The sequence below is a fragment of the Chiloscyllium plagiosum genome, unplaced genomic scaffold (genome assembly GCF_037043375.1).
Source record: "Chiloscyllium plagiosum isolate Xiang-an unplaced genomic scaffold, Cpla_swu_hap1 HiC_scaffold_18, whole genome shotgun sequence".
Classification (NCBI taxonomy): domain Eukaryota; kingdom Metazoa; phylum Chordata; class Chondrichthyes; order Orectolobiformes; family Hemiscylliidae; genus Chiloscyllium; species Chiloscyllium plagiosum.
In genome coordinates, this window is record NW_028270156.1 from 110,474,301 (window position 1) to 110,618,479 (window position 144,179).

Sequence of the window (144,179 nt, forward strand, 5' to 3'; positions counted from 1 at the left end):
GTGTGTGTGTGAGAGTCCAAGAGTGTGTGAGAATCAGTATCCCAGAGTGAGTCCCAGAGTGTGTGTGTGTGTGTGTGTCCCAGAGTGGGACTAAACCTGTATCCTGAGGATGTTCAATACTGTACGTGAATAATCCTGTGCCCTGAGGTTGGACAATGCTGGATATGAATAATCCTGTGCCCTGAGGCTGGTCAATACTGGGTGTGAATAATCCTGTGGCCTGAGGATGGTCAATACTGTGTGTGAATAATCCTGTGGCCGGAGGATAGTCAATACTGTGTGTGAATAATCCTGTGGCCTGAGAATGGTCAATACTGGGTGTGAATAATCCTGTGGCCTGAGGATGGTCAATACCGTACGTGAATAATCCTGTGCCCTGAGGTTTGGCAATGCTGGGTGTGAATAATCCTGTGCCCTGAGGCTGGTGAATACTGGGTGTGAATAATCCTGTGGCCTGAGGATGGTCAATACTGTGTGTGAAAAATCCCGTGGCTTGAAGATTGTCAATACTTTGTGGGAATAATCCTTTTGCCTGAGGATGGTCAATACTGTATGGAAATAATTCTGCCATCTGTAAATGGTCAAGACAATGTGTCCATTAATCCTGTAGCCTTATGCTGGTCAATACTGTGTGTGAATAATCCTGTGGCCTGAGGATGGTCAATACTGTGTGTGAATAATCCTGTGGCCTGAGAACCGTCAATACTCTGTGGGAATAATCCTGTGAGTTGTAAATGGTCAAAGCAGTGTGTTTATTAATCCTGTGGCCGTATGTTCGTCAATACTGTGTGTGAATAATCCTGGGGTTGAGACTGTTGAATATTGTGTGTGAATACTCCTGTGACCTGAGGACGGACAATACTGTGTGTGAATAATTCTGTGGCCTGAGGATATTCAATACTGTGTGGGAATAATCCTATGTCCTGAGGATGGTCAATACTGTATGTAAATAATATTGTGGCCTGAGAATGGCCAATACTGTGTGGGAATAGTCCTGTGGGCTGTGAATGGTCAATACTGTGTGTGACTAATCCTTGGCCTGAGTATGATCAATACTATATGTGAACAATCCTGTGGGCTGTGAATGGTCAATGGTGTGTCAGTGAGTCCGAGAGTGTGTGTGTGTGTGTGTGTGTGAGTCCTAGAGTGTGTGTGTGCGTGTGTGTTTGAGAGTCCCAGCGTGTGTGTGTGTGTGTGTCCCAGCGTGTGTGTCAGTGAGGGGATACCAGTGTGTATGTGAGAGAGGGTATCCCGAGAGTGTGTGAGAATCACAGTGTCCCAGAATGTGTGTGTGTGAGTCCCAGAGTGTGAGAATCAGTGTCCCAGAGTGTGTGTATGTGTGAGTCCCAGAGTTTGTGAGAATTAGAGTGTGAGTCCCAGTGTGTGTGTGCGTGTGAGTCGCAGAGTGTGTGTGTGTGAGTCCCAGAGTGTGTGTGTGCGTGCGAGTCCCAGAGTGTGTGTGTGTGTGTGTGTTTGTGTGAGAGTCCCAGAGTGTGTGTGTGTGTTTGTGTGTGAGTCCCAGAGTGTGTGTGTGTGTGTGTGAGAGAGTCCTAGAGTGTGTGTGAGAGAGTCCTAGAGTGTGTGTGTGTGAGACCTAGAGTGTGTGTGTGTGTGTGTATGAGTCCTAGAGTGTGTGAGAGTGTGTGTGTGTGTGTGAGAGAGAGTCCCAGAGTGTGTGTGAGTGTGAGAGAGTCCCAGAGTGTGTGTGTGTGTGTGTGTGTGAGTCCCAGTGTGTGTGTCTGTGTGTGTGTGTGTCTCCTAGTGTGTGTGTGTGTGTGTGTGTGTGAGAGAGAGAGAGAGAGAGAGAGTCCCAGAGTGTGTGTGTGTGTGAGAGAGAGTCCCAGAGTGTGTGTGTAATCCTATCGTTTGAGAATGTTCAATACCATGTGGGAATAATCCTGTGCCCTGTTAATTAGTAAAGAGAATGTGTTCATTAATCCTGTGGCCTGAGGTTGGTCACTACCGTGTGTGAATGATCTAATGGCCTTAGGATGGTCAATAATGTGTGTGAATAATCCTCTGGCCTGTGAATGGTCAATACTGTGTGTGAATAATCCTGTGAGCTGTAAATGATCAAAGCAGTGTGTGTATTAATCCTGTGGCCGTATGTTCGTCAATACTATGTGTGAATAATCCTGTGGCCTGAGGATTGTCAATACTGTGTGTGAAAAATGCTGTAGACTGTGAATGGTCAATACTGAGTGAGTAATCCTGTAGACGGAGGATTGTCAATACTGTGTGTGAATTAACCTGTGGCCTGAGATTTGTGAATACAGTGTGTGAATAATCTTGTGCACTGTGAATGCTCAATACTGTGTGAACAATCCTCTGGACTGAGGGCAGTCAATACTGTGTGCGTATAATCCTATGGCCCGTGAATTGTAAATACTGTGTGTGAATAACCCTTGGCCCAAGGATAATCAATACTGTGTGCGAATAGCCCTTTGCCTAAGGATGGGCCACACTGTGTGTGAATAATGATGTGGCCTGTGGATGGTCAATGCTGTGTGGCAATAATCCTGTGGGCTGTGGATGGTCAATACTGTGCGTGAATAACCCTTATCCTGAGGATGGTCAATACTGTGTGTGAACAATCGTGTTGCCTGAGGATATTTAATACCATTTATGAATAATCCAGTGACTTGAAAATGGTCAATACAGTGTGAGAATAATCCTGTTGCCTAAGGATGATCAATACTGTGTAGGAATAATCCTTTGTCTTGTGTGGATAATCCATGGCCTGAGGATGGTCAATTCTGTGTGTAAATTATCCTGTGACTTCAGGATGGTCAATACTATGTGGGAATAATCCTGTGACCTGTAAATGATCAAGACAGTGTATTCATTAATCCTGTGGCCGTATGCTGGTCAATACTGTGTGTGAATAATCCTGTGGACTGTGAATGGTTAATAGTGTGTCAGAGTAATCCTGAACTTGACGATGTGTGTGAATAATCCTGTACCTTGTGGATTGTCAGTACTGTGTGGGAATATTCTTGTGCCCTGTGGATTGTCAGTATTGTGTGGGAATATTCCTGTGCCCTGTTAATTGGTAAAGAGAATGTGTTCATTAATCCTGTGGCCTCAGTTTGGTCAATACAGCGTGTGAATGATCTTATGTCCTTAGGATGGTCAATACTGTGTGCGAATAATCCTCTGGCCTGTGAATGGTCAATACTGTGTGTGAATAACCCTTGACCTGAGGATGATCAATACTGTGTGTGAGTAATCCTGCTGACTGAGGATGGTCAATACTGTGTGTGAGTAATCCTGCTGACGGAGGATGGTCAATACTGTGCGTGAATAATAATGTGGCCTGAGGGCAGTCAATACTGTGTGTGAATAATGCTCTGGGCTGTGAATCATCAGTACTGTGTGTGTGTATAACCATTTGCCTAAGGATGGTCAATATTGTGAGTGAATAATAGTGTGGGCTGTGGATGGTCAATGCTGTGTGATAGTAATCCTGTGGCCTGTGGGTGGTCAATACTGGGTGTTAATAATCTGTGGCCTGTGGATGGTCAATGCTGTGTGATAGCAATCCTGTGGCCTGTGGATGGTCAATGCTGTGTGATAATAATCCTTTGTGATGTGGATGGTCAATACTGTGAATCAACAATCTGTGGCCTGTGCATGTTCAATACTGTTTGTTAATAAACTGTGGCCTGTGGATGGTCAATACTGGGTGTTAATAAACTGTGGTCTGTGCATGTTCAGTACTGTTTGTACTGAATGGTCAAGGCAATGTGTTTATTAATCCTGTGGCCGTATGTTCGTCAATACTGTGCGTGAATAATCCTGTGGGCTGAGAATGGTCAATACTGTGTGTGAATACTCCTGTGGCCTCTGTACTGTCAATACAGTGTGTAATTAATTCTGTGGCCTGAGGCTGGACAATAATGTGTGTGAATAATTTTGCTACCCGAGGATGGTCAATACTGAGTGTGAATAATCCTGTGGCCTGGGAATGGTCAATACTGTGTGGGAATAATCCTGTGGCCTGAGGGCAGTCAATAATGTCTGTGAATAATCTTATGGCCCGTGATTCGTAAATACTGTGTGTGAATAACCCTGGCCTAAGGATAGTCAATTCTATGTGTGAATAATCCTTTTGGACTATGAGTGGTCAATACACTGTGTGAATAATCCTGTGGCCTAAGGATGGTCAATACTGTGTTTGAATATTCCTGTGGCCCGTGAATTGTCAATACTGTGTGTCAATAGCCCTTTGCCTAAGGGTGGGCAATACTGTGTGAGAATAATGTGGGCCTGTGGATGGTCAATGCTGTGTGATAATAATCCTGTGGGCTGTGGATGGTCAATATTATGTGTTAATAATCTGTGTCCTGTGCAATGTCAATATTGTTTGCAAATAATACTGTGGCCAGCGGATGGTCAATACTGTGTGTGAATAATCCTGTGGCCTGAGAATGGTCAATACAGTGTGAGAATAATCCTGTTGCCTGTGGATGGTCAATACTGTATGTGAATAATCCTGTGGCCTGAGAATGGTCAATACTGTGTAGGAAAAATCCAGTGGCTTGAGGATTGTCAATACTGTGTGTGAATAATCCATGGCCTGAGGATGGTGAATACTTTGTGTAAAGATTCCTGTTCCTTGAGGATGTTCAATACTGTGTGGGAATAATCATGTGACCTGTAAATGATCACGACAGTGTGTTCATTAATCCTGTGGCCGTCGGCTGGTCAATACTGTGTGTGAATAATCATGTAGCTTGAGGATTGTCAATTCTATGTTGGAACAATCCTGTGACCTGCAAAAGTTGAAGACCGAGTGTTCATTAATCCTGTGGCCGTGTGTTAGTCAATGCTGTGTGTGAATAATCCTGTGCCCTGTGAATGGTCGATACTGTGTGTGAATATTGCTGTGGCCTGAGACTCGTTAATACTGCACGGAAATAATCCTGTGACGTGTAAATGGTCAAGGCAGTGCGTTCATTAATACTGTGGCTGTGTGATGGTCAATACTATGTGTGAGTAATCCTGTGGACTGAGAATGGTCCGTACATTGTGTGAAAAATTATGTTGCCTGAGGACAGCCATACTGTGTGTGAATAATCCTGTGGCCTGAGAATGGTCAATACTGTGTGGGAATAATCCTGTGGTCTGAGAATGGTCAATACTGTGTGGGAATAATCCTGTGGTCTGAGAATGGTCAATACTGTGTGGGAATAATCCTGTGGCCTGAGAATGGTCAATACTGTGTGGGAATAATCCTGTGGTCTGAGAATGGTCAATACTGTGTGTGAATAATCCTGTGGCCTGAGAATGGTCAATACTGTGTGGGAATAATCCTGTGGTCTGAGAATGGTCAATACTGTGTGGGAATAACCGTTGGGCCGAAGGATAGTCAATACAGTGTGTGTTAAATGTCCTGCTATCCGAGGATGTTCAATACAGCGAGTGAATAATCCTGTGGCCTGAGAATGGTCCATACATTGTGTGAAAAATTATGTTGCCTGAGGACAGCCATACTGTGTGTGAATAATCCTGTGGCCTGAGAATGGTCAATGCTGTGTGAGAATAATCCTGTGGTCTGAGGATGTTCAATACTGAGTGTGAATAATCCTGTGGCTTGAGGATGGTCAATACTGGGTGCGAATATTTCTGTGACCTGTAAATGGTCAAGACAGTGTGTTCATTAATCCTGTGGCCGTATGCTGGTCAATACTATGTGTGAATACTCCTGTGCCCTGAGGATGTTCAATACTGTATGTGAACAATCCTGTGGCTTGAAGATAATCAATATTGTGTGAAAGTAATTCTGTGACCATGTAAATGGTTAAGACACTGTGTTCATTAATCCTGTGGCCGTGTTCCAGTCAATACTGTGTGTGAATAATGCTGTGGGCTGGGAATATTGAATATTGTGTGTGAATACTAGTGTGTCCTGAGGATGGTCAGTACTGTGTTTGAAAAATCAAGTGGCCTGAGAATGTTCAATACTGTGTGCGAATAATCCTGTGGCCTAAGGGCTGTGAATACATTGGCTGAGTAATCCTGTGGAGAAAGTGAGGACTGCAGATGCTGGCGATCAGAGCTGAAAATGTATTGCTGGAAAAGCGCAGCAGGTCAGGCAGCATCCAGGGAACAGGAGAATCGACGTTTCGGGCATAAGCCCTTCTTCAGGAATGATGAAAGTTTGTCCAGCAGGCTAAGATAAAAGGTAGGGAGGAGGGACTTGGGGGAGGGGCGTCGGAAATTTGATAGGGGGAAAGAGGTCAAGGTGAGGGTGATAGGTCAGACTGGGGTGGGGGCGGAGAGGTCTGGAAGAAGATTGCAGGTTAGGAAGGCGGTGCTGGATTCGATGGATTTGACTGAGACAAGGTGGGGGGAGGGGAAATGAGGAAACTAGTGAAATCCGAGTTCATCCCTTGTGGTTGGAGGGTTCCTAGGCGAAAGATGAGGCGCTCTTCCTCCAACCGTCGTGTTGTTGTGGTCTGGTGATGGAGGAGTCCAAAGACCTGCATATCCTTGGTGGAGTGGGAGGGGGGGTTGAAGTGTTGATCCACAGGGTGGTTGGGTTGGTTGGTCCGGGTGTCCCAGAGGTGTTCTCTGAAACGCTCTGCAAGTAATCTTGTGGCCTGTGAATGTTCAATACTGTGTGTGAGTAATCCTGCGGCCTGTATACTGTCAATACTGTGCGTAAATCGTCCTGTGGTCTGAGGATGATCAATACAATGTGTGAATAATCCTGTGGCCTGATGATTGTCAATATCGTGTGTGAAAAATCTATGGCCTGAGGATTGTCAATACTGTGTGGAAATAATCCTGAGACCTGTAAATGGTCAAGACAGTGTGTTCATTAATCCTGTGGCCGTAGGCTGGTCAATATTGTGTGTGAATAATGATGTGGTCTGAGAATTGTCAATACTATGTGGGAAAAATCCTGTGACCTGCAAATGTTGAAGACCGAGTAATCATTAATCCAAGACAGTGTGTTCATTAATTCTGTGGCTGTGTGGTGGTCAATACTGTGTGCGAATAATCCTGTGAACTGAGAATGTTCAATACAGTGTGTGAATAATCTAGTGGCCTGAGGATTGCCAATACTTTGTGTGAATAATCCTGTTGACTGAGGACGGTCCATACTATATGTGAATAATCCTGTGGCTTTAGAATGGTCAATAATGTATGGGAATAATCCTGTTGGCCTGAGAATGGTCAATGCTGTGTGGGAATAATCCTGTGACCTGAGGATGGTCAATACTGTGTGGGAATATTTCTGTGACCTGTAAATGATCAAGACAGTGTGTTCATTAATCCTGTGGCTGTAGGCTGGTCAATACATGTGTGAATAATGATATGGCCTGAGGATTGTCAATACTATGTTGGAATAATCCTGTGACCTGCAAATATTGAAGACAGAGTGTTCATTAATCCTGTGGCCATGTGCTAGTCAATGTTGTGTGTGAATAATCCTGTGCCCTGTGAATGGTCAATACTGCGTCTGAATATTGCTGTGGCCTGAGAATCGTTAATACTGCGTGGAAGTAAACCTGTGATGTGTAACTGATCAAGACAGTGTGTTCATTAATACTGTAGCCATATGTTAGTCAATACTGTGTGGGAATAACCATTGTGCCGAAGGATAGTCAATACTGTGTGTGTTAAATATCCTGCTACCTGAGGATGTTCAATACAGTGAGTGAATAATCCTGTGGCCTGAGGATTGTCAATACTTTGTGTGAATAATCCTGTCGCCTGAGGACGGTCCATGCTGTGTGTGAATAATCCTGTTGGCCTGAGAATGGTCAATGCTGGGTGGGAATAATCCTGTTGCCTGAGAATGGTCACTACTGTGTGCGAATAATCCTGTGGCCTGAGGATTGTCATTACTGTGTGTGAATAGTCCTGCAGTTTGAGGACCGTGAATATTGTGTGTGAATAATCCTGTGGCCTGAGAATGGTCACTACTGTGTGGGAATAATCCTGTGGCCTGAGAATGGTCAGTACTGTGTGGGAATAATCCTGTGGCCTGAGAATGGTCACTACTGTGTGGGAATAATCTTATGGCCTGAGATTGGTCAATACAGTGTGTGAACTATCCTGTGCACTGAATACTGTGAGTGAATAACTCTTGGACTAAGGATGGTCATTACTGTGTGTGAACAATCCTGTGGCCTGAGGGTAGTGAGTACTATCTGTGCATAATCCTGCTGCCTGAGGGTGGTCAAAACTGTGTGTGAATAAATCTGTGACCTGTAAATGATCAAGAAGGTGTCTTCATTTATCCTGTGGCCTAAGGGGGGGGGGGGGGGTTGGTCAGAGCTGCGTGTGAATAATCCTGTGGCCTGAGAATGATCAATACCATGTGTGATTCATCCTGTTGCGTGAGGATGGCCAATACTGTGTGTGACAAATCCGGTTGGTCAATACTCTGTGTGAATAATCCTGTTGCTTGACGATTGTCAATACAGTGTGTGAATAATTCCTCGGTCTGAGGATGGTCAATACTATGTGTGAATAACCCTTGGCCTGTGGATGGTCAGTACTGTGCTTGAATAATTCTGTGGCCTGAGGATGGTCAATACCTTGTGTGAATAATCATGTGACCTGTAAACTGATAAGAGGGTTCAAACATTCTGTGGCCGTAGGCTGGTCAATACAGTGTGTGAGTAATCCTGAGGCCTGACGATGTAGAGTACTGTATGTGAATAATCCTGTGGCCTGAGGATGGAGAATACTTGTGTGAATAATCCTGTGGACTATGGATTGTCAATACTGTGTTTAAATAATCCTGGGAACTATGAATGCTCAATACTGTTTATGAACACTCCTGTGGCCTGAGGTTGGTCAATACTTTCAGTGAATAATCTTGTGGCTGGAGGCTGGTCAATAATGTGTGAAAATAATCCTGTGGCCTGATGATGGTCAATACCATGTGAAAATAATCCTGTGGCTTGAGGATGGTCAATAGCGTGTGTGAATAATGCTGTGACCTAAGAGTAGTAAATACTGTTTTTGAATAACCCCTGGCCTGAGGCTGGTCAATACTGTGTGTGAGTACTCCTGTTGCCTGAGGATGGTCAATATTGTGTGCGAATAATCCTGTGGCTTGAGGATAGTCAATACTGTGTGTGAATAAAACTTTGGACAGTGAATGGTCAATACCATGTGTGAATAATCCACTGGCCTGTGAATCGTCAATATTGTGTGTGAATAATCGTGTGGCCTGTGAACTGTCTGTGCTGTGTGTGAGTAATGCTGTGGACTGTGAATGGTCCATACTGTGTGTGAATATTCCTGTGGCCTGTGAACGGTCTGTGCTGTGTGTGAGTAATGCTGTGGACTGTGAATGGTCAATACTGTGTGTGAATAATCCTGAGGCCTGAGGGTGGTAAATACTGTGTGTAAATAATCCTGGAATTATGAATGCTGAATTCTGTGTGGGAATAATCTTGTGGCCTGAGGGTGGTCATTGCTGTATGTGAGTAATCCAGACCTGAGGATCGTCAATAATGTGTGTGAATAATCCTGCGGCCTGAGAGTGGTTAATACAGTGTGAGAATAATTCTATTGCGTGAGGATGGTCAATAAAGTGTGTGATTAATCCTGTGGCCTGATGATATTCAATACTGTGTGAAAATGATCCGGTGGCCTGAGGATGGTCAATACGGTATATGAATAATCATGTGTCCTGATAATGGTCAATACCGTGTGAATAATCCTCTGGCCTGAAGATGGTCAATATTGTGTGTGAATAATCCTGTGGCCTGTGAAGCATCAATACGGTGTGTGAATAATCCTCTGGCCCGTGGTTCTACAATATTATGTGTGAACAATCCTGTGGCATGAGGATGGTCATGACTGTGTGTTCATTAGTCCTGGGGCCGTAGGCTGGCCAATACTGTGTGTGAATAACCCTTGGCCAGAGGGTGGTCAATACTTTGTGAATAATCCTGTGCCCAGTAAACTGACAAGGCAGTGGGTTCAAAAATCCTGTGGAGGTAGGCTGGTCAGTACAGTGTGTGAATAATCCTGTGGCCCAAGGATGGAGAATACTTGTGTGAATAATTCTGTGGACTGTGGATTGTCAATATTGTGTTTAATAATCCTGAATGCTCAATACTGTTTATGAATATTCCTGTGGCCTGAGGTTGGTCAAAACTTTGAGTGAATAATCTTGTGGCGGGAGGCTGGTCAATAATGTGTGTAAATGATCCTGTGGCCTGCGGAATGTCAATACCGTGTGTGAATACTCCTGTGGCATTAGGGTGGTCTATACTGTGTGTGAATAAGTCTTTGTGTGAGGATGGTCAATATTGCGTGTGAATAATCCTGTTGCCTGAGGATGGTCAATACCATGTGTGATTACTCGTGTGACCTGATGATTGTCAATACCATGTGTGAATAATCCTGTGGCTTGCGGATGGTCAATATTGTGTGTGAATAATTGTGTTGCGTCAGGATTGTCAATACTGTGTGTGAACAACCCTGTGACTTGAAAATGGCTAATACTCTGTATGAATAATCCACTGGCCTGTGAATCGTCAATATTGTGTGTGAATAAACCATTGCTTGAGGGTTATCAATACCATGTGTGAACAATCCTGTGGCCTGAGGATGGTCAGGACAGTGTGTTCATTAATCCTGTGGCTTGAGAATGGTCAATACAGTGTGTGAATAATCCTTTGGACAGTGAATGGTTGGTTCCATGTATGAAGATTCCTGTGGCCTGTAAACTGTCAAGGCAGTTGGTTCAAAAATCCAGTGGCCGTAGGCTGGTCAATACTGTGTGAGAATAATCCTGTGGCTTGTGGATGGTCAATACTGTGTGTGAATAATCCTTTGGATAGTGAATGGTCATTACCATGTGCGAATAATCCTCTGGCCTGTGAATCGTCAATACTGTGTGTGAGCAATCCTATGGCCTGAGAATGGCCAAAACTATGTGTGATTAATCCTGTTGACTGGGGTTGTTCAATGCTGTGTTTGAATAATTCTGTGGTCTGTGAACGGTCTATGCTGTGTGTGAATAATGCTGTGGACTGTGAATGGTGAATACTGTGTGTGAATAATCCTGTGGCGTGAGGGTGGTCAATATTATTTGTGAATAATCCTGTGGCCTGAGGATGGCCAAAACTGTGTGGGAATTATCCCGTGGCCTGAGATTGGTCAGTTCTGTGTGGAAATAATCCTTTGGCCTGAGGAAGGTCAATAAAGTGTGGGACAAATCTGGTGGCCTGAGGATGGTCAATTTGGTGTGTGAATAATCCTGGGAACTATGAATGCTCAACACTGTGTGCGAGTAATCTTGTGGCCTGAGGATGGTCAATGCTGTGTGTGAATAATCCCGTGGGCTGATGATGGTCAATAATTTATGTGAATAATTCTGTTGCGTGAAGATGGTCAGTACAGTATGTGATTAATGGCCTGATGATGGTCAGTACCTTGTAAAAATAATCCTGTGGCCTGAGGATCGTCAATACTGTGTGTGAAAAATCCTGTGGCTTGAGGTAAGTCAGTACTGTATATGAATAATCCCGTGTCCTGATAATGGTCAATACCGTGTATGAATAATCCTGGTACCTGAGGGTGGTCAATAATGTGTGTCGCCACTCCTGTGGCCTGTAAATCGTCAATACTGTGTGTGAATAACCCTTGGCCTGAGGGTGGTCAATACTGTGTGTGAATAACCCTTGGCCTGAGGATGGTCAATACTTTGTGTGAATAATCCTGTGACCAGGAAACTGACAAGGCAGTAGGTTCAAAAATCCTGTGGAAGTAGGCTGGTCAATACAGTGTGTGAATAATCCTGAGGCCTGAGGATGTAGAATACAGTGTGTGTATACTCCTGCGGCCCGAGGATGGAGAATACTTGTGTGAATAATACTGTGGACTGTGGATTGTCAATACCGTGTTTAAATAATCCTGGGAACTATGAATGCTTAATACTGTTTATGAATACTCCTGTAGCCTGAGGTTGGTCAATACTTTCAGTGAATAATCTTGTGGCTGGAGGCTGCTCAATAATGTGTGAAAATAATCCTGTGGCCTGAGGATGGTCAATATCGTGTGTGAATAATCCTGTGGCAGTAGGGTGGTCAATGCTGTGTGTAAATAATTCTTTGCGTGAGGATGGTCAATATTGCGTGTGAATAATCCTGTTGCCTGAGGATGGTCATTACTGCGTGTGAATAATCCTGTGGCTTGAGGATGGTCAATACAGTGTGTGAATAATCCTTTGGACAGTGAATGGTCAGTTCCATGTGTGATTAATTCTGTTGCCTGAGCTTGTTCAATGCTGTGTGCGAATAATGCTGTGGGCTGTGAATGGTCAAAGCTGTGTGTGAATAATCCTGCGGCCTGAGGATGGTCAATATTGTGCGTGAATAATCTTGTTGCCTGAGTTGATGAATATTCTGTGAACTGCTCCTGTTGCCTGAGTATGGTCAATACTGTGTGAGAATAATCTTTTACACAGTGAATGGTCAATATCATGTGTGATTAACCCTGCGGCCTGAGGATGGTCAATACCATGTGTGAATAATTGTGTTACGTCAGGATGGTCAGTACTGTGTGAGAATAATCGTGTTGCCTGAGGATGGTCAATAAGGTGTGTCATTATACCTGTGGCCTGTGAATCTTCAATACTGTGTGTGAATAACCCTTGGCCTGAGGGTGAACAATTCTGTGTGTGAACAATCCTGTGGACTGAGGATAGTCAGGACAGTGTATACCTTAATCCTGGGACCACAGCCTGGTCAATACCGTGTGTGAATAATCATGTGGCCTGAGAATGTTTGTTTAATACTGTTTGTGAATATTCCTGTGTCCTGGGGTTGTTCAATACAGTGTGTGAATAATCCTGTCGCTGGACGATTGTCAATACAGTGTGTGAATAATCCTTTGGACAGTGAATTCTGAGTTCCATATGTGAATAATCCTGTGGTTTGAGGATTATCAATACTGTGTATGAATAACCCTTGGCCTGAGGACGGTCAATACTGTGCGTGAATAATCCTGTGGCCTGAGGATGGTAATTACCTTGTGTGTTAATCCTGTGACCTATAAACTGTCAAGGCAGTTGGTTCAAAATTGAAATGGCCATAAACTGGTCAATACTGTGTGAGAATAATCCTGTGGCTTGAGGATGGTCAATACTGTGTGTGAATAAACCTGTGGCCTGAGAGTAGTCAACAAAGTGTGGGAATAATCCAGTGGCCTAAGGATAGTCAATACTGTGTGTGAATAAGGCTGTGGCCTATGAATGGTCAATACTGGGTGTTAATAATCTGTGGCCTGTGGATGGTCAATACTGTGTGTGAATAAGGCTGTGGCCTGTGAATGGTCAATGCTGTTGTGAATAATGTTGTGGCCGGAGGCTGGTTAATACCGTGAATAATCCTGTGCCCTGAGAATATTCAATATTGTGTGTGAATAAACCTGTGGCCTGTGACAGTCAATGCTATGTGTGAATTATCCTTGGGCAGTGAATGGTCAATTCCACGTGTGAATAATCCTCTGGCATGTGAATCGTCAATACTGTGTGTGAATAACCCTTGGCCTGAGGATGGTCAATACTGTGTGTGAGCAATCCTGTGGCCTGAGAATGGTCAGAACTATGTGCGATTAATCCTGTTGACTGTGGTCTGTTAACAGTCTATGCTGTGTGTGAATAATGCTGTGGACTGTGAATGGTAAATACTGTGTGTGAATAATCCTGTGGCGCGAAGGTGGTCAATATTATTTGTGAACAATCCTGTGGCCTGAGGATGGCCAAAACTGTGTGGGAATTATTCTGTGGCCTGAGGATGGTCAGTTGTGTGGCAATAATCCTTTGGCCTGAGGAAGGTCAATACTGTGTGTGAATAATCCTGTGCATGGTGAATGCTGAATATTGTGTGTGAATAACCCTTGGATGGTCATTACTATGTGTGAACAATCCTGTATCCTGAGGGTAGTGAGTACAGTCTGTGAATAAACCTGCAGCCTGAGGGTGATCAATACACTGTGTGAACAATCCTGTGGCCTGAGGGTAGTGAGTACTGTCTGTGAGTAATCCTGCAGTCTGAGGGTGATCAATACACTGTGTGAACAATCCTGTGGCCTGAGAATGGTCAAAACTGTGTATGAATGAAACTGAGACCTGTAAATGGTCAAGGCAGTGTGTTCATTTATCCTGTGGCCTAATGGTGGTCAATACTGTGTTTGAGTAATCCTGTGGCCTGAGAATGTTTATTTTTTTTGAGTATCCCTGTGGATGGTCATTTCTGTTTGTTAATAATACTGTGGCCTGAGGATTGTCAATACTGTGTGTGTATAATCCTGTGCACTGTGACTGCTCAATACTGTGTGTGAATAAACCTGTGGCCTGAGAGTCGTCAATACATTGTGTGGGTAATCCTGTGACCTGTAAATGTTCAAGACAGTGTGTTCAAAAATCCTGTGGCCATAGGCTGGTCAATACAGTGTGTGAAAATCCTGTGACCTGAGAATGGTCAATACTGTGTGTGAATAATCCTGTTGCTTGAGGATGTTCAGTACTGTGTGTGAATACTCCTGTCGCCTGAGGATGGTCAATATAGTGTGTGAATAATCCTGTTGCCTGAGGTTGTTCAATACTGCGTGTTAATAATCCTGAGACCTGTGAATGGGCAATACTGTGTGTGAATAATCCTGCAGCCGGAGAATGGTCACTGCTGTGTGTTGATAAACTTGTGGCCTGTGAATCGTTAATACTGTGTGTGAGTAATAATGTGGCCTGTGGATGGTCAATGCTGTGTGTTAATAATCTGTGGTCTCTGCATGGTCATTTCTGTTTGTTAATTATACTGTGGCCTGTGCATGGTCAATAGAGTATGAATAATCCTGTGCGCTGTAAATGCTGAAAACTGTGTGTGAATAATCCTGTGGCCTGAGGATGGTCAATACTATCTGTGAATAATCCTGTGGCCTGAGGATGGTCAATACAGTGAATTATCCTCTGGCCTGTAATTCGTAAATGCTTTATGTGAATGCTCCTGTGGGCTGAGAATGGTCAATACTGTGTGTGAATAATCCTATGGCCTGAGGATGGTCAATAGTGTGTACGAAAAATCCTGTGGCCACTGACGTGGTGGTTTTGGATGAGCAGCTGGTTGATCCTCTCCCACCAATGTCCTTCTCTATCCCTGTAAACCCCTCCAGCTGCAGCAATCCGTACTGGCTTTGTAACACCGTTCAGGCCCTGGCCGCGCTCCAACACCTTCACCTCTCCCTGTTCCTCTTGTGTCATTAAACCCTGACAATGATTCCCCTTCCCACTGCCCTCCTCTTGCCAGCAGACCCTTTGCAATCCCTTTAAAACTTATTCTTAAAGCACACTCTCACTTCTGGATTTTAAGCACGTTTTGCTGATCTTGTCAGCCTCATAATCTAATATGATCCATTTTGTCCTGAGTGAGGGACAGGAGTGAGTTTCCTGTTAAGGTTTTGTCTGTTTCGATGGAATGTACTTTTTTTGAGTGATTTACACTGTTCCTTCAAATGTTTTCCACTGTTCATTTACAGATACATGTTCCAGTCTGTTTAGCCTGTTTACCTTGGTCGCTTCTCCTGTCAAATTTACACAATTGACTATTTTTCTTTTTCATTGAAATTTGTCCTTTCTGTGATTCACTCTCAAACTTTATATTTCTTTAAACTGCACTTTATCACAATTTCCCGGAGGATCTCTCCAGGTGACATTACTCATTCACTAAGTTTCATCACACAACCATCGATCTGACATAGTTATGTCCCTAGCCAGTTGCACAATGTGTTATTCAAAGAAACACTGAAAAAAAAATCTGTACTCCCCTTCCACTATCACTGTTGTCAGTGTGATTGTCCCAGATTATGCGAATATTGAAGTTTCCCAAAATTATCACAATATCTTTGTTAAAAAATTCCAATTAATTCCTGTTTAATGCAGTGATGTGCAATGAAATGCTGTTCGGTGGCTAAAAATGTTCTACTTATTCTGTCCTTGGCAAGTCGTAGCCAGAATTTACATTCCGACTCTACTTCATGATCTGCGGCCAAATGCTTTCTCTGTAATGCCTTTGTTATCTATTATAGTTCTCGTTGTGCATTTTGCCTGAGTTTCCGCAAGGTTGTGAGCTATTTAATACTTACGTTCACCTTTTGTTCACCCTGTAACCACGTCTCCCTGGTGTATAAATCTATTTTATCTCTGTGTCACAAATCCATCTACCTTATTGCAGAGACTTTGTCCATGCGAAAAAAAGACATACATTTCTCTTTCCCACAATGTCCTGTCACATACCTATTCGCTGATGTACAGGTTAAGTTAAACTCTGTCCCTTACGGTTCCTTTCTGTATGTCTTCAGCCAAATTACCATGCTGTTCCGATGCTTCACCTTTCTTTGGATTTGGGATGTTCCTTCATCTGAAGCCTGTCCCTGCATCCCCTATGTCAGTTTAAAGCCCTGCCCATAAACCTACCGACATGATTGGCCAGGACACTGACCCCAGCATGGTTCCAGTGGGTCCATCCTAATGGATTATTTTTTAAAATTCAGGTGTGGGATGTTGGTATCTCTGGCTGACCAGCCCTTCTTGTCCAGCCCGAGCTGCCATTGAGCTGAGTAACTTGCTCAGCCATTTCAGAGGGTAATTGAGAGGCAAACACTTTGCTGTGGTTATGTCATGCAGACCATGTTAGGATGGGCAGAGGTCCATCTCTGAAGGACAAGTGTTTGGGCTTTTTGTACATCAGCAATGGTCTCATATTTATTTATAGATTGTTAGTTACTATTTTTAAAATTATTGATTTCAAATTCCACCATTTCCGATGGTGGGATTCAAACATTTCTTCCCTGTACATGAGCTGAGGTTTTGGATACGTGCTGTAGTAATACCACTCGGCCATCACTTCACCTGCTCAATGGTTGCCCATCCCTGAACACTGACACCAGTGCATCATGAAGCTAAACCCGTTCTTCCGACCCAATTGTTTGATCTTGATAACTTGCTGCACTCTGGTGATATCACTCAGTCTCTCTCCATGTGGTATCCCTCACTGTGTGAGTCGAATTGCTGCCTCTGTCAGTGTCTCTCGCTCAGGATCTCCAGATCCTGAGCCAACAGAATTCTCCACTTCAGAGAGACACAGCAGCACAGGCCAGGGATGGAAACTGAGATTTTCCAGATCTCTGTGGGGCACAGTGCCATTTTCCATGTGTAACCCTCACAGCATCAGTCTAATTTCCCATTCTGTATATCTCTTTGTCTCCTACACGTACTCAGGAAGGTCCTGAGTCAATAATCTTCCCAACTGCTGGGTGTCTCGTCAATCATCACATTGAAGATGGTTTGTCAGCCAGAGAGACAAAGGGCAGGGAGATCTGTAGCCTTCAATAAATCTTGCAGTGAGGTAAGATCACTCACAGTGCACAGAGCAGAGAGCAATGAGAGGGCTCCAAACATCGGCTAACAAGACATGACACAGATACAGTGCTGAAGGGGGGAGCACAATACAGACATACCTCAGGCTCAATCCCTGCCCATAATGTAAGATCTGTTGTACTAAGACTAACCACACTGCTACACTGAATCTATGTCATATCTTGGTGACCAATGTCTTCAATAATTTTTTAAATCCTATAACAGTTGCTATCTTTGTAACCTCCTCCGTTCCTTATAGTTACTTCACTAATTTGAAACGTACTGGATTCCAGCCTACCATCCTTATCGCTGTAACTTGCTTCAGTGTCTACAACATGCCTTATCTCAGTAGTCTCCTCCTCTTTAACTGGATACGGAGTCATGTAGCACGGAAACAGGACCTTCACTCCAACTCATCAATGCTGACCATGATTCTTATACTAAACGTGTCACATTTGCCTGTGTTTGGCCCTTATCTCTTCAAACCTTCTCCTCTCCATGTATCCCTCCAAATGTCTTTTCCATGTTGTAATTGTACACGTTTCTCCCATTTCCTCTGGCGGCCCGTTCCATCTATGCACCATCCTCTGTGGATAATGTTGCCGATCAGCTCCCTCTTTAAATCCTTGCTCTCTCACCTCCTGTTTATACCCTCTAGCTTTGGACTCACCTACCCTTGGCTTTTCACCTTACTGAGGCCCCGCATGGTTTTATAAACCTTTATAAGGTCAATCCATAGCCTCCTCTGCCTAAGGCAAATATTTAGGACAATGTTACAAATGTCTCCAATTCACATCAAAGCTCTGGACAATCAAAGAAAGTGTGTCAAATACTGCTTTCTCCACCCTGTCCAACTGCAATGCCACTTCCAAGGAACAATGTAACTGCACCCCTTGGTCTCTCGCTGTTCGACAACACTGTCCAGAGCCAAACCATTAACTGTGTTAGTCCTCCCTGGTTTATCTCAACAAAATCCAACACGATACGTCAACTGCATCTTTCATTCCTTGGTCCACTGATCCCGTTGTTGAAGAGCCCCTTTGATAACCATATTCACTGCACACGGCACTATTAATTTGATCATCTGCAAACTTACTAGCAATGACTCCTATATTCTCAACCAAATCGTTTATGTAGATGATACATATCAGTGGACCCAGCCCCGATCCTTATAGCACACCGCTGGTCACAGGCCTCCAATCTGAACAACAATCCTCTCCCACCACCCTCTGTCTCCAACTGTCAAGCCTATTTTGTATCCAGTTGGCTAGCTCTCCCTGATCCCATGTGATCTAATCTTCTGAACCAGTATATCATGCTAAACCCTGTCAAAGGTCCTGTTGACTTTATTGTAGACAATGTATGGTCACCACTTCAACAAAAGCAATCAAGTTAGTGAGACCTGACTTTGTACGCACAAAGTTAGTGAGACCTGACTTTGTGCTGACTACCTTTCATCAATCCTTGCCTTTGCAAATGCATGTAACTCCTGCCTGGCAGAATCACTTCCACAACCTACCCATCACTGACATCTGGCTAATTGGTCTTTAGTTCCCTAGCATTCCATCAACTCATTTCTCAAAAAATGGACCAAAACTATATTCTTGTCATAGTTGTACAGCATGGAAACAGACCCTACAGTTGGTAGAAAACATAATCTCAAACTAAACCCATCCCAGCTGCCTGTTGCTGGCCCATATCCCTCCAAACATTTCCTATTCACGTACTTATCAAAATGTCTGAAAAACGTTGTAATTGTACCCACATCCACCCCTTCCTCAAGAACTTCATTCCACACTCAAACCTCCCTCTGTGTTACAATTTGACCCTCATGTCATTCTTTTAAAGATCTCTCTCCTCTAACCTTAAAAATGTGGCCCCTTCTCTTGAGACTCCCCCATCCTGGGGAAAATGCAGTTACCGTTAACTCTATCTATCATTATCTTATAAACTTCTATAAGGTCACCTCTCAATCTCCAGGCTCCTGTGAAAAACGACTCAACCTATCCTGCCATTTTTCAGATCTCAAGCCTTCCATACCCAGCAACATCCTGGTAAATCTCTTCTGAACCCCCTGCAGCAGAATAAAATCCTCCCTATAACTGGGCGACCAGAACTGGACAGAGTGTTGCAGAAGAGGCCTCACCAATATCGGTACAATCTCAACCTGACGTCCCAAATCCTACACTCAATGGACTGAGCAATAGTCAGACATGCCAAGCACTGTCTTATCCATCCTGTGATGCAAACTTCAAGAATGATGTACCCAGGGGTCGCTCTGCTCTGAAACCGAGGCCATAACATTAATTGTATACCCTTGTTTGTTTTACCAAATTTATTAGGTTGCATTTATTCAAATTGAATTCCGTCTACAGTTTTTCAGCTCATTCACTCATCAAGATCCCTTTGTAATCTTAAAAACTTCCTTCACTGTCAACTATTCCACCCTCCAAACTTCCAGCCCATCTCACGTGGCTGTCAATTGTACAAATACCTTTGCTTGGGGCTCTACAATTTCTTCCCCAGCATCGCCTGTCTTACAGTTAATCAGGTCCTGGGGCTTTCCATACCTTTGTGTTATAAAGCTTCCAGTACCACCTCTTCTATAACATGCATTCTTTTCAAGTCATAAAGATGTACAGCATGGAAACAGACCCTTCGGTCCCACTTGTCCATGCTGACCAGAAGATCTAAACAAATCCATCTCATTTACCAGCATTTGGCCCATGTACCACTAAACCATTACAATTCATATTCCCATCCAGATACCTTTTAAATGTTGTCATAGTATCAGTATCTGTTACATTCTCTCTCAGTTCATTTCATACACGCATCACTCTATCATGAAAAAACTGTTCCTTCGGTCCCTTTTAAATCTTTCCCCTCTAAACCTAAACTTATGCCCTCTAGGTTTGGACTACCTAATCCCTGGGAAAAGACCTTGAATATGTACCCTATCCATACCCCTCATGTTTAGATAAACGTCTGTCAGGTCACCCCTCAGTCTCCGATGCTCCAGGGAAAATAACCCCAGATTATTCAGCAACAACCCTGGCAACATCTTGTCAATCTTTTCTGAGCACTTTCCAGTTTCACAATGTCATTCCTAGAGCAGGGAGGCTGGAATCGCAGAGAACTCCAATTGTGGTCTAACATATTACTCTTGTTCCCTGAGTTCCCCAGTCTTTGTCCACAGTAAGTTCTGGGGTGAAAAAGTTGTTTAGGGTCTTAGCAAATATCCTACAGTTCCACACATCAATTGCCTCATTGATCTTTAAGGGCCCTTATTTTATTGTGGTTCTGTTCGCCGAGCTGTAAATTTTTGTTGCAAACGTTTCGTCCCCTGTCTAGGTGACATCCTCAGTGCTTGGAAGCTTCCTCTGAAGCGCTTCTGTGGTATTTCCTCCGGCATTTATAGTGGCCTGTCCCTGCCGCTTCCGGTTGTCAGTTTCAGCTGTCCGCTGCAGTGGCCGGTATATTGAGTCCAGGTCGATGTGTTTGTTGATGGAGTTTGTGGATGAGTGCCATGCTTCTAGGAATTCCCTGGCTGTTCTTTGTTTGGCTTGCCCTATAATGGTAGTGTTGTCCCAGTCGAATTCATGTTGCTTGTCGTCTGCGTGTGTGGCTACTAAGGATAGCTGGTCGTGTCGTTTCATGGCTAGTTGATGTTCATGGATGCGGATCGTTCGCTGTCTTCCTGTTTGTCCTATATAGTGTTTTGTGCAGTCCTTGCATGGGATTTTGTACACCACATTAGTTTTGCTCATGCTGGGTATCGGGTCCTTCGTTCTGGTGAGTTGTTGTCTGAGGGTGGCTGTTGGTTTATGTGCCATTATGAGTCCTAGTGGTCGCAGTAGTCTGGCTGTCAGTTCTGAAATGCTCCTGATATATGGTAGTGTGGCTAGTCCTTTGGGTTGCGGCATGTCCTCATTCTGATGTCTTTCTCTTAGGCATCTGTTGATGAAATTGCGCGGGTATCCGTTTTTGGTGAATACCTTGTATAGGTGTTCTTCTTCCTCTTTTTGCAGTTCTGGTGTGCTGCAGTGTGTTGTGGCCCTTTTGAATAGTGTCTTGATGCAACTTCGTTTGTGTGTGTTGGGTTGGTTGCTTTCATAGTTCAGGACTTGGTCTGTGTGTGTGGCTTTCCTGTATATACACAGAGCTGAAAATGTGTTGCTGGTAAAGTACAGCAGGTCAGACAGCATCCAGGGAACAGGAGAATCGACGTTTCGGGCATAAGCCCTTCCCTCATTCCTGATGAAGGGTTATGCCCGAAACGTCGATTCTCCGTTCCCTGGATGATATCTGACCTGCTGTGCTTTACCAGCAACACATTTTCAGCTCTGATTCTCCAGCATCTGCAGACCTCACTTTCTCCTTGTATATACACAGACCAAGTCCTGAACTATGAAAGCAACCACCCCAACACACACAAACGAAGTTGCATCAAGACACTATTCAAAAGAGCCACAACACACTGCAGCACACCTGAACCCAATATACCAGCCACTACAGCGGACAACTGAAACTGACAACCGGAAGCGGCAGGGACAGGCCACTATAAATGCTGGAGGAAACACCACAGAAGCGCTTCACAGGAGGCTTCCAAGCACTGAGGATGTCACCTAGACAGGAGACGAAATGTTTGCAACAAAAATTTCCCGCTCGGCGAACAGAACCTCAACAACGAGCACCCGAGCTACAAATCTTCTCCCAAACTTTGAGGCCCTTATTTTGCCACTTTTGGCTTTTCCTTATCCTTCTCTGCCGAGGCTATTTCATGTCCCCTTTCTGCATTCCTGATTTCCACTCACAGTGTATTCCTACAGCCCCTATGATCCTCGTGGATTCCCTTGATCCAGCTGGCTATACCTGACATATGCCTCCTTTTCCTTGACCCTTGACCAGACCCTCAATAGACAGCCAGTGTTCCCGAATGCTGTCAGCATTGAGCTGCACACAAACAGGAACATGCTGGCGCTGATCGCTCAATTTATCTCACTTTTAAAATATTCTCACTTGCTAGACTTCCCTTTCCCTGCAAATAGACTCCCCAATCACCTTTTGAAAGTTCCTGGTTAAGACTATCAAGATTGATCTGGCCCCATTTTATAATTTGAACTTGTGGACCAGGCCTGTACTTTTCCATAGCTATTTTCAAACTAATAGAACTGTGGTCACTTTGGCTAAATGCTTTCCCACTAACGCCTCAGTCCCTTTCCCGAAATTGTTTCCCAAGGGGAGATTAGGTTTTGCCGTTTCTCTTTCCAGGCCATTTACACATTGATTGGGAGTTTCTGGGACACAATTACCAAATTCCTCCCTTGCAAACACTGAACACTGGCACGCCCAGTTTAGGTTTGGAAAGTTCAAAAATCCCTACTTTAACAGCCCTATTATTATTATTGGTATTTGAGATCTCCCGACATATTTAGAACATAGAACATAGAACAGTGCAGCACAGAACACGCCATTCAGCCCACGATGTTGTGCCGACCACTGATCCTCATGTATGCACCCTCAAATTTCTGTGACCATATGCATGTCCAGTAGTCTCTTAAATGTCCCCATTGACCCTGCTTCCACAACTGCTGCTTGCAACGCATTCCATGCTCTCACAACTCTGTGTAAAGAACCCACCTCTGACATCCCCTCTATACGTTCCTCCAACCAGCTTAAAACTAAGACCTCTCGTGTTAGTCATTTCTGCCCTGGGATATAGTCTCTGGCTATCGACTCTATCTATGCCTCTCATTATCTTGTATACCTCAATTAGGACCCCTCTCCTCCTTTTCTCCAATGATAAAAGTCCGAGCTCAGTCAACCTCTCTTCATAAGATAAGCCCTCCAGTCCAGGCAGCATCCTGGTAAACCTCCTCTGAACCCTCTCCAAAGCATCCACATCATTCCTATAATAGGGCGACCAGAAGTGGACGCAGTATTCCAAGTGCGGTCTAACCAAAGTTTTATAGAGCTGCAACAAGATCTCACGACTCTTACACTCAATCCCCCTGTTAATGAAAGTCTAAACACCATATGCTTTCTTAACAACTCTGATAACTTGGGTGGGATCTATGTACCTGCACACCAAGATCCCTCTGTTCTTCCACACTGCCAAGAATCCTATCCTTAATCCTGTACTCAGCTTTCAAATTCGACCTTCCAAAATGCATCACCTCGCATTTATCCAGGTTGAACTGCATCTGCCACCTCTCAGCCCATCTCTGCATCCTGTCAATGTCCCGCTGCGGTCTATAACAGCCCTCTATACTGTCAATGACACCTCCAAACTTTGTGTGGTGTGCAAACGTGCTGATTCATCCTTCAATTCCCTCATCCAAGGCATGAATAAAAATTACAAACAGTAGAGGCCCAAGGACAGAGCCCTGTGGAACACCACTCACCACTGACTTCCAGGCAGAATATTTTCCTTATACTACCACTCGCTGTCTTCTGTTGGCCAGCCAATTCTGTATCCAGACAGCTAAGTTCCCTGATATCCCATTCCTCCTGACCTTCTGAATGAGCTGACCATGGGGAACCTTATCAAATGCCTTGCTGAAGTCCATATACACCACATCCACAGCTCGACCCTCATCAACCTTTCTAGTCACATCCTCAAAAAACTCGATAAGGTTTGTGAGGCATGACGTGCCCCTCCCAAAGCCGTGTTGACTACATTTAATCAAGCCATGCTCTTCCAGATGGTCATAAATCCTATCCCTCAGAATCCTTTCTAACACCTTGCAGATGACAGACGTGAGACTTACTGGTCTGTAATTGCCGGGGATTTCCCTATTTCCTTTCTTGAAGAGAGGAATTACATTTGCCTCTCTCCTTCCTCAGGTACGACTCCAGTGGAGAGCGAGGATGCAAAGATCTTCGCAATTGGCGACGCAATTGCGTTTCTTGTTTCCCAAAGCAGCCGAGGACAAATCTGGTCCGGGCCTGGCGACTTGTCAATCTTAATGTTTGATAACATTTTCAGCACATCAGCTTCCTCTATCTCTGTCCATTTCATCATGCACACCTGCTCTTCAAATTTTCCTTCACAACAAAGTTCGTTTCTTTCGTAAAGACAGAAGCAAAAAACTCATTTAGGGCTTCCCCTACCTCGGTTTCTCATATTTGTTCCTCAGTCTCCCACTGATTATTAGGCGTCAGCAGTACGGTCGTGTCAAAGTGAATAACCCATTCTTATTTCTCAGTTCGACTAACATAGCTTCACTGAGCGATCCCACAGGAATATCCTCTCTCAGTACTGCTGTGATGATTCATGCAATCAAAACCCACCACCACACGTCCTCTCTTGCCTCCCCTTCGATGCTTCCTGTGGTCTCTCTACCTTGAAACAATGAGTTGCCAGTCCTGCCCCTCCCTCAGCTGTATTTCTGTAATAACTATAATATCCCAGTCCCATGATCCAGTCCATGCCCTGAGTTCATCTTCCTTAGCTGTCAGGCCCCTTGCATTGAAATACATTTGAATAACCAGTTTTCCCCCATTCTCTGCTATGTTCTTGCCTGCCTTGTCTTTTGTAATCACTCTCTTTCACTTGTGTACCAGCCTCAATCTTTTTTCTGGCCTTACGACTGTTTAAGGTCCAACACCCTGCCAGACTAGGTTATATCCTCTCAAGCAGCTCTAGCAATTCACCCCACCAGGATGTGGGTCCCTCTCCTGCTCCCAGTTGAGGTGCCTTTCCCACCCTGTCTCCCTGTGCTGACACCTTCAGGGATCTATGGACTTGTCCACCAAGGTCCCTGTATTCCTCAGTACTCCGCAAGGACTGACCATTCATTATGTCTGTACTTCGCTTATCGTACCTCCCACAAAATATTACCTCACTTCGATCAGAACTAAACTCTGCTTAGATTATCATCTGATCGACATCGGACTACAGACGGAGACCATCCTCCTCACTGTGAACAACACCCTTACCTTTCATGTCATCTGCAAACCGACTAATGATACCTTCTGCTCTCACTTCAAAGTTACTATTTGACAGAATAACCAGCAATGGTTCCTGCACAGTTCCTTGTGGTACATCCACTGGTGAAAGTATGCTATCCACCAATTTTGCATCCAATTTGCCAACTTGCCTTGGAACCCAGTCCTTTTGGACCAGCCTTCCATTTTGCATCTTGTCAAAGGACTTATTCAAGTCGATGTAAACCACATCATCTGCACTGCCTTCATCAAGATACTTAGGCACCATTTCAAAAAAAAACTGAACTGAATTCCTCAGACAGTATCTTCCTCTGCCAAATCCGTGATGACTAAACCAAGTTGATCTTTATCTTTCCAAGTGTTGATTCATCCTCACAATTGTTCCCAATAATTTCCCTCCCCCTGCTGTCAGACTATCTGCTCTGTAATTACCTGGCCTATCCCTGCTGCCCTTCTTGAATAAAGGAACCACATTAGCGATCCTCCAGTCATTCAGCACTTCACCTGTGTCCAGCAAAGTATTAAATATATCCACCAGGGCCCCAACAATCTCTGGATAATTAGCATGGGGTCAAAGAATGCTTGTCCAGGCAGTAACACCCACATCCCATGAAAGATTAAATAAAAATACATATGTCCTTCCTTCCCTCTGACACACCTCACAGCTGCAGCAATCCTTACTGGCTTTGTAACACTATTCAGGTCCTGACCACTCTCTGTAACACTGTCACCACCTCCAGCACCTTCACCTCTCCCTGTTCCTATCGTGTCAATAAACCCTGACAATGGTTCCCCTTCCCACTGCTCTCCCCCTACTAGCAGACCCTTTGCAATCCCTTTAAAACTTACTCCTAAAACACTCTCTCATTTCAGGATTTTAAGTACTTTGTGGTGATCTTCTCAGCCTGATAATCTAATATGATCCATTTTGTCCTGAGTGAGGGATGGGTGGGAATTTCTTTCTGAGGTTTGGTCTGTTTCAGTGGAATGTCCTTTTGTTGAGTGTTTTACACTGTTCCTTCAAATGTTTTCCACTGTCCATTTACAGACACACATTTCAGTCTGTTTAGCCTGTTTACCTTGGTCAGTTCTCCTCTCAAACCCATGTAATTGGCTATTTTTGTTTCTTGTTGTAGCTTGTTCTTTCTGTGTTTCACTTTAAAACTTTATATTTCTTTAAACTGCACTTTATCACAATTTCCCAGAGGATCTCTCCAGGTGACATTACTCATTCACTAAGTTTTATCACACAACAGTCTCTCTGAGACAGTTACGTCCCTCGCCAGTTGCACAATGTGTTATTCTAAGAAACACTGAAAACATTCTCTGAACTCCTCTTCCAATATCACTGTTGACAGTGTGACTGTCCAAGACTTTGTGAATATTGACGTTTCACTAAATGTTCACCATTAAAAATTCCAATGAATTCCTATTTATTGCAGTGACGAGCCATGGAATGCTGTTCGGTGGTCTAAAACTGTTCTGCTGCTTGTGTCCTTGGCAAGTCGTAGCCAGAATTTACATTCAGATTGACTCTACTTCATGATCTGAGACCAAATGCTTTCTCTGTAATGCCTTTTTTACCCATTATTGTTAGTGTTACCCATTTTGCCAGAATTTCCGCAAGGTTGTAAACCATTGAATATTTCTGTTCCACCTTTTGTTCGCCCTGTAACCACATCTCTCTGGTGTCTAAATCCCTTTTATCTCTGTGTCACAAATCCATCTACCTTGTTGCATAGACTTTGTCCATTAATAAAAAAAACATAATTTCCTCGTTCCCACAATTTCCTGTCACAAATGGATTTGCTGATCTACAGTTTTCGTTAAACTTTGTCCCATCCTGTTCCTTTCTGTTGTCTGCGGTCACATTCCCACGCTGCTCTGATGCTTCACGTTTTCTCTTTGGATTTGGAAAGCTCCTTCCACCTGAAGCCTGTCCCTGCATCCTCTCTGTCAGTTTAAAGCCCTGTCCATAAATCTACCAACGTGATTGGCCAGCACACTGGTCCCAGCACGGTTCCAGTGGAACAATCTGAATGGATTTTTATAAAAAATCAGGTATGGGATGTGGGTGTCTCTGGCTGACCAGCCTTTATTGCCCATCCCTTGCTGCCCTTGACCTAAGCAGCTGGCTCGCCCATTTCACAGGGTAATTGAGAGGTAAACACTTTGCTGTGGGTATGTCCTGCAGACCACGTGAGAGTGAACTGTTGTCTTTCTTGTGTTTGGATTTTTATCAATACTTATTTATGGATTGTTAATTCCAATTTTTAAAACATATATTCATTTAAAATTCCACATGGTTAGAAGTTAGAAAGAAGAAAAGGGGTGGTCACTTTGTTGGGACTGTATTGTAGACTGTTGTAGACCCAACAGATACCAGAGGAGCAGATGTGTAGAGAGATTGCAGATAACTATAGGAATAATAGAGGAGTGCAGGCTGGAGATTTTAATATTCCCTGCATTGACTGGGCCACCTCGAGTATAAAAGACCTGGAAGGAGAGCAATTTTTCAAATGTGTCCAAGGAAGATTCCTAACTCAATATGCAGAGGACCCTATTCTACTCAGGTAGGTGCAACACTGGACTTTCCCTCAGAAAACGAGGTCGGGCAAGTGACTGAACTGTCATTCAGAGAGCACTTTGGGTCCCGTGCCCACAACTGTCTTCGTTTTAACATAGTTATGGAAAAAAGATCAGCAGGTCCACAGATTGAAGAGGAAAACTGGAACAGGGCCAGGTTTGGGGCCATTCTGCAGGATCTGGCAGGCGTCAATGCCGTGAATTTAAAATTGCACAATGCCCAGTTATAATCCAACTCACTTTAAAGCGCTGGTGATTACTGAAACAGATGAAAGGCTTAAACTAAATTTGTTTGATATTATATTCCATGACACTGCCATCCTGTTGCTATAAATTCTGTACCTTAGGATTGTGCTCCACAACCACCTGATGAAGAAGCAGTGCTCTGAAAGCTAGTGCTTTCAAATAAACCGGTTGGACTGGAACCAAGTGTCGGGTGATTTTGAACTTTGTCCACCCCCAGTCCGACACCGGCACCTCCACATTATGATTCTAATCGATCGGGTGGGTCTGTTTGAAGGAAAAGGAACAACTGGCAAATGGGAGGCTTTTCAAAGTGTGATCTCAAGAATCCAGGGCCAGTATGTCCCAGTGGGATAAAGGGAAAAGCTGGCAGGGTTAGGGATCCTTGGCTGATGAGGGATCATGAGGCTCTGGTCTTGAAATGAAGACTGCATGCATTGGGTTTAAGCTTTCCATATCTACATGAACTCTTCTATTCTTAAAGACACGATCAATCTGTGGAGACCCTACAATCCTCTCAGTCCCTGTACACTCCCAATCTGCAGAAGTCATTCCAATGCCTGTGACTCTTCCAGTCCAGTTCCTACAAGACCCACTATCTATGTGATATCTTTTCATTGTCAGCACCCACCCTGTCAATGTAAGCTCCTCCAGTGTCTCCATCCATCTACTCATTGTCATAATCTTCTCCAGCTCTTACTTGTGTAAACATTACCCTCCCCTACAACGCTTCCCACTCTGACCAAACTGGAGGAAGGTACTAATGCTCCCTAATCTGTGAAACTGTCTCCAACCAAAATTGCTGATTGTCACTTGGAGAATTTGTCTGATTCCGCACCCTCTTTATCTAAATAACCTGCAGAACCTAAGCCTTCCTGTAAATATAAACATCTTCAGTAACGACTACCCTCCATATGTCTATTTGTTTTTCCAATCTGTGCAACCCACTTTATCTCTGTACTCAGCTCCATTCACCTGAAACATTCCTGTCTGTAAAACACCCCATCCTACCAACATCCTTATCCCTGTAAACTGCTCCATTCCTCCCAACCTCCCATCTCATGAACACCTGTAGGACCGACAGCTCTCCCTGTGAAAGCACCTCCAGTCCCCACACCCCTCCCAGTCTGGTCATCTGCTCCAGATCAGACCATTGCTGTCTCTGTTACCTCATACAACCTTAGCAATGCCTTCTATTTGTGTCACTTCATTCAGATCGTATCCTCTCCTGCTTCCCGAAACCTCTTGCTGCCATCCTCACCCTTGCTATTTAGAACATGGAATAGCACATTCCAGTACAAGCCCTTCCGCCCTCAATATTGTGCTGACCTTTTATCCTACTCTGAAGATGAAACGAACCTACATACCTTACATATTACTATCATTAATGTGCCTATCCAAGAGTTGCTCAGATGTCTGTAATGTGTCTGAATCTACTACCATGGCTGGCAGTCCATTCCACGCACCCACCACACTCTGTGTAAATAACGTACCAGTCCCTTCCATGCCGACAGGATATCCCAACCCAATCTAGTCCTACCTGCCAGCACCTGGCCCATATCCCTCTGATATCTAAGCTACAACTTCTGCCAATTACCTTAAACTTCTGTCCCCTTGTGATAGCCATTTCGCCATGGGAAGTAGTCTCTGATTATCCACTCTATCTATGCCTCTCATTCCCTTGTACACCTCTATCAAGTCACCATTCTTCCTCCTTCGCTCTGATCAGAAAAGCCCTAGCTTCCACAACTACCTTCTATGGGCATGCCCTCCTGTCCAGCTAGCATCCTGCTAAATCTCCTCTGCATTGTCTTTCAAGCTTCCACGTCCTCCCGATAATGAAGCGAACAGAACTGTTCACAATATTCGAAGTGTGGTCTAACTGGGGTTCTGTAGAGCTGCAGCAAAATCTCACATCTCTTAAACTCAATCCCCTGTTAATGAAAGCCAACACACCATCCGCTTTCTTAACAGCCTGTCAACTTGGGTGGTAACCTGAGGGACACAAGATCCCTTTGTTCCTGCACGCTGCTACGAATCCTGCCTTTAACCACGTAAAGGTTTTCTGCAGAATCCTCCAATCTAAATCTATCCCTATCTTTGTCAGTTCCTCCAGTCCCTACAACACTCATAAACTGTGAAACCTCCTCAAGTCCATATATTCCTAATGTCTGCAAAATCCTCCCGTCCTGATGTCCCTCCATATCTCTGTAACCCCCACATCCTCCAGTGCTCTTTTGGGGAACATTGCAGAGAAAGGAGGAGTTGGAGAATCTGGGCCATGTTACGAGGTATGAAGGGCTGCAGACCCTGGAGGATGGTACAAATGTCGGAAGGGACGTGGGACTTGCAGAAGTTTAGAGGTTCCGGGATTCATTGAACCTGCAGGATGGGACAGGGGATGGGTTGTGGAACCTGGGAACATATTATGATTTGAACCACAGGTAATTTTTGATTGGACCATTCAGCCGATCTTACAATCATAGAGATGTACAGCATGGAAACAGACCCTTCATTCCAACCCAGCCATGCCGACAGGATATTCCAACCCAATCTAGTCCCACCTGCCAGTACCTGGCCTATCTCCCTCCAAACCCTTTCTTTTCATATATCCATCCAAATGCTTCTTAAATGTTACAATTGTACTATCTGTAAGTTTGGCTGAAAGATCCAACAAACATTACCTGTGGTTCAAATCATAACATCCTCCAGGTTCCACAACCCATTCATGGTCCCATCCTGCAGATCAGGTACCCCAACCCAATGTAGTCCCACCTGCTAGCACCCGGCCCATCTCCCTCTAAACCGTTCCTATTCATATACCCATCCAGATGCCTTTTAACTGTTGCAGTTGTACTAGCCTCCACCATTTCCTCTGGCAGCTCATTCCATTTATGTACTATCCTCTGTGTGAAAAAGTTGCCCCTTTTTATCTTTTATATCTTTCTACTCTCACCCTAAACCTCGCCCTATAATTCTGGACTCGCACACCCCAGAAGAAAGACTTTGTCTATTTACCCTATCCATGCCCCTCTTGATTTTATAAACCTCTATGAGGTCACCCTCAGCCTCCGACTCTCCAGGAAAAACAACCATCACCTGTTCAAAGTCTCCCTATAGCTCATCCCTGGCAACGTTGTTGTAAATCTTTTCTGGACCCTTTCAAATTTCACAAAATCCTTCCGATCGGAAGTAGAACAGAGTTGCATGCAGCATTCCAAAAGTGGCCTCACCACTGTCCTGTTCAGCCGCAAAATGACCTCCCAACTCCTGTACTCAATACTCTGACCAATAAAGAAATGCACACCAAGCGCCTTCTTCGCTATCCTAACTACCTGTGACTCTACTGTCAAGGAACTCTGTATTTCATTTGAAAAATTGCATAGACAGGTAGAGTGGCCCGAGGTCTTCTGGGTAATGCTAGTTCAGTCTAAGCTGGTAGGCAGAGACACTGAAAAATTTGCAGCGCTGTCTGATGAATGGTCGAGAGATAATGCACATGTCAAACAGGCTATTTTCAGTGCTTATGGATTGCTTATGAAACGGAAGTCACTACAATTCCCTTTACTGTACCATCGCTTTCTTTCAAAGCTCCTTCAGGTCTATATCCTCCGAATTGTTGAAATCTGCTATCACCATTGCAACTCCCATTATTTCCTAACATTGTTGAGTCTCTAACAGCTTCCCTCTTAGGTTAATCTCCTCCACTGCATACAACACTCCTAGCCTGTGTAATCTCTTCAATTCCTTCAGTTCCTATATACTTATGTATAGGTGTGACTGCTTCGTTGCCATTGTATCCTCATTTATATCTGCAAAAGGCTCTGCTCACTGCAGCACACCCTATGCTCATAAGTGAATCTGGTCTCACACAAGCCTCTCTACGACCGTCTCCTCCAGTCTCTACAAGCTTCCCTATCTCTGTCGTATCTTGCAGCATGCACACCACTCACTCTCTCTGACATACCTTCCAGTGCATAAATTTATCTCTCCTTCTAACTGTATCCAGTCTACAACTTCATCCTTGTCTGTGCAACATCCTCCAGTCCATATACTCCTCTCCATTGCTGCAGCATTCTCCAGTTTATATCATCTTCCATGTGCTTGCAACATCCTCCAGTCCATACTAGCCACCCTTTCCCTGTAATATTCTCCAGTCCATACCATCCTCCCTATCACTGTGATATTCTCCAGATCCCACAACTGTTGTAAAATGAACGACATCCTGGAATCCTGTGAATGTTTCTTCGCCCTGATCAACAGAGTCCACGTAATGATCCACAACCCTACACACATCCCTATCTCTGGAATCTAATCAAAGACGCTTTATCTCTCTAACTTCCTCCAAACAATAAAATGTTTTCTCCTGCGAACATTCTGTAGCAACTGTAACTATGTTTAACCCTGCAACATTGTCGCGCCCCCAAACATATCTCCCACTCTGTGACCTCTATTCATCCCTCAAAGGCCCTCTCTCAGTGACATGCACCATGCATTTGCAACAAGGCAGATGGAATGATAGCATTAACTGAAGAGAACAGATATGATCGAAATGTTATTGTGGAGGTGTGTCTGCAGAATGGCCATGGCTGGGATGTGATTATTGAGGGATTGTAGGGATTTAGGCAGGATCAGCAAACAACCAAACAAGGTCCCGTTTTGTTGTGAAGAAAGGATGCAGTCAGTGCATTAGTGAGACAGCCAATTTAATCTGGGAATCAAAATATAGAGTCATTTTGAATGGACAGTTTCCAAATAGCAAGGGGGATCTGGAAGATCAAATCACAATCCATGCTCGTTGCTAAGTTGGATACAATATTTTCTTGGTGATTGTAGTCTGAGGCATGTGCAGTGGTCAGTTTCTGATTGGACATCTGTGGGCAATGATGTTTCACAAGGATCAGTGCGACAATGTCTGTGTGTAATTTATATCTGTGATTCAGATGAAAAGGTCAGCAGTTTGATTAGTATTTTGCAGATGAAATTTGGAAAGGCACGTAATGATCAGGGATAGTTAGGGGAATTGTGGATAGTGAGGAAAAGTATTAAAGGTTGCAGCACTATGTAGATCAGCTGGAACACTCTGCAGAGAAATCGCAAATCGAATTTCATCGGGACAAGTGCGAAGTGATGTATCTATGAAGTCAAATGGAAGAGAGAAGTACACTCAATGACTAATTGGAAACATTGATAAACGGATGACCTTGGATGCAAATCCGTAGCTCCCTCAAAATAACAACACAGTGGGATGTGGTGGTAAAGGAGGAGTATGGTAGGCTTACCTTCATTGGTCGCAGTAATGAGTACAGACGTTTCCATGTCATGTTGTGACTGAATGAACCTTCATTCGGCCATGTTTGGAATGTTGTTTGTCGTTCTCATTGCCACACTACAGGAAGGATGTGGAGGCTTTGGAGAGGTTGCAACAGAGGGTTGGCAGAATGTTACCTGGATGAGAATGTGTTTACTGTAAGGAGGTTGGGCGCAGTTGGATTGTCTTGCGAGAATATCGGAGACTGAGGGGTGACCTGGTATAGGCATATAGCATTAGGAGGTGTGAATAGTTGGAATCCTTCTTCCAATGTAGAAATATCAAATACTCGGGCGCCTCAGTTTTAACTGAGATGAATGAGGCCAGTTGTCTTTACCGAGAGGGTGGAACTGTTCAGGAGGTGGGAGAGGTGGCAATGAGAACAAAGGTTTGAAGTGGCATTTAGACAGAAACATGACCAGGCAGAGAATAGAGGGATATCGCCCATGTGCAGGCAGATGGGATTAGTTTAGAATAGCATCATGGTCAGCATAGCCATGGTGGGCCGAGGGGCCTATTACTCTGCTGTTCTGTTCTATTTTCTAACTTAACGACATCTAACCTGTCAAAGCCCCTCCGAATCCTGGATGTTTCATTCAATTTCTCTCCCATTCTCCAAAACCCCAATGGGTTCTATGTCAATCTGTTCATTATAACCTAGGTGTGGTCTGACTTGTACCTTGCATCGTTTTAGCAAGACCTTCCCATTTTTAGACTCCGTTCCCTTTGTAATAAATGCCAGCATTTGATTTGGCTTCTCAATTACCTGCTGATCCTGTTAGCTACCTTTTTTCAGATTGATAAACAAGAACTCCCTCAACCCTTTGTGCAGTCAGTCTGAAACCAAACAGTGTTAGCCTGACAGTATGTCGGGAACGTGCTGGAATATGTTATAAAGGTCATGACAATAAATGGTAACTGGATGCTTAGAAACAATGGGTGATGTATGATTTTATAAAAGGGGAATATTTTTAAATCTGTTGAATTCTATATTTTGGTGTGACCATAAATGGCAGAATACGTAAGGGTGGGGGAGTCTAGTTGTGGTAGAGGGATATTTGAAATTTCAGAAGCATTTTGACAAGTTTCAACAAGGGCTAAAAATTAGCTTGGGAGAGAATAGGGCCCCTGAAAGGTCAATGATGTTGTCTGTGTAGAATCACTGCTGATGGGTGAGTTACTGACCAAATATTTTGCGTTCGGATTTACTATGGAGAAAGACATGGAAGCTCGGGAACTTGGGAAAATACGTAGTGATGTCTTGAAAATAATGCACATTGGAGAAGAGGAGGTGCGGAATGTCTTAAAATGCAAAACGTTAGATAAAACCTTGGGACATAATCAGATGTATCCCAGCGCCTTGTGAGAAACGAGGGAGGAAATTACAGGGCCCCTCCCAGAGATATTTGTATCATCGACAGCTACTATGGACCAGTGAGACTGATGCAGGGGTGGTAAGTTGTTGGAGGAGATTCTGAGAGAAACGATCATCGTGCTTTTGGAAAGGTAAGGACAGATTAATGATCGTCAGCATGGCTTTGTGCATGGGAAATGATGCCTCAAACCTAAGTGTGGAGGTAGACAACTGACAAATCAAAGCAGAGCAGTACACAATGTCCACATGAACTTTAGCAAGACCTTTGGCACGGTTCTGCATGGCAGACTGGTTAGTATGTTTAGATCACACATAACCAAGTTGCACTCACCAACTGGATACAAAACAGGATTGACGGTAAGAGACAGAGCGTGTTCATAGAGGGTTGCTGCTCAAACTGCAGGCCTGTGACCAACGGTGTGCCACGGGGTTTGGTGCCGGGTCACTGTTGTGCATCATTTATATAAACAGTTTGGATGATAATACAGGAGTCATGGTTAGCAAGTTTGTGAGTGAAAATGAAATGGGTGATAAAGTGGACAGTGCAGAGGGTTATCGAAGAGTGCAATGGGATCAACAGTAGTGCTGGACCAGTGAGGTTAGGAATAGCAGGTGGAGAAATACAAGATGTTGTATTGTGGTAAAGCAGACCAGGCTGAACTTGTACAATTAATGTTTGGGCCCTGGGTCGTATTGTCAATCAGTTCAGTGACCCAGGGATGCAGGTACACAGTTCTATGAAAGTAGCGTCACAGGTAGACAGGCTGGTGAATCAGACGTTTGGGACGGTTACCCCTCATTGGGCAGAGCATTGAGAGTAGGAGTTGGGATGTCATGGTGTATCTGTACAGGACATTAGTGAGGCCACCGTATAAACATTGTTGATTATCTGGTAATAATAAACTTGTTCACGTATGTCCTTTAGGGAGGGACATCTGACATTCTTACCTGGTCTGGCTCACATGTGACTCCAGACCCACAGCAATATGGCTGACTCTGAGCTGCCTCTGGGCAATTAGCAGGAGGGCAATGTATGCTGGTCCATCCGGTGACATCCTCAGGCCATGAATGAATCAATGAAAAATACATATGTCCATCCCTACCTCTGCAAACAGCTCTAGCTGCAGCAATTCTGGTCTTGTAACATTGATCAGGCCTTTGCCCCTCTCTGTAACACTCTCACCACCTCCAGCACCTTCACCTCTCCCTGTTCCGATCATCTGATTAAATGCTGACAATGTTTCCTCTTCCTACTGTACTCCTGCTAGGAGAATCCCTAGCGATCTCTTTAACAAATGTGTCCACGTTTCTAAACATTGGCTTCTTCAGAGTTGATCGTTTTTTTTCATAGAACATAGAACAGTACAGCACAGAACAGGCCCTTCAGCCTACATTGTTGTGCCGACCACTGATCCTCATTTATGCACCCTTAAATGTCTGTGACCATATGCATGTCTCTTAAATGTCCCCAATGACCCTGTCTCCACAACTCCACATCTCTTAATCAAATCTGTTAAGTCCTGGGCCACGACCATCCGAAGTGGGGAAGAAGCTCCTCGAGACTTGCTGTGGGGAAAATGGGAATCCAGGAGAAAACAGCACAAGGAGCGCGTGACCACACCAATGCCCCACTCCCCCCCCCCCCCCTTTCCATGGCCACCTTCTGCCCCAAGTGTAACAGAGTCTGTGGAAGGCCACACTGGTCTGTACAGCCAACTCCAGACTCCTGCCCCACCCCCCAATTGAGAGTGGGAGAGAGTCAGCCTCGTCTGTGACCCACCGCCAAAGAGATGATAAGATACCAAGGTTGTATCCCTTCACACTTATCCCAGTGCCTTTGTTATAAATTCAAACAATTCCCTGCTAATGCAGTGTCTAATAATGTGATATCACTCAGTATCTCTCCATGTGGCATCCCTCGCTGTGTCGGTCTATTTGCTGCCTCTATCAGCATTTCTCCCTCTTACAGATGGTCTGAGATCCTGAGTCAACAGAATTCTCCACTCCAGAGAGATGAGCAGCACAGGCAAGGGATGGAGACTAGGATTTACGAGATCTCTGCTGGACTCAGTGCCACTCTGCATGTGTTATCCTCACTACAACAGTCTAATTTCCCATTCTGTCTATTTCTGTCCCATGCAAGTAATCCGGATGTTCCTAACTCCTGTCTCATCCATCGCCTCATTGAAGCTGATTAGTCAGCCAGAGAGAGATGGAGAGGGAGATCTGGAGCCTTCAGTAAATCCTGCAGCTGGTAAGATCAATCACAGTAAACAGTACAGGGTGGAGGTAGTAGACTTCTATATTCAGACACGGGAGACAGGACATGGATACAGAGCTGGGCAAGGAACAGCAACATTCTAGGCTTCATTTCCACCACCTTGTGAGGGTCCTGCTTTCACCTTTGCTGTACTGGTCCTCAATGCGACAGCACAGGGGATCGCAAGTATCAATCCTGGCCCATGCTGTGTAAGTGATCTCTGTAATATTCTCCAGTCCCAATGGGCGGCACGGTGGCACAGTGGTTAGCACTGCTGCCTCGCAGCGCCAGAGACCCGGGTTCAATTCCCGACTCAGGCGACTGACTGTGTGGAGTTTGCACGTTCTCCCCGTGTCTGCGTGGGTTTCCTCCGGGGGCTCCGGTTTCCTCCCACAGCACCAAAGATGTGCAAGTCAGGTGAATTGGCCTTGCTAAATTGCCCGTAGTGTTAGGTAAAGGGGTAAATGTAGGGGTATGGGTGGGTTACGCTTCGGCGGGTCGGTGTGGACTTGTTGGGCCGAAGGGCCTGTTTCCACACTGTAAGTAATCTAATCTAATCTAATCTAATAATGCGTCCTCTGTTTGGAATCTCCACACCATTCTCTCTCTCTCTGTCTCTGTCAGGTTCTCCAATCCCTAACACTCTAATTCCTATACTTCTGCAGTAGATACTAAATTCTTTCATGTCTGTAAACCCTGACAGTCCTGTCTATCCCTGTAAGCTCCTCCCACCAATACCACCCTCCATGTCACTGTATTTGTCTTTAACCTCTCCATCGGTCCCTACCTAGGTAATCTTCTCCAGTTCCTACAACACTTCCTTAGCTGTGAAAAAATTGTAATATGCTTATCCTTCTCCAATTCTTTGATCTTTATCTTGTTAAATTTCACCCTCATTTCCGACACCATACCCCACGCGACCACTGGAACCTCTTTCAGTTTGTGCAACCCTCCCCATTTGTGTAACTGTCTCCAACCCAGTAACCTGGCATTCTCCATTGCCTTCCTATCTATGTAGCCTCCAGAGCCTAGAAACCGCCTTATATCTGTAAACATCTTCAGTCACGACAACCTTCCATATCTCTGTTAATATACACAATACTCTCCTAGATGAAACAGCTCCCTGTCTGTGCCTCTCAGCCTGCCTACCTCTTCCTTTCTCCATCCCTATCCCTATCTCCAGAATCTAATCGAGCTCCCTCGATCTCTGTAAATTCCTCCAATCCCCAAACCCCTTTGTCCCGCTGACATTCTTGACCAGGTGTAACTCTGTTTAACTCTAACATCCTTGAGTCCCTGTAAGCCACCCTATCTCTGTAACCTGTACCCATCTGTTCAACCTCCCCACCACTGAGGAATGACTCCCTGTATTCGCCATAAGGCAGATGGAATGACAGTGAACAGATATGATGGAACTGTCATTTCGGAGATTTAGCTGCAGAATGACCATCGCTGGGAGGTGAATGCTGAAGGCTTGTTGGGATAGAGCCATAGAGTCAGAGAGATGTACAGCATGGAAACCGACCTTTCGATCCAACCCATCCATGCTGAGCAGATATTCCAACCCAATCTAGTCCCAATAGGCAGACTAGGTAAAAAGCCAACAAGTTGTGAAGGAATGATGAGGTTAATGCATTAATGAGACAGTCAAGTGGATCTGAATATGAAAAGTGGAGCTGAGAATAAGCAAGCAGCAGCAACCGTTAGCAGGAATTCTTTTGTAGGCACCAACCAGTGATAGGAATGTCAATATGGTTACAGTCAGGACACTGAATGTACTTATGGCAAGGGCAGTACAGTAACTGTGTGTGACAGTGGTCTCCATGCCGACTGATACAGCAATGAGTATCAGTGCTGTAATGGATAGAATCCTGGATTGTATTTGAGATGGTTTTCTATAACATCATATCATATTTGTAGATCAAATGCTGTGTGCTAATAAATATCCAATAATCCCATTATAAAGGAGTTTTGTGAGCAGAGACCCATTATATTATGCAGGACATATTGAGTTTGTGCTCAGACTATGACATGTAGGAGGGGAATGAGGCCATTTGGCCAATTGGGTATGCTCTGTCCTTCAATCAGATCATGGCTGATCTGATACTGTTCAACTCTATTTTCCTGCCTTTTCCACAAAACCATTGTTTCCCTGATTCATTAAAATCTGCAGGAGCTTACAGAACAGTTGGAGAGGTAGACAGAAATAGCAAATTGAATTTAATCTGGACAAGTGTGAGCTGATGTCAAATTCAAGAAGAAAGTTAGCATACTGAGGGATATTGATATACAGAAGGATCTTGGTGCAAGTCAGTAACTCCCAGAAAATGGCAACAGAAGTGTTTCAGATGGGAAGGAAAGCAAATGGAGCACTAGCCTTCATCGGTCACAACGTTGGGTAAAGTGGTTTGCATTTGATGCTGTAATTGTATCAAATGTTTGTTTGGTCACATTTGGAGTACTGTGCACAGTTCTCATCTCCACAAAACAGGAAGGATGTGGAGTCTTTGGACAGGTACAAAAGTGGTTTATCAGCACGTTACCTGTTATGTTTTTAAGGGTGTCTTAGGTGTTAAGAGGAAATTAAACAAAGTTGGATTGCTTTGTGAGAGTATCAGAGGCTGACAGGTGACCAGGTACAGGGATATAACATTAGGACAGGGATAGATAATGTGGATAGTCAGAATCTCTTTTCCAATGTGTAACTTTCAAATACTAGAGCGCAGAGATTTAAGGTGAGAAAGAGAAAGTTTAAATGAGATTTGTGAGGCAATTTATTTTTACAGAGAGTGGAAGTTGCCAAGCAAGGTCATAGAACCAGAAATGTGAGTAAAGTTTTGAAGTGGCATTTAGACATGAACGGGCAGAGAATAGAGGGTTATGGACCCATGTGCAGGCAGATGGTATAAGTTAGAATAGCATCATGGACAGCATAGATGTGGTGGGCCGAAGGGCCTGTTGTTGTGCTCTGCTGTTCTATTTTCTAACTTCGCAGCCTCTGCCCGATCAGAGCCCCTCAGAATCTTGGATGGTTCATTCCATTTCTCTCTCATTATCTAAACTTCAATGGGTTCAACCTCAACCTACTCCACCTCTGCTCGTTAGAAAATCCCTCCATTCCCAAGATCAGCCGAGTGACCCTTCTCCGGACTGCGTCCAATGCGACAATATCTTTCCTTCGGGCACTCACACTGTTCATAATATTCGAGGTGTGGTCTGACTTGTACCTTGCATAGTCTTAGCTTGACCTGCCTATGTTTAGACTCCATTACGTCTGTAATAAATGTCAGCTTTTCATTTGCCTTCTCTATTACCTGCTGAACCTGTGGGCTACCTTTTTCAGATTGATAAACAAGAATTCCCTCAGCCCTTTCTGCTGTCAGTCTGAAACCAAATAGTGTTAGCCTGATAGTAAGTCGGGAGCATATTGACATTGTTAGAAAGGATATGTAAATATGCAATAACTGGCCACTTGGAAACACATTTGATAAAAGAGAATTTGTTTTTGAGCCTGTTGGATTTAATTTGTTGTTGTGAATATAAATGGCAGGTTTGAAAGGGTGTAGAAGGGGCGGAGTGATATAGGGGATATGGTGTATTTGAATTATCAGAAGCCTTTACGCAAGTTTCAATAAGGGCTAAAGAGTAACTTGGGAGAGAATAGGGCTCCTTAAAGATCAGTAAGGTCGCCTATGTGTGGAACCCGAGGAGATGGGTGAGATATTAGACAAAATAGTCCTGTCAGTATTTACCGTGGCGAAAGACATGGAAGCTCAGGAACTTGGGGAAATAAATAGTGATGTTGTGGAAAGAATCCTCACCAGAGAAGAGAAAGTGCTGGAATCTTAAAACAAATAAAAGTAGATCAATCCTCAGTAGCTCATTAGGTTTATCCTAGAATATTGTGGGAAGCTAGGGAAGAGGTTGCAGTGTCCCTTACAGAGATATTTATATTATCAACAGATGCAGTGAGGTGTCGGAAGATTGGAGGGAACATTATGCTGTTCCATCACATAAGGGCTGCAGGGAAAAGCCAGGAAATTACAGCCCAGTGAGCCCAGTGATGGGGAAGTTGTTGGAGGAGATTCTGAGAGAAAGGAGCTATGTGTATTTGGAAAGGCAAGGGCTGATTAGAGATAGTCAGCGTGGCTTTGTGAGTGGGAAACCGTGTTTCACAAACTGGATTGACTCTTCAAGCAGGTGGCCAAGAGATCGATGAAGGCAGAGCAGTGAACATTGTCCACGTGGACTTTAGCGAATCATTTAACAAGGTTGAAAGGGATGTAGAACATCTAGTCAAGAGGAAGAAGGAAGCTTATTTAAGTTTGAGGAAGCAAGGATCAGATAGGTTTCTAGAGGGTAACATGGAATAGCACGATGGCCCAGTGGTTAACGTTGCTACCTCAAAGCACCACGCACTCCATTTCGATTCCAGCCTCAGGTGACTGTCTGTGTGGAGTTTGCACGTTCTCCCCGTGTCAGCATTGGTTTCCTCCAAGTGCTCCGGTCTCCCCCACAGCCTAAGGATGTGCATTTCAGGTGACTCAGCCATGCTAAATTGCCCATAGTGTTCACGGATGTGTAGGTTTGGTGCATAAGTCGGGGCAAATGGAGAGAATTAGGTTGGGGGATGGTTCTGGTTGGGGTACATTTTGGAGGGTTGATATGGAGTTGTGGGACTAAATAGCCCATTTCCACACTGTAGGGATTCTCTGAAGGTACCAGTAACGAAATGAAGAATGGACTTAGGACAGCTTGAAGGGGGCATGAAAAAGTTTTGTTGGGAAGGATTAAGGAAAACCGTAAGGCATTCTCCACTTATGGGAGGAACAAGAGGATGGTCAGAGTGGGGGTAGGGTCGATCAGGGATAGTGGAGGGAACTTGTGCCTGGAGTTACAGGAGGTAGGGGAAGTCCTTTATGCAGAATGTGCTTCAGTATTCACTACTGATAGGGACCTTGTCATTTGTGAGGATAGCGTGAAACAGGCTGATATATGTGAACAGGTTGATGTTAAAATGAGGGTGTGCAGAGTATTGTGTCAAACATAAGGATAGAAAAGTCTATTGGACCAGACGGGATGTGCCCAAAGTTACTACACGAAGTGAGGGAAGAGATTGCTGTGCACTTGGCAATGACCTTTGCGCCCTCACTGTCCACTGGAGTTGTACCAGATGGTTGCAGGGCGGCAAGTGTTATTCCCTTGTCCAGTAAAGGGAATGCCGATAACGCTTGGAATTTCAGACCTGTCAATCTTATGTCTGTGGTATGCAGATTATTGGAGAGGACTCCGAGACAGGATTTATAATTCATTGGAAAATGATAGTTTGATTAGAGATAGTCAGCATGGCTTTGTAAGGGGCAGGTCATGCCTTACAAATCTTATTGAGTCCTTTGACGATGTGACAAAACACCTTTATGGCTCATTCAGAAAGTACGGAGATATGGGAAACAGGGAAACCTGTCTGTCTGGATACAGAATTCCTGGCCCAAAGAAGATCGAGGGTGATGATGAATGGAAAGCATTCATCCTGGAGCTCAGCGACCAGTGGCTTTCTGCAGGGAGAGGTTACAGGACCTCTGCTCTTTGTGGTTTTATAAATGACTTGGATGTGAGTGGAAGAGTGGGTTAGTAAGTTTGACAATGCCACAAAGGTTGGTGGAGTGGCTAATGTAGGTTGCAATGGGGCAATGACAGGATGCAGAGCTGGGCTGAGAAGTGGCAGATGTAGTTGAATCTGCAAAAGTATGAAGTCAGTCATTTTGGAAGACTGAATTTGAATGCAGAATGCAGGGTTAAAGATAGGATCCTTGACAGTGTGGAGGAAAAGAGGGATATTGGGTTCCAAGTCCATAGATCCCTCAAAGTTGCCACACAAGCTAATAGGCTTGTTAAGAAGGAATATATTGTGTGGGATTTCATTAGTTTGGGGATTGAGTTTTAAAGCCGTTAGATTATGCTGCAGCTGTACAGAGCTCTGGTTAGACCCCACTTGGAATATTGTGTTCAGTTCAGGTTCCTTCATTACAGGATAGATGTGGAAGCTTTAGAGTGGGTAAAGAGGAGATTTACAAGGATGCTTCCCGTACTGGAGAGCATGTCTTATGAAGAAAGCTTGAACAAGCTTAGGCTTTTCTCATTGGAGTGAAGAAGGGTGAGTGGTGACCTGGTAGTGGTGAACAACATGACGAGAGGCACAGAGAGAGTGAATAGTGAGAGACATTTTTCACCCTGACAAAAATAGCTATTACAAGGGGGTATAATTTTCAGGTGATTCACGGATGGTGAAGGGGAGATTTCAGATGTAGGTTCGTTACATATAGAGTGGTGGGTGAGTGGAATGCACTGCCAGTGGTGGCAGTAAAATTAGCTGCATTCGGGACATTTAATATACTTCTGGATAGGCACATGGATGATAATAGAATGAAGGGTACGTCGGTTAGTTTGATCATACAGTCGGATAAAAGGTTGGCATGGCATCATGGCCGAAGGGTCTTGTGCTGTACTGTTCTGTGTTCTGTGTCTGTATGTTAAATTGGGTAATAAGCTCATATCAATGTAAAAGAATATGGCATTCAGGAGGAGCTAGTCAACTGGATACAAACTTGGCTTGATGGTAGGAGACAGAGGATGATGGGAGACATTTTGTTTTTCTGACTGGATGCATGTGACCAGCGGTGTAGTGGGCCCACTGTTGTTTGTCATTTGGATACATGGTTTGGATGGGAATATTGGTTTTGTGATAAGTAAGCTTTTTGGCTGACACTGAAATTGGTGGTAAACTGGACAGTGATGAAGATTATCTATGAAACAACAGGATGGACAGTACACTGGGATAGTGGACTGAAGAATAGCAGATGGAGTTTAATTAGAAAACTGTGCAGTGTGCAATTTTGATGAAACAAACCAGGGTGGGGCATATATAGTTAATGTTTGGACCCTGGGTAGTGTTGTCCATCAGTGACCCAGGGATGCAGGTACACAATTCCTTGAAAGTGGTGTCACAGGTAGACAGACTGGTGAAGCAGGCGTTTGGATGTTACCTTCATTGGTCAGAGCATTGAGAGGTGACCAATGGTGTCATGGTGTATCTGTACAAGACATTGGTGAGACCACCATGAAACCATTGTTGATCAGCAGGATGAACTCATCTAGTTCACTTACCTCCTTTCGGGAAGGACATCTGACACTCTAACCTGGTCTGGCCTACACGTGACTCCAGACCCACAACAATTTGGCTGACTCTGAGCTACCATCTGGGCAATTAGCAGTGGGGGGAAAAAGATTGATGGTCCAATCAGTGGCAGTCTCATCCCATGAATGAAAAAATAAAAATACATGTGTCCCTCCCTACCTGTGAAATCCCATCCAGCTGCAGCAATCCATACTGGCTTTGTAACATCGTTCAGGCCGTGACCATTCTCTGTAACACTCTCACCAGCTCCATCACCTTCCATTCTTCCTGTTCCTATCGCTTCAATATGTCCTGACAATATTACCCCTTCCCAATGCCCTCCCCCTGGTAGCAGACCCTTTAAAACTTATTCCTAAAACACTCTCTAATTTCAGGATTTTAAGTACTTTTTTGGTGATCTTCTCAGCCTCATAATCTAGTATGAGCCGTTTTGTCCTGAGTAAGGGACCAGTGGGGATTTCTTGTTGAAGTTATGTCTGTTTCAATGGAATGTCCTTTATTTGAGTGATTTGCGCTGTTCCTTCAAATGTTTTCCACTGTTCATTTACAGACACACGTTTCAGTCTGTTTCGCCTGTTTGTTTTTTTTGATCAGTTCTCCTCTCAAAATCATGTAATTGGCTATTTTTATTTCTAGTTGTAGCTTGTCCTTTCTGTGATTCACTTTAAAACTTCATATTTCTTTGAACTGCATTTTCTCACAATTTCCCAGGGGATCTCTCCAGGTGACATTACTCATTCACTAAGTTTCATCACACAACGGTCGCTCTGAGATAGTTACATCCCTAGCCAGTTGCACAATGTGTTATTCAAAGAAACACTGAAAAAAAAAAATCTCTGAACTCCTCTTCCAATATCGCTCTTGTCAGTGTGAATGTCCCAGATTTTGGGAATATTGAAGCTTCCCAAAATTATCACAATGCTTTTATTAAAAATTCCAGTTGATTCCTATTCATCGCAGTGATGAGCAATGAAATGCTGTTCGGTGGCTGAAACTGTTCTGCTGCTTGTGTCCTTGGCAAGTAGTAGCCAGAATTTACATTCAGACTGACTCTACTTCATGATCTGATGCCAAATGCTTTTTGTGTAATACCTTTATTATCCATTATTGTTAGCGTTACCCATTTTTCCTGAATTTCCACAAGGTTGTGAAACGTTGAATATTTATGTTCCATCTTTTGTTCTTTCTGGAACCATGTCTCACTGCTGTCTAATTCTCTTTTATCTCTGTGTCACAAGTCCATCTACCTTATTGCAGAGACTTTGTCCATTCCAAACAAAACATAATTTACTCTTTCCCACAATTTCCTGTCATAAATGATTCACTGATGTACGGTTTTAACTAAACTTTTTCCCATCCTGTTCCTTTCTGCTTGTCTTCAGGCACATCCCCATGCTGTTCCAATGCTTCCCTTTTCTATTTGGATTTGGAAAGCTCCTTTCACCTGAATCCTGTCTCTGCATCCTCTCTGTTAGTTTACAGCCCTGTCCATAAACCTACCGACATGATTGGCCAGGACACTGGTCCCACCATGGTTCCAGTGGGGCCCAGTGCAACGGGATTGATTTTATTAGCTCATAGGATGTTGGTATCTCAGTCTGACCTGCCTTTCTTGCCCAGCCCTAGCTGCCCTTGAACTGAGTAACTTGCTCGGCCATTTCAGAGCGTCATTGATAGACAAACACTTTGCTGTGGGTATTGTGTGCAGACCACGTGAGGATAGGCAGATGTCCTTCTCGAAATGACAAGTGTTTGTATTTTTGTACATTAGCAATTGTCTCATATTTATATACGGATTGTTAATTATTATCTTTAAAAGTGTTGTTTTCAAATTCCCCCATTTCTGATTGTGGGATTCAAACATGTCCCCTTGAACATTAGCTGAAGTTTTGGATACATGCTCTAGCAATAATACCACTAGGCCATCACTTCGCCTGCTCACTGGTTGCTCCTTCCTGAACAGTTATGCCATCATGAAGCAGAATCCCTTCTTCCCACACAATGGATTGATTCTGAGGACTTCTGATATGATTGTATGAGCCTGATACCTTCCAGCACTCTGGTGATATCATACAGTATCTCTCTCCATGTGGTATCCCTCACTATGTGGATCTAATTGCTGCCTCTCTCAATGCACCTCGCTCTTATAGTTACTCCAAATCCTGAGTCAACAGAATTCTCCACTCCAGGGAGACGCAGCAGCACAGGCCGGGGACGGAGTCTGGGATTTTCCAGATCTCTGTTTTATTCAGGACCATTCTCCATGTGTAATTCTCACTACATCAGTATAAATTCCCATTCTGTGTATTTTTCTGTCTCCTGTAGGTGCTCAGGAAAGTCCTGACTCAATAGATTTCACAGTTGCTGGGTGTCTCGTCCATCACCACATTGAAGATGGTTGGTCAGCCAGAGAGACCAAGGGCAGGGAGATCTGGAGTCTTCAATAAATCCTGCAGTGAGGTAAGATCACTCACAGTGTACAGAGCAGAGAGCAATGAGAGGGCTCCAAGCATCGGCTAACAAGACATGCCAAAGATACAGTGTTGGAGGGGGAGCAGAGTACAGACAAACCTCAGGCTCAATCACCACCCCTGCTGTAAGTTTTGATGCACTGAGACAGTATCGGGAGTGTCACAGTTATCGATCCGGGCCTGTGCAGTCTTAGTGAGCATTAGTACAACAGAGGGGAAAGCAGACTTCCCAACAGAGTGTGGGATTGCTGCCTGGGATCTCTCTTCCATATTCCCCTCTCCAACACTGTATCTTTGGCATGTCGCATGGACCGGTGTCTTCCATAATTTTTAACTCCTATAACAGTTCCTGACCCTGTAACCTTCTCCCTTCCCTATAGTCCCTCCACATATTTGAAATGTACTGCATTCCAGCCTACCATCCCTATCTCTGTAACTTGCTTCAGTGTCTAGTGTGCCTTATCTCGGTAGTCTCCTCCCCAATGACAGACTCATGCAGCACGGAAACAGAACCTTTGCTTTGATCCAACTAGTCGATGCTGAACACGGTTCCTGAACGAGTCGCGTTTCCCTGCAATTGGCCCGTATCCCTTCAAACCTTCTCCTCTCCATGTATCCACCCAAATGTCTTTTCCATGTTGTCATTGTGCTTCTCTCCATCACTTCCCCCGGCAGCTCATTCAATTTGTGCACCATGCTCTCTGTGAAAAATGTTCTCCTCTGATCCCTCTTAAGTCTTCCCTCTCCCACCTCATATTTCTGCCCTCCAGTTATGGACTCCCCTACCCTGGGGTAGAGACCTTTACTATTCACCTTACCTGTACCCCTCATGGTTTATAAACCTTTATAAGATCACCCCTCAGCCACCTACACCTAATGGAAATATGAAGGATAACGATACAAATATCTCTGCCACGGTCCCCACTGCGACTTTGCCACAATGTTCTGGGATACACTTGTTCAGGACTTAGGACTTTCTATACCTTTGTATTCTAAGACCTCCAGCACAACCTCTTCTGTAATGGGGACTCTTTTCAAAACATCACTGTTTCTTTCCTTTTGTTTCCTAGTCTTTGTACACAGTACGCTCCAACATGAAATATTCATTTTGGGTCGCACCCATTTCCTGTGGTTCCATGCATGGATGGCCTTATTGATCTTTGAGGGGCTCTATTGTCTCTCTAGTAGTCTTTTTGTACTTGTGTGCTGTAGAATCTCTTTGGATTCTCCTTAACCTTATCTGCCAACTCTATCTCATTCCCCCGTGTTGCTTTCCAGCTTATCCAGCCTCTCTGTTTCTGTCAAACCCTCCAGTATCAGTAACATCTTCGTCAATCTTTGCTCCATTTGCAGTTTCCTGAGGCAGGATGATCAGAATTATACACAGTACACCAACTGGAGACCCAGCAATGTCTTGTACAGCCGTATCATGCTGTATCAACCCATTTACTCAATGCTCTGACCCATGAGGGCTAGTGTGCCGAATCTGCTTTCCCCGCCCTGCCCACCTGTGATGCCACTTCCAAGGAACAATGTAAGTGCACCCCTTGGTCTTTCTCTGCTAGACAACACTGTCCAGAGCCCAACCATTAACTGTGTTAGCCTCCCTGGTTTATCTTAACAACACCCAACACCTGAATTCAACTCCCATCTTTCATTTCTTGACCCACTGGCTCAGTTGATTAAGATCACCTTTGATAACTGTATTCGCTGCCAACTATAACATGTATTTTACTATCCACAAATTTACAAACAATAATTCATATATTCTCGTTTATGTCAATAATGCACATGTGTGGATCCTGCACCGATCCTTATGGCACACCGCTGGTCAGAGGCCCCCAGTCTGCACAACAACCCTCTCCCACTACCCTCTGTTTCTTACTGTCAAGCCCATTTTGTGTCCGTTTGTGTCCGCCTCCAACAACATTCGCACGACTGACATCAAGCTAATTGGTGTTTAGGCCCCTGGCTTTCCCTCACAGCCTATCCTAAATACTGGCACAACATTAGCCACCCTCCAGACTTCCACCTCACCACCCGTGAGGGTGTCAGTGATAGAAATATCATTGTAAGTATCTTCCCTAACTTACCCCAATGTCCTAGGATATACATGATTAGTTCCCAGGGAGTTGAATAATTTTAATGTGTTTGAAAACCTTCAGCATCTCCTGTTCTCCAATGTGGGCTCTTTTGAAAATATCATTGTTTATTTCCCTGCTTCCCCAGCGTTTTTTTTCCACAGTAAATTCTGACGTGAATTTCTTGTTTCTGACCTCACTCATTTCCTGTGGGTTCACACTCGAATGGCTTCATTGATCTTTAAGGGGTCACATCCTGTCTCGAGTTAATCTTGTGTTGTTAATATACTTGTAGAATCTCTCTGGATTTTCCTGAACCTTCTCTGCCAAAGCTCTGTCAGTTCCCCTTTAGGCCCTCATGGTTTCCCTCTTAAGAGTAGTACTACACCCACAATGTTCTTCAAGGGATTGACTTAATCCAGCTGGCTATATAGGACATGTGTCCCCTTTTGTCTTGACCAGAGCCACAATATCCCCAGTCATCCAGCATTTCCCACGTGTCAGCATTGTCCTTCACACTAACAGGAATATGCTGGCCCTGAAATCTTAATTTGTCTCTCTTTTGAAAGAATCCCACTTGCCCGACATCCCTTTAATTTCAAATAGCCTCCATGAATCAACTTTTGGACAGTCTTGCCGAATACCTTCTGGACTGGGGCAAGGCCAGTGTTGATCTTTAACTTGTGGACCAGGCCTGTCCTTTTCCATCGCTATTTTCAAACTAATAGAATTGTGGCGACTTTGTTAAAGTGCTGCCCCACAGACACTTCAGCCCCTTTCTCCACCTTGTTTCCGAGGGGAGGTGTTGTTTCATTCCGTTCTCCAGTCGGACCACTTACATACTGACTGAGAAAGTTTTCTTGAACACACTGAACAAATCCCTCCCATCCAAGCTGCGAACATTATGGCAGTCTCAGTCTAGGTTTGGAAAGTTAAATCCCCGACCATTACAATTCTATCATTCTTACAGATATTTGAGATCTCCGACGTATTTGCTGCTCAATTTCCCGCTGACTACTGCAGGCCTGCAGTACCGTCATATCAAACTGATCATCCAGCTGTATTTCTAAGTTCTGCTATTACAGTTTCACTGGGCGATCCCCAGGAATATGCTCTCTAAGCGCTGCAGTGATGTTTTCACTGATCAAAAACACCAATCCCCCTCCTCTCTTGCCTCCCCTTCTATCCTTCCTGTAGCATCTGTCCCGGGAACATTGAGCTGCCTATCCTGCCCCTCCCTCAGCTGTGTTTCTGTAATTCCTGTGATATCCCTATCCCATGCTCCCATCCGTGCCGTGCGTTCATCTGTATAACCTGTTAGGCCCTTTACATTAAAGTAAATGCAGCTTAATTGATGTGTTTTCCCTCATTGCCTACTGTGCTCTTGCCAGGCTTGTTGATTGAAATGATTCTCTTGAAATTCTGTCCCAGCCTCAACCTTCAGACTGCAGCCTGAGACCACCCCCCTCACTGGACAACATCCTCACCTTTCATGTCATCTACAAACCTACTAATGATTCCTTCTGCGTTCACATCCAAGTGACTAATGCCCCTAAGGAACAGCAATGGTTCCTGCACAGATCCCTGTGATACACCCGCTGGGTACCCACAAAACCAACCCACACAACAATTTTGGATCCAATTTGCCAACTTGCCTTGGATCCCATGGGCTCTTCCCATTTGGATGAGGCTTCCACGTGGACCCTTGTCAAAGGCCTGAATGAATTCCATGGAACCCACATCATCTGCACTGCCCTCATCAATATCTTCAATCGTAATTTCAAAGAAATTTCAGCGGATTTCATCAAACACTATCTTCCTCTTCCAAATCCGTGCTGAGTATCACTAATCGATCCCTGCCTTTCCAGTTATTGATTCAACCTGTCCCTTAGCATTGTTCGCAATTACCCTCTCACTGCTGTCAGACTACCTGCTCTGAATTTCCTGGCCTTTCCCTGCTACCCTTCTTGAATAAAGGAACCACATTAGTGATCCTCCAGTTATTAAGCACTTCACCCGTGGCCAGCAAAGTATTAAATATATCCATCAGGGCCCTAGCAATCTCCTCCATTTCCTCCCATAAGAGTCTGTGATACATTTCATTGGGTACTGGGGATTTCTCCACCTTTATGCCTGTGAAAATATTTAATACCTCCTCCTTATTGATCTTAACATATTCTGGAACCTCACCATCCTGACTGAAATCCCTGGCTGCAATGTTTTTGTCCTGTGTGAATACAGATGGGAAGTATTCATTGAAGACCTCACCTACTTCCTCTGGCTCCATGCACAGATTGTCCCTTTGGTTTCTCACAGGCCTCCCTCTTTCGCTGGGAATCCTCTTACTCTCACGATTCTGATAAAATACTTGCGGCTTTTCCGCAATCATATCTGCCAAATATATTTAATGACCATTGTTTGTCCCTCATTTTCCACAATCCCCTTGCACTCTCTATCCTTGTGAAGGGCGTCACCTGATTTTATTGCACTGTATTTTCTTTATCAAACTCACGATATCACTTGACCAGTATTCGCTGGACTTGCTGCCTTTACTATTCACTCTTCAAGGAGCACACCGGCCCTGCGTTCTCACTGCATCACTTTAAAATACTCCACTTTCCTAACATGGACCCAACTGCAGGGAGTTCCTCCCAGTCTCTGTTTGCCAGATCCTCTCTAATGATCGCAATACTGATAGGAGACTCAGATGTGAGGGGGACAGACAGGAGACTGTGTGGCTGCAGAGGAGACCCCAGGATGATGTGCTGCCTCCCGGATGCCAGGGTCAAGGATGTCTCTGAGCAGTTACTGAACATTCTGAAGGGGGAGGGTGAACAGCCAGAGGTCATATTGCACATCGGTCCACATGACAGAGGTAGGCAAAGGGATGGGGTCCTGTGAAATGAGTACAGGGAGTTAGGGGAGAAGTTAAAAAGGGAGGATATTGATATTAATGATCTCCAGATTACTCCCAGTGCCACGTGCCAGTGAGGATAGAAATAGAAAGATAAGCCGGATGGATATGTGGCTAAGAAGCTGGTGAAGCGGGCAGGGTTTTCAGTTCTTGGGCCATTGAGATCTCTTCTGGGGTAGAGGTGACCTGTACAAAGGGGATGGTTTGTACTTGAAGCAGAGGGGCACTAATATCCCAGGGAGGAAATTTTCTCGAGTTACCCAGGAGGATCTAAACTAGTTTGGCAGGGGGTTGTGACTCTGAGTAAGAGAGGGACCATCGAAAAGTCAGAGGAAAGTACATCAGCCATCAAGATCAAGGATAGCCAGGGGCATAGTCGAGGGAGGGTAAAGACTGCTAGTTTAAAGGGCATTTGTTTCAACATACTAGACCTGACTAGTAAGGCAGATGAGCTCAGAGCATGGATTAGCTCTGGGAACTGGGATATTATAGCTGTAACAGAAACATGGCTGAGAGAGGGCAGGACTGGCAGCTCACTGTTCCAGGATACAGAAGCTACAGGCGTGACAGAATGACAAGTAAGTGAGGAGGGAGCTGCCCCTTTGATTAGGAAGGACATAACAACAGTGCTTAGAGACCATCAAATTAGGCCATATATTTAAAAGTTAGAAACAAAAAGGGGATGGTCTGTCTGCAGGGATGGTGTTCTAGACCCTCAAATGGCCAGCGGGTACTAGAGGAGAAAATGTGTCGTGAGTTTGCAGGTATCTATAAAAATAATAGAATAGCATTGGATGGAGATTTTAACTTCCCCTGGATTGACTGGGTCACCCAGAGTGTAAAAGGCCTGTACTGGGTAGAATTTGTATAATGTGTCCAAAAAAGTTTCTGAAACCAAGACGTAGACGGCTCTACGCTACTCAGGCGGGTGCAACACTGGATCTCTCCTCAGAAAACGAGGTCAGACAAATGACTGAAGTATCAGTGGGAGAGCACATTGCGTCCAGTGACCACAACTGTCTTTGTTTTAACAGAGTTATGGAAAAAGATCAGACGGGTTAACAGATTTAGGTATTAAACTGGAACTGGGCCAATATTGGAGCCATTCAGCAGGATCAAGCAGGGTTTGATTGGGTGAAGGTAAAAATCACACAACACCAGGCTATAGTCCAGATGGTTTACAGAGGAACCTCGATTATCTGAACGAGATGGGCGGGCACTATTTCGTTCGGATAATTGAGTGTTCAGTTTATCGATTCAATGCCTTTCCTCTGGGGCTCGTAGTTTTCAGTCCAGTCTGCTCTCTGTTCAGGTTACTAGGCAGCAGCAAGCCATGAGCAAGACCCCACACCTTGCCAAACCCCAAAAACACATCCCGCTCGCCTACAAACCCATCCAACACCGCCCCCACCCGCCCCTCAATGTCACCCCCCCACCTGTCCCAAACCCACGAAAAGCGGCCCCTGCCGCCAAAACCGTCGGACATCACCCTCCACTGGCCGCTAGCCCCCACTTCCTAAACACGGTCGACATCAACCTCAGCCAGTCCCCAAACCCGTCCAACACCGCCCTCCGCCTACCACACCCACTGTCAAATCCATGTCCACGGCCGTATCCCCGGCCCCCTGCCCCCATCATCCCCTCCCCGTTCTGGGCAGCTGGAGTGGACACCAACAGTAAGACATCTACTGCCTTTGCGGGGGTAAGTCTCGAAATAGCGCACATGCACATGCACACACACGCTCAGACAGCCACACACAACCTTTTACTGCAACATCTCAAAAAGTTTCACCTTTGCCCTATACAGGACAATGTTCGAGAGAATATCTGGGGAAGGGGGGGGGGGGGGGGTTAGGATTTATCCCTATATTTAACTCTCGGCTAAGTGTGGGGAGGGGGAGAGGGTGAGAGGTCAGTCATTTGGAGATGGTCCCTGGGCTTGATGTCCAGGACTGTTCTCAGCAGCAATTCAGTCACCCGAGATCGGTTTTAATCAGTGTAAACAAAAACAAAACACAATCAGGGTTGAAACGGCTCTTTGATGTAATGTTTCTATTGGGACCTCAAGATCTCCTTTGAGTAATCTGATATTGGGTTAATTGATATTTGGATAGTCGAGGTCCCTTTATATTTGAAAGCGCTAGATTTAGAAGCTCTGGTGGTCATTGTAAAAAGATAAAAGACTTCATCTAAGCTTGTTTAATATTTCATTCCATGACACTGCATTCCTGTTTTTATAAATTTGGTGCCTTAGGATTGTGCTCCACATCCACCAGTTGAAGAAGCAGTGCTTCGAAAGCTCGTGCTTGCAAATAAACCTGCTGGACTATAACCCGTGTTGTGTGATTATTAACTTTGCCCACCCCGGTCCAACACTGGCACGTCCAAATCATGACTAAAATCGATTGGGTCGGTCTGTTGGAATGAAAAGGAATGACTGGCAAATGGGAGGCTTTTAAACGTGTGATCTCAAGGATCCAGTATGTCCCTGTTAGGGTGAAGGGAAAAGCTAGCAGGTTTAGGAATCCCTGGCCCATGAGAGGTGTCGTCACACTGTTCAGGAAAATGAGGAAGGCACACATTGTCTTTAATGTTTCCGTATCTATGTAACCTCTGACAGTCCTAAAGACATGATCAATCTGGGGAGACCCAAAAGGCCTCTCAGGTCCCTGCAGCACTCCCAACCTGTAGATCCCACCCCAAATCATATGGCTTTCAGTTCCTCTCAGACTCACTATCTGTGTAACATCCTCCCATCACTAGTACCCCACTATTAATGTAATATCCTCCAGTCTCTCCATCCACTACTCATCTCCATAACCTTCTCCAGCACTTACACCTCTATCTGTGTAAACGCCACTCTCCCCTACAACCCTTCCCACTTTGACCATTCTGGAGGAGGTTACTAATGCTCCCTTATCTGTGAAACTGTATCCAACCAAAATGACTGCCCTTCTGGAAAATCTGTCAGACTCCACACCCTCTGTATCTAACTAACCTGCAGAACCTAAACCTTCCTGTATCTATAAACATCATCCATGACTACCCTCCATATCTCTGTTTGGTCCTCCAGTCTACACAACCCACTTTCTCTCTAAACTTCTCCATTCACCTAAAACACTCCTGTCGTGTAAACCACTCCATCCTACCAACATCCATATCTGTGTAAACTGTTCCATCCCTCCCAACCTCCACAGCTCCATGAACTCCTGCAGGCCCAACAGCCCTCCACATTTCTGTAACACCCTCGTGGTTCTATGGTCCTCCCTTCCTGTGAAACCACCACAGTCCCCACAGCCCTCCCAGCCTGGGTCGTCTGTTCCAGATCAGATCATTGGTGTTTCTGTTACCTGTGCACTCCGAACAAACCTTCCTAATTGTATCTATTCACTCAGATCCCATCCTCTCCAGCCTCCCAAAACACTTTCCTGCCATTGTGACCCTCCCTATTTAGGACACAACAGTACAGCACGGTACAGGCCCTTCGGCCCTTGATAATGTGCCAATCTTTTATCCTATTCTAAAGTCAAACTAACCTGCAGACCATTCAAAGAAGAAAAGAACAAAGAAAATTCCTACACAGGAACAGGCCCTTCGACCCTCCACGCCTGTGCTGATCCAGATCCTCTGTCTAAACCTGCTGCCTATTTTCTAAGGATCTGTATCCTTTTGCTTCCTGCCCATTCATGCATCTGCCTAGATACATCTTAAATGACGTAATCGTTCCTGCCTCTACCACCTCCGCTGGCAACGCGTTCCAGGCCCCCATCACCCGCTACATAAAGACCGTTCCACGTATGTCTGTCCTAAACCTTTCCCCTCTCACTTTGAGATTGTGACCCCCAATAAGTGCATTCCACACTCTGAGGAAAAAAGCTTCTTGCTATCCACCATGTCTACACATCTCATGAGTTTGTAGACATCAATCGGGTTCCCAGTCAACCTTTGTGTTTCCAATAAAATATATTCAACCTCTCTTTATAGCTAGCCCCTTCCATACCAGACAACCTCTGCACCCTCCCCACAGCATCCACATCCTTTTGCTAATGTGGTGATCAGTATTGTATGTAACATTCCAAATGTGGCCGAACCAAAATCCAATACAACTGTAACATGACCTGCCAACTTTTTCACTCTATAGCCCGTCCAATGAAGGAAATCATGCTGTATGCCGCCTTAACCACTTTACTGACCTGCGTTGTCACCTTCAAGGAACAATGGACCTGAATACCCAGGTCTCTCTGTACATCAATTTTCCCCAGGACTTTTCCATTTCTGTATAGTTCACTTTTGAATTGGATCTTGCGAAATGCATCCCCTCGCATTTGCCTGGGTTGAACTCCCCATCTGCCATTTCTCTGCCCATCTCTCCAATCGATCTATATACACTGCTGTGTTCTCTGACTGTCCCCATCACTACCTGCTACTCCACTAATCTTAGTGTTATCTGCAAACTTGCTAATCAGGCAACTGATACCTTCCTTCAAATCATTTATGTATATCACAAACAGCAGTGGACCCAGCACAGATCCCCGTGGAACACCACAGGGCACAGGTCTCCATTTTGAGAAATTCATTTTACTGTAATCGATGTGCATTTCCAAAGTTAATTAAATGTCCCTAATGTAACTCTCTCTGCCACCAACGCTGGCAGTGCATTCCACATACCCACCACCCTCTGTGTAACACCCTCTGATATCTCCCATAAACCTTCCTCCAAGTACCTTAAAATTATGCCCCATCTTTATAGCCATTTTCACAATGGGAAAATTCTCGGGCCATCCACTCTGTGTATGCCTCTCATCATCTCGCACGTCTCTTATCATCTCGTACACCTCGATCAAGACAGCTCTCATCCTTTTTCATTCCAATGAGAAAAACCCTGGCTTCCCCAACATTTTTTCATTAGGCCTGCCCTACAATCCAGAAAACATCCTTACAAATCTCTACACCCTCTTCAAAGCTTCCACATCTTTCCTATAATGAGGCGACCGGAACATAACACAATATTCCAAGTGTGGACTAACTAGGGCTGTATGGAGCTGCAGCATAACCTCACAGGTCATAAACTCAATCCCTTGGCTAATGAAAACTAACACATCACACGCCTTTGTACCACCCCTATCAACTTGGCTGGCATCTTTGAAGGATCTATGGACGTGGACCCCAAGGTTCTTCTGTTCTCCACACTACGAAGAATCCTGCCTTTAACCCAGTAGAGGTTTTCTGCAGAATCATTCAATCTTAAACCCTCCCTATTTTAGTATCTTCCTCCAGTCCCCACAAAACTCATAAACTGTGAAACGTCTTCCCGCCCCTACAGTCCTCCTAAGCTCCGTAACCTCCTTTATTGACATGAACCCTCAAAACTACCAAAGCCAATTTTAGCCACTTTAATATTACCAATAACTGCAAAATCCTCCAATCCTGATATTCCTCCCTAACTCTGTAAGCCCCACCATCATCTCGTACCCTTCTGTGGAACATTGCAGAGGAAGAAAGAGTTGTAGAGTCCGGGTCATGTTACGGAGGTAGGAAGGGCTACAGAACCTGTAGGATGGTACAAATGTAGGAAGGGACGGAGATCCTGCAGGAGGTTAGAGGGAGCGGGATTCATATAACATGCAGGATGGGACCGTGACTGCATTGTGGAACCTGAAGGATATTTTAGTCTGAATGATTCATTTGTTTTTTTTATTAGACTATTGGGCCGATCTTGATGACCTAATTTTGCTGATGTTTACCAGAATTGGCTGTGCACAGCTTCAGATTCCCAGGCTGGGAAATGTGAGTTCAGATGTGAATATATTTGCCTGACACTGACCTGGTGCTGCTCTAGTAGAAAGTACTCTCCGTGTATCTGGTAACCTCCAGATCGACAGGACTGACCAGAGCTTACCTCATCAAAGCCTTCGTTTAGAATGTTCTATTTCATTATTTTTATTTTCAAGTGTCAGTTTCGTGAGATGCAGGAATTGGGGTGATTCAATTTTAAGAGATTGAAACCTTTATCATTGGAGATTGGGAGGCCTTGAAAAATGATATAACGGCTTTCCAGAGACAGTACATAGTATTCCTGTTAGTGTGGAAGGAAATGCTGGTGGGTGTAGGGTATGCTGGATGACGTGAGAATGAAGATTTTGGTTAAGAAAAAGAAGGAAACATTTGTCAGGTATAGACACGAGAAATCAAGTGAATTCTCAGAATATAAAGGCAGGAGGAGTATACTTCAGAGGGAAATCAGTAGGGTAAAAAGGGGACGTGAGATAGCTTTGACAAATGGTGCTCAGGAGAATCCAAAGGGTTTTTATAAATACATAAACGACAAGAGGGTAACTAGGGAGAAAATAGGGCCCCTCAAAGATCAGCAAGGCAGCCTTTGTGTGCAGCCGGAGGAGATGGTGGCGATACTATATAAGTATTTTGCATCAGTGTTTACTGTGGCGAAGGAAATGGAGGATATAGAATGTGGGAAAGTAGATGGTGACGTCTTGATAAGCGTCCATATCGAAAAGGAGGAGGTGCCGGATGTCTTGAAATGCATAAAAGCGCATAAATCCCCAGGCTCTGATCAGGTGTACCTTGGAATCTGTGGGAAGCTCGGGAAGTTACTGATGGGCCCTTTGCTGATAAATTTGTATCATTGATTATCACAGGTGAGGTGCTTGAAGACTGGAGGTTGACTAACGTGGTGTCACCATTTAAGAAAGGTGGTAAGGGAAAGCTAGGGAACTACAGACTAGTGAGCCTGACATCAGTAGTGGATAAATTGTTGAAGGGAATCCTACGAGATAGGATTTACATGTATTTAGAAAGGCAAGGAATGACTAGGGATAGTCAGCATGGCTTTGTGTGTGGGAAATCATGTCTCAAGCAATTGATTGCTCCTTTTGAAGAAGTAACAAAAAGGATTGATGAGGGCCAATCATTAGATGTGATTTCTATAGACTTCAGTGAGGTGCTTGAAATAGTTCCTCATGGGAGATTGTTTAGCAAGGTTAGATCTCATGGAATACAGGGAGAACTGGCTGTTTGGATACAGAACTGGCTCGATGGTAGAAGACAGAGGGTGGTGGCGGAGGGCTGCGTTTGTGGGCGGCATGGTGGCACAGTGGTTAGCACTGTTGCCTCACAGCACCAGAGACTCGGGTTCAATTCCCGCCTCAGGCGATTGATTGTGTGGAGTTTGCACGTTCTCCCTGTGTCTGCGTGGGTTTCCCCCTGGTGCTCCGGTTTCCTCCCACAGTCCAAAGATGTGCAGGTCAGGTGAGTTGGCCATGCTAAATTGCCCATAGTGTTAGGTTAGGGGTATGGGTGGGTTTCGCTTCGGCGGGTCGGTGTGGACCTGTTGGGCCGAAGGGCCTGTTTCCACACTGTAATGTAATCTAATCTAATCTAATCACACTGGAGGACGATGGTGTGCCACAAAGATCGGTGCTTGTATCACTATGTTTTGTCATTATATTAATGATTTTGACATGAACATAGGAGGTACAGTTAACAAGTTTGCAGATGACGCCAAAATTTGAGATATAGTGGGTAGTGAAGAAGGTTACCTCAGATTACAACGGGATCTGGGTCAGATATGCAATTGGGCTGAGGAGTGACAGATGGAGTTTAATTTCGATAAATGTGAGGTGCTGCATTTTGGGAAAGCACATCTGAGCAGAACTTGTACACTTAATGTGAAGGTCCTCGGGAATGTTGCTGAACAAAGAGACCTTGGAGTTCATAACTCCTTGAAAGTAGAGTCGCAGGTAAGCGGATAGTGAAGACGGTGTTTGGTATGCTTTCCTCTATTGGCCATAGCGTTGATTATCGGAGATTGGGGATCATATTACAGCTGAACAGCACACTGGTGAGGACACTTTTGGAATATTGCGTGCATTTTTGGTCTTTTTCCTATTGGAAGGACGTTGTGAAACTTGAAAGTGTTTAGAAAGGTTTTACAAGGATGTTACCAGGGTTGGAGGATTTGAGCTATCGGGAGAGGCTGAAATGACTGGGACTGTTTTCCCTGGAGCGTCAGAGGCTAAGGGGTGACATTCTTGAGGTTTATAAAATCATGAGGGGCATGGATAGGATAAACAGACAAGGTCTTTTCCCTGGGGTGGTGGAGACCAGAGCTGGAGGGCATAGGTTTAGCTTGAGAGATGAAAGATTTAAAAGGGACCTAAGGGACAACGTTTTCACGCAGAGTGTGGTTATGTATGGAATGTACTGCCAGAGGAAGTGATGGAGGCTGGTACAATTGCAGCATTCAAAAGGCATCTGGATTGTATATGAATAAAAAAAAGGTTTAGTGGGATATGGGCCAAGATGGGACGAGATTGCGATAGGATATTTGGGTGGCGTGGACACATTGGACCGAATGGTCCATTTATGTGCTGTACGTCTCTAGGACTCTCTGGGTCTAAATGTTTTTCACTGTTCATTTACAGACTGACATTTCAGTCTGTTTCCCCTGTTTAACTTGGTCAGTTCTCTCTCAAAATCATGTAATTGGCTTTGTTACTGATGCTCGGGTGTGCTTTATGGTCACTTTCAAGTGTCATCATCTCTTTGAATTCCGGTATAATTTCTTGGAGGATCTCGGTGTGATATTACTCATTCACTCAGCTTCATCACCCAACGGTCGATCTGAGATAGTTACATCCCTAGCTATTTGCACAATGTGTTAATCAAAGAAACACAGACAAAAACATTCAAGGAGGATCTCGGATAATATCACTCTTGCCAATGTGTCTGTCCCAGATTATACAAAGATTGAAGTCTCCAAAAATTATATGGCCACTTTTGCTACAAATTCTAATGAATTCCTGTTTAATGCAGGGATGAGCAATGAAATACTGCAAGGCAGCATAACAACTGTTCTCCTTCTTGTGTTTTTGACACACAGCACCCAGAAATTGCATTCAGGCTGATTCAGTTGCATAATCTGAGGCCAAATGTTTTCTCTGTAATCCCTTCGTTATCCATTAGTGTCAGGGTTCCCATCTTGTTTTTTCATTCTGCCTGAGATCCTGTAAGGTTGTTTACTGTTGAATATTTATGTTCCACCTTTTGTTCAACCTGTAACCACGTCTGTCTGGTGACTAAGTCTCATTTTTCTCTGTGTCACAAGTCTATTACCTTATTGTAGATACTTTGCCCATTCCAAAAAAAATGATAATTTCCTCTTTCCCACAATGTCCTGTCACAAACTGATTCATTGATGTACAGTTTTCGTTAAACTCTGTCCCTTCCTGTTCCTTTCTGCTTGTCTTCAGCCACATTCCCATGCTGTTCCGAGGCTTCACATTTTCCCTTTGGATTTGGAAAGCTCCTTTCACCTGTATCCTGTCTCTGCACCCTCCATGTCAGTTTAAAGCCCTGTCCATAAACCTACCGACATGACTGGCCAGGACACTGGTCCCAGCAGTGTTAGTTTTAATTCACTCGTGAGATATTGCTGTCTCTGGCTGGCCAGCATCGCATGCCCACCCTGACCAGCCTTAGAGCTGAGTGGCTTGCCAGACCATTACAGAGGGCACTTGAGAGTAAATCCCATTGCTCTGGGTCTGGATTCATATGTAGTCAAGACTGGCAGCCTATAACAGATTTCCTTACTTAAAGGGTATTAAGTAGTCAGATGGGTATCCCTGTTACCGGCATTAAATTCTGGATGAACAGTCTAGTGAGAGTAACACGAGGCCATTGCCTGGCCCACTGATAGCTCGCTCAACCCTGAGTATTGATCCCAGTGCACCTTCTTCCTGACCGTGGTTTGATCATGATACCATCCTGCACTCTGGTGATATCACACAGTCTCTCTCCATGTGGTATCTGTCACTGTGAGGGTTTAATTGATGCCGGTGACTCCACCTTTTGCAGCTACTCCAGATCCTGAACCAACAGAATTCTCCACTCCAGGGAGACGCAGCAGCTCAGACCAGGGATGGAGACTGGGTTTTTCCAGATCTCTGTGGGACTCGGTGCCATTCTCCATGTGTAACCCTCACTGCATCAGTCTAATTTCCCATTCTGTTCATTTCTCTGCCTCCTGTAGGTAATCAGAATGCTCCTGACTCAGCAGAATTCCCAATTCCTGTTTCGTCCATCACCACACTGAAGACAGTTGGTCAGCCAGAGAGATGAAGAGTGAGATCTGGAGCCTTCAGTAAATCCTGCAGTGAGGTAGGATCACTCACAGTGAACAGAGCAGAGTGTATTTAAGGGATCGAACTTTGGTCCAGAAGATATGACATAGATACAGTTTTGTAGCACGAACACAGAGCATGATGGTTCCAGGCTCAATCCTCACCCTCTTGTTTACTTTCATGTCTGCTGTACTGAGCCTTTCTACGTCAATATAGGAAGTTGACAGTTAACAATCCAGGCCTGTGCTGTCTTAGTGAGGATCAGTAGAACAGAGGGGAAAGCAGGTCTCCCTCAAGGAGATGGGCATTGAATCCTGGGATCTTTCTGTTCTGTATTCCCCCTCTCACACTGTCTTTTGTCATGTGATAGAGTCATACAGCAAGGAAACATACCTTTTTGTCCAACTAATTTGCGCCAGCATCTTGTATATTTGTAATTCCCAGAAAATTTCCTGCTTCTTTAACCTTCACCCCTCCCTTATTCCCGCTGTATATTTCAAACCTACTCCAATGCTGACAACTCTCCCTGAATGTAAATTGCTCCAGTGTCAGTAACATGCCCAATCTCAATAGTCACATCCTGCAGTCTGTCCAATAATCCCTATTTCTGTAGTCTTGCACAATACTTACAGTGCCCCCGTCACTGTACAATCCTCCAGTCTGGATCAAAATACCCACCTGCGTACCTTCTTCAAGCCCTAGGAGAACATGATATCACTGGAACCTTCTGCAGGCCCTATAATACACCTGCCTCTTGGCCTATAGCATCACACAACCTCGGTAACCTTCTCCCAACCCTACTGAGCTCCTTTTCTGAGCACCTCCAGACCCTTTTCAAACCACATCAGCACTCCACATGTCAGTTTGCTCCTCCACTCCCTCCAGCCCTCCCAGCACCTCAAACATTCTCTCTTGTGTAATTCAGCAATTTGGGGCAGCATGGCGGCTCAGTGGTGAGCAATGGTGCCTCACAGCGCCAGGGAACGACTTTCGATTCCACCGTTAGGTGATTGTCTGTGTGTAGTTTCCTCCCATAGTCCACAGATGTGCAGGTCAGGTGCATTCGCAATTCTAAATTGCCCGTAGTGTTAGGTGCATTGTCAGAGAGAAGTGGGTCTGGGTGGGTTACTCTTTGGAGGGTCGGTGTGGCCTTATTGGGCCGAAGTACCTGTTCCCATGCTCTTGGGAATCTAATCTAAACTCTCCCTCTGAGTTCCATATTACTGTCCCTAAATATATCCCTCTCTCCATAAACAGCTCCAAACCCTTCAAACCTCCAAGTCTGTGTGAACTCCCACAGCTCCAACATCCCTCCTTAACTGTTTAACCTTTTCTAGTCCTGAAACACTCTGAAAATGTGGACATCCTCCAATCCTCCCGATCTGCACAATCCTCTCAGGTCCCTGTAACGCCCCCGGTCTGTGGAAAGAACCCCAATGCATCTGACTCTCCCACTCAGTTTCTACAAGACTTACTATCGATGTAACATCCTCCCATCCTCACCAGCCCTGTCAATGTAAACTCCTCCGGTCTCCCCACCAATCTAATCATCTCCATAACCTTCTCCAGCTCTTACACCCCTATCTATGTAAACGTTACACTCCCCTACAACCAGCCCTAAAGCAGAAAGCTCCTCCAGTGTGTGCAATGCTCCCTATCTGTGTTAGTGTCTCCAAGCTCTATTGCTGTTCCTGTCTCTGTAAGCTCTGACAGATTATCCAGCTTTCCGGTCCATATAATTTCCAGAACGTCAGCATCCGACATCAGCAAATGTCATCATTAACTACAGCCTTCCATATCTCTGTTCGTTCCTCAATTCTATACAACTTCATAATCTCTGTAAATAGCACCATTCCATAAAATACTCCCTGTCTGTGTAAACTACCCCAATTCAACAACAAGAAGCCTCACTGTCCTTTTGATCACTTGTGTTCCTTTCAGATCTCCCTGTATCTTTCCATTGAATCTTGACTCCATTGAATACAGCTCATCTCATGGTATAACTCCTCTAACTCATATGTTACTGCCCATCTCTGTGATATTCTTCAGTTACTGCAATTCTAATTCTTTATCTCCAGAGCTTCCAATCCTCCTGATCAATGTAAGGTTATTAATCCCTTGTGACATGTTTAACATCTGTAGCAGCCTCCAACTCCTCAATGCATCCTGTCGATGTAACCTCCTCAAATACTACAGCACAGTCTTTGTAATATCTTCCAGTAACTGCAACCCTGTTGATTTCTGTATCCTCCTCCAGAACAGCACTCCACATCCCTGTGTAACTGATGGGAATGCTGCAAACCTGCCTTCACAGTCCTCTCTAGCTCTCTGAACTCCTGCAGCCCTACAACCCTCAGTACCTCTGGATCCTCCAATCCCTACACTTCTCCCTGGCTGTGTGAACTGATCCAGCCCCTTCACCCCTCCCTGTCTCACTCACTCCTGCAACTCCAACTACTGCCCATGTCAGTGTAATTCCTAGCACCGAGAATCCTCCCGGTCTCTATAAACTCCTGCGGCTCCAAATACCACCCCAATCTGTGTAATCTCCAGTCCGTCCAACCCTTCCGGTCTCTATAAATTCCTGCAGCTCTAAATACCACCCCAATCTGTGTAATCTCCAGTCCGCCCAATCCTCCCTTTCTCTATAAACTCCTGCTGCTTCAATTACCACCCCTATCTGTGTAATCTCCAGTCCGTTCATTCTTCCCTTTCTCTATAAACTCGTGTAGCTCCAACTACCACCCCAATCTGTGTAATCTCTAGTCTGTCTAATCCTCCCTTCTTTATAAACGCTTGTAGCTCCAAATACCATTCAATCTGTCTAATCTCCAGTGCCTACAACCCTCCCTTTCTCTGAAAACTTCTGTAGCTGCAAATACCACCTCTATTTGTGTAATCTCCAATCTCGACAACCCTTCCAGTCTCGGTATCTCCTGTAGCTCCAATGACCACCCTATCTGTGTAATCTGTAGTCCCTATATTCCTCCCTATCTCTGTAACTCCTTCAGGACTGATAATCCTGTAACTCACCTTGACATCCTATCAAGCCCGCCAACCTATCTGATCTCTAACCACCAATAGTGATCTCAAACCACCCGAACTCTGTTACATCCTCCAGTCTCTACAACCCAGCTTTTCTCTGTTAGCTTCTCTGAGTCTGTATTCCCCTTTATCTCCGGTTACAGATGCTTGCTCTGGGAAACAATGTCTCAGTACAGAATATGACAGAATGTGTAAGAACACAAGCATCTTCGGTTTTATCAATACTTTTGCCTCGTTCTAAATCTTAACGACTGCAAGTTCAACCTTCTCCACCTCTTCTCATCAATATCCCTCCATTTTGAAGACCAGCCTGGTGAACCTTCTCTGGGCTGCCTCCAATGCAAGGACATTTTCCCTCCAGATAGGTTACCAAACCTGTTCACAGTATTCTCAATGTGGGCTGACAGGAGTCATCTATAGTTGTTACAAGCATTCATTATTTTTATTCTCCATTCCTTTTGGAATCAATGCCAGCGTTCCATTTACATTCTTTATGACATGCTGGCCCTGTATGCCACCTTTCTGAGATTTATATACAAGGATTCCCACGTTACTCCGTGGTGTAGCTTTCTGCAGTTGATCTGAAACCAAGAAGTGACAGCAATAATCAGGAAAGTGTTGGAATATAAGGTAAACGATATGCCAGAAATGATAACTGCACACTTCGAAACCTATGGAAAAAGCGCAGTCTATAAGACCATCATTTATAGGAGTAGAATTAGGCCATTCGTTCCATCGGGTCTATTCCACTATTCAATTATGGCTGAATTGTTTCTCAACACCATTCTCTCACTTATTCCCTATAACCTTGATCTCCTTACTCCTAAAGAACCCAGCTATCTCTGAGTTAGATACACTAAATCACTTCGCACTCACAAACCCATGAGGCAGTCAGTTCCACAGATGCATCACCCTCTGGCTGAATAAATTCCTTCACATCTCTTTTTTTTTAATGATTCCCTACAGCATGGAAAAAGACACTTGGGCCCAACCAGTCCACACTGACCCGCCGAATAGTAACTCACCCAGACCCATTTCCCTCTGACTATGTTCCATGTGCACTGTAGCATAACCAATTCATCTGACCTGCACATCTTTGGACTGTGGGAGGAGACCAGAGCACCCGGAGGAAACCCACGCAGAAAAGGGGAGAATGTGCAAACTCCACACAGACCGTTGCCTGAGGCTGGAATTGAAGCTGGGACCCCTGGTGCTGTGAAACAGCAGTGCTAACCACCGTGCCACCGTGCCACCTCTTGAGCCACTGTGCCACTGTGTATTCTAAAGGATCGTCCCTTCAGTCTGAAGCTGAGCCCTTACCCCCCAGTCTCTCCTCTCGTGGAAATATCTTCTTCCCGTCCACTCCATCCAGGCCCCTCATTATTCTGTAAGTTTGAATGAGATTCTGCAACAGCCTCTGAAACTTCATCAAGTGCAGACTCAGAGACTCCTTATATGGCACGAATTTCATCCCTGGGATCTTTCTTGGAAACCGATTTCTCGTGCCCCTTCACATCCTTTGTCCAGACTCTTAATGTATAGCGTGTAGAGTGTAGTCCCAACACTGACCCCTGCGGAGCTCCCCTCATCACCAGTTGCCATCGTGAAAAAGACCCCTTTCTTCACACTCTCTGCCTTGTGCCAATCAGACAAATCCCCTATCCATGTTCAGCATATTGTTCTGAAATGGAAATTTCATTTCACACCCACTGCTGGATTTAATTTTCTGTCTGGCTGTAAATAGCAGAGTTTCACCATGACCTTCCCATCAGTAATTCCCTGGAAAAGGAGGTGGTGAGCTGCCTTGCTGACCCACTGCAGGCCTTTGTGTGTAGGGCCAGACACAGTGCTGGGTGGATGGAACGTGCCTTGGAAATTCTGGTGTTACCGTGCACCAGGAGCTCATGTCCTTCCAGGGTATAGTGGTTTCGGTTTTGGGAAGTGCTGTTGAAAGAGCTTTCCTCAGTGACCTCAGTGCTACTTGTAGATATTTTATTCCTTCCTTCACTCATTCATTGACATGAGCTTTGTTGGCAGAGCCAACATTTATTGTTGATTTGGAGTTGTCCCTGAGAAGGTGGTAGTGAGCTGCCTTCCTGAGCCCCTGCACCAACCGTTTGAACTGTTGTTATCTGTGTCCCCTCCAGCAGGCGCTACAACACTCCTCACGTCTGTAACTGCAGACAGATACTGCAGCTCTCCCTTTTATATCTGACATCCTCCCCGACGTATAACTCTTATAGTTCCTCACTATATCTCACCTCCTCAATTCCCATCTGTGCTAGAGATCACTAACTTTTTTTTATTCTTGTTTAAACTTCTGATCACCCAAAATCTCTCCCTTTTTAAAATTGTAACCCCTTCAGGTTCTGTTACTCTCCATATAACTGTAATCAATGACAGCACAATCAATCCCTTCCTAAACCTCTATAATTACAATGGTTACGTGTGCTAAATTTGGCCATTATCTTCCTCCTTACACATCACAGGACTTACAGCCCCTACAATCCCACTATTTGGAATGCTCCCATTTTCTGCATCTCCTCGTGTCCTGGGGGTCCTTGAAAACCACCAGTGCCCCAAAGGTTTGTACTCCCACAAGTTACTGCAAGTCTTCTCACTCTGTCACATCCAAGTCTTTTACATCCAAGTCTGTCACATCAAGTCTCCAGGATCAGACAACACTTGCTGGATGTCAATTTGCTTTTGTTGAAGTCCACACATCACCGTAACCAGTTCAGAAAAAGCCCTTTAGACTCTACAAAGCTCCGTCATGAACAAGCTACCATCTGTCTATTTCCTTTGCCTTCTTCAGTGTCTACAACTCTTGCTGCATCTTCCAGTAACGTTCTTTAGTTACTGCAGGTCTGCCTAGCTCCCCAGATAGCCTGTTCCATCCCATATAGCTCCCTCAAACACTGTAACACCCTCTGCTCTGTCTAATCCTCCTCTTTTCCACTGTCTTCCAGGCACAACAGCGATCCAGTGTGGGAGCAGTGCGGAATGGGATACACCCGATGGGTTGAATGCCCTCCTGGTCTTCCTACACTATAGTTTCGATGTCTTGCATGTCCTGTGGCTGTCCTCCTCCTGTTGCTCAATGACAAGTTTGGGAAATCTCCCTACTGTTTTGCCACATTTCGAGTGTTCAATTGTGCAGGCAAGTTGCGTTGCCCACAGTGGTTAGCTCAGTGGTTAGCACAGCTGTCTCCCAGCACCAAATATCTGGATTCAATTTCAGTCTCGGTCACTGTTTGCGTGGAGTTTGCACATTCTCCCTGTGCCTGCAAGGGTCACTGTCGGGTACTCCAGTTTCCTCCCACAGTCCCAAAAACTGCCGGTTAGATGCATTAGTCATGGAAAATGCCAGGTTGCAGAGATTGAGTTGGGAAGCGGGGTGTGGAGTGGGGTTTGTATGGGATGGCTTTTGGAGGATCAACATGGAGTCGATGTGTCAAATGGCCTGCTTACTCACTGCAGGGATTCTATGATTAACACCTTCGTTGCAGAAATCAGTTGAGGGAATAATCTCTGAGTTAATTCCAATACCCTTTCTTAATGAGGAGATTAAATCTGTTCACTTTATCCAGATATCATCTCACTAAGATCCTGTATAGCAACATCAATATTTTACCAGCCTGCTGTTAGGTTCCATGTCAGGTTAGAGTAGGCTCAGCTGTCAAAGGGAACACACATTGTTGAAAACAATGATCCACTTGATCACTGACCTTCATTTCAGGAGGATTTGTGTCCAGGAGTAAGGGTGTCTTACTGCAGCTGTACAGAGCCTTGGTGACACTCCATCTCGACCATTGTGCAGTATTGTGTGCAGTTTTGGTCTGCGTACCTAATGAAGGACAAACCTGATATTGAGGGAGAGCAGTGAAGGATGACCAGACTGATCTCTGGGATGACAAACTTGGTGTGGGAGCAGCGTTTTGGGTGACTGTGCTTGCATTCCATGAGGTTTAAGAAAAGGGGTGAACGATATAAAGCTCCGACAGTGTGAGACAGATTGGAAGCAGGGATGAGAATTCCCCTGGGCGGGATGTCGAAAACACGGGGTCACAGTGTTAGGTACAGACAGGCCAAAGTATGTTGAGATGAGACTAAATGTCGGCACTCAGAGACTGGTGAACCTGGGGAATTCTCTCCCTGATCAGGCTGTGAAAGCTGAGGTACTGAATATAAATAAGGATTTCAAGACACAGAAGGAATGGGGAGAGTGCAGGAGTTTTGTGTGGCGATATAGAGTCAGCAATCATTACACGCAGTTATTCAATAATGTGGCAGCTGTATTCCTGTGGAACACCTTATTATAGAAAACGGTGCAATATAAATAATAGGGCCAATGGGAAAAAAGAGGCTTCAGTGCGAACCCTCAAAATTACCAGTAAAACTCAAAACAAAAATAATAGTCAGTATAAAACAAACAATAGCACAGGCTACATAAATCTTTAAACTGTATATTGTAATGAGTTAGTGCAGTAAATGTCACACTTTAACACTACAGTCACTGACTACAGCACTGTACCTTTCACCAAGATCTTCACCAGAAAGCGCACGAGCTGACTGACCACGTGATGCCGATGCAGAATTCCAGTTCTCTCCAAGATATTCCCCTCCCGGTTTGAAATAAAGTTCCCTCTAAATGTAGACCACAAATCCCACATTCAGGCTCAGTTTCAAGGCTTGCAGAGCGGATTACATTCCTGCTTTATCTGAACACACTGAGGGTGCATTTGGCAATCAGAGGGATCCTGAGGCTGGGATTTGCTGTTCAGCTGGTGCCAGAGACGGACTCCCATAACAGTGAATGGGAGCTCGCTTTATAAAGAAAGGGGCGCAATTCACTAAATGTTTGGCAGCGAAATTGCGTTTAATAAACACACCTTATTGGATAACTGCCTGTATATTGAATGGAGGATCCAAATTTATGGACCAAAGCGAATACAGTAGTTCCTATTTTATGTGTTCCGATGTTTAAACATACTCAAGGATATGAACACTGTGTGGGGAAAACTGAATTGAGGAGATTTTCACCATGAACTAGAATGGAGGATGCTCAGTGTGTTGAATGACCTACTCCTTTCGCGATGTTTCTGTGCAGTCTGTGGGAAAGCCACCAGCTCTCAGATGTTAGGAAGGAGGTCTCCGCAGGGTCAATATGATAGTGTTTGCCGTTCAAATACTGAGGCTGGTGCCAGGTGCTCTGTCCCATTTTATTTTTTAAGACCTCAGAGCAGTTTGATACAATGGAGTGTCTTGCTTGGCCGTTTCTGAGACCATTGAAGAGTGCTTCACATGTCTGTGTGTCTGGAGTCACGTTTAGGCCAGACCCGGAAAGCACGGGAGACTCACTTCCTGAAAGGACATTGAGGAAGGAAATTGGTGTTTACAATCGACATTGGCTTCAAGGTCACTGTTAATGACTCCAGGTTTTACATCCCGATATTTTTTGTTAATAATAACTTCCACCAGCTGCCAGAGCATTAGCCTGGTCTGGATTAGTAAACCAGCGACTTTTCCACAACAATATTATCTCCTCATGGAGACTTATCTGAAACACACTGAGCTGGTTATTTCTGTGCTGTTTGACAGCTCTGTCCAAAAATAACTCCCACCAACATAACTATCGCGACGGGACTCAGGGCGTGGTAAATGGTCAGACTATAGTTAATACCTTGTTATGGGATTGGACATAGTTGAGTAATTTTCCACATTGCCAGGGAGATGTCAGAGTTGGAGCTGGAATGAAACAGCTTCCCCAGGGACACGGCATGTATTGTAGCACAAGTCTTCAGTCCTATTGCAGGAATGGGGTCAGGGCCCATTGCCTTTGTCGTATCTACTGTGTTCACCTGTTTCTTCATGTCACATACAGTGAATCAGATTGAATAAAGACTGGCATCTATGATTCTGCAGGCAGCATGGCGAGGGTGAGGTGGATCATCAACTCAACACTTCTGGATGAGGATGATGCAGATAATACAACCATGTCTTTTACACTGATGTACAGGGCTGTCACGTTATTTAAATTGATAATATTTATGGAGTCCTCTCCTCCAGTAGTTGACAAAAGCTCTCAAGGATACTATTGATGAGCATTAGTGGAGGGCCAGATTTATAATGTTTATTTCAGGGAATCCTTTTACTGTGGAAATGTGCTGTGCTAATCTTTAAATGCTTGTTCGTAAAGTTAGTGACAGATATTGTGTAGGCGGTTGAGGGATGACATTGTAGAAGTTTACAAATTCATGAGAAGTATGAATAGAGTGACCAGCCAATATCTTTTCCACGGGATGGGGGAGTTCAACCATAGAAGGCATAGATTTAAGGTGAAAGAGGGAAGATTTGAAATGGACGAAGGGTCAATGTTTTCACACAGAGAGTGATGTGTGTATATGGAATGAGCTGTCAGAGGAAGAGTGGGAGATGCAAGTACAGCTACAACATTTAAAACTCATTAGGACAAACATATGAATGGGAAAAGTTTAGAGGCATATGGGCCAAATGCAAACAGATGGGACTAGTTTAGTTTGGAAAATCTGGTCAGCATGGAGAAGTTGGAGCAAAGGGTCTGTTTGTGTGCTATGTGACTGTATCAATTTAGAAAGCGAGGAAAAGGGGAGAAAAGACATGATGTAGTAAATTGGCAAGAAATACAAAAACAAGCAGCACGAGCTTCGAGCATATAAAAAGGTCAAGATGAGTGTGTGACCTTAGGTAGAAATTACGTCAGGAGAGTATATTGCAGATAATTGGAGGGTGTGACTGAAGTATTGGCTACAGGGAGCAGACAGATAATTTACACCCATGTTTTATATCTTTCCACACGGGGAAGGCACACTAAGTATTTCAATGATGTAAACAAAATGCTAATAGGAGGGAAGTTCTTGAACCGTCTTTAACAAAAGAAAATAGGATTTTTCTAACAGTTAAGAGCAAGAGTAGACAGACCAGCAGTAATTCACAGCTGGTTTTAAAAGAAGTGGTCACAGTCTTGGGGTCATGGCGCCCTCTCTATCAGATGTTAGTTCTGTTGTTGGTTAATGAAAGCAGTAAGCGCCGTAGCTTGAATGGGTTGTCATCAGGTTTAGGTACACATGGTTCTGACCTTGGCATGTTCACCCACACTCATCACTGAACCGGAGATCAGCTTCATGGTAATGGTAGACTGAGAGATTATATTGTGGTTGAATAGTAGGAAGTGAGGGCAAGGGGAGATCTATCATTGTTCTGCGAAGGAGGGGATGGAGTGAGGGCAGAAGTGAGGGAGACGGGACAGTCACAGCTGAAGGCTCAGTCCATCAGAGTGAGGGGATTTATCGTTTAAGAGAAAAGGATGTCATGTAGGAAGCTTCCCACTGGAATGTGACATCATTGAACAGAAATCAGAGAGCGAGAAAAACTGAGAGAATGGAGTCACTCTCCATGTGCTCAGCCACATACGTAGATTCCCCCTGAATGACTGAAAAGAGCCAGGCATTTCAAATGCAGATTTATGTAATATATCTGATCAAATACGGAGTGTGAAAATAGACACAGGTGAAGCTCAGCAGATGTGTGGTGGGTGGGGGAACATTTAAGCAGGTACTGCTTAATAACGCTCAGCGATTATTGACTCTGGTCAAAAAGAAGATGATATGAAGATGTGAAGATGAACCACCCATGATGCACAAAGGCTGTGAAGGATACTAATCAATCACAAACTAAAGAATTCAAATTGGTGAGTTCTAGCGTCGGCCACATTTGGGAAGTTTGCTTTTGGAACCAGAAGCAGATTGTACAAAACAAAATACAAAAAAAAATTCCAAAACTGACAAGAAATATGAAAAAAAAACTAACCACAAGAGTTTTCTCATATCGAATAAAAAAACGTTCATGTTGTGCGTGTGACCCTTGGAAGAAAGGCAGGAAAGAATATATGGGACACCTGGAGGATGTGACTGGGGAACTGGTTTCAGGGAACAAGCAGAGAATTTAAAACAGTATTTTACATCTTTCCTCACAGGGGAATGCACAACGTGTTTCAGTATTATAAACAAAATTGTAGTCAGATGAAAGTTTTGCACTGTCTCTAACAAAACGAACAAGGCTTTTCCTCAAACAGAAAAGACCAGGGTAAACGGTTCATCAGCAATTCATAGCTTGTTTTAATAGAAGTGGTTGCAGAGCGACTGGTGACACTGTGTGAAGTATTCCATAACTCTCGGGATTACAGGAGTGTTCCAGTGAAACTGGCGAAACTCCAATGTGGCGCCTGTCTTCAAGAAGAGAGTGAGTCTTCAAATGTTTAGGTTCTCCCTTTGTCTCAATAGTGGAGCATATTTGAGCGGCTTAATGTCCTCATGATGCACTTTCATCCTGGGTGATTGTAAAAAAAAAGTAAAACTCTGCTCCTTCCTCTGATGTGTCACATACTGGGGGATGAACATTTTGCAAAAGTTGAATTATTTTTAAAATTATCTGGAACATTGTACAAATGATATCATCCAGAGAATTCTAGAAACTGTACTCATAAGAACATTTTATAATCATGTGGAGGTATTGCGTAGGATTGAGAGAGAGAGAGAGAGAGACAGAAGGTGCTGCATTGCAGTGGTGAGAGTCATGGAGCCTTATTCTGGTGAAGGCGCCAACAGATATACAGAGTGTGTGAGAGAGTAGAGAGAGTACGGTGACCCGTATCCTGACAGAGCGGGGAAGGTGCTTTTCCAGTATTTCTGGACTTTTCGTCGGACCGCAGGTACTGCACTGAGCTGGGTGGTGTGCTCAGACCATACTCGGTGGGTCTGGTGGTGCAGCTCTCTCTGGGAAGAGAATTGTCCCCCTCTGTACTAGACTATTCACCAGGACCTCCGTGCCCCTGTCGACAACCTGTGGTGTAATTTCCTCTTATCTGCCATGCTCGGGTAAACTATGCAGGGCAGCTCCAAACTGAGAAAGCTCAACCGTGTGCCCATTGGCCTTTTAATGATGGCAACAGTACCAGGGATCACTGAATATCCAGGGGCATCCGGGAGATGGTGTGTACCTCCAGCCATGATGGGTGGGAGATTTGGGCTGGCATTGAATGAGAGGGACACCATGGGGTGGGGTGGATAGTTAATGAGGTGAGTTCGATAAGATAACACCAGGAAACTAGCTCAGCCTCGTGCAGACATTCCTTCTGTCACACTCAATGAAAATGGCACTGAGACAAATTATTGTCAGATTCAGCCCAATGAGTCGAAGACTCTTCTGACCCTACTCCCAATTACAAAGCTGCAGGAAAAATGCTTATTCAAAACTCTCCATCATCTTAACTTACACCAATATCCTGCTCACCCACCATTCCTGTAAACAGTGGCCAATATTGCAAGCTGCTATCGAAACGTTTTCCTTTCACAATTTTTAACCTACCATCAGATCCTTCTCTGAAATTCTATCTCAATCTCCCCCTCTTTTTAACCAAGCTCCTCCCATTTGTTGGTATTTAAACTAATTCCCCCGCCATCTCTTTCTGGCAGTGAGTTTCACATCCACAGCACCCCTGTGTCATGCCACAATGTAGATATGGAACTGTAAATGGGCGGCACGGTGGCACAGTGGTTAGCACTGCTGCCTCACAGTGCCTGAGACCCGGGTTCAATTCCTGCCTCAGGCGACTGACTGTGTGGAGTTTGCACGTTCTCCCCGTGTCTGCGTGGGTTTCCTCCGGGTGCTCCGGTTTCCTCCCACAGTCCAAAAGATGTGCAGGGTCAGGTGAATTGGCCATGCTAAATTGCCCGTAGTGTTAGGTAAGGGGTAAATGTAGGGGTATGGGTGGGTTTCGCTTCGGCGGGTCGGTGTGGACTTGTTGGACTGTGTGGACTGTGTGGACTGTAATGTAATCGAATCTAATCTAATCTAAATGGAGGGAACTGCACATCCTGTCACTTCCAGCATGAGCTGCAAGTTTCCCCACGCTGGGCAGTGATCTAACACGGTGTTACTCAGCAATGCAGTGATTGGTGTACACAGCTGTGTATCCTGAGAAGGCAACTGCTCCAGATTAATAGATCAATTCACCGCTATTCACTGCACAGCTCCCCATGCTGCACAGATATCCATTCCGTGTGTACAGAACAATGCCTTTGTGTGTTCTGTACAGCGCCCTGGGTTGAACAGATCATCCAGTACAAGTTTATAGTTCAGTGCACTGTTGGACAGATAAGTCGTGAACTGGTGAGCTCTAAATAGTGTTCGATCCTCGACGGATTGCTGAGCAGTACACTAGCCTGGTCTACGCAGTGCTTCATGCTGCGCAGGTACCTCATCTGGGCTTTTACGTGTCTGGGCTGGATCTGAGAGGTAGATTGAGTATCCGATATAATTCCTGACATGATAATCACTCCCCCAGCTCGGCCCATTCCGCTGGTATATGTGAGATGCTGTGTTTGAAATAGAATTTATTTGGTCAAAATATTCGACATTAAGCAAAACACAATTTATTCGAAAACTGTTGATAAAATACAACAACAAAAGGAAGAGGAACTTGCAATAACATAAATCTGTTGGAAAACTTAGCAGAATAATAGTTTATTTAACTACTATGCAGTAACTGCTCCAATATGGTATCATCCAATAAGCATACAAATGTCAAAAAACAAATGCAGGAAACAGATTGTCTCACATGCAGTTCTCCAATCCAGGAGGAAAGAACATCAAAAGACAGTTCGGAGAGAAATCACAGAGACAGTGTGTAGCACCCGGGAGAGATTTACTGCCTTCCAATTCTGCTAAGACTCCAACAATAACTGGCAAAAGGTAAAACTAAGAATCCTGATTCTGTGAGAGTTTGACGATCACTCCACAGGACCAGGCCTCGGCTGCAAGAACACAAGGAATGGATTGTATCTACATCGTCTATGGCCCTGTACGTGTCTCTCAAAAATGCCTAAACCCACCTAAGCCGTTTAATGCTGGACTGACAAAAGTCAAAGTTAAACATAAATAAATAAAACGGAAAGTTGAAGCAAGCCTGGTGATCAGGCACAGACGGACTCGGGAGTCCAGCAATTCCAATACTACCAAAACACAGCAGAATCATCGAGCTTGTGAAGTGAAAGAATTGTCTCTCTCTCCCTCACCTCTATGTTTACAACTGGAGATGTGCCATGAGCCCAATAATCAGCGATATCAAAATCCCAGCCACACCAAGTATTATTGTGATATATCAGAGTTGCCGTGAAATGGGTTAACTGGAGCTGTTTGTTCAGTGACTATGATTAATATCAGTCTTCCTGGATTTAACTGGGTCACTGGAGGATTTCTCTCTTCCATAATTAGGGACTTACTTCACCTGGTTATGCCATAATATTTGGCGCAGAGTCAACCTCAACAAGATTGGGATCAGCAGCTACAGAGAAAGAGAGAGTAATCAGAATCTGAGAACATTAGAATGGTCCAACAATGGATCAGAATCAGAGAACATTAGGCTGGAACGTTCCAACAATGGACAGAAGTTTATCCTTGGGTCTTTACTATCTTTCTCAGGATTGGCCACAGTTACAGTTGCGGATAGAAGCCGTACTGATGATTATTCAAGCTGGGTACTATCCCACCCTCGCTATTATTGGTGTTCCTGGTAAGTCTAACTCTGTCGATTCTGTAAATGATGCTGAATGTTATCGCTATTCTGGGTGATTATATTTAACAAAAACATAAACTTTCAGCCACAAACGCTACTTCCTTCTCATGCATTTCCAAACTACTTACTCATAAACACCTGTGAAGGAATAAGACTGTTCGGAACTTTGAGTCTCCTTTTTACTGTGAACTGTTTTATACCTCCATATTTTCTCTGTGATCAAACCTGTCGACACCCACCTTCATAATATCCCCAATCTCCAGCTCTGCTGTCTTCGCCATCATCTACCCCTTCGTTAATGACAGATTTTATGGCTCCAGTTCTCTACTGACCTCTCTTCCAGTTACAAATAGTTTGACCACAAACTTATTCTTGTCTCTACAGTTACTTCACAACAGGGACTCTTAAACAGAGTAATAATGTCACTGGCTGTGTAACTCAGAGGCACAGGTTATAACTCCAAAAGCATTGTCAGAAATCCTACCACAGTCGATGACTAAATTTAAATTCCAATGGCAAAAATTGGATTGAAACCTAATTTCACTCATGGTAACCATAAACCATCAGGATTTATTTTCTTATTTTATTGATAACCTTTGGTAAAGAAACCTAACATTTTTGCCCTGTCTGAACTAAGTGTCACCTCAGATCCACAACAATGTGGTTGCCTCCATATTGCCTTGACAAATGGCCGCGTGGTCAAGGGCAGTTAGGATGGACATCAAATGCTGCCCTTGCCAGTGATGCTGGCATCCCGCGAAACAACAACAACAAGGAAATGTGAAGGCTAGCGATCTGAAATAAAATTCTCCACCGTCTGAAAGAATGTTGGTGAATCTCAGCAGGTATGGAAGTCTGTCGGAAGAAACACAAATAGCGTTTCGAGTTCAGTGAACCTATCAAAATTGAAAGCAACTGAGAAAAAATTATTATTGTATCAGGGATGGTTGCAAGTGTTAGCGGGAGGTTTGTGTTGAGTAGATGATGTCCAGCAAGAGAGAGAGAGAAAGAGAGAGAGTAAGAGTGTGTGTGTAAGAGAGAGAGAGAGAAAGTTAAAGCAAGCTAAAGGATTGCTGATGATGAACTGGAAGGAAAACAGAATGGGAAGTTATTCTAATATTTCCCCTTTTCACATATTCCTGAATATCATATTTATTATGGGATGCCCCTGCTTACCGTGAGTTATGTTCCCTCTATCTCTCGTCTCTGAGTGTGGTGATCAACTCCATCAGCAATACTTATAGTCGCTAAGATATAGAGAAACGTAATTTCCATTGACAACTGCTTCTTTGGAGAGAGGAACTGTTACTGTGTGACAGTATAGAGATGTAAGAGCTTTCTCAGCCAGGAAGAGAAACTGAGGAGACCGAGGCATTTTCAACACTGAATGAATGCACTATGGGTATGGGGAATTGACTTGCTGCTGTCATCTAGAAAGTCAGTGAAGGCTCTGTGGATGGTGTTCTCAGGATTGTGATGTCAGTTTCTTGGTTCATTCAGGGAGCCCCGAGGGTCTGGGGACCCCACTCTGAATACTGCATTTACAGTGTGTCTGGGTCCATGGTAAACAAATGGAGCTGAGACTACAAAGAAGGGAAACTGTGTAAACTTGGAGGAGCAGGGCACTGTACTATATTCTCTGGGATTTCCAGGAACATTTGTCTAAGCTGCACCCATTCAGGTGTAAAGTATAAAACCAGCTTGTCTCAAAATTGAGGTTGTCACTGAGCTGTATCCCCTCCTTCATTATAACCTGTAATCTCATACCAGGGACAGGACTGTGCTGACACTCACGATGAAATAAGCTGCATTGATTCTGGGACTTTGCAGGCAGCAGTGGATAATACATCCACCATCTCTGAAGTACAGTCCTCCAATGTATTCACGAGCTAACTGAAGCCATCTACCTGCTGAGAGGAATGCATTGGTTCCATCTCCACAGAGGAAGGTACAGAAACTAATTTCCAGGAATATTGGGGAACAGAGTGACTGGTAAAAATGGGAAACTGCAGGAAACCAGAATTAATGAAGACTATGTTATTGAAAATCTAGTTGAATTGAAGTTTCATAAGTTGCTGCATCTGATGAGCTACATCCCAGAGTGATTGAGATGAAAACAGAGCTAATGAAAGAATTACTGATTATTCTTCAAAGCTAGCTAGATTCTGGAAAGGATGCTGCAGACTGGAAAACAACTATTAAAAACTTCATTGTTTAAAACAGGGTGGAGAGGGAAAACAAAAAACTAAACAGCTTGATGTCAGCTGTTAGAAAAACATATTGGAACCTTTGATAAGGAATGTGACAACTAGAAACTTGGAGAATAATTATATAATTTGGTACATTCGGCCTAGATTCAGGAAAGGGAAATGATCTTTGATAAACCTGTTTATGGAGATTGTCTGTTGTGACATCGACAGTTGAGAATCAATGGGAGTAGAGTATTTGTATTTTTAGAAGACGTTGACATGTTTGAATACAGGTGAATGGGGAATGTTAGAGTCCATGGGTAGGTAGGCGTGGAATATGTACCACATGGATTAAAAATTGAGTAATGGGGATACGAGAAGAATACTGTTTTTCTCTGGACTGAAGGATTGATGGGTGGCAGCAGGATCAGTGTTTGGGCAATAGCTGTTCACAAGGTATAAAAATGATTCAGATGTGAACAACATATATCATCATCTACATTTATATTTATTAAATGGTAGAGAGGTTGGGGAGTGCTTTTGTTGAAAAGGACCTGGATGTCCTTGGTCATAAGTCATTGACAGAATTCATACAGGGGCAGTAAGTAAAAGATATGTGGCTCTTCATGCAAAATGGTTGATGTACAAAAGTTAGAATATCTTTCCCATTGATCGTGTTTTGTTGAGAGAGTATTTAGTGCTTTGTGTAAAGGTTTGGTCTGCTTTATAAACAATGATCCATTTGTCACGGAGAGAGTGCAAAATATTTTGACCAGACTAAATACTGGCATGATGTTACCATGAGGAGACAGCACAGTAACTATGTGTTTAATCTGTAGCGCTGTGAGAGAATAAGAAGTTGAAGCTTGATGGGTCTGGACAGAAACTTATTATGCCCAAAACAGCTGAATAGGGTGAATATTTCATACTTTTCTTTGGATGTTTGATTCGCGACAATTTACATGCATCTGCAGAGCCCCCATGTGGATTGACAGAGAGGTACAGACTCTGAATGAACTCTGAACAGTTTAATGCACAGTTACTGTGTGACACTGCATTGAATATCACTTTGTACACAATCATGTGAGCAGCCAAAATACCATCATTCTGAAACAGTTAGTTATTCCCCACCGGTTTCTGACCTCCACGGACACCATGGGACTGCCTTCTTGGAGATGGAATATAACTTGGAGAATGGCTAAAAAATGTTGGCTTCATTCCGACTGCCAGAAAACCATTTTAAAGTAACACATATGTACCATGAGTAATTAAGCCATGTGGATCAATTTGGAGCAGTCTGTCTGTACAGCCCTTGCTCCATTTGTTTGTGATGTTGGAACATCTCTGACACTTTCCTGTTCCTGTGTTAGTGGCTTGACAAGCTGAATAACCTCTTCCTGTTCCTTTGTAAGTGACTCCGGGTGTGAAATGGTTCTTTCTGATCCCATGCACGTGACATGTGGGAGAGAGCAGACTCCCTGTCTTCCTGTGCAACAGGCAGGAGGGACTGAATGGTCTATCCTTCTTTTGCCCAGTAGTTTTGGTGGGATGAATGGCTTCCCCACATTCTTGTGAAACCAGATTGAGGTGCGGAATGAACTCCTCCTTTTACTGTGGAAATATGCTGTGCTGTTACATAAACGTTACCCAGACTTTAACAGCACGATCTTGAATGTTGTCCACGTCTTGCTGTACATGGTCACAGGCTGTTTCAAGAGCTGAAGAGGGACAACGTGTCCTGGAAATTTTTGTAAATTTCAGTGAATGCCCGCTCTTCTGCTGGCACGGTGGCTCAGTAGCTAACAGTGCTACCTCACAGCACCAGGGTCCCAGGTTCGATTCCAGCCTTGGGCAACTGTGTGTGTGGAGTTTGCACATTCCCCACTTGTCTGCATGAGTTTCTTCCGGGTGCTCCGGTTTCCTCCCACAGTTCGAAGATGTTCAGGCCAGGTGAATTGGCCATGCTAAATTGTCCATTATGTTAGGTGCATTAGTCAGAGCGAAATGTGTCTGGGTGGGTTACTCTTCGGAGGGTCAGTGTGAACTGGTTGGGCCAAAGTGCCTGTTTCCACACTATAGGGAATCGAATCTGCTCAGTTTGGATTCAATGGGCTGAACAGCCTCCTTCCACGCTGTAGGGATTATGTGATGACAAACTGGAGATGCCTGGGTTGAGGATGCTACGCTGAGGATCTCCTGCAGATGTGTCCCACGGCTGAGATGATTGATGCCCACCAATGATAATCATCTTCCCTTGTGCAATGAATGACTCCAAACAGTGTAGAGGTCATAATTAAATCTCATTAAGTGCGATTTACCAGGAGGAGATATACCAGGATGTTGCCTGAACTGGAGGGCAGGTCTTATGATGAAACCATGAGGGAGCGAGGGCTTTACTCATTGTAGGTGTACAAGATGATGAGAGTCATAGATAGAGTGAATAGCCGGAAGCATTTTCCAAGGGCAGAAATATCTATGACTAGGTGGTATGATTTTAAGGCAATTGGAGGAAGGTTTAGGGGAGATATCAGTGGTAGAGTCTTTACACAGAGAGTGGTAGGTGTGCCGAATGCACTGCCAGAAGTGGTAGTAGAGTCAAATACGTGAGGGAAACTTAAGAGACTCTTGGATAGGGACATGGAACAAAGTGAACGGAAGCATGTAGGTTAGTCTGATCTTAGAGTAGGATAAATGGCACAACGTCGAGTGACGAAGGTCGGAACTGCAAGCATTCATGTAGAACTCTGAGCTCAAAAACTGCACGAATTCACGTAAAATTCTGTTATCTCACTTTTTAGATCAGAATCAATTTAAACATCATGGCATAGACAGAGAACACAGGGGGCCAACACCTTCACCATATTGTCTAGATATCACCATTGTTAACAGTTAACCTGAGACTGCAACTTTTAAAAAAAGGTTTTGTGATTTACATATCAAAGAAGTGAAACTATCATGGTATTCTAACAAATGAAAGGCTTAACAATCAAATTTTCAATGTATAATTTCAGTTAAATCACACTGCAAATTTGTGCTATAAATTCTGTGTTAGGATTGAGCCCTCCACTATCACCTGATCAAGGAGCGATGCTCCAAAATCTAGTGTGCTTCCAATGAAACCTGTTGGACTATTACCTGGTGTTGTGTGATTTTTAACTTTGTACAGCCCAAACCAAAACCGGCATCTTCAAATCAGTCCTGTTCTTTGTTCTGTGTTCTATGGAAGTGCTCAAAAAAACTTGGACATTGAGGAAGATTTGAGACTTGGAGCAGGTCAGATTGATCTTCGTGAAGGGCAAGGCAGGCTTAGGATGTGAATGACCTGCCCCTGTTTCTGATGTTCTCCCATTCTGTTATTGGAAATTTAGTTGGTGTTATTTTCCTGGAAGGTCTTTTACGCAATGTTGCAATCAGTGAGACCAGCGGATTTTGTGAGCCGTCGCTGGGTGAGATTTGGGAGCTGTATTCACAGTGAATCTGGACCTACAACATGATCAACAAATGAAGCACAAGTTACAAAGAGGGGAAGCCATTGTTAGCAGATTTGCGGGGTTAAATAGAATGCAGAAACATGGGACTGAGAAGCAGGAGTGGGTCATTAGAGAATTTGAGCCTTCTCCACGAGGGATTAAAATTGTGGCTGAACAGATTGTGGTCTCAGCCTCATTTCCCTGTCTGTGTCCCATTATCCATGAAACAGTTCTCTGTCAATTTTTAACTAACTCAGCTGTGAATACTTGTAATCAAAGAGGCACCACAAACCTCTGGGGAAGAGAATTCACATTAGAATGGCCCTTTTTGAATTTTCCCTCATCCTGTTGTGAGAATAAGAGAGACATACTGCGTGGAAACAGATCCTTTTGTCCAAATTGTCCAGGCCAATCTGACATCTTAATCAGATCTTGTCCCACTTGCCAGCATTTGGCCCACATCACATGATCCATTCCTATTTATGTACCTATCCAGACACACTTTAAACGTGTAATTGTACCCGCTTTCACCACTTCCTCTGACAGTACACCCACAAGCCTCTGTGTGAAAAAGTTTCCCCTCAGGTCCCTTCTAAGTTTTTGACCTGTCACCTGCACCCTATGCCGTCTAGTTCTGGACGCCCCGACACTGGGGAAAAAATCTTGCCTATTCAGACTATCCATGCCCCTCAGGACTTTATTAAACCTCTGTCATGTTACCATTCAAACTCTGGCAGTCCAGGGGAAAAAGCCTCAACCTGTTCATCATCTCCCTGTAGCACAATCCCTCAGGTTCCACAAAATCCTTGTAAATCTTTTCTGCACCCTTTCAAGCTTAACAATATCCATCCTTTAGCAGACTCAACTGACATGTACGCAGTATTCTTAAAGTGGCCTCATCTACGTCCTGTACAAGAGCAACACCCAACCCCTACTCCTATACTCAATGCTCTAACCGATTAAGACAAGCATGTCAACCACGTTCCTCACCACTCTACCGACCTAAACTCCACTTACAAGGAACTATGAATCTTCACCCGTAGTTCTCTTTGTTAAGCAACATTCCCCAGGGCACCACCCTGCTTTAACTTACCAAAATGCAAAACCTCACAAATATCTAAATTAAACTCCATCTGCCAGTCCTTGCCTCATTGATGGTAAAGGATCCCGTTATATTCTGAGATAATCTTCTTTTACTGTCCACTGCACTACTTTGGTGATGTTATCTGTAAACTTACTGACCAAGCCTCCGATAATCACTTCAAAGTTTTTTTATAGCCGTGATGAAAAGCAGTGAGCTCAGCACTGATTCTTTCAGCACGCCGCTGGCAAGAGGTCTTCAGTCTGGAAAACAATCAATTACCTTCAAACCAATTTTGCATCCAATTCGTTAGTTTTTCCTAGATGACATATAACCTAATTTTAGTAATCTGTCTACGATGGGGAACCTTATTTAATGCCTTGCTAAAGTCTGTGTAAGCAATATATACCACAGTGTCTTCTTCAATCTTCTTTGTCACCTCCTCATAATACTCAATCACATTAATTAGACATGATTTCCATCACACAAATCCATATTGACTATCCGTAATCAGCCCTTGTCTTTCTAAATAGATGTAAATCCTATACCTCAAACTCCCCTCCAATGAACTCCTCGACACTAACGTTGGCTGACACTGACCACAAAAAATAATTAAAACTATGTTGGTGATATTGCCAATGATATAGTTCTCAGAGTGTGTCAGGGTCAGTGTGAGGAATAAATCAGGCAGATTTCTTTAATCTGCTAAAACAACACGTTTATGAGCAAAACAAAGTTGCTCAAACTATGATGGAATGAGGAATGACGAGAGGATATTGCAAACATGTACATTGATATTTTTCTTTGAAAAATACTGAGTAATACGCACAGACACACACACACAAACAGACACATACACAGGCACACACACACACACACACATGCGCGCACACACACACACGCACGGATACACACACGTATTGCCGATACCGAACTGGAAAGCAAAATATCTGCAAAGTTAACTTGAAAGAACATTGTCCAAATATGATTCGAACTCATGACCAAAGGAAAAATGAGAGTTTGACCCAAATTCTGTTCTATTTGGAGAGTCATCAAGTCCTATATCATGGAGAGAGGCAGAGAGGCCCTTTGGCCCAAACTCGTCCATGCTGACCCAAAGATCCAACCACACTAACCTCATTTCCCAGCACATTGGCCCATAGCATTCTCGTCATTTCCTCTCCATGTACTTGCCCAAATGCCGTTTAATTATCGTTAATACAAATGCTTCAACCACTTCCGTTGGCAGCTCATTCCCTTTGTGTAGCACTCTCTGTGTAAAACAGTTTCCACCAGTTTCCCTTTTATTCTTTCCCCTCTCACCTTAAACTGATGCCCTTTCCTCCTCGATTCCGCAACTCTAGGAAAAAAAGGCTGGAACAATTCACCCGATCCATGTAAACTTCTATGAGATCCCTCTCAGTCTCCTATTCTCGAAAGAAAAAAAAAAATTGCTTGTCCAACCTCTCCCAACAATTCATATTGTTGAGTCCTGGCAACATTTTTGTAAATTCCGTCTGCACACATTCCAAATTAAAAACATCCTTCCGATTGCAATGCGACTAAAACTGAACACAACACTACAAATGCAGCCTCACCAACATCCTGTATAACTGCAACATAACTTCCCAACTGCTCTCCTCCATGTCCTGACCTATGCATGCTCGTGTTGCAAATGCCTTCTTCACTACCATGTCTAACTGTGACCCCACTTTCAGAGAACGGCGGACATAAACTCCATGGTCCCTCTGCTCAACTACACTCCTTCAGGTCCTACCAATCACCATGAAACACCTACCTTGATCTAACGTTGCCAAAATATTCCTCGGCCCACTTCTCCAGTTTGATCAAGGTCCTGCTGCAATTTCTGATATACTTCCTCACTGTCTCCGATACCACCTGTTATAGTGCCATCTTCAAGTTTCCTAATCATGCCTTGTACATTCGCCAGAATATCATTGATACAGATAACAAACAGCAACGGGCCCAGCAGCGACCCCTGAGGCATTTCATTTGTCACAGGCCTCCGGTCTGAGAGCATCCTTCCACTATTACCCACTGCTTACTACCATAAAGCCAATTGTGTGTCCAATTTGTCAGCTCCCTCTGGGTTCCATGCGATTCTAACCTTCCAGACCATACTATCAATGGTAACCTGGTCAAAGGCCTCTGTGAAAATCATACAGACGACGTCTACCACCCTCCCCTCATCAACATTCCTGGTCACTTCATCAATGAACTCAAACAAATTTGAGCGGCATGATCTCCCACTCACAAAGCCATGCAATCTTTCCAGCCTAAAAACAACTATTAATAATAATTATTAAAATTAATAATAACAAACTAATTAATAAATAATAATAAGATGACATTTTCAGTGGAGAATAAATTTTCCATGGTATGTGATATTGGAACGTGCATCATGGGTGAAGGGTAGAATAGATTTTGTACCTGTGTCATTGAACTGTGTTGAAAAAAGCAAGAGTGGCATGGTAGTTCAGTGGCTAGTACTGCTGCCTCATAGTGCCTTGGATCTGAGTTTGGTTCCAGCTTCAGGTGACTCTTTGTGTGGAGTTTGCACATTCTCACTGTATTAATGTGTGTTTCCTCTGGGTGCTCCATTTTCCTTCCACAATCCAAAGATGTATAGGTCAGGTGAATTGGCCATGTTAAGTTACCCATAGTGTTATGTGCATTCGTCAGGAGTAAATACAGGGTACGGGAATGGGATTGGATGGGTTACTGTTTGGAGGGTCGGTGTGGTCTTGTTGGGCCAAATGGCCTGTTTCCATACTGTAGGGAATCTGTCAAAAAAACTATTTCTAAAAAACCTTATCTTTCCAAATGCATCCCTCAGAGTCTTCTCAAGTAACCTACCAACCACAGATATTAGGTTTCCTGGTCTATAGATTCCAGAGTTTTCTTTGCTTCCCTTCCTGAATAATGGTACAACATTTGCTACTCTCCAATATTCTGGAACCTAAACTGTAGCTAACAATGATGCAAAAATATCACCCAAGGTCCCCGTAGTGTGTTCTGTAGCCTCTTGCAGTGTTCTTGGATGCATCTGTTTAGGACCAGAAGATTTATCCACCTTCATACAATCTAATGCATCCAACATGTCTTCTCCTGTGATATTGACTCACCCCAAGATAACACCACAATCTTTGTTAACCTCCCAACTCTTTGTTAACCTCCCTTTATTGTGGAGAAATGTATTTCTCCACGATAAAGGCAGAGGAGACATATTCATTGAGAATCTCGCAAATCTCCTACAGACCTAGACATGCATGTCCACTTTGGACCTTGAGGGGTCATACTCTCATTTAGCTATTCTTTGTACTTTAATTTACTTTCTGAACCTCTTTGGATTCACCCTAATCTTCTCAGCCAAAGCTATCTTGTGTCCACTTTTCGAACTCCCGATTTCCTGCTTCAGTAAACTATTGTATCCCCTGTACACTTCCAGGTATTCCCTCGATCCCAGCTGCCTGGACCTGAGCCACGCCTCCTTTTTGCTGGTCAAAGCCTCAATATCGCCTGACATCCGAGGTTCCCTCTTCCTAACAACCTTGCCTTTTACCCTCACAGGAACATATAGACCTTGAACTGTAGACATTTCACTTTTAAAGTCCTCCCACTTGCAGGAGGTCCCATTGCCTGCAAACAAACTCCTCCAACCAACCCCTACAAGCTCCTGTCTAATTCCATCAAAGTTCGCCTTGCCCCAATTTTGAACTTGAAAATGTGGGGCAGTTTTGTTCTTCTCCATAACTATTTAAAAATTATTAGAACTATGGTCACGCGTCCCAGAGTGCTCCTCCACCCCCGTCACCTCCGTCACCTGTCCTGCCCCAGATCTTAGGGTCGGTCAAGTTTCGTCCCTTCCCGAGTTGCACCCTCTACTTACTGTTTGAGGAAACTATTCTGAACACACTTATTAGATACACCCCATCTCCGTCCTTAATTCTATGTCTTCCCAGTCTATGTTAGGAAAATTAAAATCGACTTATGCAATCCTATTGGCCCTGCAAGTCTCCCCAGTCTGTCTACATATTTTTGTTTCCCTAATTCCCCGTTTACCATTTGGGGGGCTATAGTACAATCCAAATACTATCACCATTCTTTTCTTATTTCTTAGCTCCCCAGACAAGTGCTCACAGGATGATCCATCAGTTATTTTATCTGATTACTGCTGTGATACTCGCCTTAATCAAAAACAAACTTCCCATCCCCTCTTTCCACCATCTCTGTCCCGCATAAAGTACCTGTACCCTGGTACATTAAGCTGCCAGTGCTGTCCCTCCCTTAGCCATGTATATATAATGGCTATAATATCCCAATCCCACGTCCCGATCCATGTTCTGAGTTCATTAGCCTTACCTGTCAGCCACCTTGCATTGAAAAAGTTGCAATTTAATTCAATAGGCATTCCTTGGTCCCTGTCGTTGTCTAGCCTGACCTGCCTCTTCATTTTGCTGTTTCTGATTACTGTATCTCCTTCCAGCCTCGCACTTGCCTCCCTGCTGTTGAGCATCCCACCCCTCCTCAACCCAGCCAATCTAGTTGAAACCATCCCTTGCAGCAGTTTCAAACCTGCCTGCCAGGATATGGGTCCCCTTCCAGTTAAGGTACAACCCGTCCTTCCTGAACACGTCACCTTGCCCCACAAAACATCCCAGTAATTCAAAAATCTCTGCCCCCTGCACCAATTCTTGAGCCACCCGTTCATCTGTCATATCCTCCAGTTCTTACCCTCATTAGCACGGAGCACTGGAAGTAAACTGGATATTACCGCTGTCATGGTCCTGTCTTTTATCCTTTTCCCTAGCTCTCTACAATCACTCTTCAGGACGTCATCACTATTTCTACCTGTGTCACTCTGTCCTTTGTACCAATGTGCACAATGACTTTGGGCTGCTTCCCCCCACCACCATCTACCCCCCCATTCCCACCCCCGGTGAAAATGTTCTGCAGCCGCTCTGAGGCATCCTGGTCCCTGGTCATGTGGGAGGCTACACACCATTCCGGATTCCCATTTGCAGAAACAGAATCTCGTCTGTGCCCCTCACTATCGAGTCAGATAATTACTTCTGTAGTTATTCTGCTTGCACAGCCTTCTGACAATGGGATTTCTTCCTGAAACAGTTGAATTTGGCTAAATTGTTTTGCTTCAGGCAATGGGGACATTCCAATGAATCCTCATCAGGAATCCTCCATTAGTGGGAAAGATGACTGGACTTTTTTTTCACTCCCACACATTGCTGTGATGAGCGACAGGGAAACAGAAAGGGAGCAATAGAATGTTTCTCCACAGATAGGCTACATTTTCCATCTGTAAGTTAAATCAGTAACATTATCAGTCTCACACTGGACTCTGTGAGCTCTTCTTGAACATTGTCCGAACAATATGACTCCATCACATTCTCGACTCCAGGTCAGCGTGTTATTGCAGAAGCAATTCATTAACAATGAATGGTCCTACTTGTTTTGAAGATGTGTTAATATGTGCTTGCATAATGTAAAAATAAGCGTTTCATGTCTTCACAATATCTGTGTTAAAATGAATATTTTTAAACATATACAGTAATTGCTGGAAAAGCTCAGCTTGTCTGTCAGCATGAAGGAACAGAATTCAGAGTTCATTTTTTTCTGTTCAATGACCTTTCCTTTGGACCTGTCTTATTCTTAAAGTATTTCCCCAGTTTTGTTCTCCTACATACGAAGAAATATCCATCCGGTATTCACCAACTACACTCTTCTCAAGATGTTATATGGTCAATAAAACATACCTCATTCTCAGGCTGAACTGTTAATTCTTCATAACGTAATGCCTTCAACCCAAGAATGAGTAAAGAGAAACATCTTTGAAACGTTTCGAAGGCATTTTTTTTCTCAGTTTAGGCAATTATAACTACACATAATACAACAGATGTAATCTCAGCAATGCCCTGTCCTGATGCAGAAAACATCGCTAAGATCATTCCCAACACCCCTTTGACGAAACAGAATCACTACATTTATCTTCCAAATCAGTTGCAACTTCTTCAGGTTAATTTGATGTGATTCATGTACTAACAGACACAAATCCCTCTGTAACACTGAGTTCTGCATTCTTCTTGCATTTAAATAAATCTCTGCTGTTTTGTCTTTTCCCCAAAACAGAACATTTCCATCACATATATATTGACACTGCTTTTTTTCTGTGAAGCTTTGCTCACAGCCATCCTCTGTCTTTATGCCATTGCTTGTTGCTGTGCCCTCCCCCAGTCTGTGTTCCATTGCAGACGTTCTGCTCTCCCACTGCCTGTATCCCATTGCAGACACTATGCCCTCCCCTTCTGTATCTCATTGCAGACGCTCTGCCTTCCCCCGTCTCTATCCCATTGCAGACGCTCTGCCCTCCCCCTGACTGTAACCCATTGCAGACATTATGCCCACCCTCGTCTGTATCTCATTGCAGACGCTCTGCCTTCCCCCGTCTGTATCCCATTGCAGACGCTCTGCACTCCCCCTGTCTGTAACCCATTGCAGACATTATGCTCACCCCCGTCTGTATCTCATTGCAGATGCTCTGCCTTCCCCCCTCTGTATCCCATTGCAGACGCTCTGCCTTCCTCCGTCTCTGTCCCATTGCAGACGCTCTGCCTTCCCCCGTCTGTATCCCATTGCAGACGCTCTGCGTTCCTCCGTCTCTGTCCCATTGCAGACGCTCTGCCTTCCCCAGTCTGTAACCCATTGCAGACATTATGCCCACCCCCGTCTAAATCTCATTGCAGACGCTCTGCCCATCCCCGTCTGTATCTCATTGCAGACGCTCTGCATCCCCCCGTCTGTATCCCATTGCAGAAGCTCTGCCCTCCCCCTGTCTGTAACCCATTGCAGACATTATGCCCACCCCCGTCTGTATCCCATTGCAGACGTTCTGCCTTCCCCCGTCTGTATCCCATTGCAGACGCACTGCCCTCCCCCTGTCTCTATCCCATTGCAGACGCACTGCCCTCCTCCTGTCTCTATCCCATTGCAGACGCCCTGCCCTCCCCCTGTCTCTATCCCATTGCAGAAGCTCTGCCCTCCCCCTGTCTGTATCCCATTGCAGACGCTCTGCCCTCCCCCTGCCTGTATCCCATTGCAGACACACTGCCCTCCTCCTGTCTCTATCCCATTGCAGACGCCCTACCCTCCCCCTGCCTGTATCCCATTGCAGACACACTGCCCTCCTCCTGTCTCTATCCCATTGCAGACGCCCTACCCTCCCCCTTTCTGTATCCCATTGCAGACGCTCGGCCCTCCCTCTGTCTCTATCCCATTGCAGACGCTCTGCCCTCCACCGTCTGTATCTCATTGCAGACGCTCTGCCTTCCCCCGTCTGTATCTCATTGCAGACGCTCTGCATCCCCCCGTCTGTATCTCATTGCAGAAGCTCTGCCCTCCCCCCGTCTGTATCTCATTGCAGACGCTCTGCCTTCCCCCGTCTGTATCTCATTGCAGACGCACTGCCCTCCCCCGTCTGTATCCCATTGCAGACGCTCTGCCTTCCCCTGTCTGTATTTCATTGCAGACGCTCTGCAGACACTATTCCCTCCCCTGTCTGTATCCGACTGTAGACAGTCTTCTCTCCACTGTTTGTATCCCATTGCAGATGCTCTGCCTCCCCGTCTGTATCCCATTGCAGACGCTCTGCACTCCCTCTATCTGTTTCCAATTGAAGACGCACTGACCTCCCCTGTCTGTATCCCATTGCAGACGCTCTGCCCTCCCCCTGTCTGTATCCCATTGAAGACGCACTGCCCTCCTCCTGTCTGTATCACATTGTAGATGCTCTCCCCTCACCGTCTGTATCCCATTGCAGACGCTCTGCCCTCACCCATCAGTATCCCATTGCAGATACTATTCCCTCCCCTATCTGTATCCCACTGTAGACAGTCTTCTCTCCACTGTCTGTATCCCATTGCAGATGCTCTGCCTCCCCGGTCTGTATCCCATTGCAGACTCTCTGCCTTCCCCCGTCTCTATCCCATTGCAGATGCTCTGACCTTCCCTGTCTGTATCCCATTGCAGACGCTCTGCCCTCCCCCTGCCTGTATCCCATTGCAGATGCACTGCCCTGCTCCAGTCTCTATCCCATTGCAGACGCCCTGCCCTCCCCCTGTCTGTATCCCATTGCAGACGCTCTGCCCTCCCTCTGTCTCTATCCCATTGCAGACGCACTGCCCTCCTCCTGTCTCTATCCCATTGCAGACGCCCTGCCCTCCCCCTGTCTCTATCCCATTGCAGACGCTCTGCCCTCCCCCTGTCTCTATCCCATTGCAGACGCACTGCCCTCCTCCTGTCTCTATCACATTGCAGACGCCCTGCCCTCCCCCCTGTCTCTATCCCATTGCAGACGCTCTGCCCTCCCCCTGCCTGTATCCCATTCCAGACGCACTGCCCGCCCCCTGTCTCTATCCCATTGCAGACGCTCTGCCCTCCCCCTGTCTCTATCCCATTGCAGACGCACTGCCCTCCCCCTGTCTCTATCCCATTGCAGACGCTCTGCCCTCCCCCTGTCTGTATCCCATTGCAGACGCTCTGCCCTCCCTCTGTCTCTATCCCATTGCAGACGCACTGCCCTCCTCCTGTCTCTATCCCATTGCAGACGCCCTGCCCTCCCCCTGTCTCTATCCCATTGCAGACGCTCTGCCCTCCCCCTGTCTCTATCCCATTGCAGACGCACTGCCCTCCTCCTGTCTCTATCCCATTGCAGACGCCCTGCCCTCCCCCTGTCTGTATCCCATTGCAGACGCTCTGCCCTCCCCCTGTCTCTATCCCATTGCAGACGCTCTGCCCTCCTCCTGTCTCTATCCCATTGCAGACGTTCTGCCCTCCCCCTGTCTCTATCCCATTGCAGACGCACTGCCCTCCTCCTGTCTCTATGCCATTGCAGACGCACTGCCCTCCCCCTGTCTCTATCCCATTGCAGACGCTCTGCCCTCCCCCTGCCTGTATCCCATTCCAGACGCACTGCCCTCCTCCTGTCTCTATCCCATTGCAGACGCCCTGCCCTCCCCCTGTCTGTATCCCATTCCAGACGCACTGCCCTCCCCCTGTCTCTATCCCATTGCAGACGCCCTGCCCTCCCCCTGTCTGTATCCCATTGCAGACGTTCTGCCCTCCCCCTGTCTCTATCCCATTGCAGACGCACTGCCCTCCTCCTGTCTCTATCCCATTGCAGACGTTCTGCCCTCCCTCTGTCACTATCCCATTGCAGATGCTCTGCCTCCCCATCTGTATCACATTGCAGATGCTCTGCCTCCCCGTCTGTATCCCATTGCAGACGCTCTGTCTCCATTTCACATCATATTGAATGACTATCCTGGTGCATGAGCAAACTGAGCTCCATCTCCTTCATCCGGTTCAGTAGAACAGATTGTAATTTGTTGATGACCTCAGACAGATCCCTGAAGAATTCCACTCGTTACAGCTTTCCAAACACAAGATGTGTAATGATCTATACTCTGTATTTCCTGACAGCTATCCAGGGCGCACCTGCTTCTGCATATCAGCCTGGGATGGTTATATGGCGCCCCCCTGTGCTGTGTAATTTACTGAGTACTTCATTCTGTTTGGTGCAGCCTGTTTGGTGCAGCCCATTTTGCCGTAGACCCATTTAGGGCAGAACTATTTCAGCGCAGCTCATATTTATTCCTTTTCAGGCTTCGATAAAAGCATTAATCAAAGCAATAAAAATAAAAATAATGTTTATTCCCTTCAGTAAAAATGTTAAAAAGACACTTGAGTTTTCTTTCCGAGCAACAATGATAATTGGCCTTGCATTTATTCACATTGAAAACATTCATGAAGCTATTGAACATCTGACTGATGCGCTTCCAGATGAACTGCAGCCGCTGCGGGACTGGTTTGACGATAACTATGGAGGGAGAAGATTACGCAGAGGAAATGGTCGGCGTTCACCGCTTTTTCCAGTTGGAATGTGGAATTTATATGAAAGAAATTTAAACAATGAGGACAAAACCAGCAATAATGCAGAACTGCCCACAGGAGATGACAATGCGAACTTGATGTGGAACAACCAGTTATTTGGAAATATATTGACAGTTTACGAAAAGTTCAGAGAGGAAGGAACATTTACTATGAGCATCTGATAGCAGGGCACAATATTCCATTGAAATTAAAGAAGTGTTTGCTAGAATACAAACACTGGTAAGAAGATTTACTGAGAGAAATGATGTCATGTATTTATGATGATTACCCATAATTTTGAATGAACGACATGGTTTAGATTTTTCGTAATGAACTTGTATCGTTTATTTTTTTCTTTTTAACATTTTTACTGAAGAAAATAAACATTATTTTTATTTTTAGTCTTTCATTAATGCTTTTAACTAAGCCTGCAAAGTGAGAGAGATGAGATTGGAAATGCCAGCGAGTTTAAATTGAAAATTGCTCTTTACTGAACATTGCTGCTTACTTGGTTGGTGGGACGTCGATGTTTCAGAATCTCCACACAAGCTGTCCTGGTCCTCTCTGGCTCTTTCCAGGATCCTCCCGACATGTCGATGAAGAGGGTGAAGGAACGGATATCGGGCACTCTAACACCCGGCTTGGCCTTTTATGTCCTATTCCAGGATGTTTCTCCTGGAATGGGAGAAGAAGAGGGACGGAGTGAGGATGGGGGTGGGTGTCCCTGCTGTTAATGCTGGTATAGGGGAAGGGGGAAGTGTGAGATGTCCGGAGGGAGTCTGACCACAGAGTTGTATCCATGCAGTGGTATTAGTGTGCGGGGCTATTGCGTCAGTGACAGAAAAAGTGAGGGAAGGAAGGTGCTGAATTCAGCAGAGAGTGTGGTCGTGCTTGAGCCTTATTTGGAGATAGAGTGTGAGCCTTGTTCGGGGGTAGGTGCTATAACAGATATACAGTGAGTGCGAGGGAGCAGAAGAAAATGGTGCCACTTATCCTGGCAAAGTGGGGGGAAAGAATATTGATGCTTGTCCTGTATTGGTGACCAATTCTTCAGATTATCTCAGCGTTGAGGTGAGTCTCCCTGACTGTCTTGTCCAAGTCGATCGGTAATAACGCCACATACCCTTTCCCTCACTTCACACAGAATCAGTTTGGGTGGATCTTACAAATAGCAAGGTGAAGCAAACATTAGTGTGTTATATATCAAAACCAAATCTGTCACGTAAATACTTTACAACATGCTGTGGAAATTAGGTATGCAAGTATATGCAAGGGGGAGCAATGACACAGTGATATTATCGCTGGGCACTTAACCCAGAGATCCAGGTAATATTCTGGGGACATGAATTGAAATCTTGCTATGGTGGAATTTGAATTTAATATTTATCTGGAATCAAGGGTTTATGATGACCAGGAATCCATTGTCGATTGTTGGAAAAACTCGTCTGGTTCACTGATGTCCGTAAGGGAAGGATACTGCTGTCCTTACCTAGTGTGGCCTGCATGTGACTCCAGACTCAAGACAACGCTGCTGACTCTTAACTGCCCTCTGGCATGGGCAATAAATACTGGTTATCCAGCGACGCCCTCATCCTGTGAATGACAGGGTCTTAAGGAGTGTATTGAGACAAAGGGACCTTGGAATTCAGGTTCAAGGTTCTCTGAAAGTGGAGTCACAGGTAAATAGGGCAGTGAAAAAGGGCAGTGAAAAAGTAACAAATAATCGTGGGTACTGCAGTAATAATGGATGGTCTCAAGTTGCACCGAAACGGCAGTGACTACTAATACTGTGAAGGAAAACTTCCGTAAGTGTGTATTAGGTAGGTTGAACATTTTGCTGTGAACCAAACTAGAAAGCAGGTTATTTCAGATTTGGTGTTGTGTTGCCAGGACGACTAATTAATAATTTGCTCTGAAGCAGCTTTGGAGGAATAGTGATATCAATATGTTGCATTTTTACATGGCGTCTGAATACAATATCGAATGTTTGAACATTCTGGTCAAACAACATGGAAGCCCGGAGGCGAGAGGGTCAAGTACGCTCCAATGAATTGGGGAAGTATAATATAACATTCAATGGGAGAAGCAATGATTGTGAGAGTCATAGAGTCCGATAGCACCGAGAAAGGCCCTTCAGCCCAAACTGGTCGATTCCAAACAAAATGTCCATTCACATTAACCCCATTTCCCTGCCCTTGCCCCATATCCTTCTTATTCTTTCCTATCCATGTATTTGTCCAAATGCATTTTAAATTTTGTGAATGTACCCGCCTCAAGCACTTCTGCTGGCAGATCATTCCATGTGCATACCACTCTGTGTGCAAAAGAAATTGCTCCTCAGGTTCCCTTTTACTCTTTCCCCTCGGATCCTTGTAATTTTATTCTGCACTATTTCCAGTTTAATAACATCTTTCCTATAGCAAAGTGAACAACACTGAACATAACACTACCAGTATGGCCTCACCAGCATCCTGTATAACTGCAACATAACTCCCAAATGTCGATACTCATTACTCTGACTGATGAAGACCAGTGTACCAAATGCCTTTTTCACTGTCCTATCTACCTGTGACTCCACTTTCAGAGAACCTTGAACCTGAATTCCAAGGTCCCTTTGTCTCGATACACTCCTTAAGACACTGTCATTCACCATGAAACTCCTCCCTTGATTTGACTTTCTAAAATGCAAGAACTGACACTTATCTGAAAATATATATACAATATACATGCTTAAGACAAACAGTAGGAGTCCCAGAACCGACTCCTGAGGCATTCTACTCATCACAGGCCTTCAGTCCAACAAGCATCCTTCCACTTTAACTCTATGTTTCCTACCATCAAGCAAATTTTGGATCTGATTTGCCAGCTCCCCCTCAATTACATATGATCTAAACTTCCAGACCAACCTACCATGTAGAACCTTACTGAAGGCCTTACTGAAATCCATATACACTACGTATACCACCATGCCCTTGTCAAAGTTACTGGTCATTTCACCAAAGCACGCTCACAATTTTTTAAGCCATGATCCCCCATGCACAAAGACGTGCTGACTGTTCATAATCACACGCTGCCTTTCCAAATGCATGTATATCGTCTCTCTCAGAATCTTCTCAAGAAACCTACCTACTAGAGATGCCAGGTTTACTTGTCTATAGGTCCCAGGTTTTTCTTTGTAGCTCTTCTTGAATAAAGGCACAGCATTCGCTACCCTCCAGTCCTCCAGGACCTCACCCGTTGGCTAACGATGATATAAAAGTACCAACCAGGGCCCCCACTATTACTTCTCTGTCCTCCTGCAGTGTTCCTGAATATATCTGGTCAGGACCAGGAGATTTATAGAAATACTGCATAGTCTGAAAGATATGTCTATTTATTTCAGGTGAAAACACCAAAGAGTGAGTAAGTGACTTAATGATGACTAACATAACAAATTAAAGAATATATTAATTGCAGGAAGTGGCTTCAGAAGAATTCCAGACATTGTGGAATCCTAAGAATTCTCAGAAAATTGCAATCCAGAAAAGGAGGGTCATGAAACTGATCAGGAAATCAAAAAGCGAACATGCATGCAAACAAACAGGAACACAAAAACTGCAAAAATCTATGATCTATATTTCAAAAGAAAGAAAATATAGTCAATTGTGGAAATTTGCAATCGGGAGAGACGAGTTTATGCTGGATAACAGGGAAATGGCAAAGCAAATGAACAGTTACTTAACATCTGTCTTAATGGAGTCAGATCCAGAAAATCACCCAGAAATACGAAGTGATCGTATAGGACTTGTGGAAGTAAAGACATGAAGTCAATTCATATCAGTAACAAGGCAATATTGAACATGCAGCTGGATTGAGCATTGCTAAGCTTGACAAACCAGATGTACTTCATACCAAAATCTTCAGAAATAAATCACAAATAGAAGCATTGATTGCATGGTCGATGACTGCATTCTATTTTCCTGTGCATTCTGCAGAGTCTGGAAGCTGGTGTAGATAAATGTACATTAGTAAACGTGATCCAAGCACAATAGATGAATGGTAGGGATCCAAACATCTACAAAGAGAAGAAGAGATAGTGCGGAGAACTGCTGACAAATTAACTTGACATTTGTCGGGAAACTGTTGGAATCTATTATATAGGATGTGATATGAGTTATTTAGACATCAACAGCAAAATTTGAGAGACTCAGTATGCATGTCTGAAAGGGAAATCATACTTGACAAACTTTGGAATTGTTTGAAGTTGATTCTTACGGCATAGATAATAGGGATCCTGTAGAATTTGTATAGATTTTAGATTATCAGAAGGCGTTCTATAAGAACTCACGCAGTGAATTCGAAAATGCAATGGTTTGAATGGTATTTGGAGGAATATATGTAAGTGGAAACTTCAAGTTTGGTTTGCCTTCCTTTCAGGGAGTCAGAATATAGATGTAAAGACATGTTGAAGCAGTTTCACAGCGTGTTGGTTAGACTGTACCTGGAGTATTGTGCACAGTCTTGGTGACCGAATCTGAGAAAGAATATATTGACCACAGAGGAAGTGCAATGGACATTCTCCAGACAAATCCCTCAGGTGGCAAGTTTGCGTGATGAGGAAACTCGGCCTATGTTCTCTCGAGTTTCAACGAATCAGCGGTGGGTCACTGTGAACTTTATAAAACTCACAAAAAATACGGCAAGTTGGAAATTAACAGGAAATTTATCAGGCTGTCTAATCCACATTCAAGGCAATTAATGGCAGGATAAGGGACAAACCATTTAAGACTGCAATAAGGAGGAAATTCTGTGGGTGGAGGGGACTGACTAACACGGGACAAGGCTGGGCAAGATTATGGAGAATCCCCAGATAACCTACAAGTGTGTCAAGCGGAACAGAATAACCAGTGAACACGTAGGACGCATTAGTGACTTGCCAAGTTGCATCTAAAACAACTTTAGTAGCAGGAGAAAGAAGGGAATGGTAGACGGCTGTTTGTGTGACTGGAGGCTAGTGTCCAATGGTGTACCACGGGCATCAGTGCTGGGTCCCTTATTATTTGCGATTCGGAGGTGCGAGTGTTGGGCTGGGGTGGACAAATCTAAAAATACCATAACACCAGACTATAGTCTAACAGGTTTATTCGGCAGCACAAGTTTTCGAAACGCAGCTTCTTCATCAAAATGTGCAACCACGTGATATAACTGATGTTGACAGATTCTTAACCGTATTATTTGTGGTATTCATAAATGATGCAGCTGTCAATATGGGGTGTGTAATAAATAAGTTTGGATTTGATACAAAGATTGGCCGGATTGTTGGCAGTGAGGAGAAAGGCTTTATGTTATGGGTAGATACTAATGGAATTGTCAGATGGGTGGATCAATGGCAGATGGAATGGAACCCTGATAAATATGAGGTGATGCAACTTTGGAAGAAGGAACCAGTCAGGGGAGTACTCAATGAATGGCAGCACACTAGGGAGCTCAGAGGGTGCTTCTCCAGACATCGCCGAATGTGACTGCACAGGTTAATACACAATCTGGGAAAAACTAGGGGAATGTAAACATAGCCTTTATTCATCGAGGCATAGATTATAAGACTATGCGGAAGATGGAATACTGTGTGTAGGTCTGGGAACAACATTACAATAATGATGTGATTGTAGTGGAGGGGGTGCAGAACAGATTCACCAGGATGTTCCCTGGGATGGAGCATATCAGCTATGGAGAGAGGCTGGATAACCTCAGGTTGTTTAGTTTGGAGGAGAGAAGGCTGAGTGGTCTGTGATTCAGAGGGATAGGATTACGAGGTACATGGACAGGATGGATGGACAGCAGCTGTTGCTTTGACTCAAAGGGCCACACTTCTAAAACGAAGTATTTGCGATTTAGTGAAGATTTGAGAATTGTTTTTCAACCAGAGGGTGTTGGGGTCTGGTATGCACTTCTTGAGAGTGGAGTTATGGTAACCTCAAACCATTAGAAGCCACACGGTTGTGCACTTCAAATGCTTAAAGATTCACGGGTACGGTCTTGTGTAGGAAAGTGGGCCGAATGTAGACTGTGCTGTATTTCTGGTAGTACAGAGTCTGTGCTTCTGTGATTGTATGGCTGTGGAAGGTCAATCATTGAGTAGCTTAAGATAGGAATTGATGGGTTTCTGTAGAATATCTTAACAAAGTTGTTAAGAGAGAACTTGTAATATTTTCTGGAAATATTCCAATGGCAAAATTAAGAGAAAAAAGTTGCAGATTTCTTAGACTGATTCCAGATAATTGGGGACCGGGAAATAGCAGAACTATGGAGCAAATACTTTAGTTATGCCTTCACAGAAGAAAAAAAAAACAAAAAAGAAAACTTCCTAGCAATACTAGGAAATTTCAGTCTTGTGAGAAAAATGGAATAGAATGAAAATAGCAACTAAACAGTTTAGAGAAAGTATTGGACTGAAATTAATGGACATAGACAAAGTCAACAGAGAGTTATGACATGGGAATCATAGTTGAGAAAGTGGCTTTAAGGAAATTTATGTAGAAGGTATCAATGTCATGCGAGTGGAATCTCAGAAAGATTTTTAATAAAGCCCCAAGCCTATTGTGCAAATTCGAATCCTATGGGTCTCTGGCTAATATATGGTCATAGGTTTAGAATGGGAGAGCTGGCAGGAAACAGTGAGTAGAAATAAAACAATGTTTTATTTTTCAATGGAAGGCTTGGAAGATATTGTAAGGATCTTGTCTTGGGCTCCAGCTATTCCCAATACACATCATATCTTTGGGTGAGGGGCGCAAATGCAATATTCCCAAGTCTGCTGACAGCACTAAAGGATGTAAGCTTGTGAGTGGATGAGGAGGATGTAAAAAATAAGTTCCAAGGTTTTTGAGACAAGTGGAGTGACTGGGCAAATACGTGGCTGGTGGAGAGTAATGAGGGTCATGAGATGTTGTGTACTTTGATGGGAACAATAGAATGGCAGCCTTCCATTTGAAAAATGAGTGTTTGAAAAATGTTGCACTTTCTACGAATTTAAGCTGCGTTTTTGTTTATTTCTGCGAGGCCCTCAGAGACAATGTAGGGCAGTGAGTTCTGAAGCCAGAAGTCAACGGCACGGTGGCACGGTGGCACAGTGGTTAGCAATGCTGCCTCACAGCGCCAGAGACCCGAGTTCAATACCGCCTGAGGCGACTGACTGTGTGGAGTTTGCACGTTCTCCCCGTGTCTGCGTGGGTTTCCTCCGGGTGCTCCGGTTTCCTCCCACAGCCACAAAAGATGTGCAGGTCAGGTGAATTGGCCATGCTAAATTGCCCATAGTGTTAGGAAAGAGGGGAATGGGTGGATTTCCCTTCGGCGGGTCAGTGTGGACTTGTTGGGCCGAAGGGCCTGTTTCCACACTGTAATGTAATCTAATCTAATACTGGCAATGGCATTGCCACGCTGACAATTGTATATAGGCCCAGCACGTGGGGAACTGTAACTTTGAAAGGAATCTGGATATCCCTGTACACCAGTCACTGAAAGCAATATTGCAGGAGTAGAAAGCAGGAAGGAAGATAAATGCTGTATTCACCATCGTTTCAGGGGGATTTGAGTACAGGAGTAAATGTATCTTACTGCAGTTTTGGTCTCTTTTCCGAACAGACGACTAACCTGACATTGAGGGAGAGCAGCAAAGGGTGACCAGACCGATCTCTGGGATGACAGACTTGTTGTGGGAGCAGAGTTTGGGGCGACTGGACCTGTATTCCATGGGCTTTAGGAAAATGAGTGAAAATCACATTGAAATATATAACACTCTGACAGGGCGAGACAGATTAGGAGCAGATCAGTAAATCGCCTGGTTGGAACGTCTAAAACCAGGGGCCACAATATTAGGTACAGACAGGCTACATTGCATTGAGATGAGAATAAATGCCTGCACTCGGAGACTGGCGAACCAGGGGTACTCTCTCCCAGATCAGGCTGTGGAAGTCAAGGGGCTTAATAAAAAGAAGGATTTCAGGAAACTAAAGGGATAGGGAGAGAGCAGGAGTATGGTGTGAAGATAGAAGATCAGCTATTATTCCAGGTTGTTCTCCAATAACACAATATCTGTGTTCCTGTGCAACACTGTGTTGTAGAAAATTGTGCAATATTAATAATGGGGTCGATGGAAAAATGAGGGTAAGTAATAAAAATATCAGTAAAAACCAAAAATTAAATTTGGTCTAACACACAATCGGACATTCTAAATAAATCTTCAAATTCCATGTTGTAATGGAACAGTGCTGTAAATGTAACGCTTTCACACGACAGTCACTCACTGGTGCACCGTACCTTTCACCACAATCTTCACCAGAAAGCGCGCGGGGGCTGACTGACCATGTGATGCCGATGCCGAATTCCATTTCTCTCCAAGATTCTCCCCACAGTTTTAAATAAAGTTCTTCGAAATGTAGACTACAATTCCCAGTTTCCGGCTCAGTTTCAAGGCCGACAGAGCCGATTGCATTCCTGTTTTTGCTGAACACATTGATTGCACCTTTTGTAGACACAGGGTTTCTGAGGCAGGATTTGCTGTTCAGCTGGTGCCCGCCAAGGAATCGCGTCACAGGGAACGCCAGTTCACTTTATAGAAAAAGGTTCATGAATTGCATTGCAGCCAAATAGTATTTAATCAACACGCATTATCAGTGAACTGCCTGTACATAGAATGGAGGCGCAAAACTGATGGGCTGAATGCACTACAGCAGTTCTCATTTTATGGTTCACAATGTTTAAACATATTCAGGTCTATTCATATTGTATGGGGAAAACTGCTTTGAGGAGATGTTCGGCCATTAATTAGAATAGCGAAAGTGCAATGAGTTGTATGACGTATTCCTTTTCCGATACTTCTGTGCAGTGTGTGGGAAAGCTCTGTAAATGTTGTCAAAAGCTCTCAGCTGTTAGGATTGTGTTTCCCATTCCCTTTTCTGATAGCGAGGCTGGTGCCGGCTGTTCTCTCCGGGTTTATCCTTTAAGACCTCGGAGCAGTTTGATACAATTGAGTGGCTTGCTTAGCCATTTCAGAGACCATTGAAGAGTGTATCACATGTCTATGTGTCTGGAGTCACTTTTAGGCCAGACAGGAAAGCACGGGGGATTCACTTCCTGAAAGTACACTGGGGAAGGAGATCGACGTCTATAACCGACATTGAACACAAGATCACTATTACTGACACCAGATAATAGATCTCAATATTTTATTAATTGTTTTTAACTTGCCAGAAAATTATCCTGGTCTGGATTAGCAATCCAATGACAATTCCACAGCAGCGCCACCTCCACATGGGGGCCTATCGGAAGCCACACTGAACCGATTATTTCTGTGCTGTTTGACAGCTCTATCAAAAATAACTCCAAACAATTTGACCATCGTGATGGGACTGAGGGCGTGGTAATTGGTCTGATTGTAATTATTCCCTTCTTAGGGGATGGGACATAGTTGAGTAATTACCCACATTAGGAGAAAGTGAGAACTGCAGTTGCTAATTATCCACATTGCCAGGGAGTTGTCAGAGTTGGAGCTGGAATAAAACACCTTCCTCAGGTACACAGCTTGTTGTGTAGCAAAAGTCCTCAGTCCTATTGCAGGAATGGTGCCCGGGCCAAATGCCTTTGTCATATCTACAGTGTCCAGCTGTTGCTTCATATCACGTGCAGTGAACTGAATTGGTTGAAGATGGGCATCTGTGATTCTGAGGGTATCATATTGAGGGTGAGGTGGGTAATCGACTCAACACTTCTGGCTGAGGATGGTGCAGATACTGCATCTTCTACATGGATGCACAGGACTGTTCCATTACTTAGGATGGGGATATTTCTGGAGTCCTCTCCTCCAGTAAGTTGTTTAATGGTCCATCGACTTTTATGCATGGATTTGACAGGACGACAGAGCTTATATCGGATTTGTTAGTCTTGGGTCATCTCTCTCTCTGTATCAGATGTTAGTCCTGCTGTTTGTAGTGTAACCAGTCAAGTGCGGTAGCTTTATGGGTTGTCATAGGTGTAGGTGCACGTGATTCCGACCCGACCATGTTCACGACACTCGTCACTGACCCATGGATCGGCTTGATGGAAATAGTAGAAGGATGGGCTATCCTGGGGGAAAAGTTACAGATTGTCATTGAAAGCTACCGCATCAGATGATAACCCAGTTTTAGCTGCAATATCTACAATTCAATTCTACTGACTGCCCCCCAGTTCACACCGAGACCCATTCACCCATCAGCTCTGTATTCAGTGACCTACTCTGGTTTCAGATGTGGAAATACTTCCACTTTTATATTCTCACTCTGCTAGAAGTCTTTCCTGGGTGTCACGCCTCCAATTTGTTACATAAACAATATCCATTTAAGGTACTAATCTGAATCTTTTCCTTTCAGTATTGCCATCTTCTGTATTTGAAGTGAATGTGTTTCCTTCTGTTTGTCTCCCTGACCATGATTCAGAGCTCTGCAGTATCAGTGGTGCCAGTTTTATGCAGTTTCAGAGTCAAGGAACTTGTCACCATGCGTTACTGTTCAGATCTCAGTGTCCGGCGCTCCATGTTGGACAGGATGTTTGGGCATCTTTGACAATATGTCGATGGAAATTGTTCAAAAACAGAAATTGCTGAAGAAATTGCGAAAGATGTTGCAGAATTTTCTGGAGTGAATGCAGAGTTAAACTTTCAGGTCCAGTCAACCTTCTATAAATGTTTTTTTTTTAATTTTTATTTGCAGTATCCATATTTATTGGTTTCATTGAAAAATCGTTCTGTGCCTGTTCATTTCTGGAGAAACTCAGCAGGTCTGTCAACATCTGCAGGGAAAGAGAAACAGTGTTAGCGTTTCCAGTCCAGTGTGACAATTCTTCAAAACTGAATACAATTGCAAAATGGTCTTTTAATCCCTTGCTAGAGGTGGAGGATGGGTGGCAGGGAAAGGAGGGAGTGGCAAAAGAAAAACGAGCTTTTAGCAGTGGTGAAAGAAAAGATTCTGTATAATGGGTCGAATTTGAGGTGTGAATGGGGGAAAGGGGTTCTCTCTATTGAATGCAAGATAAAGAAGACACAACCACACAAAGTCATACGGAGGCCAGGAGGAAGAATGTTGACCATGTGGTATTATATAAATCTGGCCACAGATACGTCTTCACTGTCGTCATCATCACCCCCTTTAGATAAAGGAATTCAGGTGATTGACTTCTTATTGGCACTAGTAAGCGTTTCATGCTGCCTCGGTATTGTAATATGGAGAAAAATAAATCACAGTATGACGTTTGGGCTGAGTATTGTTTACCTGTCATGTTTACTATAGTTTCAAATTTGCAGTGCTTATCTTTAAACCCTTGTTCTTGAAGTTAGCATCAAGTGGAGTGTAGGATGTTGAGGAGTGACATTATAGAATCTTATAAAATCATGAACGGTATGGATAGGGTGAATAGCCAAGGTCTTTTCCACAGGATAGGGGAATCCAAACATAGAGGGAATTTGTTTAACGTGAAAGAGGTAGATTTAAAAGGGACTAAGGGGCAGCGTTTTTACACAGAGGGCGGTGTGGGTATGGAATGAGCTTCCAGAGGAAGAGTGGGAGATGCAAGGACAGCTACAACATTTAAAACTCATTTGGACAAACATATGAATGGGTAACATTTAGAGGCACATGGACCTAATGAAAACAGATAGGACAAGTATAGTTTGGAAAATCTGGCAAGCATGGACATTTAGAAAAGCTTCACGCAGAGTCAGGGTGGTTTTGTGAAAGGGAAATTATATTTTGCCCTGTAAAATCATGCAAAGTATTTCAGGAGATGCCTGAAAATGTAACAACGGACTTGATAAAGGGGATCTGGTGGACACGAGGCTTTCCAGAGATTTTCCACAAGGTATTACAAAACAAAAGTTCTTACACAAAACAGAAGTTCCAGGACGTCGGATACTGTATTAACATGGGATGATGATGAGTTAACACAGAAATCGGAGAGTCGGGATTAATGGATCTTTAAGGTAAAGGTTTATCTGCTGGAGTACCACAAATATTAGTCTACTGGCATCAGTTATTTGCAATCTATGCTGACGGCCTGAAGGAGGGAGCTGAATGCAATATACATCCAAGTTTGAGGATGACATTGAGAATCAAAAGGCAGACTGTTACTGAATGGAGAGGACTTCCAGAAAAGGAACAGTAAAGGCATTGGAGTCTTCCTGCGTATGAAACATAAGGTCAGCATGCTGATGCAGCAAGTAACTTGGTTGGTACATTAGGCGGTTTCCTGGGAAGAAAGGGTTGTGTTATTGAGAATCTCTAAGATGCTGAGGCGATACTGGGGTTTAAATGAATGAGGAATGATAATGCTGAAACCAACAAGACACAGAAGGGGTTAGAGAAGGTAGATGTTGAGAAGTTTTTTTCCATTCTTGTGCAAAGTATCGAACTCGATGATATAGATACCGAATAAGGAACATCGATTCCAATCTGAGATGCAGAGTAATGTCTTCTCTCCGAAGGTAGTGAATGTATGGAATTCCCTAACCCAGAGAGGTGTGGAGGAATACAAGGAATCGGCAAGAGAGTGGAGTTGAGCCCTGGAGTAGATCAGCTATGTTCTTTTTAAATGACAGGATTAGCTTGAGGGGCCGATTGACCTACTCCTGTTCCTATTTATTAATTTCACAAGTCATGCTTTTGGAAGGTAACGGGTTATTTTGCTGGAAATCGTGTTGTGCAATGTTGCATTCGGGGAGAGCAGAGGATTTGTTGTTTTAACCCTGGGTGGGGTATGTGGCTGTATTCCCAGCGTATCTGGGTTTGCAACATGACCCACATCTGGAGCAGAAGTTACAGAGAGGGGAAGCCTGGAAACAGGGACTGGGGGGGTGGTCACTTCCTGATCCAGCCTGGATTTTCCAAGTACATTTCAAAAACTACACCTAACCATCGGAGTGGCCTCGATCTGCCCCTGTTTAGCCTGTCCGAGGGCTGAATGGAACATCAAAACAGAGGGCTGAGGGACACAAGTGGGCCATTCCGACATTTCACACAACTCCACCAGTAAATGAGGTCATGGCTCATTTCATTGTGATCCCAGCTGCACTTTTCTTTCCATGCACCATTATCCCTGATTCACCTGTCCATGGAAAATCAGACAAATCCAGCTTCGATGTAATATAAAGGTCTAGCCACCCCAAACTTCTGCGAAAGAGAATTCCCACTTGACTGAAATCCCACTTTGTGGATTTATCCAAACTCCTGCTCTGACGGATGTTGGAGTATCACTGTTTCCTTTTCTCATCCCATTCCTCCACTGCTAACACCACATTTTACATGTAACCAGGTTGGTGATATGGCCGATGATAAAGTTCTCAGACTGAGTCGGGTTCAGTGACTGGAACAAGTCAGGCAGATTTCTTTAGTTAGCCACAAGTAACTAACAAAACTAACGAATGTACATGGTGGATCTGTGGTTAGCACTGATACCTCCCGTCACCAAGTAGCTGCGTTCAGTTCCAACCTCGGGCAACCCTCTATGTGGATTTTGAACATTCTCCCCATGTCTATGTGGATTTCCTCCCAGTGTTCTAGTTTCCTCCCATCGTCCATAGATATGCAGCTCAGAGCGGATTGACCATGCTAAATTGCCCATAGTGCCCAGGGATATGTAGGTTAGACAGGTTAGTCATGGGAAATGCAGGGTCACATGGATAGAGTAGGGGGGGCAGATCCGGAGGGGATAATGTTCCGAGGGTCAATGCAGACTTGATAGACGGAATGTCCTGCTTCCACACTGTAGAGATACTATAAAAACAACAAGAAGTTTGGACTACACAAACACCCAGTGGGTATCTATCTGATCACTCTCCTCTAGGTTTTGTATGTTTCAATAAGATCACCTCTCATTCCAAGAGTAACCCGTTAAAGCCTCCATAATATAAGACAATCATTCCTGGAATACATGAAGTGAAACATCTCCGAACTGCTTCCAATTTAATTATATCCTTTCTCAGGTAAGGAGACAAAAATAATCTCTCACACAGATGAAGTTATTTTTTGTTTTCTCAATGGTGAGAGTATTTGGACCTCTCTACCCTGCAGAGCATTGGAGGTAGAGATATTGAATATGTTTGAGGCACAGACAGAAGGTTCATAAAGAATAACGGAGTCAAGGATTATCGGGGAATTTCAGGAATGAGCAGTGTTGGGGAAATCTTGACAGTGGTAAAAAAAATCACACTGCTCCAGCACATCCAGGAATATAATGCAAAATGAAATGATAATATCAATAAAATGTTAAGGGGAAATCCAAGATGGTGGCGATCTGGAAGGTCTGCTTTGTTGGGCTCTGCATCACAGAACGGGCAAAGTGGTTCCCTAACTCACTCCATCCCAGCCATTTATTTAAAATGCTTATTTTTTGAAAGTTTTGAGAGTTGACAGTTGTAGTAGCCTCAGTTTGTGTAGTTTTTAAGCTCTGTGAGACATTGTTTATTAATGATCAGTAATTCGAGTTCTTCCTCTCTCGAGTTCAAATGTTGCTACAGTGTGTTCTGGGTAATGATGTGCTTAAATGGTCTACCTGGAGCATTAAGGTGAGCCATTTGCCATTAAAAAGGGAAAATTTACTTTCTAGTCTTAAAAAGAGAGGGCGGATGTTGTCCTATTGCAGGAGATGCACCTTGAAGACAAGGAACATTTGACATTACAGCAGGTCGGGCTTGGTCGGGTTTATTTCTCGTCTTTTAATATTATGCGGAGGGGAGAAGCCATAATGGATAAAAAGAATCTTCCATTTAACCTACTAGATTGTATTTGACACTCACAGGAGGTTCATAATATCCAAAGCCTTGAACTACAGTAAAGAATATAGTATTTTGAATGTTTATTGCCGCCCCCCAACTCATATACAAGTTACAAAAAGATTATAACGATTTATGGTCTATCCCTCAGCAATCCTCACCCATTCCATCCAAACCAAGTAAATGTTCCCTTTTATACTGATATGAAATGTGATGTGTGGAACTGGTTAACTGAGCTTTTGTTCAGTTATGATTTGGAGATGCCAGTGTTGGACTGGGGGTGTACAAAGTTAAAAATCACACAACACGTTATAGTGCAACAGGTTTACTTGGAAGTACACGAGCTTTCGGAGCGACGCTCCTTCATCAGGTGATAGTGGAGGACACAATTCTAAGGCTCAGAATTTATACCAAAAATTTACAGTGTGATGTAACTGAAATTATACATTGAAAAATACCTTGATTGTCTGTTCAGTCTTTCATCCGTTCGAATACCATGATCGTTTCACTTATTTCTTTTGTAAATCACAAAACCCTTTTTAAAAAAAAAGTTGCATTTTCAGGTTAACTGTAACATTGACTGTTACCTAGACAATATGTTGAAAGTGTTAGCCCCCTGTGTTCTCTTGTCTATGCCATGATGTTTAAATTGATTCTAATCTGAAAAGTGAGAATACAGTTTTACATGAATTCCTGCAGTTTTTGAGCTCAGAGTTTTACATGGATTCATGCAATTTTTGAGCAAAGTACAATGTAACTCTGCAAGTACAAATACACCCCACAAAACATATGTGTGCATGAAGGTTCGTCTGTTTGTGTGTTTGTGTATGTGTGTTTTTCTGGGTTGAGGGTCGTGAGTGTGAGAGGGAGTGTATATGTGTATGGAGTGATGTAGAGTATCTTAAGTCTGTGAGGGGGTGCATATGTGAGTGTGGCAGTCTGTGTGCGTGTCTGGGTAGGGGCTATGAGTGTCTGTAAGAGAGAGTGTAAATGTGTGTGCATGAGTGTAGCGTGGTCTAAGTCTCTGAGCGGATGCCTGTGTGAGTGTGGGTGTCTGTAAGGGTGTGTGGGAGTGTCTGTGTGCGTGTCTGTATACATGTGTGCCCGTGTGTATGTGTGTGTATAGGACTGCCTGTGTGTGTGCGTGTAGTGGTGTCTGTGCCTGTGTGTGTATAGTGCAATGGTGGTCACCTGTAATGTGACATGACACCAAGATCCCGGTTGAGACCCTCCCTATGGGTACCGAAATTAGCTGTCAGCCTCTGATCGGCCACTTTTCGCTGCTGCCTGTCCTGAAGTCCCCTTTGGAGGATGGTCACCAGTAAAGTCCGAGGTTGAAGATCCTGGACCACTGAAGTGTTCCCCAACTGGGCGGGAACACTCCTGTCTGTTGATTGTTGTGTGGTGCCCATTCATCTGTTATCGTCATACATGCATTGCAGACTACCAACAGAGGAAGTCTAGGAGGTCTAAAATGAATCTACGGTTGTATATTGATCGATTATTTTATTAAAGGTGGAGTCGTGAGGATACTATCACTGTGAAAAGGTTATTTTCTTTTGGATTTTTTTTTGAATAGAGGTTTTAAATGCAGAGCTGCGGAACTGCTATCTGAAAACAGTTAAAGCAAATAACTGAGAAAGCCTTTAGATTTCATTAAAGCGGCGGTAACAATGGAAGGGCAGTGGCCAGCTCTCCCAGACCAGGTTTCCTCGTTTTGTTTTTAGCTGCAGCATTCAGAAGCTGCTGGGGATCCCAGAAGGGTTGGAAGTTTCAATACATGATCCCCAGCTGCTTTTCTCTCTGAGATCTCTGTTGATGTTGTTTCCTACTGGATTGGAAAACTGCTGTAAGGATCTGTATTTGAGTATATCTTTGTGCCAAGCGGTGTAAACCAAGTAGGTATGGTATCTATTGTTTGTGTAAGTGTTCCAACATATAAGCTATCCCGAAATTTTCTTTTCTTTGATTGTATTTTAACTAAAGCATTTGAATAGATTATATTTTGCTTAATGTCGAGTGGTTTGACCAATTGCAACATATCTGTAAGGCACACTTCCCATCTATATTCAAAATAAGGAAAGGTTTGGATCTAAACGGCCTTCGTAACATATTTTGGGGGGATCTGGACTGGTCCACAACACTTGTACCGAGGGGTTTCTGACTGGCTCCTGTAATTGAAAAGTTAGTGGAGGTTCTGTGGATGGTTTGCTGGAGGTTGTGCTGTGAGCTGCTTCAGACATTCAGGGAGACCTGAGGATTTGGTGACCCAACTCTGGATGGAGCATGTGTACTGTAGTTACAGCATCTGGGTCTGCAACACGAACAACAAATGGAGCAGAGACTGTAGAGAGGGGAAGCTCTGACACTATGCAGTGAGTGCGTGTGGGGAAAGGGATCTGCTGTATCCATCCCGGGTTTTCCAGGAACAGCTTCCCAAGCTCCACTTAACCAAGCAGCAGAGTGTGAGGCGCCCTGATTGAACAAGGAGCTGGTAATAGAATGGTGTCACCTCCTTCAACACGACCTGCAGCTTCACACCAGGGGGAGGAGGATGCTGCCAGTGACTGTGAGGGTCACTGTTTCATTCAGCTTCTATAATCCAGAACTTTCCAGGCAAGACAAGGTGAAATATCCATCATTTCCCAGTATCTCAACATCAATGTCACCATTCGGTGAAGGACGATATATATGGTGGATGAGGTATATAGACTGTTTCTCCCTCAACAGGGATCTGCCGGGTGTATTCAGTATAGTGGGATTCCCGATGGCATACATGGCATCTGCAGGGTAGCCATGTCAATGGGGAGAGGTAGAGGAACTGAAGGAGCTCTCTCTCTCTGTTAATGTTACACTATACCCATGCACAGTACATCATGTTGGTGAATACCCCCTGCCCTGGCAGCAGTCATGGCCTCTTCATTCAGAAGCAGTCAGCCATTCCCATCGTCATCGGGTCTCCACGTAGAAAAAAATGAATATATCTTGGATAAAGGCCGTCCCCTTGATGCACGTTTCAAAACACCATCCCCACCATCAATCAACCACATCAAAGTATTCCATGTGTTCGGAGAGCAATGGGGTCACTTGGAGTGTCTGGGAGCTCACGATCAGGGATGGAGCAAAACCTCCCATGTCTGCACGGATCTGAGTGAACCCCCCAGGACACAGTATCATTAAGTCCTGTAATCTCTCTCCATTTTAGTAACATATTGCTTTCCATTATTCCTGTGAATGAAATGACAGGTTATATCATGTTAAATTCCACCTGCCAAACTATTATCTATTATCTTTACTCCTCTGAATCTATTTGCAGACTTTCCACCCTCTCTTGGTAATTTAATCTCTTGCTTACCACAGCGACATCACCAAACTCAGCATCTGTATATCTGTTCAATTTCTCTTCATAAGACAAACACTTCAAATATGGAATCAATCTAATGAAGCTCTCCTGAATTGCCTCCAATGGAAATAGCTCATTCTGCAGGACTTCCAAACTGTACTCCAGTTGCAGCCTCACGAATGCCTTGCATAGCTACACCAACACTCCCGACCTTTCTACTCTATCCTTTTATAAATAATTATGCTTGCAGTTCTCATCACGAGCAGTACCCGCAGGCAGGTTTTCTGTGATATGCAAGCAGACACCCAGATCCCTCTGCACCTAAGCACTTTGAACTTTCTCTCCATTTAGATAATAATTTGTCTTTCTATTACACTGGCCAACTTGAATAGCTCCATATTTATTCACTTTAATTTTCCTTCCAAATGTTGGCCCGTTCACCCAACATGTCCATGTAGTTTTAAAATCTCTTGCATCATCATTTCGAAGTAATTTCCCACCAATGTTAGTGTCATCTGAAAATGTGGCATTGTATTTTCTATCCTGTCAACCGAGTACAGTAATAACATCGATAGGAAATGGTTGAGGCATGAGAACTGAAATCAATGGCACCCCACAAATTGCATTTGCCAAAAGAAAATGACGTATTCATTCCATTTGACTACATTTTGTTGGATAACCAATCCTTTATCCAAGCGAACTAATTACTCCTAGACCCATGTTGTCTCATCTTACCACTTACTTTTTGGAGAAGCGACATATCCGATGCTTTCAGGAAGACCAGATATGTTCTATCTCCAGGATTCTCATGCTCCACCTTGTTTGTGACATCTTCAAATAACTCAACCAAATAATTGAAACACGATTTAGCCTTCAGAAAACCATGTTGACTCTGACGAGTTGTGGTTTAAGTTTGCAAATGTCCTGAACAATGGATTCTAATAATTTGCCTTAAATTACAATAGTTTATTGTTGCACTTTATTCCCTAATCTATGCCATTATTACAAGTTCTTCCCTTTCGAAAACCTTTACGTTTTCTTTGAATTCCTGTTTAATGTGCACAAGGCTTTAAGAAATCTGCTCCAATTGCGGAGTAAGAGCCATGTGTGGCTGAATGGACTCATCATCTTGCTGGTGTACAAACTCGATGGGCTGACGTCTTTCTGGTGTTCCCATGTTGTCATCTCCAAGGCCAGAATAACCTCATCCTGTTGATGCTTTATAGGATTGGGAGATTATGGAATCTTCCTGTTGCTGTGTAACATTTTGAGGGGCTGATGGGTCTTCTCATACTTCGCCATAACAGGTGGGTATACTGAACGATCTCCTCATGTATCCTGGAGATGGGACCGAGGGATTGATTGGTCTTCTCTTCTTCCCATACAACAATCACGTGTCTAAAATATCTCTTCCTTTCTCATGAAAGAAGTCTCAGATAGTTTTTATCCTATCCATTTCCCTTGCAATAGGTTCGGTGGGTCTGAATGGCCTCCTGTTATCCCAGTGTGACAATCTCCAGTCAATGTGTGACCCCTTCCAGTTCCTATGTTACAGATATCAGGAGGCTGAATGGACTGATCATGTTGCTGTTTAACAGGATACTGTGCAGCATAGGCTCGAGTGGCTGATTGGCCTCCTTCTGTAAGTGTATATCAGGCTCCAGCGGCTGAATAGCCTCGTCCTGTTTTGGTGTAACAGGTTCGAAGGCCTGAATATCCTCCTGTTGTTCCTGTGTAACAGGCTGGAGAACGGAATGGATTCCTCCACTATCTGTGTAATTCACTTCACATGTTGAATACTTCTGGAGATAGAACATATCTGGTCTTCCTGAAGGCATCGGATATGTCGCTTCTCCCCGTGTCTGCGTGGGTTTCCTTCGGGTGCTCCGGTTTCCTCCCACAGTCCAAAGATGTGCAGGTCAGGTGAATTGGCCATGCTAAATTGCCCATAGTGTTAGATAAGGGGTAAATGTAGGGGCATAGGTGGGTTGCGCTTCGGCGGGGCAGTGTGGACCTGTTGGGCTGAAGGGCCTCTTTCTACACTGTAATGTAATGTAATGTAATCTGATCTAGTAAGGTCGAGCGCAAAAACAGCAAGGAGGAGCAAACATTGATGGGAGTTATATATCAAAGTGAAAGCTGCAATTCAAATGCTGGACATGTTATAAAACAGGAAATGAAATATTCACATTTGTGGCTGCTGCAGTAATAATGTACTGTTTACATTATATCTAAACTGTGTTAACCCAATTGAATGCTGATGCTGGGAAAAAATGGATTTCATGAGCACGTGTGAGATGGTTTGCGTAAACATTATGTCGAGCACTGAGCTCGAGATCAGGTTATTTAGGAATTGGTGTTGAGTGATCAGAAGAGCTAATTGAAACTGGAAAGGACCTTTTGGGAACAGTGACCACAATGTATTGGTTTTCTTTTATGCTGTTTGAGTACACGGCAGTTTTTGTTTTATTTGAAGTAACCGTTATAAATCTGATCATGCAAGCCATCAAGGTTTGAGGAGAAAATAGGGACGACAGATGCTGGAGATCAGAGTCGAAGAGTGTGGTGCTGGAAAAGCACAGTCAGGCAGCATACTAAGAGTAGATAAATCGATGTTTCGGGCTTAAGCCCTTCATCAGGAAATAAGCTTATGGGCCAAGGGGGATGAGAGATAAATGAGAAGGGGGTGCGACGGGGGAGGTAGCTGGGATTGCGATAGATAGATGAAGTGAGGTTGAAAGTGATAGGAGATTAAGGGAGACAGAACGCCTCATCTGCTGCAACCATTAAACTCAATGTGGTCTTCTCTACATTTGCAAGGCAGGAGGTCAACTTGTGTATCATTTCAGCGAACATCCCTGGGACAGCCACACTGAACAACTCCATCGCCTTTTGGCTGAGCACTTTAAATCCCCTTCCCACTCTGCCAAGGACATGAGGGCACTGGGCCTGCTCTATCGCCAAACCCAAGCCACCAGAAGCCTGGAGGAAGAAAGCCTCATCTTCTGTCTTGAGACCTTCCAAACACAGGGGCTCATAGTGGATTTCTCCATTTCTCGTAATCCCACCTTGTCCTATTCCAACCTTCCAAGATAGCACCGCTCTTTTGAATGTTCCTATGTGTCCACCTTCCTCCCCATCAATCTGGTCTACCCTCCTCTCCGACGATCACTTTCAACCCCACCTTCATCTCCCTATTAGATAAAAGGAGGCAGCTTAGAAAAATGCCAAGTGTTGCAGTGAGCCAGTGGATTCAGAGAAATGTAGGACCCAGCAAAGGATGATCAAGAAACTGAGAAAAAAATCAAAATTTGAAAAAGCGTTCAAACGAAAGAAAAACATAGAAGCATAGCCAATTTACCTAACCTGCACATTTTTGGACTGTGGGAGAAAATCCATGCAGACACAGGGAGAATGTGTCAACTCCACACAGACAGTCACCTGAGGCAGGAATTGAACCCGGGTCTCTGGGGCTGTGAGGCAGCAGTGCTAACAATTGTGCCAATGTGCTGCCCACTGCAATGAATGCTGATCTTTCTTAGCCATTAATTCAGATTCAACCAGTAACTCATCCACTCTATGGGAAATTGCTAAGGCTTATGCCAAGGGAATAATTATTCCTTATGATGTCGCAGAAGGGGGAGCAGGAACGCTGGTTTGAGGCAAAGCTGAGGGCAGCCGACAGTGCATACTGTGATTGTCCGTCAGTGGCTAAGCTGCAGAGGATTACAACGCTTCGGTCTACAGTGAATTCCACGCTCACACAGACAGCCAAGAAGGAACTTAGTTTTGCAAAACAAAGACTGTTTGAACATGGTGATAAGCCAGACAGGTATTTATTCTATCTTGCTCGGAAAACGATCGCCTCTCTTAAGCCATTACCTCAATTAGGGAAGGTACTGGCATCCTTACCTTCAATTCCAAAAAGATTAATGTCTTCTGTCCCAGATTTTTCACCGAATTATTTCAGACTGAACATTGTGAGGATAAATGGATTAAGATGGAGTCAGTTTTCAAGAACCTGGGTCTTCCAGGAGTCACCCCTGAATAAGTGTTGTGCCTTAATGCACCATTGTCAGCGCAGGAGGGTGTGAAGCAGCTTCAGAATGTAAAGGCTCACGGTCCTGATGGATTTCCTCGTGAATTTTATACATAATTTATAAACCTAATGTCAGGGCTGATGTTTAGCATGTTCCATCACTCATACAGTCACGAACCCCTCCCTCCATCCTTAAGATAGGCTCATATCTCTCTGATGCTGAAGGGAAGAAGACCCTGAAGGATTGTGCTTCTTACACGCCAATTTCACATTTAAATGTTGGTTTCAAAATCCTGTCTGAGACCCGTGCATGAAGGCTGGAAACATTGCCGCCTTCCGTTGCCAAAGAGGACCAAACAGGCTTTATAAAGGGATGAAGATCTTCCTACAATGTAAAGAGGTTACTCAATATGATCCAAGAGTGTCAACAACAATCTGTCCAGGGATTACTGATCTCTTCAGAGGAGAGAAGGCATTTGATTGGGTTGAGTGGCCGGATCTCTTCTGTACATTAGAACGGTTTGGTATACGCAACGTTTTTATCAGGTGCTTGAGGGTTCTTTACCGTGATCCTCTGGCTGCGGTTCTCACTAATGGTGTGACCAACCAGTAATATTAATATTTCTCCAGGCAGCCGACCAGGTTCACACCTTTCACCATTGTTGTTTATGTTGGTGATTGAGCCACTGGCGGAGGCCATCTGTAGGGATACCAACATATCTGCCCCAGAATTGGGATCGAAGTCACGTAAGATTACATTGTATGCAGATGAGGGTCTTTTTCTTGTCAAATTCCGCAATTTCGGTAGATCATGTGATGCAATGCATTAATTCGCTTGTTGCCTTTCTGGACGATAAGATTAATTTTACAAAGTTGGAGGCCATGCCTATGGGAGGTCTTAGGGAAATACCTGATACTGAGGGCAAATCCTGGTTTCCTTTTAAATGGCCACGGGGTGGTTTCCCTATTTCAGTATATTCATTGCATTTGTCTTTGATCATTTATTTAACGTGCACTATATCCATTTGTTTGACAAAATTATACAATTCGGATAGCTGTTATTAAAATGAATGTCGTTCCTCATTTCCTACACCCCGTGTGAATGCTTTCTTTGATGTTTCCCAGCGAGCAGAGTCATGTGGGCGGCACAGTGGTTCGCACTGCTGCCTCACAACGCCAGTGACCCGGGTTCACTTCCCACCTCAGACGACTGACTGCGTGGAGTTTGCACAATCTCCGGGTGCTCCGCTTTCCTCCCACAGTCCAAAAATGAGCAGGTTCGGTGAATGGGCCATGCTAAATTGCCTGTAGTGTTAGGTGTAGGGGTAAATATAGGGGAGTGGGTGGTGGGTCGGTGTGGACTTGTTGGGCTGAAGGACCTGTTTCCACACTGTAAGGAATATAATCTAAGATGTTTCTAAGAAACATAATGGCTGTTTTAGCTCTTTTATTTGGCACCATAAGCGATTCTTTATCAAGCTAACAAAATTGCAACTGTCCCACAGATTGTGGGGAGTTGATTTCCCCGATTAAAAACAATCAATTCAGTTTTTTTTCATCGTATGTGAGTGCCTGGGCCGCTGATCTCTCGGCATCAATATGGCATCGAGCCCTCTCAGACAAAGTGAACCCGTCTTAGTCTGTTATTCTTACATAAAATGACAACATTTATGGAGTATTGTCATAATCTAATGATGATCAATACTGTCAAATCTTGAAGGACAATGCGTCAGATCGAGGGCAATACAGCCACAACCATATTTCTTACCCCTATAATTGGTATACCGTGTTGTCAACCGGGGATGATGGATTCCAGATTTAAACTGTCGGCAGCGAGAGGGGTACCTGGCTTGGGTGATTTAGAATTAGTACAGTCCCTACATTGTGGAAGCAGGTCCTTGAGCCAAGCAAGTCCACTTTGACCGTCTGAAGAGTAACCCAACCGGACTCATTCCCCTACTATCCTATATTTACCCTGACTAATGCCCCAACATACAGATCCTTGAACACTATGAGCGATTTAGCAAAGGCCAATTAATCTAACCTGCACATCTTTGTGACTTGGGAAGGAAACCAACGCAGACACAGTTGAGAATATACTAACTCCACAGAGCGAGTCACCCATGCGTGGAACCAAACCCGTGACCCTGGTGCTGTGAGTTAGCAGTGCAAACCACTGTGCTACCACGTCTTACTTGAGGGAGAAACAATGATATCATTTGATCAAATAACTCGTAAGTATGGACTACCTAGCAGAGACTTCTTCTGTTTTTTTTCCAGATTAGAGATTTGATTAAAAAAAACTTTTAACAGACACTTATAGATCCGATACAGAGAAGTGGGTTCTTTTTGCTACGAATACCCTCTCCGTCAGCACTCTTTATCATGTGTTGGATAGTGTCCCCTCAGACAAGACTGTGCAGCTTCGTGACGTCTGTGCGAGAGAGTTGGGGGTTTACATCTCTTCGGAGACATGGGAGGATATTTGTGAAAATGCTCGAAGGAATTTGATCTGTAATAGGACACATTCCATGCAGTTGAAAATTCTTCATAGGGTCTATCTGGCACCAGAGTTTCTCTCAAAATTCAAAGTGGGATTATCTTCAGCATGTCCTCAGTGCAAAATGATTACAGGCACTCTTACTCATTGCATGTGGTCCTGCTGCAAGCTTCGTATATATTGTAGCACTGTGTTAGGTGTAGTAGAGTGGGTCTTGTGGACAGAATTGGAGATGGACCTGGTTTCTCTTTTCCTGGGCCTGCACAGAGTATCTTACACAGATGCACATGGGGAAAAAAATCCTTACTTTCTGTGCGAGGAAAAATGTTGCGTTGGATGTCTGAAAACTCCTCGGGTCTTTTGGGTCCTTGAAAGCTCCTCATGGAAAATATCCCTTTGGACTTTCTCACCAGTATGGTGCAAAAAAAACAGAGATTAGTATCAGTCATAGAGTCATGGAGATGTAAAGCATGGAAACAGACCCTTCGCTCCAATCCATCCTTGCCGACCACATGCCCCAAACCAATCTAGTCCTACCTGCCAGCACCTGGCCCATAACCTTCCAAACCCTACTTATTCATTTACCCATCCAAATGCCTCTTAAATGTTGCACTTGTATCAGCCTCCCCCACTTCACCTGGCAGCATGCACGTACCACCCTCTGTGTGAAAGGTCTCTTTTATATCTTTCCCCTCTTACGCTAAACCTGTGCTCTCTCGTTCTGGACTCCCCGACCCCAGGGAGTCCAGGTCAGTCAGCCTTCTTCACTGTCCTGTGTATCTGTGACTCAAATTTCAGACAACCGTGCACCTGATCTCCAACGTCGTTTTGTTCCACTACAATCCTTAAGGCCCTCTCATTCATCATTAAACTCCTACCTAGATTTGACTTTGCAAAATGCAAGATGTCACACTTATCTATATTAAATTCCATTTGCTATTTCTCAGCCCACTTTCCCAGCTGATCAAGGTACTGCTGCAATTTATGATAATATTCCTCACTGTAAACGATGCCTCCTATTTTAGTGTCACCTGCAAACTTACTAACTTCGCGTTGTGCACTCTGGTCCAAATCATTGATATAGATAGCGAACAGCAATGGGCACAACACCGACCCCTGAGGCACTCCACTAGTCACAGGCCTCCAGCCCGATATGCATACCTCCACCATAGCCATTTGCTTCACAACGTCAAGCCAATTGTGTCGCCAATTTGCCAGTTTACCTTGGAGTCCATTCGATCTAACCTTCTAGAGCGGCTTGCCATGTGGAATCTTATCAAACGCCTTACTGAAATCCATATAGATTATGTCCACCACCCTGCCCTCGTCAAACTTCCTGGTCACTTCCTCAAAACAGTCTATCAAAATTTGTAAGGCATGATCTGCCACGCACAAAGCTATGCTGACTATTGCAAGTCAAACTCTGTCTTTCCAAATGCATGCATATCTTATATCTCCAAACCTTCTCAAGTGGTTTCGGGAAACAGATGTGAAGCTTACTGGTCTATATTTCCCAGGCTTTTCTTTGCAGCCCTTCTGAATAAGTGCACAACATTTGCTACTGCCCAGTCTTCGTGGACCTTGCCCCTGAACTGTCATATCTCACCTCGTGCAGTGCTCTTAGATATATCTGGTCAGGACCAAGAGATTTTTCTGACTTTGTGCATTCTAATGTGTCCAACAGCACCTCTACTGTGATATGGACTGTGCCAAGATATGACAATTAACCTCCCAAAGGTCATAGGTCTTCGTGTCTTTCTTCATGGTAAACACAGGAGAGAAATTGAGGACCTCAACCATCTCTTGAGGTTTTACACATGCGGGCCTATTTTGGATTTTAAGACGTCCTGTTTTCTCTCTCTAGTTGTTCTTTTTCTTTGCTATACTGAATTTGGATACACCCTAATCTGCTCAGCCAAGTCTATCTCATACCCCACTTTCGCCCTGCTGATTTCCTTCTTCAGTAAACTCCTGTATCCCCTGTGTTACTCCAGGGATTCCCTTGATCCCAGCTGCCTGTACCTGAGCGACGTCTCCTTTTTTTTCTGGTCAGAGCCTCAATATCTCTTGTCATCCAGGGTTCTCTCTTCCAGCCTCACTTTCCCTTCACCCTTACAGGAACATATAGACCTTGAAATCGAGCTCTGTCACTTTTGAAGCCCTCCCACTTGCCCGGGATCCTTTTACCTGGAAACAAACTACTCCATCAACCCCTGCAATCCCCTGACTAAGTCCAAGAAGATACGCCTTGCCCCAATTCAGAACTTGAATCTGTGGACCACTTTTGTCCCTACCATAACTATTATAAAATTAATACAGTTCTGGTCACTTTTCCCAAAATGCTCCCCCACTTTACCTCCATCACCTATCCTACCCCATTTCCCAACAGTAGGTCGAGTTTGTCCCTTCCCGGGAAGGATCCTCTACATGCTACATGTGGAAGTTTTCCTCAACACTCTTAACAAATTACGTTCTATCTAAGTTCTTAACACTCTGGAAGTTCCAGTCGATGTTAGGATAATTAAAATCAGCTATTATGACAACCCTATTGCTCCTGCAAGTCTCGCCAGTCTCCCTGAATATTTGTTCCTCTAATTCCCATTGATTATTTGAAAACTTATAGTGCAACCACTATAACATTACCACCCCCCTTACTTCTTTGCACGATTCACAAAACCTCATTAGATATTATCTCAGTTATTTCGTCTTTAAATACTAAAGTGATACGTGCCTTAATCAGAACTATTGGTATTTAAATTGTTTCCATTTACATCTTTTCCTCGCAGTGACTTTCACATTCGCAGCATCCCTTGTCATGCACAGTGGAGATATAGAACAGTAAATGGATGGGAACTGCACATCCTGTCACTTCCAGCATTAGTTACATGTTTCTCCACACTGGGCAGTGATCTAATGCAGTGTTACCGAACAATGCAACAACCTGGGTTTATATATGAATGAACCAGTGCGGACTGCACAGCTCCCCACGCTGGACATTTAGTCCAGGATTATAGATACAGCATTGGTGTGGGCTGCACAGAGTTTCACTCTGGACATTGCTGGCTTGCATACAGCTGTACACTAGCCGGATCTACACAGCACACATGTAATGGATGGGCTGGTTATGTGCGTTGGATTGCGAATGTGAGAGTACTAAATATCTGGCAATGCCTTTATTTCGTGTTTTACTTCTTGTGATTGGACTCTTCAAATTTTGACTCATCCGGTTAGACCCATCCCTCTGGATGAGTCATGGCGACTGTTGTTACAGCATCTGGGTCTGCAACATGACCAACAAATGGTGCACAGGCTGCAGAGAGGACAGTCTCCGTAAAATAGAATGATGGAATCACCGTCACATCAGCCGTAGTCTTAGTGAATGTTGTGGAAGGATTGAATGGACCACCAGTGCAATTTATTTATTAACAAATTCCTGTTTGTTCCAAGCAAACGTCCCTTCTCTCCCAGTGTCCCATACTGGTGGGGAGTGAGTCACCTCCTGCTGTCCTTGTGTAACAGGATCCTGGGGCCTCACTAACCTCCAGATTTCCCTGTGCCACAGTTTCGAGCACTGAGTGACTCCCTCCTATCCCTGTGTCCCAGTATCAAGCAGTTGAGTGACTGCCTCCTATTTTTGTGTCACAGTCTCAAGCAGTTGAATGACACCCTCCTGTTTCTGTGTCCCAATCTTGAACAACTGAGTGACTGCCTCCTGATCCAAGGTTTGCGAAAGTAGATGTCCTCCTCCTGCTACTGACTAACAGGCTCCAATTGCTCTGTGCTCACCTGCTGCTCCTGTGGAATGGAATTGAGGGCCTGAATGGCCTCTTCACATTCCTTACAGCTTCACTTGGCTAAAAGCCTTTCTCCTGTTTTTGTAAAACACCATCAAAATCTGAATGATGTATTTTTGTATTTTACTCTCAGCAATTGAGCAAACAAGCTGACTGACAGAATTCAGAAGCTGGATAGCCTCCTTTTGTTCCTGTGTTATACACTCAAGTGGTAATAGAGTTTCAGAGGTATACAGCACGGAAAAAGACCTTTCAGTCCGAATGTTCATAGCGACCAAATATCCTAAATAAATCTTGTCCCCCTTGCCAGCACTTGGCCCATCTCCCTATAAACACTTCCCATGCACGTATCCGTCCAAATTCCTTTTAAATGGTGTAACTGTACCTGCTTCCACCACCTCTTTTGGCTGTTCAATCCATACACGCAGCAGTCTCTGTGTGAAAATGTCCCTATTTAATTTTTTCTCCTCTCACCTGAAATCTTTGTCTTCTAATTTTGGACTTGCCAATCCTGGGGAAAAGACATTGACTATGCCCCTCATGATTTTATAATCCTCTTTAAGTTTCCCCCCACCCCCTCAGCCTCAACACTTGAAAATAGTCCCAGCCTATTCAAACTCTCCCTGTAACTCTAACCCTCCAACACCTGCAACATTCTTTCAAATCTCTTCTGCACCCTTTCAAGTTTGACAACATCTTTCCGACAGCAGGGTGACCAGAATTAAAGGCAATATTACAAAAGTAGCCAAACCAATGTCCTGTACAGATGCAACATGTCATGCAAATGTTTAGACTCAAAGCACGCACCAAAAAAGGAAAGATCACCAAGTGCCTTCTTCACTGCGCTGTCTACCTGTGACGGCACTTTCAACGAACGGAGAACCTGCATCACATGGTGACACAGTAGCTCAGTGGCTAGCATTGCTGCTTCAGAGTGCAGCGATCTGGGTTTAATTCCATCCTTGAATGACTACCTGTGTGGTGTTTGTACATTCTCCCCGTGTCTGTGTGATTATTCCTCCAGATGTTATGTTTTCCTCTGACAGTATAAAGATATACAGGTAAGGGTAGATTGGCCATGCTAAATTGTGTATAGTACCCAGGGATGTGTAGGCAAGGTGGATTAGCCATAAGAAACGCAGGCTCAGAGGGATATGGTAGGAGTTTGTCCAATGGGATACTGTTTAGAGGGACGGTGTGGCCTCGATGGGCCGAATAGCCTGTTTCCTCACTGTAGGGATTCGATAATTTCGATGGAGTTCTCCTTGATTGGCAGCTTTCGACAGGAACCCTACCTCCATGTCTTGCCTTGATTTGTCTTGCCAACATGCAACACCTCACATTTAACTAAAATTAACTCCATCTGCCACTCCTCAGTTCACCTAAGCAAAGTCCCATTATAGTCTGAGAGATAATTCTTCACTGTCGACTACACCAACAAATTTGGTATTATCTGCAAACGTACTGACTGTACTTCATATACTCAAATGCAAATGATTTGTATAAGTGACTAAAAGCAGTGGACCCACTATTGTTCTTTGCGGCACGCCACTGGTCACAGGTCTCTCAGTTTAATGAACAAATGTCCACTGTCACGCCCTGTCTCCAATATCCAAGAAAATTTGGGATCTAAATGGTGAGTTCTCCCTAGATCCCAGGCAGTCTAACCTTGCTAACCAGGCTACCATGTAGAACATTTTGGTTTTCTTACTGAATTCCATAAAGACAACATCCATTGTCCTGCCTTCATCAATCATCTTCATCACTTCCTCAAAACATTCCACCGAGTCAGTAGGATGCGATCTCCAATGTACAAAGCCCTCTTCAGTCCTTGTCGTTCCAAATGCATATACATCCTTTCCCTCAAAATCCCCTCCAACAATTGAGTCACCAATGACGTAAGGCTCACCAATCTATAGTTACCTGGTTTTTCCTTACTTTCTTAAATAATGACCCTATGTTCGCAGCTCTCCAGTCTTTTGACACCTCACCTGTTAAAATCAATGATACAAATATATAAGCAAAATGCAGAGCAATCTCTTTCCTAGCTTCCCACAAACATCTGGGATACAACTGATCAGTTCCCAGGAATTTGTTCACCTTTATGTGTTTTAAAATGTCCAACATCTCCTTGTAATATAGACACTTTCAAGGTATCACTATATATTTCTTCATTCTCTCGCTCTTGTAACCTCCTCCACATTAAATACTGAGGAGAAAAACTTGTTTCGCATCCCTCCATTCTCCTGTGGTTCTACACATAAAGGAACCCTATTCTCTCCCTAGTTAATCTTTTGCCATTAAAGGATTTGTAGAGTTTCTTCAATGCCTTGTTAACCCTATTTCGAAAGCCATCTCATGTCCACATTTTTTCTGGCCCGATTTCCCCGTTGACGATACACTTATTGCCCTTATACACCTCTCGGGACTCACTTGATAACAACTCTGTTTATCTTACATATGCCTCCTTCCTTACCTTGACCAGAGGATCAATATATCTAGCCATCCAGCACTCCCTGCACCCACCAGACTTGCCCCTCTCACTAATAGGAACACGTTGGCTCTGGACTCTCTGAAACCAAGTTTTGATGGCCTTGAATTTTCCAGCCATCCCTTTACCTGCGAATAGGGTATCCCAATCAGCCTTTCACAGGGCTCCCCTAACACTTTCAAAATTGGCCTTATTCAAAGTTAGAACTTTAATGTTTATCTCAGGTCTTTCCTATTCCAAAACTAATATAAAACTAATGTACATGTGTAACAGACTTGAAAGTTAAAACAACACTTCCTGCCCCTCTGTAACAGGCTCGAGAGGCTGAATGGGTTCCTCGTGGCCCTCTGTAATAGACTGAAAAGGCTGAATGTCTTCCTCCTGTCCTTATGTAACAGATCAGAGACATTAAATGACACAGCAACCCGTGGATTACGAGCAGCCGTTAAAGTGCATCTGATGGAGGTCCATCCCTTCTCAGTTACAGAAACACAAACAACACAATGTACTCCAGGTGCCTTCTCAGTAACACTTCATACAGCTGCAGCGACGCATCTCTTTGGTTTGAATGATTCTGTTGGCAAAATGTACCAATATTCTAGATTTCCACCTTTTCAAGTAGCAACAGGCTAATATGGACTGAATGGCCTTCTGTTATCCCTCTGTAAAAGGCCCATAGGGACAGAATTGCTTCGGCCTGTTGCTGAGCAGCAATCTCAATGCTCTGTCTCAAGGTTATGAAAGGATTTGGTAGCAGGGCACTTAAAACCAGGAGTAGCCTCACACTGGTCAATAATATCATACTTTGTGTTAAGGTATCTAGAAACTTGTCCACTCAACTTTTTTTTTATCCAGCCGATCTGTTGTTTTATAACTGCCTCCTTCATAATCAGAATCACATATACAGACCCCTGCAGTGTTCTGTTAATACTCTCATATACAAGTTACAAAAAGATTATAAAGATTTATGGTCTATCCCTCAGCAACCCTCACCCATTCCATCCAAACCCAGTAAATGTTCCCTTCTATACTGATATGAAAAGTGATGTGTGGAACTGGTTAACTGAGCTGTTTGTTCAGTTATGATTTGGAGATGCCAGTGTTGGACTGGGGGTGTACAAAGTTAAAAATCACACAACAACACGTTATAGTCCAACAGATTTACTTGAAAGCACACGAGCTTTCGGAGCGACGCTCCTTCATCAGGTGATAGTGGAGGACACAATTCTAAGGCTCAGAATTTATACCAAAAATTTACAGTGTGATGTAACTGAAATTATACATTGAAAATTACCTTGATTGTCTGTTCAGTCTTTCATCCGTTAGAATACCATGATCGTTTCACTTATTTCTTGTGTAAATCGCAAAAGCCTTTTTTTTGAAAAAAGTTCCTTTTTCAGGTTAACTGTAACATTGACTGTTACCTAGACAATATGTTGAAAGTGTTAGCCCCCTGTGTTCTCTTGTCTATGCCATGATGTTTAGATTGATTCTAATCTGAAAAGTGAGAATACAGTTTTACATGAATTCCTGCAGTTTTTCAGCTCAGAGTTTTACATGAATTCATGCATTTTTTGAGCAAAGTACAATGTAACTCTGCAAGTACAAATACACCCCACAAAACATATGTGTGCACGAGGGTTCGTCTGTTTGTGTGTTTGTGTATGTGTGTTTTTCTGGGTTGAGGGTCGTGAGTGTGAGAGGGAGTGTATATGTGTGTGTAGTGATGTAGAGTATCGTAAGTCTGTGAGGGGGTGCATATGTGAGTGTGGCAGTCTGTGTGCGTGTCTGGGGGGGCTATGAGTGTCTGTAAGAGAGAGTGTATATGTGTGTGCATGAGTGCAGCGTGGTCTGAGCGGATGCCTGTGAGAGTGTGGGTGTCTGTAAGGGAGTGTGGGAGTGTCTGTGTGGGAGTGTCTGTGTACAATCCCAACAGTCTGCAAACAGGCCATTCGACCCAACAAGTCCACACCGACCCTCGGAGGAGTAACCTGCCCAGACCCATTCCTCTACCCTAATATTAACCCCGAAAAGGATCCTAACCCACATACATCCCTGAAAACTATGAATAATTTAGCATGGCCTATTCACCTGGCATGCACATCTTTGGATTGTGTGAGGAAACCAGAGAATCCAGAATAAGCTCATGCAGACACTGGAGATTATGCACCGGGAGACTATTCGGTTTAAAGGTCACATATGGTAGTTGTACGTGTCTTTTGTTCCGGATGTCGAATTCAGCTGGTTTAAACAGTGTTCTGTGTATAAAGATTCTTTCAGTCACTAAGAGTTCTCTGGGTGTGGAAGAAGTAAACTTGGGGGTTTTACAAAAGGTAATGAAGGCAAAGCTGTAGGAATTGACAGACAAGCTGGAGTTGGGTTTGCTTTTGTCTGTGCGAAAATGAGAGATAATTACAGCTATAGTTCCGGAATTACATTGGACGGAACCGCCATCAGGCGCTTTCGAAATGGCTAGAATTCAATTTCAAATGAGGCACTTTGAACATGAGAAGGAATTGAAACAGTTTGAATTATGATGAAAAGTAGAAATAAAAGAAAAGGAAATGAAGAAGGAAGAGAGAAAAGGAGAGAAGAAAAGCAGAGAGTTTCAACTTAAACAGTTAGCAATTAGAGAGGAAAGTTGACATAGAAGGTGGAGATCCAGGTAGACGGTAGGCTGGATGAGGAGGATAGTGAGGTTGAGCAACCCTGTAGTAGCCAATGGCCTAATGAGGTTCTGTTTAAATGCAGCCAGGCATTATCTAAATGTGATGAGAATGATGGGGAAGCCTTTTGAATTTCATTTGAGAAAGTGGCTAAACTAATGCAGTGGCCAGTGACCATATGGATTTAGTTGATCCAAACAAAGCTGATAGGTATTTGCATCCCTATCGGAGGAGGTATCTGGCCAGTATGGGGTGGTGAAGAAAACCATCTGAAGTGCATATGATCTTGTGCTAGAAGCCGACAGTCAGCGTTTCACGAATCTAAAAAAGGCTCCCTGGTTAAACTCTCATTGAGTTTGAAAGAATCAAACAAAGTAATTTTGAATACTGTGTAAGGGTATTAAAAACAGAGCAAAGCGATGACACTGTTAGAGAGATTCTTATTTTGGAGAAGTTCAACAATTGACTTCCTGCAGTCGTGAGAACTCGTGTGGAAGAGCAGTTACAATGGCAAGATTAGAAGCTGAAATGGCTGATGATGATGATTTGGTTCAGAAATCAAAGTTTGGTTTCTGTGAGGCATGGAGAAGAATGTGCGAGATTTTAAAATATATACGTGTGAAAGTAAGCTTTACTGGCATAGGCCAGGGGTAGCAGGGAAAGAGGTTACAGCATTAAGAGGTACAGAAGCATGTAATTCTTTTATGCTGAGACATGAGGAGCGATGTCATTCAAAAGGACTGTTGGAGAGATGAGAAGTGCTCCATTATGTAACATGTGGTTGGAGTGTCCGTTGGAAACATCAATAGATTTATTCCACAATGGGGAAGGAGGCCTTGAGCTTCGTGATGGCGTTACAACGTTTCAGCATTTAAGTTGCGAATAACATACATGAGCCAAATCTTTATCACTGATCGCGAACCCTTACAATTTTGGAGAAGTTTAGGGAAGGAAAGACCAGTCTTATTATTGCTACATTCAATTTGAAATTATACAGGTGACAGGGCGAGAATACCGAAATTTTGACACGTTGTAAAGCCTTGGATGAAGAAAGACAAAGGCATTCTGTGGCAGAAGTAAAATGATTGAAATCGAATCTAGTTGTGAACATTTGTATGGTCAGAGTCAATGTTTTATATATATATATATATATATATATATATATATATATATATATATATACATACATGCATGCATTGCAGACTACCAACAGAGGAAGTCTAGGAGGTCTAAAATGAATCTACGGTTGTATATTGTTCGATTATTTTATTAAAGGTGGAGTCGTGAGGATACTATCACTGTAAAAAGGTTATTTTCTTTTGGATTTTTTTTTGAATAGAGGTTTTAAATGCAGAGGTGCAGAACTGCTGTCTGAAAACAGTGAAAGCAAATAACTGAGAAAGCCTTTAGGTTTCATGAAAGTGGCGGTAACAATGGAAGGGCAGTGGCCAGCTCTTCCAGACCAGGTTTCCTCGTTTTGTTTTTAGCTGCAGCATTCAGAAGCTGTTCGGGGTCCTAGAAGGGTTGGAAGTTTCAATACATGATCCCCAGCTGCTTTTCTCTCTGAGATCTCTGTTGATGTTGTTTCCTCCTGGATTGGAAAACTGCTGTTAGGATCTGTATTTGAGTATATCTTTGTGCCAAGCGGTGTACACCAAGAAGGTACAGTATCTATTGTTTGTGTAAGTGTTCCAACATATAAGCTATCCCGAAATTTTCTTTTCTTTGATTGTATTTTAACTAAAGCATTTGAATAGATTGTATTTTGCTTAATGTCGAGTGGTTTGACCAGTTGCAACATATCTGTAAGGCACACTTCCCATTTATATTCAAAATAAGGAAAGGTTTGGATCTAAACGGCCTTCTTAACATATTTTAGGGGGATCTGGTCTGGTCCACAACACTTGTACCGAGGGGCTTCTGACTGGCTCCTGTAATTGAAAAGTTAGTGGAGGTTCTGTGGATGGTTTGCTGGAGGTTGTGCTGTGAGCTGCTTCAGACATTCAGGGAGAACTGAGGATTTGGTGACCCAACTCTGGATGGAGCATGGGGACTGTAGTTACAGCATCTGGGTCTGCAACACGAACAACAAATGGAGCAGAGGATGCAGAGAGGGGAAGCTCTGACACTATGCAGTGAGTGCGTGTGGGGAAAGGGATCTGCTGTATCCATCCCGGGTTTTCCAGGAACAGCTTCCCAAGCTCCACTTAACCAAGGAGCAGAGTGTGAGGGGCCCTGACTGAACAAGGAGCTGGTAATAGAATGGTGTCATCTCCTTCAACACGTCCTGCAGCTTCACACCAGGGGGAGGAGGATGCTGCCAGTGACTGTGAGGGTCACTGTTTCATTCAGCTTCTATAATCCAGAACTTTCCAGGTAGGACAAGGTGAAATATCCATCATTTCCCAGTATCTCAACATCAATGTCACCATTCGGTGAAGGAGTATATATATGGTGGATGAGGTATATAGATTGTTTCTCCCTCAGCAGGGAGCTGCCGGGTGTATTCAGTATAGTGGGTTTGCCGATGGTGTACATGGCATCTGCAGGGTATCCATGTCAATGGGGAGAGGTAGAGGAACTGAAGGAGTTCTCTCTCTATTAATGTTACAGTGTGCCCATCACAGTACATCATGTTGGTGAATACCCACTGTCCTGGCAGCAGTCATGGCCTCTTCATTCAGAAGCAGTCAGCCATTCCCATCGTCATCGGGTCTCCACGTAGAAAGAAATGAATATATCTTGGATAAAGGCAGTCCCCTTGATGCACGTTTCAAAACACCATTCCCACCACCAATCAACCACATTAAAGTATTACATGTGTACGGAGAGCAATGGGGTCACTTGGAGTGTCTGGGAGCTCACGATCAGGGATGGAGCAAAACCTCCCATGTCTGCACGGATCTGAGTGATCCCCCCAGGACACAGTATCATTAAGTCCTGTAATCTCTCTCCATTTTAGTAACATATTGCTTTCCATTATTCCTGTGAATGAAATGACAGGTTATATCATGTTAAATTCCACCTGCCAAACTATTATCTATTATCTTTACTCCTCTGTATCTATTTGCAGACTTTCCACCCTCTCTTGGTAATTTAATCTCTTGCTTACCACAGCGACATCACCAAACTCAGCATTTGTATATCTGTTCAATTTCTCTTCATAAGACAAACACTTCAAATATGGAATCAATCTAATGAAGCTCTTCTGAATTGCCTCCAATGGAAATAGCTCATTCTTCAGGACACCCAAACTGTACTCCAGTTGCAGCCTCACTAATGCCTTGCATATCTACACCAACACTCCCGACCTTTCTACTCTATCCTTTTATAAATAATTATGCTTGCAGTTCTCATCACGAGCAGTACCCGCAGGCAGGTTTTCTATGATATGCAAGCAGACACTCAGATCCCTCTGCACCTAAGCACTTTGAACTTTCTCTCCATTTAGATAATAATTTGTCTTTCTATCACACTGGCCAACTTGAATAGCCCCATATTTTTTCACTTTAATTTTCCTTGCCAAATGTGTGGCCCCTGCAGCGCAGTGAGTCCTGTAACCAGAAGTCAATACTAGGAATGACATTGCCACGCTGACCAGTGTACATAGAACCAGCAAGTGGGGAGCTATGACATTGAAAAGGATCAGGATCTCCTTGTACACCAGTCACTGAAAGCAATATTGCAGGAAAGAAAGCAGTTAAGAAGATAAATGGTGTGCTGACCTTCATTTCAGGGGGATGTGAGTCCAGGAGAAAGGGTGTCTTACTGCATGTGTACAGGGCCTTGGTGAGACATCATCTCAAACATTGTGAAGTATTGTGGACAGTTCTCATCTCCATACCTAATAAAGGACAAACCTGACATTGAGAGAGAGCAGTGAAGGATGACCAGACTGATATCTGGGATGGCGATCTTGTTGTGGGAGCAGAGTTTGTGGTGACTGGGCCAGTATTCCATGGGGTTTAGGAGAATGAGTGGAGAAATTAGTGAAATGTACAAAGGTCTGACAGGGTGAGACAGATTGGAAGCAGAGATGATAATTCCCCTGGCTGGGACGTCTAGAACAAGGAGCCACAGTGTTAGGTACAGGCAGGTCACTCTGCATTGAAATGAGAATAAATGTCTGCACTAACACTCTGGTGAACCCGAGGAATTCTTTCGCACCTGGAAACCAAGACACTGATTATAAATAAGGATTTAGAGACAGTAAAGGGATGGTGGGAGAGCAGGAGCACGGTGTGGAAATGAAGGGCCAACTATCATTACATTGAATTGGGTTGCAAACTCGATGGACCAAATGTACTCCTGCACTTCCTATTTTATAGCTTCCCAAGGTTACTCACATTAAGTGAAATGTATATCGTGTGGGGCAAGTGCATTGAGGAGATTTTTTCCATGAACTAGAATGGGGGAGGCTCAAAGTGTTGTATGACCTACTCCTTTCCCACTGTTTCTGTGCAGTCTGTGGGAAAGCTCTGTAAATGCTGTCACAAACTCTCAGATGTTAGGAAGGAGGTCGCTGCAGTGTCGACAGGACTATGTTCCCATTCCCTTTTCCAACATTGATGCTGAGGCCGGATGTTCTGTCCGGTTTCATCCTTTCAGACCTCAGCGAAGTTTGATACAAATGAGTGCCTTGATTGACCGTTTCAGAGACCATTGAAATGTTTATCACATGTCAGGGTCTTTGGAGTCAGTTTTAGGCCAGCCCAGGAAATCATGGGAGATTCACTTTCTAAAAGTACACTGGCGAATGAATTTCTGTTTACAATCCATATTGGCTTCAAGGTCACTGTTACTGACACCAGATTTTAGATCTCGATATTTTATTAATTGCTTTTAAATTCCACCCGCTGCCAGGGTATTAGCCTCGTCTGGATTAGTAATCCAGTAACATTTCCACAGCACCATCTCCACATGGGGATCTATCGGAAACCACACTGAACAGGTTACTTCTGTGCTGCTTGACATCGCTGTCAAAAAGAACTCCCACCAATTTGGCTGTTATGATGGGACTGAGGGGGTAGTAATTGGTCAGTTTGTAATATTTCCCAACTTAGTGGACAGGACACAGCTGAATAATTTTCCACATTGCCAGGGCGATGTCAGGTTTGGAAACAGTTTCCCCAGGGACACGGCTTGTTGTGCAGCACAAGTCTTCAGTCCCATTGCAGGAATGGGGTCAGGACCCATTGCCTTTGTCTTATCTATTTGTTCAGCTGTTTCTTCATGTCACATGCAGCGAATCAAATTAGTTCAAACTGGCATCTGTGATTTTGTTGGCATCATGATGAGGGTGAGGTGTATCATCGACTCAAAACTTCTAGCAGATAAAACATCCTTCCCTTTAACATTGATGTACAGGTCTGTTCCATTATTTAGGATGGGGATGTTTATGGAGCCCTCTCCTCCGTCATTTGTTTAATCGTCCATCATCATTTATAATGGAATGTGACAGGACTGCACGGCTTCATTCAGATCTGTTGGTCAAGTCTGGTAGCTTTAATGAGTTAGCATCAGGTTAAGGTTCATGTGATTCTGACTCTGACATGTTCACCGACACTCGTAACTGAGCCATAGATGGTGTTTATGGTAATGACAGACTGAGGTGTTACCCTGGCAAAAAGTTACAGGTTATGGTTGAATGCAGGTCTGCTTCTCCTGCTGCTGTGGTCTACAGCACTACATGAATACGCAGTTTCGAGCTGCAATACCTGCAATGCAATTCTGCTGTCTGTTCCCCAATTCTCACTGAAACCCATTCATCCATCAGCCCCGCACTCAGTGACCTGACCTGGTTTCTGATGTGGAAATACTTCCATTTTCAAATTCTCATTCTGCTGAGGGTCTGTCTCCCCGGGTCTTGCTTCAAACTGACACATTCCACAAAAGCATTTAACTGATCTTAATTCAAATGTTTAATTCACCTGAATCTTTTTCCTTGAGAAATGCCATCTTCTGTGTTTAAAGTGAATGTGTTTCCTCCGTTTCCCTCCCTGACCATGATTAAGAGCTCTGTAGACAATAGACAATAGGTACAGGAGAAGGCCATTCCGCCCTTCGAGCCTGCACCACCATTCAATATGTTCATGGCTGATCATCCTTAATCAGTATCGTGTTCCTGCCTTATTTCCATAACCCTAGAGTCCACTATCCCTAAGAGCTCTATCCAACTCTTTCTTAAATGAATCCAGAGACTGGGCCGCCACTGCCCTCTGGGGCAGAGCATTTCACACAGCCACCACTCTCTGGGTGAAGACGTTTCTCCTCATCTCTGTCCTAAATGGTCTACCCCATATTTTTAAGCTGTGTCCTACCTCCAGAGTATCATTCCTTTAATAATCTTACATCTTAATTTCCTGCTTTCTCTCTCCAACCTTTCTTAAAAAGTGGTACAACATTAGCCACCCTTCAATCCGCAGGAACTGATCCCGAATCTATCGAACTCTGGAAAAAAATTACCAACGCATCCACGATTTCTCGAGCCACCTCCTTCAGTACCCGGGTTCTAGACCATCAGCACCCGGGGACTTATCAACCTTCAGACCTAACAGTCTCTCCAACACCAATTGCTGGCAAATATAAATTCCCTCAAGTTCAGGTCCTTCATCCACTGTTACCTCAGGGATTGTTTGTGTCTTGCCCAGTGAACACAGATCAGAAGTACTAATTCAATTCTTCTGCCATTTCTTTGTTCCCCGTAATATATTCCCCTGTTTCTGTCTTCAATGGCCAAATTTTAGTCTTAACCATCTTGTTTTTTGCCTTTCACATACCTAAAAAAACTTTTACTATCCTCCTTTATATTTTTGGCCAGTTAACTTCGTACCTCATTTTTTTTCCTCTGCATATTTCCTTCTTAGTAATCCTCTGTTGTTCTTTAAAAGCTTCCCAGTCCTCCGTTTTCCCACTTATCTTAGCTATGTTATACTTTTCCTCTTTTAACTTTATATGTTTCTTAACTTCCCTCGTCAACCACAGCCACCCATGACTCCTCCTAGGATCTTTCTTCCTTTTTGGAATGAACTGATCCTGCATCTTCTGCATTATACACTGAAGTATCTGCCATTGTTCTTCCACTGTCATCCCTGCTAAGGTATTGCACCATTGAACTTTGGCCAGCTCCTCCCTCATAGCTCCATTATTCCCTTTATTCAACAGAAATATTGTCACTTCCGATTGTACCCTCTCCCTCTCAAATTGCAGATTGAAGCTTATTGTATTATGGTCACTACTTCCCAATGGTTCCTTCACTTCGATGTCCCTGATCAATTCTGGTTCATTGCACAATACCAGATCCAGAATTGCCTTCTCCCTGATCGGCTCCAGCACCAGCTGTTCTAAGAATCCATCTCGGAGGCACTCCACAAAGTCTTTTTCTTGAGGTCCAATACAATCCTGATTCTCCCAGTCTACCTGCATGTTGAAATCCCCAATAATAATTGTAGTAATATCTTTGCAACAGGCCAATTTCAGCTCCTGATTTCACTTACATCCAACATCCAGACTACAGTTTGGGGGCCTGTAGATAACTCCCAAGAGGGTCTTTTTACGCTTAGAATTTCTCAGCTCTATCCACACTGACTCTACATCCCCTGACTCTAGGTTTCACCCCGCGCAAGGGACTGAATATCACCTCTTACCAACAGGGCCACCCCACCCCCCTGCCCGTCAGTCTGTCCTTACGATAGCACGTGTAGCCTTGAATATTCATTTCGTAAGCACTGTCCACTTGAAGCCACGTCTCAGTTACCACCAGAATATGGTATCTGCCAATTTTCAAAAGAGCCTCAAGCTCATCCATCTTATTTATCATGCTTCGTGCATTCATATTTAAAGTATTTTTTAATTTGTTACTGCCCTCACTCTTCTCATCAACTCCTATTTCACGCAACCTTACAGTATGATCCCTTTTTGCGTTTTCTGCATCATTGATACAGTTGTCTTTCTTGACTTCCCTTGTTCTAACTTTCCCTTCAATTTCCTTCTTAAACATCCAGTTTGTCCCCTCCACCCTCCCCACCCCTACTTGGTTTAAACGCAGCTGTGTTGCAGTAGCAAACCTGCCTGCCAAAATGCTGGTCTCCAACCTATTCAGGTGCAAACCGTCTCTCTTGTATAATTTATGCTTACCACAAAACATACCCCAGTGATCCAAGAATTTAAATCCTTGCGTCTTGCACCAGTTCCCCAGCCACATGTTCAAGTCCATTATCTCACTGTTTCTGGCCTCATCAGACTGAGGAACTGGAAACTAACCGGAGATAACCACCCTGGGCATTCTGCTTTTCAGCCTTCTTCCTCGTTCTCCGAAGTCCCGCTGTAGTATGTTCCTCCTCTTCTTCCCAACATCATTTGTGCTGGCATGTACCGCCACGTTTGGCTCTTCACTTTCGTCCTTGAGGATTTCCTGCACTCTGTCTGTGATGTCTTTAACCCTGGCACCAGGAAGGCAACACACCATCCTTAAGTCCCACCTGCTGCCACAAAACCCCGTCAGTTCCTCTCACTGTGGAGTCCCCTATTACCACGGCTCTGTGCGATGTCCGACTCTATCGCTCTGTCTCCACGCCAACGTTTGATTGACAGACCTGGCTGCCTGGCCGACTGGCAGTGTCATCTGTCTCTACTGTTTCCAAAAGATTCAACTTGTTCCTGACAGGTACTTCCCCCGGAGTCTCTTGCACCTGTCTCCTCTCTGCCTTCCACATCGTCTGCTCTCTTCTGCTCTCTTCTGGTATGGTCGGTGTAATAACCTCACTGAAGGTCTTGCCCAGAAAGATATCGTTCTCTCGGATGAGCCTAAGGTCCTCGAGTTCTTTCATCAGCGCTGCAACATGCTCGGTCAGTAGCTGAACGTGCACACACTTTCCACACTTAAACGAGCCAGACAGACCAGAGTCGTTGTCCTCCCACATCAAGCAAATAGCGCACTGAACCAGCTGGGTAGTCATGTCTTCACCCTCTTCAACTGTGGTGCAATCATATCACTCAAACTCCTTGTCAAAGACTTCTGAGCAAAAGCCTCACTCTTCACTCCACAGGAACTACCTTGGACCCTGTAGTGTCAGTGATGCGAGCCTTATGTAGTTTCAGAGCCATTGAATTCTCTGGATTCCCAATCATCTTCACCACATTGTATGTTTTCTCTTTTGGTCTGAGGCCTTATCACTCACACTGCCTTGTCCTCCCATGAGTATGTTTCATCTTCTTGGGGTTGCATTTCTGGTATTATCTTCCGACATAGGCCCAGAAACTCCTGCCCTTGCTGCTCCATGGTCTTTCCTGCTCAGCTCCCCTTCCAATTAACTCTGGACAGCTCCTCCCGCATGTCTTTGTAGTTACATTGCTTAATTATAACCGCATTACATCTTGATGAGAACATTAGATATAAACTGAAAGGAGGAGTTTTGAGAGATAGGCCACGAAGAATAATTGATGGATTTCTTACCTAGATGCAAAGGGAGAATGAGAGAGAGGATGGAGATATTGAGATGTGGAAAATGAGAAAACTACATTATCGAAAGAAGTAGATGTATATCCCTCAATGTTTGGCAATTCCTGTGTGCTGTGGTCCTTTGTACAGTGCACATACAATATGTTCAAATGCTGGGTCTGATGCCAGAACTTTTCTTTCCAATAATATGATAGACACTAACTTTGGAAATAACCCAGCAGGCCAATATATTGAATTCCCGGAAGAAAGGGGATTAACTATAATAAGTTGGGACACGAGAAGTAAGAATTTATAACACACATCCTGATAAGAATGAGACGAGGGTTGGGAATATCAGAAAAGGGGGAAAGTTGAGAGAAAGGGAAGGTATCACATCAGATGAGGATCAAATAATGTTTTAATGCTTTATAAATTTTATACATCATGTGCATCATTTTTCGTTAACTGTGTCTCCGTTGTTCATTCAGAATGTGTTGTACACATATGAAAAATTTTATTTATCTGAACACACACTGATTAAACAGTGTATATAAAATCATTTTTCCTCCATTTCAAACTGTCCTGTTGTCGTGCTAGCAGGACATATGAACACCAACTGGCCATCAAAAGACATGACCCACTATCATAAAGAAGGACACCACGTTGACTGTGACAACACACACTTCCTCGGACAAAGCCACGCACGAAACTTCTGAGAGGCATGACATTCTAGCCAGAAGTACATCAATAAACATATCAATTTAGATCCTATCTACCTTCCCTTGAAAAAAACTGGAAATATCATCATGCACCTTAAGAAACCAAGACCTATAAATAGAAAGACAGGACATACCAACAGTGCGTCACCAGAGAATCTCCCTGATGATGTTTCCTAGTCATGGTGACGAAACATCTGAAAACAGACCTTCAAGCTCAGCGAGCTCACTTACACACTTGTAAATGGTTATTTTTCTCTTAATAGTGGAATTTGGGACTTCTCTGTCATTCATCTTTTAACAGATTATGAGGCGAGGTGAGCTTTTCTGGGTGTGTGGTTTTAATTAACAGAGGGGTTAGACATCAACTTCATAACGGTTTGAGGGCTTGTCGTATGGGATTTGAACAGATTTGGGGTACAAAAGGTCCCAGCAGATTCCATCACTTGGCAGTTAGTGACCTAGATCTTCAAATAAAACAGGTGACAAAATTCATTTAATTTTGCTTCCTTGTGGTTGGTTAAATTAAAAGAAATGGCTTTTAACATTACTAAAGAGGTTCTGAGATTTGAAGATGATTTACAAGTTTGCCGACAAAGTTTAGAAAGACAAAGGGTATACTTTTAGAATTAACATGTAGATTAGAATTGGGTTTCACCAGGGACAAAAGGAAAGCTGTCACCAGAATGGAGTTGGTCAAGCACTTTGGTGTATCAGAGAAGCAGGAAACTGCAGTCGATTTGGAAAAAAACTTAAATTGCAAGTGGGGCAATTGGAGTTAGAAGATAAAGAGAGAGACTGAAAGAGGTAGGTAAGTAACAGGTAGTAATAAAACCAGAATCTTTCTTGCCAATTCCTGTATTCGTAGAACCTTTCACGCGGCTTATGATTAATTGTGGAGCTCCCCTTTCTAAAGTAAAAGTGGAAACCAATATTTGCTGATCATAATGGATGTGTCTACCAGATTTCCATGGATAATTCCATTATGGGGTGTTAAGGCAAAAAGGGAGGTAGAGGAGTTGTTGGTACCTTTACTCACTGTGAGCTACGCAGTGTGATTCAGACAATCCAAGGGTCTCATTTTACCGCTCAGCTGTTTACGGACGTCATGGATAGCTTCGGCACGCAGCAGTTTAAATCAAGTGCATCGCATCCCGAATCCCAGGGGGCCTTGGAAAGTTGGCATCAGAAGCTGAAGACAATATTAACAGCGTGCTGTCAGAATTACCCAAATGATTGGAATAAAGGCGTCTCATTATATTGTTTGCCATTGGAGATGCCCCAAATAAATCTGCTCACTTTACATCCTTTGAGTTAATATTCATATATGAAGTGAGAGACTCTTTGAAATGAATTAAATTTAAATTGACAGGACCGAAGTCGGAGACCTCACACTTGGATTATGTATCTGAGGTAAGGGAGAAATTAGATGGAGTAGGTGAGTTAGCTAAACAACACCTGAAGAGGGCACAGCATGGAATGAAGCAGGTGACAGATAAAAACGCTGAAACTTTGACGATTTCCCGTGGGATGACATATTAGTATTGCCAGCAGTGGTAGGAAATCCCTTCAAAGCCAGGTTTAGTGGCCGCTTTCAAATTAAAAAAAAATGTTGAGTCAGTTAAACTATCTGGTAAAGGTACTGGATATGACAAAAAATGCCAGAGAATGTCATGTGAATGAATAATGCTCCAGATACATTGAAGACTCTGGAACAGAGTTGTGGCCAGCTGAATAAATTGTGCAGTTTATCTGTATGAGGTAGTGATCTTTCGCAAGTGATTGAAAGCTCACATGTTACAGTTGGCAGAGCATGTTGAATGATTGCAAGAAGCAAACTTGGTAATAAACTTAAAGAAAACAGAATTCGCGAAGGCAGAGGTGATGTTCTTGGGACATTACATTGGTCATGGAAGGTTGACCCCACGGAACACAAAGACGAACGGCTTTGAGGAATTTCCACGACCATCCTCGAAGAAAGAGGTGCTTCGATTTTTGGAACTGAGTGGTTTCTATCGGAAGTTTGTTGCAAACTTCATCAGCGTATTGGCACCCCTGATGGATTTATTAAAGAAGAACACAGAATTGTGGTGGACAGAACAATGCCAAGAGGCATTTGAGAATTTTAAAGCCGGATTAATCATCGCACTAGTTTTAGCTGCACCAAATATTTTGAAAAATTTGAAAATTGTATTTGATGCTAGGGGTATAGGTGTCGGAGAAGCATTGATACAGCAAGATGATGTTGGAATTGAATGGCCAATTAGCTACTTGTCGAAAAAAACAATATCCACCAGAAAAAAAGTACAAAATCTCCCTTATTGTAAAAGAATGATTAAGTTTCGCACGGGAGTAACAATATTTTGATGTTTGGATTAGTGGTGCTGGAAGAGCACAGCAATTCAGGCAGTTCGAGGATTTTGCCTGTCCTTGGATGCTGCCTGAATTGCTGTGCTCTTCCAGCACCACTAATCCAGAATCTGGTTTCCAGCATCTGCAGTCATTGCTTTTACCTCAATATTTTGATGTTTATATGACAAACAAATTGTCAGAGATGGTTGTGGACAACGACAATCCTCTCGCATTTTTTAAAAAATATTTAAAGAACAGAATATGAGACTATTTCATTGGAGTCTTATGTTACCGACTTTAACCTTACAAAACGTACATGCAGTGGGTCCTAAAATGTGATAGCAGATGTGTTATCCCAGATTTAAAGGAAAAAGTTTCGATAAGATTTGACTTATTGCAGTGTTATATATGTGTGCAGAATTAATATGTATGGTATGGCTGAGATTAATACTTTTGGAATTCATAATAATGGGATTAAGAATTAGAGGAAAAGAAATGAAACCATTTTTTCATTCTGCTGGTTCATGTGTTTTTTTTTTCTGAAGCAGGGAGGTCTTATGAAGCCGAAAGCATGTCCGGTCACTTTCAGACAGAACGGGTTTTGCTGAATAGAAAGTACAGCCACAGATGCCAGCTAAAGATCACTCTGTTCCACATGTCACCATTAGCTGGGAAATGGATACCTGAGTTTTGGTTTCTGTTTTGACAACAATTCAAATAAAACCAAAGAGTTGAAATAAAGCTCAGGATACCAGAAGCCAACGGAATTTGAATATTATTGTTTGGACACCTGGAAAGCAATCAAATTATGAGAATTATTGTATCATGGGGAGTATATAAACCCAGCATTTTGAACTCTAGAGGGAGAGCCACTGCCATCCAACAGCAGTGTAACTGCTGTAGAGCAGGAGTGTTAACTGGCCATCTCAGACACTTTCTATCAAATATACATGTCCATTTAAAAGCTACTTGCAATATATAAAAAACATGACCCAGGGAGATCAGCAGCTGGAAGAGTGAACATAGCGGGGAAGATGGATTCTGTGTGGTCTTGAGATTGTAATGTTTAATATGTAGGTTGTTGGAACAGCATATTTTTCCAGAGTTGGAGTCAGATATTAAGTAGCTAAGAAAAGAGGGGCGTGTATTCGTGAATAGTTGTTGTTTAGTATTCACTATTAAAGATAAGAAATTAACTTGTTATTTTTTGTTTAAGTAGTGGAATGTAGGAGATCTGTGTTGCTCATATTTTAAAAGATTACGAGCTTTTCTGGGTGTTTGGCTTTAATTAACAGAGGGGTTCAACTCTACTTTGTAAATGTCCACCCACGCTCACCCGATTTCCCTGCAGTTGGCCCATATCCTTCCAGTCCTTTCCTATCCACATATTTATCCAAATGCTTTTGAAATATTGTTAATGTATCCCCTCAGCCCCATCTGCTGGCAGCTCAACCACGTACCATCTCTGGGTAAAGAAGTGACCCCCCTGGGTTCCCTTTTATTCCTTCCACTTTAACCTTAAACTGATCCCATCCAGTCCTCGATTCTCTACACCTTGGAAGAAGACTGAGAGCACTGACCCTATTCATATCCCTCGTGATCTTATATAGCTCTATTAGGACACCCTACACGCTAAGGAAAATGTCCTAGCTTGTCCAACATCTCCCTATATCTCAGACCATCGGGTCCTGGCAACGCCTTTGTGAATTTCTTCTTCACTCTTTCTAGTTTAATAACATCCGCCTGATAACAAAGGTGACAAAACTGAACACAGTACTCCAAGTGCGGCATCACCAAAGTCCTGTGTAACTGCAACATAAATTCCCAACTTCTATACTTAATATCCTGCCTGATGAAGGCCAGTGTGCCAACAGCCTTCTTCGTTGCCCTCTCTACATGTGACTCCACTCTGAGAGAACAGTGCACCTGAACACCAAGGTCTCTCTGCCCACTACACCCCTTAAGGCCCTCTCAATCACCGTGAAACTCTTACCTTGATTTGATTTTCCATAATGCAAGACCTCACACTTCTATATTCAATTCCATTTGCAATTTCTCGGCCCACTTCCCCACCTGATTACGGTCCTGCTGCAATTTCTGATAAACTTCCTCACTGAACATGCTCCCACTCACTTTAATGTCATCTGCAAACTTACTAATCATATCTTGTACATTCTCAACCAAGTCATAGATAACAAACAGCAGTGGACCCAGCCTCCAGTCTGACAAGCATCCTTCCACTAAACCCTCTGCTTCCTATCAACAAGCCAACTGTGTATCCAATTGGCCAGTTCCCCCAGCATTCCATGTGATGTAACCTTCCTGAACAGCCGACCAGGTGGAAACTTATCAAAGGTCTTACTGAAATCCATAGAGACTATGGCTGCTGCTCTGCCTTCGTCAACTTTCTTGGTCACTTCATCAAAGAACTCTAACAAATTTGGGAAGCATGATCTCCCACTCACAAGTCTATGCTGACTGCTCCGAATCAAACCCTGTGTAAGTAATGGGTGCAGTCAATGGTATGCTGTCCTTCATTGTAAGATGATTCGAGTACATAAGTAAAGCCATCTTCCTGTTGTTGTAAAGCCTTGCTGAGAGATCATTTGGGGCACTCTGTACAGATTTGAACTCCTTTGTAAGAATTTATCTCCTTACCACAGATACGGGTGATGGTAACATGAGGATAGAGTGAAGAAGCTGAGTGTTTAATCAGTAGAGCTGTGAGAGACGAAGAAATGGTGATGCTGAAACGCAAGGAGTGGCAGCGATCACTTATTTCCAAAAGAGACATTGATGGGGTGAGAAATTCCATACTTTACCCAGGATTGATTGGTTTGATTTATTGTCACGTGTACCTCAGTACAGGGAAACACTTTATTTATGAGCAGTGGAGGCAGGTCATAGTAAGGATGAACTGGCAGATCATAGGGTGGAAATAGGCTTGGACAGAATAAGGCGTTCAGGTTACACTGAACAGGGCGTGCCCTAGACAAGATCAACATGAGTAATACCATCATTATTTGAACTTAGAGAATCCATTAATCAGTCTAACGTGACTTTCCTAATAGTTTATATGTCTTAATTAACTCTCCCCACGTTATTGTGCAGTCGGTGTGTGCACCCGTACTGAACGCCATGTTGCTCACAATCCCTAACAGCAGCCACAACACATTCCATCTGAAACAGGTAGCCATTCCCACCAGCATCCGCCCTACATAGAAACACCAGGCTGTCTTCTCGGAGATAAAAGATGCCTTTTTGAGACTTCACACAAGACATATGGCTTCCCTCCTCACCACTAGAAAACCACGTTAAGTGTGTATCATGAGCGACGGCGCCACGAGGAACAACGTGGAGCAATCTGTCTGTGCAGCCTCTGCTCCACTTGGTCATCATATTAGAGCATCATTAGGAGATAGTGAGGACTGTGGGTGCTGGAGATCAGAGTAGACAGTGGTTTGCTGGAAAAGCACAGCAGGAGAGTCGACGTTTTGGGCATAAGCCATTCATCAGGATCAGCATCAATTATCTCATTCTGTCCCCGTGTAAGTGCATTGAGGTGGGAATGGCCTCCTGCTGTTCCTGTGTAAGTGTCTCAAGGGATTGAATGGCTTCTTCATCGTCTGTTTGGACAGGGCCAAGAGCCTGATTGGGTTACCCCTGGTTCCTGTTTGACAGCTCGATGTGCTGACAAGTGTGATGATGTTGCAGCTTTAAGAGGTTATTTTGTCCTGGTTTCTTTTAAGAGAGAGATTGAATGATCGTTACCAAGCTGGCTAGTTAAGACCACTTGCGTAAACAGCTAGGGAAGCCTTGTGTTTATTTTAATAAAGACTGAATGGGTGTGGCCAGCTCTCACAGATTAGGATCTCTGGGTTTTGCTTTCTCAGTAATAACAGAAACTATTGGGGTCTCCACAGAGTTGGAAGCTTCAGTGGATGTCTCCTGGCTGCTACACTCTCTTAATTTTCTCTTGCTGCTGTTTTTAATTCCTGGATTGGAGATATATTTGTGACATTCTGTGTCTGAATATTCCTTTTTGTCAAGGGCTGTGGTTATGCGATTTTCCTGTATTGGAACAGTTCATTAGTAATAGCTCCACGATCTATTATTCTGTTAACTTGGCCAATAGAATTAAGTTATTCTAAATTTCCCTTTCCTTGGTTTCATTTTATCTTCCGTGTTTAAATAAATGGTGTTTTGCTTCACAACGAGTAGTTTGACCAGTCACATTGCATCTGGAACAGACAGTTTACATTTCATTTAAAATATGAAAATATTAGAGTCTAGGTTACCGCCCTCAAATATTTTTGAGGGGCTCTGGCGTGGTCCATCACACTAGACTCCTTCTCTTCCTGAGTTATATGCTGGAGGCACTGAATGGGCTGTCCCTGTTCTTCTCCAATACTGTCAATGGTCTGAATGACTTCCTCATATTCCTGTGAAACATCTGTGAGCTGCTGAATGAACTCTTGTTTTACTGTGGCAATGTGCAGTGTCAGGCAGTGCTGTTACATGAATGTTACAGACACTTTACCGGAACAAACGCTCTGAACATTGTGGAATCTTCAGTGACCATCCCCACATTCTGATCTTATGGTGGGGAGGGTAGTGGCGGGGAGACATTGATGAAGAAGCTGAAGATGTTTGTGAAGAGGAAGCTACCCTGAGGATCTCCCACAGAGCTGACCACATGACTGAGATGATGAACATCTTCCTTTGTGCCATGTTTGACCCCAAACACTGGAGAGTTTACTCTGATTCCCATTAAGTCCAGT